This window comes from Bubalus bubalis, chromosome 14 (genome assembly GCF_019923935.1).
Source record: "Bubalus bubalis isolate 160015118507 breed Murrah chromosome 14, NDDB_SH_1, whole genome shotgun sequence".
Lineage (NCBI taxonomy): Eukaryota > Metazoa > Chordata > Mammalia > Artiodactyla > Bovidae > Bubalus > Bubalus bubalis.
Genome location: NC_059170.1, coordinates 23,031,615 through 23,171,674, shown reverse-complemented (window position 1 = coordinate 23,171,674; position 140,060 = coordinate 23,031,615). Strand labels below are relative to the sequence as shown.

General features: G+C 43.7%; 2 protein-coding genes and 2 long non-coding RNA genes across 5 annotated transcripts; 3 read left to right on the top strand and 1 right to left on the bottom strand.

The window, feature by feature from the left end:
* Window positions 1–9,524: 9,524 nt before the first annotated feature.
* TCF15 (transcription factor 15) lies at window positions 9,525–15,529 on the top strand. Its single transcript, XM_006049566.3, has 2 exons — window positions 9,525–10,150; window positions 15,088–15,529. The coding sequence occupies exons 1-2, from the start codon at window positions 9,632–9,634 to the stop codon at window positions 15,160–15,162; spliced, it is 594 nt and encodes a 197-aa protein (XP_006049628.1). The 5' UTR covers window positions 9,525–9,631; the 3' UTR covers window positions 15,163–15,529.
* Window positions 15,530–54,628: 39,099 nt separating this feature from the next.
* Window positions 54,629–66,544, bottom strand: LOC112578750. Its single transcript, XR_006544478.2, has 3 exons — window positions 65,686–66,544; window positions 61,838–61,981; window positions 54,629–55,449 (listed from the first exon to the last, which is right to left on the bottom strand). It is a non-coding gene; the product is annotated as an uncharacterized LOC112578750 (long non-coding RNA).
* Window positions 66,545–66,678: 134 nt separating this feature from the next.
* Window positions 66,679–124,476, top strand: CSNK2A1 (casein kinase 2 alpha 1). Of its 2 annotated transcripts, XM_006049567.3 has the most exons (13): window positions 66,679–66,816; window positions 99,427–99,637; window positions 101,903–102,014; window positions 106,176–106,277; window positions 106,792–106,842; window positions 108,033–108,092; window positions 109,554–109,637; window positions 114,264–114,374; window positions 115,111–115,212; window positions 118,968–119,068; window positions 119,804–119,952; window positions 121,147–121,233; window positions 123,091–124,476. In XM_006049567.3, exons 2-13 carry the CDS (start codon window positions 99,537–99,539, stop codon window positions 123,204–123,206), a joined length of 1,176 nt encoding a protein of 391 aa, XP_006049629.1. In that variant the 5' UTR covers window positions 66,679–66,816; window positions 99,427–99,536; the 3' UTR covers window positions 123,207–124,476. The 2 variants fall into 2 exon arrangements, with proteins under 2 accessions (XP_006049629.1, XP_044783710.1); XM_044927775.1 differs by lacking the exon at window positions 99,427–99,637 and having other exon boundaries at window positions 66,689–66,816.
* On the top strand, window positions 109,986–113,769 carry LOC112578751. The gene is made up of 2 exons (XR_003103067.3): window positions 109,986–110,465; window positions 112,300–113,769. It is a non-coding gene; the product is annotated as an uncharacterized LOC112578751 (long non-coding RNA).
* Window positions 124,477–140,060: the final 15,584 nt, after the last annotated feature.

Below are 140,060 nucleotides of genomic sequence, written 5' to 3'. Positions count from 1 at the left end.
ATACAGGCAGGCTCCCAAATCTCAGATTTAACCATGTGATACTGCATCATCTCCAGAGGTAACCTCTATGGCAGGCATCACTGGAGAGTTCCAGTATCTATTCTTCTTCTATAGGAAAAGAAACCCAGCAATGAAGACTACATTCCTTAGTCTCCTTTTCAGGAAAGTACCTTCAAAGGGCAAGGTCTGGCCAATGGGACATGAGCAGAAGTGAAGCTGTAACTCCCAGACAAGTGTCCTCAACAGATGAAGTGTTCCCTTCCTTCTTCTGATTCATTCTCCCTTTGCCTTCTTCACAGACAGAATGGCTCCAGCAGCCATACTGGTCCATGAGACGACCTAGGGAGTGGAAGTCACAGATGGTGGAGCAAAAAGATGAGCAGAGCCTGGGTCCTTGATACCATCTGCTTTAGTGAATTAATGTTACATAGCAAAATACCCTAAACTTAGGAGCTTACGACATCACTGATTATTTATTATCTTTATATTTCTTTGTTTGTTATTTTTCACAGTTCTTGTAGGTTGGGAATCCAGGATCCACATCAAGGGAGGTTCAGTCACATGGCTCCAAGTTGGTGCTGGCTGTAGGCTGGGGGCCTCAGTTCCTCTCTATATGTATCTCTCCACAGGACAACTTGAATGTCTCATGATTGGTGGTTGCCATCCCCACAGTTAGTGATTCAAGAGAACAAGGCAGAAACTAAGTACAGGCAGACCTTGCTTTATTGCACTTCATAAATAACGTATTTTTCATGAATTGAAGGTTTATGGCAACCCTTCCTCAAGCAAGTCTATTGGAGTCATTTTCCTAAAAGTCTTATTTCTAAACTAAGGTATGTTCTAGACATACTGCTATTGCACACTTAATAGACTACAATATAGTATAAACGTGACTTTAATCTGCATTGGGAAGTCAAAAAATTTGTGTGATTCACCTTTCTTTGCAATACTCATTTTATTGATGTGGTCTGGAATGGAATCCTCGGTATCTCAGGTCTGCCTATATCTTTATCACCTCGATTCAGAGACAACTTGCTGTCATTTCTACCATAAAAGTCAGATCTGATTCAATGGGGGGAGGTGTCTACACAAGGGGGTGTCGGGGAACAAGGATCACTGGAAGCTATATACACTATAGAATGTCAGACCAGCCCTACCTGCAAACACCTTGAATGCCAAAGAGAAATACACTTCTATTTTGCCTAACTGAAATTAAGATTGTGATTAATATATCTATGAGTTCTTGGCACACAGTAGGTCCTCACTGGGCTTCCCTGGTGGCACAGATGGTAAAGAATTCGCCTGCAGTGCAGGAGACCTGGGTTTGATCCCTGGGTTGGGACGGAGAAGGGAATGGCTATCCACTCCAGTATTCTTGCCTGGAGAATTCCATGGTCAGAAGAGGCTGGTGGGCTACAGTCCATGAGGTAACAAAAAGTTAGACACAACTGAGCAACTAAAAGTTTCACTTTCAATTTTCAGGTTCTCATTAAATGCTGCTGCTAAGTCACTTTAGTTATGTCCGACTCTGTGTGACCCCATAGACGGCAGCCCACCAGGCTCCTCTGTCCCTGGGATTCTCCAGGCAAGAATACTGGAGTGGGGTGCCATTGCCTTCTCCAAGTCACTATGTGAAGTGAAGTCGCTCAGTCGTGTCTGACTCTTTTCGACCCCATGGACGGTAGCCTACCAGGCTCTGGGTCCATGGAATTTTCCAGGCAAGAATACTGGAGTGGGCTGCCATTGCCTTCTCCTGCATTAAATGCTAACTACCATTAATCTTTTTTCCAAGTAGACTGAGTTGTGGGACTTTGTCCTTGTTTGTGTGTCCCCTTGTTTGCACACAAACACTTGTACCACCACCATCAAGGTCAAGGTTTGGTATAAAGTAGGTTTAGGAGGCTGTGTATTAGCCTTTTAACTTGTTCATTCATTCATACAATAAGCATTCACTATTACCCACAATGTCCGGGCTCTGGCCTAAGATTCTGGGGTAATTTCCCTGCCTGGAGAACTCATAGTCTAGTGGGAGAGGCAAGCACAGTGAGGCAGAAAACAACCCACTTCTCTGTCATCAGAGAAATTCAGATTAAGACAGCAAGTAGGATAATTCCAAGTGCCAGGGATGACATGGGGGAAAGTGGTCCCTTGTGCCCTGTTGGGCATGTGGACGGCAGCAGCCATCCTAGACTGCAGTCAGACAGCACTTAGGCTATGTGTAAACTCTCCACTTCCAGAATCCTCCCCCTAGGTGTACAAGCCAGAGAAACACGCACAGGAGTCCAGGAGAGCCATGCACCAAAGTTTGTCATAGCTTTGTTTGGGGAGGTGGGAAGTGGAGTTAGCCACAGTGCCCATTAGTCAGAGAGTGGAGAAAGGAGGCATGGCGGACACATGCACACCACAAATACTAAGCAGAAGGAAGAAGCAATAACTCCAGTTAGACTTCACGTGGAGCTTGGGGTCAAGCAAACAAAACAACCTAGAAACAGACCTATGAAAACTTCACATCTGTGTAAGTTTACTAACAGGAGGGCATGGCAACCCACTCCAGGATTCTTGCCTGGAGAAACCCATAGTCAGAAGAGCCTGGTGGGCTACAGTCCATCGGGTCACAAAGAGTGGGACAAGACTGAAGCACTTAGCATACATGCAATAACCCACTCACACAAATCAGCACCATATATTTGTATAAGGACACCCACATGTTCAAAGACATGCATCAAAAACATTAGAATAAATACAGAATATCCAACACAATATTAGAGAAGGATGTTGGAGGACTGACACCACCCGACTTGGAGACTTACAATAAAGCTACAGTAATCAAGACAGTGTGGAGCACAGATATTCTCTTCAACCAATGGTGCTGGAACAATAGACATCAACATGCAGAAAGATGAATCTAGACACAGACCTTTCACCCCTTGCAAAAATTAACTCAGAATAGACCCTAGGCTGAAAAGTCAAACACAAAACTATAAAACTTCTGGAATATAATGGAGGAGAAAACTTAGATGACATCAGATATGGTAATGACTTTTTAGATATGACACAATCCATGTAAGAAATAATTGAGAAGCTAGTCGTCACTAAGATTATAAACTTTTGGGGAAAAAAAGATTATAAACTTATGCTATGCAAAAGACAATGCCATGAGAATAAGACAAACAACAGACTGGGAGAAAATATTTTGCAAAAGACACATCTGATAAAGGACTGTTACCCAAAATAATACAAAGAACTCAAAACTCAACAATGAGAAAGCAACCCTATTAAAAAATGAGCCAAAGACCTTAGCAGACACCTCACTAAAGAAGATGTACAGATGGCAAATAAGCATATGAAAAGATGCTCTTCATCATACATCATAAGGGAATGTAAATTAAAATGACATATCACTACACACCTATGAGAGTGGCAAAAACCTGGAACACTGACTACACCAAATGCTGATGGGAATGTGGAGCAATAGGAACTCTCATCTATTTCTGGTGGGAATGCAAAATACTACAACCACTTTGGAAGACAATTTGGCAGTTTCTCATAAAATTAAACATACTCTTATCATCTGATCCAGCAGTTGTTCTCCTTGGTATTTACCCAAAGGAACTGAACATTTATATACACCCAAAACCTGCACACAGATGTTTATAGCAACCTGATTGTTAATTGCAAAAACCTGGCAGCAACCAAGATATCCTTCAGTAGGTAACTGGATAAATAAATTATGGTACATCAAGACAATGGAATATTATTCAATGCTTCAAATAATGAGCTATCAAGCCATGAAATGATATGGAGGAACATTAAGTACATTCTGTTAAGTGAAAGAAGTAGATCTGAAAAGGCTGCTACTAAGTCGCTTCAGTCGTGTCCGACTCTGTGCGACCCCATAGACGGCAGCCCACCAGGCTCCCCCGTCCCTGGGATTCTCCAGGCAAGAACACTGGAGTGGGTTGCCATTTCCTTCTCCAATGCATGAAAGTGAAAAATGAAAGTGAAGTCGCTCAGTCGTTTTCGACTCTTAGCGACCCCATGGTCTGCAGCCTACCAGGCTCCTCCGTCCATGGGATTTTCCAGGCAAGAGTATTGGAGTGGGGTGCCATTGTCTTCTCCGTCTGAAAAGGCTACATACTGTCTAATTCCAACTACATGACATTCTGGTAAAGTTTAAAACTATGGAGACAATAATAAGATCAGTGGTTGCAGGCATTGTGGGTAGATGAACAAACAGAACACAGAGGAATGTTAGGGTAGTAAAAATACTCTGTATGCTACTATAATCATGGATATGGGTCAGCATACGTTTATCCAAAGCCATAGAATGTACAACACCAAGAGGGAAACTAAGGTGAACTATGGACTCTGGGTGACCATGATATGTCAATGGAGGTTTAACAACTCTAACAGATGTACCACTCTCCTGGAAGTGTTGATGACAGGGAGGCTATTCACTTGTGGGGACAAGGAGTCTATGGGAAATCTCTGAATTTCTCAAGTTTGTTTAAACCTAAAATTGCCCTTAAAAACTTGTCTTTAAAAATATAGAGTGGGGACTTTCCTGGTGTGTGTGCTTAATCGTTCAGTTGTGTCCAACTCTTTGAGACCCAGGCTTCTCTTGCAGCCGCCAGGCTCCTCTATCCATGGGATTCTCTAGGCAAGAATACTGGAGTGGGTAGCCATTCTCTTCTCCAGGAGACCTTCCAGACCCAGGGATCGAACCTGGGTCTCCTGCATTGCAGGCAGCTTCTTTACTGTCTGGTCCAGTTGTTAAGAATCCGCCTGTCAATGCAGGAGACATGGGTTCAATCCCTGGTCCAGAAGATTCCACATGTCTTGGAGCAACTAAGCCAGTGTGCCACAACTACTGAAACCCACACACCCTAGAACCTGTGCTCTGCAACAAGAGAAGTCCCGGCTCACGACCACTGGAGAAAGCCTGCGTGCAGCAATGAAGACCCAGTGCAGCCAAAAATAAATAAATGTATTAAAAGAAAAAAATTTTAAAATAGGGTGGTTGCCATGTAGGGGGATTCCCCGATAGCTCAGTTGGTAAAGAAGAAAGGCTAGGCTACCCATTCTAGTATTCTTGGGCTTCCCTTGTGGTTCAGCTGGTAAAGAATCCGTCTGCAATGTGGGAGACCTGGGTTCAATCCCTGAGTTGGAAGGATCCCCTGAAGAAAGGAATAGCTACCCACTCTAGTATTCTGGCCTGGAGAATTCCATGGACTGTACAGTCCATGGGATTGCAAAGAGTTGGACACAACTGAGCCATGTAGGGAGAGGGAAAGGGAGTGGGGGAATCAGGGAGAGAAGTCAAAACACGGTATATCAACATAGGACTTTGCATCAAGGTGGAGAAGGAGCCACCAAGAGGGCTCCACTGAGAAGCTCCACTGAACTTTGACAGAGCAGGAGAGCTGCCTGGTCAGACCCAAAGGAGTGGGCACTCCAAAAGAGGTGGTCAGAGGGGTAAAGCTGGGGCTGCAGAGGAGCCACAAGTGTTTCAGATGACTGAAGTTAGAGTGCCGTGGTCGGGAAGGCAGGGGCCATCTGTGGTCCTCTCAGCCTGGAAGACCCTCCTCCTCTAACCTGGCAGGCCTCAGCCCTCACACGCCTCTGGGATGCCTGAGAAGCCATGTGATCGAGGAAGACTGAGCTGAGCTCCTCTGCTGGCCCCTGTATGACATTGTTGTTTAGTCGCTCAGTTGTGTCCTACTCTTTGTGACTCCATGGACTCTACCTGCCAGGCTCCTCTGTCCAGGGGATTTTCCAGGCAAGAATAGTGGAGTGGGTTATCATTTCCTTCTCCAGAGGATCTTCTCGACCCAGAGATAAAACCAGAGTCTCCTGCTTGGCAGGTGGATTCTTTACCACTCTGCCACCTTGGCAAGACCCGTTTTCCCTCTTGGAACTTCAGTTTCTTCATCTGTAATGTAGGAATAACAATATTACCTCAGAAGGTTGTGATGGGCAAAGTACAAAATATAAAGTCCCTGCTGTAAGAAGCTTTCAGTAAGTCTCCTATATACAAACCTTCAAGTTGCAAACTTCCAGAGATGCAAACGTGCATTCCATCAACATCAGGCGTGAGTGAAACTGCAGCTTGCCCTCCGTCTCCTATTGCTGACAATCCTTCAGCTCTACCGTCTCCCACCTCCTCTCCCTCCCCAGTAACTCTTCTTGCCATTCACTGGACACCAGCCTCTGTATGCCAGCTGCTGTACTGTACTACTGTACTTTTCAAGGTACTGTACTGTAAGATTAAAAATATTTTATTTATTTTTGTAAGTATTATTTGTGTGAAAATTATTATAAACCTATTAAAGTACAGTACTATATAGCCAATTGTATTAGTCGGGTACCTCAGCTAACTTTGTTAGACTTATGAATAAATTGGACTTTTGAACACCCTCTCGGGCTGGAACTCATTCATATGCAGGGGACTTATCTTCCTGATGAAGATAGACAGCTGGCAGACAAGTAAATATGTGGTGTGTTTGCCGCTGTATTCCCAGTACCCAGAATCACGCCTGACACAGAGTAGGTACTCAATTAATGTTTGTGGATGAATGAATAAATGAATGAGTGAAAGAAATGATAAATACTCTGGAAAAAAATAAAACAGGGCAAGGGGAGAGGGAGAGCCAGAGAGGTGCTGGCGGGTAGGGAAGGCCTACCTGAGGAGATGAGATTTGAGGGAAGATGGGGAGGAAAGAAGGGAACTAGCATTGGGAATATTGGGGGACAGTTGGCGCCTGGCCGAAGTGTGCTCCAGGGATAGCAAGAAGCCCCATGTGGCTGGAGCAGGTCAAGGAACAGAAGAGGGGAGGGGCTGAAAGCCTAGTGTGGGTGGGCTGAGAATGTGGCAGGAGCCCCCTCTCCCTCCTAGGGAAAAGGCCTAAGAGAGTCCAAGCTGCTCAGTGACTTCCTAGGGAGAATGCTCCTTGGCAGGGTCCAGCCCCTGACACGGCTAACGGCTAGCACCAACCACTGCTCTCGGGTGCTGTGCATTCCGTGTGCCAGGCCCCAGCTTTACTGGCATCAACTCAGGGAACAACCACCAAAAGCTCTAGGAATGTGGAGGTGGTAGTTTACTTGCTCAGTCCTGTCCAACTCTTGCGACCCCATGGACTGTAGCACGCCAGACTCCTCTGTCCATGGAATCCTCCTGGTGAGAATACTGGAGAGGGTAGCCGTTTCCTCCAGGGGATCTTCCTGACCCGGGGATCGAACCCAGATCTTCTGCAGTGCATGCAGATTCTTTACCGACTGAGCCATCGGGGAAGCCCTAGGAATAAGTACTATTATTACTCCTCCGTTTTCAAAGCAGGAAGCTGAGACTCCAAGAGGCAGCTAACCTTGAGCCGGAACCGGGTCTCTCTGATGCCAGGCCCTGGCTTGCACCGTCCACATTGTCCTGGAATTCTTTGTTTACAGCTTGCCTTCCCCTCTGGGCTGCAGAAGGCCTTGAGTCTCATTCATGGTTTTATTTTACTCCCAGGGTCCCCTGTGTCAAAACCTGCCTGAGGAGCGAATGAATGAATACGCCTTCCAAGGAAGCCCCCCTCCCCGCCTTCCGGGCCCAGTTCACGCCCTATTTGGCTCCTCTGGGTCGTGCTGGAAGGGGAGGGGGCTGGACAGAGGAATCTCAAGCTGCCTGAGGGTCCAGAGCAGAAGAGAGGGGGAGAAGGTGGGGGGGAAGCGAAAGTGAAGGGAGCGGGAGCCCCTGTGAGGAGGCGCAGACAGGGAAGGAAATCTCCCGGTAATAATTCATCGGCTCAGGAAGCAGCAGCCTGGCCTGGGGCTGTGTGTGGGGCTGGCCCTGCAGGGAGGGGGCCGAGCAGACTCCTTCTCCTCCTCTCCAAAGCCCAGCCTGGCTGGGGTCATGGTCAAATGAGGTGGGGGAAAGCCAGGTGTGGGAACAGACCTTCCCGAAGACCCTAGGGCCTGAAGACTACAGGGACTGCTCTCCCAGCAGCCAAGGAAAACCCTCCAGCTCCCCGCCTCGCCCCCCTTCTGGCCTGGGTCTGGAGAGCCAGGAAAGCACAGCATGGCAGAGCTGAGAAGTATCATCCAGAGAACTGATGCCCAGAAGAAAGATGGAGCCTAAATGTACCTAGAGCTCCTCTGACTTCACTCCCTGGGCTCTCTCTGTTTCACCGGCTGCCATGTGGGCCAAAGAGAAAGTTATTGTCAAAGCCAAGTGAATCCAGGTTAGGGCAGCCCCACAGAAGGGAGCTGGGAAAGGGACATGAGCAACCTGGGGACCCCAGCAACCATCATCATTTCAGTAATTCTTCCCAGAGCCTCTGAGGAAAAGGACGTGTCAGAAATCTGGCTGAACAATCTAAGGTTTCCAGAAGGAAGGAAGGCAACAAGGGAAGATAGTTCCTCCCACCCACTCTCTCTGTAAGCGCCTGTGTTTTGAGGGGGTGGTGTTGGCACTTCAAGCAGAAGGAAAGGGGAGGGTGTGGATTGGGAGCCAGGGGGGCCGCAGCAGCCGTACAGGATGGGACTGTGGAGAGTGAGGGAGAGAAGTTCTCCTTGTATTGGGGGTGGAGACAGAACAGGGGTGATCATGAAGACAAGCAGGCTAGGGCCAGTGCTCTGACTCACCCTGAAGGACAGAGCTCTCTTCTGTCAATCAGGGGCACTTCCCCACAACTTCAGCAGAGAACAGTAACCATCAGTAAAGCACGCAGCCTTGTGTCTGGCACAACCATTTTGGTGGTAGAACCTCAACCAAAACGCCAAATCTGTGAAAGCCGAGAATTCGTTTTGTTCACATTCCTCTTCTCACCTAAAACCATGCCTGGCACAGCCGGGACCCAGTAAGTATTTGTTGAATGAATAATGAATAGAGCTACTGGCGTTTGTGTGTTTCGTTTTCGTTTTTTCTCTCTCTCTCTCTCTCACCGCCTCTCCCTTCTAAGTTTGTTGTCACTGACGTGACACCACTGAGTCCTTATTTGGAAAGATTATTAGTGTTTCTCCGATTGTTCTCCGTGGACACCACCATCCTGTAGAGAATGCAGATTCCTGGGTCTGCTGAATCAGATTGGGAGGAATCTGGGAATTTATCAAGTTAAAAGACGCCGCCCCCCCCCCCTTATTTGACAACACGTGAGTTGCAGCATCAAAACAGCGGAATTTGAGGGCAGAAAAACCAGAGTTGGTTTCCCTGCAACCCTCTTTCCAAACAAGGAATTGAAGCCAAGAGAGAAGGGATCTGCCCGCAGTCTCCGGGCGGTCTAGGCTGAAAATGAGTCTGGATCTAGGTACAGTCCATCCCACCCTCGCCGACCCCCACGTTTACCCAGCTCCCCAGCGGGGACCTGGAGCCTTCAGGGCGGGCCACCAGCTCGCGGGCCGCTTTCAACCTGAGGGACGGGGGCGGTGGGCGCCTAGCCATTGGCCGGGCGGCGGCGGGAGCCTCCCCATTGGCCGGGGCGGAGCCCCCCCGCCCCGGTCGGGGCGGCCTCCGGACTGGCCCCTCCCTCGGCTTTAAGGCTGCGGCCGGAGGGGCCGTGGGAGCGCGCGGGAGCGCACGGCGGGGCGCGGCCGGTGCCGGGACGCTGCTCATCCAGGGGGAACGCTGCTCATCCAGGGACGAGGCCGGGTGCCCATGGCGTTCGCACTGCTGCGCCCCGTCGGCGCGCACATGCTGTACCCGGACGTGCGGCTGTTGAGCGAGGACGAGGAGAACCGGAGCGAGAGCGACGCCTCCGATCAGTCGTTCGGCTGCTGCGAGGGCCTGGAGGCGGCACGGCGCGGCCCGGGCCCCGGGGGCGGGCGGCGGGCGGCGGGCAGCGCGGGCCCGGTGGTGGTGGTGCGACAGCGCCAGGCGGCCAACGCGCGGGAGCGGGACCGCACGCAGAGCGTGAACACGGCCTTCACGGCGCTGCGCACGCTCATCCCCACCGAGCCGGTGGACCGCAAGCTGTCCAAGATCGAGACGCTGCGCCTGGCGTCCAGCTACATCGCACATCTGGCCAACGTGCTGCTGCTGGGCGACGCGGCCGACGACGGGCAGCCGTGCTTCCGTGCTGCGGGCAGTGCCAAGAGCGCGGTCTCCGCCGCCCCCGACGGCGGCCGCCAGCCACGCTCCATCTGCACCTTCTGCCTCAGCAACCAGCGAAAGGGGGTGAGTGCGCGCCGCGCTCCAGCACTGCGCCCATGGGGTCAGGGAACTGGCCCTTTAGGTAGCAAGAGAGAGGCAGAGACCCCAGTGAAGAGAGAGGGGAAGCAACACGGAGTCGTCGGGGGTGCGGCCCTCCAAGCCCAGGGTTTGGTGTGGAGCACAACAGTTCACAGTGTCCCCCAAACACGGGGTGCAGAGAAGCCCGGCGCTCAGGCGTGATTTAGAGGATGGAGATTGCTCCTCCAGGGACCCTCCCTCCAACTAGAGGTCTGCTGGGAAGAGCGCGTGGGGAGATCATAACAAAGGCATCGTTTATTGGGCTCTACCTACGTAGGGGCGCCTTCGTGGTCTTTCTTTTTACCTTCACAGGACCCCCATCAGGCAGGTAGCTTTGCTGGTTTCATCACTGATGAGGATCTGAGGCTCCGGGTCTGCTGGGTGTGTGTGACCTGAACTGCCCTTTTTGTTAAAGATTTGTCCTGCATCCTGAGACTGACCCAGGGACAGGGGGCTAGAAGAAAAGGGGACACACACCCCCAGTCAAGAGCCCGAGGTACCCAGCTCATGAGCAGTAAGCATGAATGAGGGGGTCCCCTGAGGATATCCACCCCCTTAAAGAGATGCAGTGTCCAGGAAAAGCACTGTTGAGTCACTGGGGCAGAGCTTGAGATAGGCTTCTGTGGTCTGTCCTAGGTAAGGATGGGTACCAGGCTGGTAGGGACTGGGTAAGGGTGAGCAGCCGCAAAGGTCGCTGAGGGGCACTTGTGGCGGAAAGCTGGTTCATCCCTGCACCAGCCCCAGGGAGCCTGCTTTACCCCTAGCCTTTCCCTTTCTGGCCTGGGCTTTTCTTAGCGTAAGGAGTCTTGTCTGTGTGACAGCTTTGCATCCCAGCAGCTTCCATTTGCAGCTGCAGAAACTGAGGCTGAAGGAGTCCCTGACCAGCCCATGGCCTTTTGGAAAGTGACAGGGCATTGGGGGCACAGGGAACTCTGCTCAGAATTCTGTAATAACTTAAATGGGAAAAGAATTTGAAAAATGACTGTTGTTCTTCAGTCACTTAGTTGTGTTCGACTCTTTTCGACCCAACGGACTGCAGTGCGCCAGGCTTCCTTGTCCTTCACCAGCTCCCAGAGTTTGCTCAAGTTCATGTCCGTTGAGTTGTTGATGCCAACTGACCATCTCATCCTCTGTCATCCCCTTCTCCTAAAAAAGGATAGATACATGTATATGTATAATTGAATCACTTTGCTGTACACCTGAAGCTAACACAATGTTGTTAATTAACTCTAATATAAAATAAAAAATTTTTTTAAAAGCATGGGGGATTGGAGTCAGGCCTCTGGGTCCCCCAGTTTTTGGTTCTCAAAGCTGCCCCAGCTCCTCTCTTCACTGTGTTTGAGGAAAGCCCCTGTGTCCTAGCCTCAGACCACCCCCTTCCAGTTCATCAGTCTGCCGTCCTGGCCTCTCACCCTAATGGCTGCCTCCGTTTCCCTAAGTCAGTCTTGGTAGGCTCCGACTTGAACTCTCTCCAGGGTGCCTGTTACTCCCAGCTGTGGGCCCTTGTCTGTGCTCCAGGCTGGACTGAGAAGCTAGGGTGGGCCTGCGGGCAATCCAGCCTAGGCTGTGAAGGACTGACTGGGCCCTCAGCGATATTCCCTGACTGCCTTTCACCCATTCACTCAGTTCAGCAAACCTCAGCTACCTGACAGCTGCTTTTTGTTGGCTCTGAGAACATTCCCAGAGGAGCAGGTTGTAGGTGCTGATGTACTGCAGTCGGGAACTCCCAGTGTGGTGTCAGGGCAGGGCCTGGAGGTGAAAAGAGGGATGCTATGGTCTGATGGGGGTGCACAGAGGGACTGTCAGGGCCAGAGGAAGCCCCTGGCCCAGGGGCTAAGTCCCTGATGATGCTGGAGGATGGAGGCGGGCAGGTTGAAGGGTGGGGGAAGGTGATCTAGGAGCAAGGCACAGCTAGAGCTGGTGTCAGAAACCATGACCTAAAGAAGACAAGACCTTGAAAGTGGCAACACACAAAGGGGAGGCGAAGACAGGCCAGCGACAGCAGTGTCGGCAGTCTTGATGAGCACTGATCTCTCGTGCTAACCGCCCTCCATGTGTTATCATTAAAATCCCCCAGCAGGGTCTTCCCTGGAGGTCCAGCGGTTAAGATTCTGAGTTTCCAATGCAGGAAACACAGGTTCCATCCCTGGTCGGGGAACTAAGATCCCACATGTCGCATGGTGCAGAAAAGAAAAAAAAAAGATAAAACCCCCCAATAGCTGGGGAAGAAAGTGCTCTGGTTATCCCTACCTGTTTAGAAATGGCAGCACTGGTTCAGAGACACTGCCCATGAAGAAGCCAGGATTCAAACTCAGGCCTGCTCGATTGGGAAATAGGAAAGGTTAGTGTGGGAAGGCCTGGTAACAGCAGGCCTGGGGGATAGGGTGTGTCCATCATGTGCCCTCCCAGCAGGTAGCCTGGGGGCTTCTCTGCTGGTCTCACGGCCTCGCCTGGATCTGGCTCCTTCCCTGGGATCTGTCTACAGGACCTAGAACCCAGCCAAATTTGGCTACAGAAGCCATGCTCTCAAGTCCACAGACTCCTCTGGGAGTAGGCAGAAGGGGCGATCCTGGCCAGCTCTGGCTCCTCAAAGACTTGAGGACTCAACTGGAAGAAAACTGGCTGTCTTGGGGATACCATGGGAGCCTTCTGGAGAGCTCTAAAGCCCTGGGCCCTATCCCTTCTCTCTGAGCTACCACCTCGCCCCATGCTGGCCGGTCAGGGGTTGGGGTCACCATGGAGATAGCTCCCTGCAGCATCTTGTTTAAGGAGGGGTTAGGTGTGGCCCTCTGTGGTAGAAATAGCAAGGGGAGGTAGGGGGTTCTTGTCTCTGCCCTGTTTTCCCTTTTGTCACCTGAGAGTAGGGGTCGCATAAGATCGTCTTGTAACGCCTGCCCCACTTGGGGTACCAGCCCAGGAGTCGTGGGGCAAGGAGATGCCATCATCAGGTGATGCTGATGCTAATACTTGTGAATGTTCATTGAACACTCGCTATGTTCCTGACTCTGCTAAGGGCTCTACCTGTGTTAATGTGTATAATCCTCATGGTAACTACACATGCGGAAACCAAGGCTCCATTAGCTGAAGTCACTTGCCCGAGGTCTGACAGGTAGTCCAAGATAGAGCTGGGGTTGAAGCCCAGGTCTGCTTTGCTCTAACCACCTACTAACTACAGTGCTTCCCGGAGCCCTTGGCACTCAGGGGCAAAGGGACAAAGAATCTGGGGCCTAGTCAAGGCCTCTTCTAAATGTGTTTGGCAGTTTATAAGCCTCTTTCGCAGTTGCGCTTGCGTTTGATTGCACCCCTGCAGGGGCAAGTACAATCATTTTGTCCCCATTTCATAGATGGAGAGATTGAGGTTCAGGGAGGTGAACAGTCTCAGCATTCTCAGGGGAATGCCAGTCTCACGATGACTGCCAGATGTGGGGTAGAGGCAGCTCTCCTGACCCTGAAAAGGTGGGAAGCTGGTTTTCTATCCTCCAACCTCAACCCGACCCCCACCCCCACCTCCATCCGCCCTTCTCAGCCACGGCTGCCAGAGTTTGTCTGAGAAGCCCAAGCCCCAGGCTCTGCTGGGACTGTGGCCTCAGCCCTCAAAATAGCCTTGCCTGTGAATGAACACGCTGTCCCTGGGCCTAGAGAGCCTCAAGGGAGGCTGGGCTCGCATCTGGATGGATCTGCCCCAACCTGGGCCCAGGAGTGGAGGGGGGCAGGGGGCAGAGCTCCCAGATGGTCAGCTATTTCTCTAGATGGCTGAGAAAAAGGCTGGTCCCGTCATCCCCTAGTCAGGCTCAGGAATGAGCGTTTACAGTGGGATTTCAGACCCCACCATGTCCTGGAAATCAGACAGACTGTGGACAACATGGATTTTATAGCCCAGCCCTTTTTACCAACTGGCTGGGTGCCTCTGAGCCATTCATGCAATGCTGGAGGACGCAAAAGAGGGGGTGCTCTGATGTCTGTGACTTCACTGGCTTACAGTGAGGCTGAAACCCTGGAGTCAGACTTCAGAATAGCGGGGAGAGACTGTCCCTGCCGCGTGAGGGAAACAGGTGGCCTCCAGGGCTGCCACCATTAGCTCGTCTTCCAGTGGACACACCTGATCCAAGCAGCATTGGTTGGTAACTGCTCCATGCCAGTTCCCAGGCTGGAACTGGGGCTACAGAGTGAAGGACTTTCCCCAGCCACCGCACTGAGTTCCCAGCCTGATGGGAGAACAGAGAGATCCCATATTCCCCTTCTGGGTTTTATCCTGGCCCCAGAAAGGCAAGGAGTGCCAGGCAATTGCAGGAACAGAGAAATCTTCCCAGGACAGGACCAGAGTGCATATTCCTGGGAACACCTTGAATGAAGGCAGGGAGGCCAGAATTCCAGAATCTACTTTTGAGGCTGATGAGGAAGCCCCTGAGTCACCAGCCCGTGCAGTAGGAGAACCACTGTGGAATGTGTTATGCCCTTGAGTGTAAAATTGTATGACTTGACCTGTGTTGGATTTTTTTAAGCAACAGATCACATGGGGAAGAAATGAAAAAAGGTAAAAAAGTATATAGAGTTTTTTAAAAAGCCTCCCTCCCATCCTGTCTCCTCCTCATCACATTCTTCTTCTTAAGGAAACCATTAGCAATTTCCCATGTGCCCTTCTCTCTGGACATCTCAGCACACAGGAGCATGCACTCAGTCCTTGGTCTTGTCTTTAAACGATGTTATTGCAGCATCATCCCCTGTTAGTCCGTATAGTGTCTTCTGCGTTCTGCTTCATGAACTTGATTGTGTGGCTAACTGATGTGTTTATTAAGCCCCCTATTTCTGGGCACAAAGATTAGTTCCAGTGTTCAAGGAGACCCAGTTGAACCCCCTAATACCTCTTTTTTCCCTTCCCACAGGGAAGCCGTCGTGACCTGGGGGGCAGCTGCTTGAAGGTGAGGGGGGTAGCCCCACTCAGAGTGCCACGGAGATGAGCCTGGATCCCTGTTTCATTTGCTCCAAGCAGGACCCTGAGAAGAAGGCCAGAGGCCAGCCACTGGGTGAAAAGGGAAGAAGACCCCAGGAGCCAAACCTGGGTCCCTTCTTTGTGTAGGGACCAGAGGACAATGACCTGGGCCCATGTCCCTCAGAGCAGGCCCCCGGGACATCTCCGCCCCACCCTGGAGAGCCGTGAGGACCCGTCCAGCCGGCCCCAGCCCTGGCTGGTCAGAGACAAGGCAGATCTTTTGGGAAAACATAGACTGTTGGTGACAGGATGTGTGCATGTCTATGGATGAGCATGGGTGTATGTGTGAGAGAGAGAATTAATGGGTTTAAAATAAAAGGTATTTTTAAGTAAAAGATGTTCCCAGCTGCAGAAGGGAGGGGCCTAGGGACATCAGAGGTCAGAGGTGGCCCTTCTCCTGGACCTTGGAAGAGACACAGGTATCACAGGGGCCGCCCTGTGCCCTGGAGGGGGTGGGGCTGAAGGAAGATAGGGGTCTCCCTCTCCAGAAATCGAGACAACCAGTCTTTCATCACTGTCTTCTGGAACAACTGTTGGGTATCTGGTGTGGTTGGTAAAAGAAAAATCTTAATTTTATTTATTTTTGAATGAGGAATGTATTCATCCACGTGGTTCACGATTCAAAAGGTACAGAGGGGTATGTGGTAAAAAAAAGTCTCCCTCCCTCCTGTCCTCCGGCCACAGTTCTCCTGCTGCAGACAGGCTCAGCCACTAGTTTTGTGTGACTTCTCTATTCCGTGTGAATAACCAAGCAAATACAGAAATACTCATGTATGTTTTCTTCCACCCTTTACACAGACAGTAGCCCCTTGTTACCTTCTTTCTTCTCCATGCATTTTTTTTTTTTTCCCTCTTAATCTAGTTTGGCTGTTATCCCAAGTCAGTACATAAAGGTAAAGGTTCTCTTCCTTTCTGTAGTAGCTGTTTGTTCCATCTTATGAATGTACCATACTTTAATCCATCCCTTATCCATGTCTTTACAAACAGGGTTGGGAAGGCATGTGGTTTTCCACATGTGCAAATGAGTGTGTGCTAACAGGGGGTACTCTTACCCCTGTTGTAACTGAGATGATTTGAAGAAATAATGACACCCAAAGGCGCATGGCTGGTGCATGGCAGGTTAATGATGTGAGGTCTGTCCACCTGTAAAGCCCAAAGTGAGCTCCTACCCCTGCCCTAGAGATGCCCCAGTCGGGGTGCCATCCCCTGTGACCCTTGTTATCCTCCCAGCAGCCCTGGGATGTGGTGTTTCCCCATCTCACAGGTCCAGCCGAGAGGGTGATGGGAACGGCTGGTCAGTGGAGCCATTCTTGGCTCTCTCTGTGGGGCTCTGTCCCTGTGGGTCCAGGATCAGAGAAGCTGGGGAAGCTGGAGGCAGGGAACAAGGAGAAGGACCAGGAGAGACGGCAGAGCCAGGCAGCCACCCTTTCCTCCAGGTACTTTCGTATGCCTATTTTTAAATTTATTTTTTTTTAACAGACACTTTTTACCAGCTGAAGCCTGGCTCCAGATTCCATGCTGTACCCACTCTGTCACACCCTGTATTTGGCCCTCAGTCAGAGCCTGAGATGGGGCTGCCCATTTTGCAGATCAGCAAACAGTCCCGCTTCGGGAGCTAATTAGGAAAGCACATTGTACATCCCACACCTACTCAGGTCCAGGCAGCCCCTGGCAAAGCCACGGGAAAAGGACTGTGACCTTGTCAATGGCAGGAAACCTGGGAGTGAGGACAGAGCAGATAGTTGGATGCTCCAGGCTAGCGGCCCACTTCTGCCACCAGATTTGCTAGGCGACCCCAGAGAAGGTGCATGACCCCTCCCAGTCTCCCTAGCCTAATCCCTAACCAGCGAGAACAGCTGAGACAGAATAATAATTATTTGTTTTGCCTTGTTAAATAGTTTTTATTATGCCATTTATGCATTGGGTAAACAAAGCCAGTTGTATCCAGTAGATGCAGTGAAAAGTATGTACCTCCCTCAGGCTCCTCCCCAAAGGCAACTGCTGTTAGCAGTTTCCTGTGTGTCCTTCCAGAAATGCTCTCTACTGATTACTGGTTCTGAAAAAGTATTTATAGATGTCTCTGCTTATGTATTCATTGTATATATATATATATAAATTCAAATACTGCAGGATCTTAGAAATATCACCCATCCCAAAGACAACCACTGTTAACACTATAATAATCCTGCAGTTTTTGTAAAACACATACGCTTAAATAATCATTTACAACATACTAAGTTAAAACTTTTATCAAATTGTAGCATAAGTGCAGGACGGTCCATGTGCCATTAAGTGTACTTTCACAGGCTGAGCATACCTGCGCACCCAGCATGCAGAGCAAGAAATGCGATTAGCATCATCCTAGGAGCCCCTCAAGCACACCTCCTCATACTGGGTTGCTTCCATCATATTCCCCTTGAAATAGACAATGCACTTACAGAGCTCACACTTCAGAAGACACAGAATAAACCGACAATGAGTCTCCTCTCCCAGCCACTCACTTCCGGTTCTCAGAGGCAATTCTGTTAACCAGAGCTTAGGGATTCTTGTAGAAATAGTCTTTGTAGATACAGGCATATCACATGTATCTTGTTTTTCCACATGAGAGGTGACATTTCACACACTGATCTGCACTTGCGTGGTTTTTTTTTTCCCCTAAACAATACATCTTGGACACACTTCAGTGTTGAAAGAGCTGCTTCATACTTTTTTGCTGCCTCATGCTTTTTTGCAGCTGCATAGTGCTCCATTCTGCACATTTTGTTGCTGTTGTCTTCCCTGGGCCTCATTCCTGGGTAGTGGACAGTTAACATCTTGGGGCCCATGTAAGCTACAAGGCCAGCGCAACACACCTGACTTGGGAGAGGCACAGCTGTGGACCAGTATCTCTGGGAGCCACTTGCCAAACATCCCTGCCCCCAACACACACGCTTTCTGCCTTTAGGATGGGACAACCCAGCCATTCCATGTTGCCTGAGTGAGGGCTTACTCAGGGCTAAAGGAGTTAAAGGAGTTCGGGGAGGAGAAACCCAGGGCTGAGGCAGGTGCGATGAGCAACTTCATCCAGGACACCTGGGGCCCTGAAGGGGAGGCCTAAATATCAGTTCGCACCCTCCACCCAAACCCTCTTAGCCACAAGGAGCATTAGCACAAGAAGGATCTCAGAGTGCATCATTTCATCACGAGACGTCGAGCCCATACAGATGAAGCAAACTGCCCGAGTAGTCCCTGGCTCTGCTGAGCCACTGGGAGCCCAAGTCTTCCTGCCTGCCATCCAGGACGCTCTTCTCTAATTCCACAGTTGCGAGTTGGAAAGCCTCAGAGGCCACCCATGGCAATGGAGAAACAGAGAGGGACAGCAAAGGGCCAGAGCTGCACAGCTTTTGGAGCTGAGAATGCAAACTCCCTCTGTCTAGCTCAGGGCTCCTCCACCACTTTTAGTTCCCCTCAGTGGCCCAGACCACTTCCATTTTATGATGCTCCCATTAGATTTAAAAAAATAAACACACTACAGAATGGAATCCCCAAAACTCTAGCATATTCAGTAAGTTAACTTACTAAGCAACCATATACAATCACAAGAATGATGAATTATCATGAGGACTTAGAAGATTTACAAAATCATCAGTCTATAGGACACACATGTAAGGTTGACCATCTTTGTTCAACCCGTCTGCATCTCTTGCTATTGTATATTTTACATCCTGTGGGCTTTATATCTGAAGTCTAGACAGGGACAGCAAAATGCCACGTGCCCCTGGCCTGGGTCCTGTCCTACCGGGGGTTGATGCTATAGAGGATGTTACTGGGCAGTTGACAAAACTGGAGTAAGAACAACAGATTGAGGTATCATATCAGTGTCACACTTGGGGCTTCCCAGGTGGCTCAGGGGTAAAGAATCTGCTTGCCAGTGTAGGAGACACAGGAGACTCAGGTTCAACACCTGGGTTGGGGAGAGCCCCTTGAGAAGGACACAGCAACCCACTCCAGTGCCTGGAAAATCCCACAGACATAGGAGCTTGGTGGGCTATAGTCTATGGGGTTACAGAGTCGGACACAACTTAGCAACGGAGCACGCACACATACATCAACGTTACATTTACTGAATTTGCTAACAGTATGGTGATGTAAGAGGATATTTTGGTGCTTCAGAAACACACTCTGAAGTATTATGGAGTAGAAGAACATGATGTAGGTGATATACTATCAAATGGATTAGAAAAAAGTAACTGCAAGAGTGAGAGCAAGACAAAGCAAATGTGGCAAACTTAAAACTTGGTGAATCCAGGTAGAGGGTATATTGGAGTTCTGTGCACTCCTTCTGTTACTTCTCTGCATGTTTGTAAATAACTCCAGAGCAAAAAGTTAAAACAGAGCTGAGATCTTGGCCCTCTAGGAGGTAAGGCCTGCCAATGGTCTCTTGGCCCGCTCTGACCTGCCCTGCTCCAGCTGCCCAAGCAGAGGACAGAAAAACCCCCAGTGGACCCAGGCATTTCTGCCCATGACTCTCAGGCCCCTGTGCCCTTCAGGAGGCTAAGGTGGTTCCAACCCCAGAGGCTCCTGCCACCATGATTTATATCCCTGTGAGCTTCAGCAGCTGTGAGCACGGGTCCCGCCAGGCAGCCTGCTGGGGGGGCCCGGCGTTTGCTTACCAGCGTGTCTAATCCAGACCAGACTTGTAGGCCCCACGAGCCTGGGATTGGGCTCCCGGGGGGACCAGGGTCAGTGGGTAGGCCACCAAGGCCTGGAAACCAAGGAGATCCTAAGGTTGAACTGGTTGGAAGACAGGAGACCTGGCCTGGTCTACCTTGGCCGCTGTTCCTGTGTGACCTAGGGTGGGTGTCTGCCTCTCTCTGGGCCTTGGTTTTCCTCGTTTTAACACAGCCTGCACAAAGTAGACCAGAAGGGCTATGTTTACTAGGACAGACTGGCCCTGTGGAGGGAAGACTGATAAAATTTAGGAGCTGGTGTTTTCTGAATGCCCAGATCCTCTAGACTTGGAAAAGTGCCTGACTTTTTCTAAGGTCCCACTAGGTGTCAGGTCTTCCTCTACACACTTTACGTAAGTTAATGTAACCTACCCAACAAGTTATAGCTCCATTTTATAGATGGGGGAACTGAGGCACAGGGAACATGTCCACCTTTACATGGCCCCTGGCAAGCAAGTGGATTTGAACCAGGTGTTCTGGCTGCAGAGCCTCACTGAACTCTCGCCACTGGCCCACACGGCCTCACCAGGTATGTGCCCAGTCCTGTAAGGGTCTGGACTGAACCTGAGCTTGCAGAACAAGATCGAAAAGGTCATTCTAGCCAGAGAGTAAGACAGATGTGGTGCCTGCTCTCATGGAGGCCAAGGTCTATCAGAAAAACAGGCTGTGAGCAAAGAAAGAGTAAAAATATGATTGGTGCTTCCAAGGTCTGTGGGGGTGTGTGAATGAGAAAGAATAGAGGAAACATAAGGATGATGCCTCAGAGGCAAGAAAAGACTTTGCCGAGCGTGCAAAGGTCCTGCAAAGTGGTTCAGGCCACCCCTGCATGAGATGCAGTGCTTGGGGCTCTTGCGGGTCCCTGGACCTCCCCTGAACATAACCTGATAATCCCTGACACGTCTCCTCTGGGCACCCAGAGCTGCTCTGCAAAGTACTCAGAGCAAGGCGAGGCTCTGCGGACAGAGGAGAAAAGCATGGGGGAGCTCATGGAGCACCAGGTCTGCGCTGGGCATGGTGTGAAGCCATAATTTATCGACTTCTTCCAACCCTGAGAGGCAGGGACTATTAGCATCCTCATGGTCACTCGGCCACTGAATGATCAGGATTTGGATCCAGGCATGAAGAGTCCCTGGAGGAGGGCATGGCAACCCATTCCAGTGTTCTTGCCTGGAGAATCCCGTGGACAGAGGAGCCTGGTGGGCTACAGCCCATAGGATTGCACAGAGTCAGACACGACTGAATAGACAGCGTACACGCAGAGTGCACAGCCACCCCTTCATCTTCCTCCTCTGCTGTCCATGCACTCAGTGTTGAGGTTCCGAGGCAAGAGGCCACTCTCCAGGCCCCTGAGCTGGGCCAGAGCCCCTGCTCACAACACCTCTGGCTTCCACCATCACACGGCAGCATCCCAGGGCTTCACACGGTGCCAGCACATAGTGGGTGCTTAGCAGAGACCTGCTGAAGGACCAAGAGGCTGGGCTTCCAGAACAAGACAGAAATGTTCATCCCTCCGAGTCTGGGTCTTCTCCCCTGCCCAGAGTCCAGCCCTCACTGAGGGAACCAGAGTCTCAGAATCAGAGTCTCGTATCCACCCTGCAAGGTGGGTGTGACCCATTTCACAGATGGAGACCATAAAGGAGCAGTGGCTGACCCAAGGTTACATAATGAGGAGCACAGTGAGACCTCAAACCCAGCTCTGCAGTTCATCCCATCTGTAGAAACCCACGCCTGGAAGCTCAGAAGATACTGGCAACGGGCCTTTAGCCAGAGAGGAGAGAGGGATGGGCCCAGAGCTTAGGGAAGAGAGGAGGCGCTGACCAGCTGGGAACTCCGTGGGAACGAATCTTGCCCCCAACCCCACCCCACCCCAGTGCATCCCCCCAGGCAGCAGCCAGGGCAGCGGGAAGAAGGGGTCAGGGAGACGGGTTTCAGATTCCCAAGGAGCACGGCCCCTCCTGTCCCCTGTGGGGTGGTTTTGAAGCCACCCAGTCAGCGCTGGGCCTGTCTGCAGCTCGCCCAGCCTTCTCTCTTCTCCTTCGAAGCAGCCTCCCCCTCCTCCCCACCCCTCACCTACCTTCCCCTGCCTCCCTCTCTCCTCTCAGCCCAGGCCCACCACCTCCCCCGCCCCAGGCTCTCAGAAAGCCCTGGAAAGGCTGCTTTCTTTGAGACAGGAAGGTGTCCTCAAGTCTCAGGAAGGAAAAACAGTCAAGCTGAACCCACCAAGACCGTCTCCAAGGGGCCGGGGCTGGCACGAGGCCAGGACTGACATCACCTGGGAACTGCCACGGCCCGCAGCTGCAACACGCCTCCTGGGGGGACGAGCTTTGGCTATTTAAAAAAATAATAATAATAAAAATAAAAAAAACATTTCCAGTCTGATGTTTTCAAATGTGCTTTTTATAGTGGGCCCTGGGGCGTGGGTGTTTTGGTGTCCACCCGCCCCCCCTCCGCTTTTTCCTCACGTCCCGACTTTCACACTACACAATGCAGTCTTTGACCAATTCCAGCTAATTCCCGGGGATGCTGGGTGGGACCTCCTTCCAGTCTCTGATCCCCTCAGATTATCTTTTATGTATCTGAATACATTTAATTTTAACTTTCAAAATATGTACCAATAATACATGCCCACGGGGACTTCCCTGAGTGTCCTGTTGTTAAAACTTCACCTTCCAATGCAGGGAATGCTAGTTGAAGAGCTAAGATCCTGTAAGCCTCGTGCCAAAAAACCAAAACATAAAAAACAGAAGCAATATTGTAATAAATTCAATAAAGAGTTTTTAAATGGTCCACATCAATAATTAATAATAATAATATTTGCCCATGTTACCAAATTCAAAAGTTGCCTGAGAGCATGAGATGAAATAAGTCTTTCCACCACTGCCTATCACCTCCGGTCTGCCATTGCAGCGATTCCTCTTTTATTTTTTTCAACAAAATCTCCTCTAGTACTTATTATGTGCCAGGCACTTTTCTAAACAATTATCTAGTATTAACTCATTTAATCTTTATAAAAATTATATGAAGTAGGGTTTCCATTGTCTATATTATTGTGAATATTGCCAAAGATATTCTATGCATATAGAAACAAATCTAGATCTGTACTATTACCCTCAACTCCCTTTCTAAAAACAGAAGCTTATTATATACCCTCGTCTGCACTTGCCTTCATTTACTTAAAAATGTATCTTAGAATCATTTCAGATCGGTGCTGAAAGAGATTCCTCATTCATCTTTACAGCTGCATGGTGTTCCCTTCTATGGAAGAATTACCATAAAATAATTAATGTGTCCATTCTTGGTGAACATTGAGGATATTTCAAATTTTTTCTCTTATGAATAATGCTGCAATGAATTGCCCAAGTGATCCTTCCAAAGCATAACTAGGAATTCATCAGTCCAATATTCAAAAATTCCCCACCTTTCTCTTGTATGCAGAAGAACATCTTGAACATAGTGGTTATCAAGAACCCCTCTGAGACTCTGATGACAGCAATCAGCCTGCTGTCTGAAAACTGCTCACGAACAACTGAGCTTCATATAAAGTTCAGAGACTCCCGGAAACCCCACCATGGGCCCAATAATGCTATTAAAACCTCCCCTGGCTGTGTGATGTGCCCATAACTTTGAACTGGACACTCTGAACTGTCAGCTCTGCTGCCAGCTCCACTCCCATCTCCACTGCTTCTAGGTTTCAGGGCTATGGGGAAATTGCTTAATCTCACCAAGCCTCAGTTTTCCCATCTCTAAAATGGGACTAATTATAGTAGGTTCCTCCTAAGACTGTGAAAAAGAAATTAGATCCAGACTCTAAAGTATTTAGTTTGGCACGTAGCACATCCTTAAACCAAGTTAGCTATTGTTGTTTCTGCAAGATACATTCCAAACTCATTCATTTATTCAACAAATATTTATTGAGAACATACTATGGGCAGAGAACTAGGGGGTTCCAGGAGGTGAGGAGAGGTAGAGGTTTGGAAAAAATCAAACCAAACCAAGCAGCCATGAGTGACAGGGTCCTCTGGACTGCTGGTGGAAGAGGCGGGGGAACACAGAAGAGGAGGCAGCTAAGGTGGCCTGGGGTGGGGATAGTCATGGAAGTCTCTTCAGACAGTGGTGCTGGGTTGACTCTTAAAGGATCATGGGGGAGATTCTCTAGGTAAAAAGGGACCTGTGTAGAGGAGAGGATACATTGAGGAGAGAGCCTGAAGCAGCAGGGGGACCCCCTGGAAGGCTCAGAGTAGCCAAGGAGTGGGGGTGAACATGAGGGCAGAAGAGACTGAAAGTGGGAAGATGCGGCTCTCATCAAGGGAAGGACTGGTCACGAGTGCAGGTAGAAAAAGCCTCCAGTAGACATGGTGGAGGCCTATTAGCAGGAGGCCTGAAGGCTGGTTGGAGGCTGCTTGTGTCATCCGTGTTAAAAAACGATAAATTAGGTAGTGATCATGAAAGTAGGCAGAAGAGGGCAGCATCCCAGGAGAGATATTCAGAAAGCAGAGGTGAGATAACAGGCCTGATTAAGAGACAGTGCTGGAGAGAGGGGCAAAGTTGAATAGAAAGGGCCAACTCCTGCCCCTTCTCCTGCCCACACTTGCAAGGGTTCCCATCACTCTTACAACCAAATCCAAAGTTCTCTCCCTGTGCTTCTGCCCGCCATGTGGCCTCATCTTCCTCCCTCCCTGTCCCCCTTGCTCTCTGCCTTCCCCCCTTGCCCTCTCGACCCCAGGCACACCAGCTTGCTAGCAATTCTCACAACGCACCAGGCACACTCCAGCCTCCTGGTCTTTGTTTGTGCAGTTCCCTCTGCCTAGACTGCTCTTCCTCCATGTATCCTCAAGGCTCACTAATTCCTGTTTTTCATATCTTTGTTCAAATGTCACCACCTCAAGGAGGTCTGCCTTGACTACCATTACTACAATAGCGCTCCTCCACCCATCTATTTTTTTAATTCTGATAAAATAGACATAACATAAATTTCACCATTTTAACCATTTTGCATGTACAATTCAGTGACATTAAGTACTTTCACCATGTACACCATCACTGCCATCTGTTTTCAGAACATTTCATAATCCCAAACAGCTCTCCACCAATCTCCATCCACTTTGTCCTAGTTTTTCTTTGTAAGTTATTACTACCTGACATTATGATACTTACTTATCAATTTATTGTCCGTCTGTGTAGAATGGAAGCTACAAGATAGCATGGCCTTTGGCTGTGTTGTTCACTGTTGCCTCACCAGCTCTTCAACAGTACCTGGCATGTAGATATTGTTCACTTGGTAAGTTGTGTCTAACTCTTTGCAACTCCATGGACTGCAGCATGCCAGGCTTCCCTGTCCTTCACCATCTCCCAGAGTTTGCTCAAACTCATATCCATTGAGTCGATGATGCTACCCAACCATCTCATCCTCTGTCACCCCCCCCTCCTCCTGCCCTCAGTCTTTCCCAGCATTAGGGTCTTTTCCAGTGAGTCAGTTCTTTGCATTTGATGGCCAAAGTATTGGAGCTTCAGCTTCAGCATCAGTCCTTCCAGTGAATAGTCAGGGTTTATTTCCTTTAGGATTGACTGGTTTGATCTCCTTGCTGTTCAAGGGACTCTCAAGAGTCCTCTCCAGCACCACAGTTCAAAAGCATCAGTTCTTCAGTGCTCAGTCTTCTCTATGGTCCAACTCTCACAACCGTACATGACACATAATAGGTGCTCATTAAATGGTTTACTGATGCTTTTGAAGTTTGATGTGGTGTTGGAGAAGACTCTTGAGAGTCCCTTGGACAGTAAGGTGATCAAACCAGTCAATCCTAAAGGAAATCAACCCTGAATATTCACTGGAAGGACTGATGCTAAAGCTGAGGCTCCAAAACTTTGGCCACCTGATGTGAAGAGTTGGCTCATTAGAAAAGACCCTGATGCTGGGAAGGATTGAGGACAGGAGGAGAAGCGGATGACAGATGAGACAGTTAGATGGCATCAATGACTCAGTGGACATGAGTTTGAGCAAACTCTGGGAGATGCTGAAGGACAGGGAACCCTGGCATGCTGCAGTCCATGGGGTCACAAAAAGTCAGATGCAACTGAGCAGCTGAAAAACAACAAAATGGTTGTGGGTAAATTAACTTCTCTTCCAGAGAAGGAAGATACAGGCAGAGAAGTAGACAATTTCTGCAAAATTTGAGAACATTCCTTCTTGTCAGCCCCTCTCCCACCACTTCTCTAGCCCCCCTCCTCTCTCCAGCCACAATGGCTATGTGGTCCCAGCACTGTTCTACTGCCTGAGCTGCTCCCCTTACTGGAAAGATCGTTCCTTCCTCATGCATCAAAATCCTCTTCCGTTTTTCAAAACCCTGTTCAATCCTACCTCCACAAGAAAGGATTCCAGACAAATTTTCATCACTCCAACCTCTCTCTCTTTCGAACGTAATCCTATGACCATCTCTGAAGTGGGTGTATGGTTTGCCTGACCTGAGCTACAAAACCAAGAATGGGAGGAGGGGTGGTTTTCCCAAAAGAAATGGCTACTGGGGCAGACAAAAGTCCCAGATATCAGTAGTGATGGATGTAACAGCTATGTCTCTGTTGGAGCACTGGCCACACTGCCACCAGAAACTTAAGTTATTTTTGTCTTCCCCTCGAATCTGTGAGTGCCCTTGGGGCAAGGTCTCAGCCCAGGGTCTAGCACTTGGACTCTGCTTGAGGGACACCACTGTGCTTCCCTCCTCTCCTTCACAACCCAAGCCCTCTTTACATTCAGTCTGTGTTTTGGCCATCTTTGGAAAGACCCTGACCCTGGCTACCGCAGTGGCCGCAAGAGTATGCATGGCTCCTGACCCCTGCCCTATCCCTCTGGCACAGTATATCCCCATCACAAGGGGATCAGGAGGTCCAAGTCTCAGTCCATGTCATCTATGTGACTTTAGAAAAGTCCCTTCCCCTTGACAAGCCTCAGAGGTCCTTTCTGTTCCACAGGGGCTGGCAAGGCATTTGACCTAAGAGGCATTTCCTCCCTCTCAGCTCATCATGTCCCTCTTTTCAATTTTTTCCATGTCTGGGTACCACCTGTGCCATCAGTTATATAATATTTTTTTTCTTTAAATGAACCCTCTTTTAAAAACATAAATATATTCATTTCAAAAGGGAACTTTAGATCCCTCCATAAATGGAAAACCAGTATCTCATGCCATAAATAGAAGGTAACCATAAAAATAAGTACAATGAAAACAAAACAATGTCATTAAATTCTTGCCAGATCCAGCTGCCTGCCGAAGGCTTGGAGGTGGAGGCCTGCTCTCTGTTAAAAAGGGAAGTAAGTGTTAAGAGAGGTGTTAAAAACACACCAGCATTCAACAGAGACTTTCTCCTCAACAACAAGTTGAAGGAAAATGGGAAAGGGAGGAAAATTCCACTCTGGGCTCAGTTGTTCTTAGGTTGGGAGTGGCTCCACCTGGCAGCAGCTCAGGTGGGACCTGTCCCACTCCACCCAGTCTTAGGAAGCCGTTTTTCCTGTGGAGGGGCCGTGCCTCCCCTGCACACAGGCCAGGGTGGAGAGGGTCAGAGCCCCAGCCAGGATGGAGCTTGAGTTCAGAGCTCTGGTTCTTGGACATGGACAGAGGAGTTTCCACCTGTTCAGTCCCAGCTACTCTCACCAAGCATGGCCTGGGGGTCAAGGATGTAGTTTTCATTTGCATAAATTTGAATGAAGAAACTCTGGAAAGATCAGAAATGAATAAAAGTGGTGGGAATGAGACTCTTCACAGATCCCTTTTTATACTTTTTGAACTATGTGACTATATCACCCACTCAGATTTTAACAAATATTTATTAGGCCCTGTTATGTAAGCAGACTTTGTGTTAGGCTCTGAGTTCATTCATTCATTCATTTATTCACTCTTTTATAACTGCACTTCTGCCACTGGTCCCTTTGCTATTCCTCAGATTCACCAGACTCTTTTCTACCCCGTAGTCTTAGCACATCCTGTCCACTCTGCTTGGGATGCTAGCTTCTTCTCATTCTTCAGGCTTCATCTTAGGGAGCCCTTGTAAAACTGCATTATTTAAAGCAGAGATTAGCATACAACGGCCCATATTCCAAATCTGGCCCACCATTTGTTTTTATAAATAAAGATTTATTGGAACACAGCCATATACATTTATTTACATATTGTCTATGGTTGCTTTCCCATTATAATTCAGAGCTAAGAACTGTGACAGAGACTAGATGTGCCTCAAAGCCTAAATATTTACTGTTTGGTCCCTTACAGAAAAAGGTTTGCTGACTCCTTATCTAAAGTAATCTTTCCCCTCTTCCCAAGTTTTATTTTTCTTTTTAATTAAAGTATAGTTGATTTACAATGTTGTGTTAATTTAGACAGAACTCAGTTGTACATTGTGCACATTCATTTTCATATTCTTTTCCATATGGTTTATCACAGGATATTGAATATAGTTCCATATGCTCTACAGTAGGACCTTGTTGTCCCCAGTTCATCTTGATTGTGTTACTGCATTGATTTATTTAACACACTTAGAACAGTGTATAATCATCCTGGTTGTTTGGCATGTGTGAGTGTATATAACTGTTAGTTGTCTCAAAGAAAATTTAGAGACAAAAGCAGTTAGAAAGCATACAAAAATTTACCTGAAAAGAAGTTTTACAAGAGGGTCCAAGTTTTAGAATGATAAATCACTGAATAAAAAATATAACAGAGGGGCTTTCCTGGTGGCTCAGTGGTAAAGAATCCGCCTGTTAATGCAGGAGACGTGGGTTCAATCCCTAGTCTGGAAAGATTCCCACATGGCATGGGACAACAAAGGCCTGTGCCACAACTACTGAGGCTATACTCCAGACCCGGGAGTCACAGCTACTGAAGAATGAACACGCTAGAGCCTGTGCTCCACAGCAAGAGAAGCAGCTGCAATGAGACGCCCTTGCACCACAACTACAGAGTAGCACCTGCTCTCCACAACTAGAGGAAAGCCTGTGCAGCAACAAAGACGACAGATATGATACAACAGATATTTGTATAAACAAAATAAAAATGCAACAGATACATCAAGGGAAAAAAATTACCAAGGACTAGTCTCTCCAAGTTAGAAAAAATGATTTTCTCACCTGATTATTATATCTGCAAAGGTCATCACTTATTTTTGGACATAGTTTTGCAGAAGTAAGAAATAAAGTTGTTTTTGTTAGAGAGGTGGAAATCCACAGGAAAGCCTCAAAGCTTTGCTTGCTTGGGGATTTAGAACCAGACAGAAGAGCCCTGGTTTTTCTCAGGCTATAAAGTGCTTTTATAATCTGATCTGACTATTAGACAAAAATGGCAGAGACTTGGTTTGGCTTCCCAAAACTTTCTGTTCCCTAGCCCACTGCCCCACTATAAGAACTTAAGGGAACATTTAACATTCTTCTCCCTGAGGGAGATATTGTGTCTGTATGGTATACTTCCGTATTACTAGAACTTAGTACAGATTTGACTCATATTAAGGAAAATTGTAAACGACTTCAAGATGGCAAAATGCAAAACAAAACAAGAACCACAAAGATCACCAGCTGTCCTATAGAATCTTGTCCCTAGTCTTCGCCTCATTTTGGGTTAACTGATTCTATGGAAGTATATCCCTTTCCCTTTCTTTGAGCTATGGCGCATCTCTGTGTAAGTTGTAACAAGACTGGTAGTGACACAAATAATTCTTGCTCATTGGGAAGCAAGTAAGTTTTATCTGCTGGAGGTATAATCAATTCCCCCACCCCCCTCCCCATCCCTCTTAGAAGAAAATAGTTTTGCATCTTAACAAATTAATTTCAGCATATATATGCTTTGGCTTCTCCTTTGATGTAGTTTTTAACACCTTCTTGTTTCTCTCATTAAGTAATCATTTAAATAAAAACTTTGACACGTGTTCATTTTATGTTTGAACAAGGAGCATGATTTTTCTTTTGAAAAAATTATTTTTAATATATATAAATAAGCTCCCTTGTTAAATATTTGTATAATGAATGCTGGAATGAAACGTGATTGTGCTCTCATAGCATTCTGTACTTGTTTAGCCACTAAGTCGTGTTTGACTCTTTTGCGACCCCATGGACTGCAGCTTGCCAGCCTCCTCTGTCCATGGCAGGAAAACTGGAGTGGGTTACCATTTCCTTCTCCAGGGGATCTTCCCAACCAAGGATGGAACCCATGTCTCCTGCATTGGCAGTAGGATTCTTTACCACTGAGCCACCAGGGAAGCCACTGTACTGAGTTAATAATCTAACTTTGTAGCACTGATTTAATAATTTAGTAATTGTAGTTATCTGTGTATTCATTTGTGTATTATCTGTCTCTCCTCACTGTACACTCCATGGGGCGAGGACTTCAACTTGTTCACCACTGTGTTCCCCAGAGACTAGCAGAGTGGCTAGCACCGACAGAGTAGACGATTATATACACATATATACATATGCATGTGTCTGTGTATATGTATATATACACTTGTATAAGAGATAGATAGATAGATAGATAGATAGAATGGGGTTATGTGCTTCCCAGTTTAGAATAGACCTGGAGTCTTCAAAGCTCCCAGTACAAGATGGAATCCTTCCAAATTTCTGAGATAAACTGAATAAATAAAAGGGGAAAGGAAGGAAGGAAAGGAGGGAGGGAGAGCAGGAGGGAGGTAAGGAGGGAGGGAGGAAACCAGTGCTGGTTCTCTGATAGGAACAGGACAGGTTAGTGGCATTCAAGATGCACCTCATGCCCCCCACTTAAATTCAGGCACCATCTGGCCTCACTGATAAGGTAGCAGAAGCCAAGATGCTCTGTGGACTGCTGAGCATATTATTGCAGAAGAGCTGTGATTACTGCACGGTCCCTTCTGCCTCCAACTCTGCCTCCTCCTTCCAAGATCTTCTCTGCCCCTTCACCCAATCCAGTCCTCCTGTAAGTCACCTTCTTGAGTCCCTCCACTATTGCTGGCTTCCTCCCAGATGCCCAGCCTGAACTGTAGTCCTCTCCATTTGATTATCAGCAAGCAAAAGCCCTCTAACCCACTTGCTCTGATTCCATCATATCATCAAAACTCTGTCCGAGGTCTGAGAGAGCTTCCTTCTTAAGTCTGAGCTAGAAGCTGCCAGGGATATCAGGGTGATGTAACATAGCCTCCTGCCCCTTGGGGAGCCTGCAGTCTAGTGGGAGAGACCATATCTGTCCCTACAGAGTCTTCACACCATAAAGAAATACTGGTGCTCACACAAAGGGTCCTCATTTGTGACAGAGACCACTGCTGGCCCTCATACCCATTCTCCCCTTCTTGTACAGAAATAAAACCTCTGATCTTTAGCTGGACACCTAGCCACACAAAATAGACTCTATTTCCCAGCTTCTCCCTTGCAGCTAGTTCTAGCCATGTGACTAAATTCTGACCAATGGTACACAGAGTACCCTGCATGTCTTCCAAGTCATGACTGCCCCTTTCCTTCCCCCAACCCCACCCCTGCTGGCTGGCCATGGTGTAGACACGGAGGAGCTATCTGAGACCATAAGGAGCCAGGCAACACCTTAGGGATGGCAGAGCTACAAGCTAAAAGAAGCCTGGGACCCCAACTTTATCAAGCTAGTCCTGAGTTATTATGTCCAGGCCTGAAACAAAGAAAATACTTTCTTCTTTATGCTATCATTACTTAGGATTTGCATTAGAACAACTGAGTATATATCCTTTATATTCTAATTGGTCACCAATTTTCTTTGCAAAAGAATTCAATCAAGGACTTCCCTCATGGCCCAATGGTTAAGAATCTGCCTGCCAATGCAAGGGGCATGAGTTCAATCCCTGGTCCAGGAATATTCCACATGCCACAGGGCAGCTAAGCCCATGTACCACAACTACTGAAGCCGGAACGCTCTAGAGCCTGAGCCCTGCAACAAGCGAGTAGCCCTTACTCGCCATAACTAGAGAAAAGCGCACGGGCAGCAGCAAAGACCCAGTGCAGCCAAAAACAAATAGATAAAATTTTAAAAGATAAAGACTGACCTTGTCCTAAGCTATCAGTCACATTTAAAAAAATAATAATAACAAAATTTTTTAAGAATTCAAGCAAAAACAAGTATTTATTATCTACTATGTGTCAGAAGGAGACGGCAATGGCACCCCACTCCAGTACTCTTGCCTGGAAAATCCCATGGATGGAGGAGCCTGGTAGGCTGCAGTCCATGGGGTTGTGAAGAGTCGGACACGACTGAGCGTCTTCAGTTTCACTTTTCACTTTCAAGCTTTGGAGAAGGAAATGGCAACACACTCCAGTGTTCTTGCCTGGAGAATCCCAGGGTCGGGGGAGCCTGGTGGGCTGCCGTCAGTGGGGTCGCACAGAGTCGGACACGACTGGAGCGACTTAGTAGCAGCAGCAGCATGTGTCAGACACAGTTTAAAAGTCTGGTGATACAGAGATAATCTCCAATGTGATGGAGCACACGTTTTAGTGACTTTGTCTAAGTCATGTATGATTCTCCTTTTCCCACTGCCCCAACTCCTTCCCTACTCCCCCCCGATGCTCAGTGACCAGCACAACCATACACCATGCCTAAAGGACCATGAGAGAGAGGAAGTGGAGTGGGAAAGACATGGAATTTGTAGCCACATGAACTAGATTTAAATCCTAGCATTAACTTCTCTTATTCTTACTCTTGTTCTTAGCCCTGCTTGAACTGAGTCTTTTGTTTTGCATTGAAGATTCGGGTTACACAGAGTCGGAAACAACTGAAGTGACTTAGCAGCAGCAGCAGTGGGGGAAAAAAGGGCCTCTCTGTTGGCTCAGATGGTAAAGAATCCGCTTGCAAAGTGGGAGACCTGGGTTCGATCACTAGTTTGGGAAGACTCCCTGGAGGAGGGCATGGCAACCCACTCCAGTATTCTTGCCTAGAGAATCCCCGCAGACAGAGGAGCCTGGTGAGCTACAGTTCATATGGTCGCAAAGAGTCTGACATGACTGAGCAACTAAGCACAGCACATTAACTTCTCTGGAGAAGACTCTTGAGAGTCCCTTGGACTGCAAGGAGATCAAACCAGTCAGTCCTAAAGGAAATCAAGCTTGAATATGCATCGAAAGAACTGATGCTAAAGTTGAAACTCCAATACTTTGGCTACCTGATACGAAGTGCTGACTCATTGCAAAAGACCCTTATGCTGGGAAAGATTGAAGGCAAAAGGAGAAGGTGAAGGCAGAGGTTGAGATGGTTAGATAGCATCACCGACTCAATGGATGTGAATGTGAGCAAACTCCGGGAGACAGTGGAGGACAGGGAAGCCTGGTGTGTTGCAGTCCACTGGGTCATAAAGAGTTGGTCATGACTTAGTGACTGAATAACAACAATAAATTAATTTCTCAGAGACTCAGTTTCCTCATCTGTAAAAAGGAAATAAAAGTAGTAACTACTTCTTGGGGTTTCTGAGGTGTGGGGGACAAAATGAGATAATGCATGGAAAGCTTAACACATAGTCTGTGATGAATAAAACATGGCTATAAGAGTGTAGCAATATTATTAATAATTACCTGAGTAAAGGTAACAAGGATATACTAGGTGTCTCTTTTCTGATCCATCTTCACCTAAGATACTAAAGACTAAATATTTTCACTTCACCTGCTACCTGTCTCCTTGCCTCCCAAGGCCATTCTTTTCTCCTCATTGTCAAATCCATGCCAGTTCCTAGGGCCTCTGCTGTTACCTCTCCATGAATGGAGAGCTGAGGTCTAAGGAAATCCTCTTCACCATCCAGTCCTAAGCAGCCTCTCCCCTGCCTTGACGTGGGTTTTTCTTCACTGACATGTCTGCCCAGATTTGGGAAGTGGAAACGTTAGTCTAGGAGGCTGCAGGCAGTTACAAGTCTCTACTTTGTTGCTCTCAGTAAGGTTGTGTGCTCACTTCCCTGCTTTAGGACTCAGTTTTCCCCCAACAAAAACACCAGCTGAACTTCTACTCACCCTTTAAAACCCAGTTTAATAGCCACCTCTCTTGATAATCCTTCCTTTGTTCCCGCAGAGTTTGTGGGCTGTCTTCTCTGTGTTTTCCCCAACAGTGCTTGGTACAATCATTCTGCTATAACAGAAGCCGCCACATTATGTTTAACTACTTCCTAGTTTGTCAGTCTTTCTCTACTAGACTCTGAACTACTTGAGGACAGATTGCAGTTTATTTAGCCTGTATCCCTAGTGTAGATTCCTAGTGTAGATTATCCCTAGGTAACACGGAAAATGAAACATAAATGGATGGATGAAACACAACTGGATAGATGGATACAAATGGATGATAAAATGTTTAGATTAATTGTATGTGGCTTCATAGATGATGAAAGATGTGCCTAATAAATGATAGATATTTAGTAAAAGAATGAAGTATGGATAGTAGATGGAAGAGAAACAGATGGAACCTAGATTGGTGACTTGATAATTAACTTGTGAATGATGGATATGAAGAAATGAATGGAGAATATATGTTGAGTGGATACTTGAGGTATGAGAAAGAGTAGAAAGATAAATGACAAGTGAAATAATGAATGGATGGCTGGATGAGGGATAAATAGATGCATAAAGAATGGGTGGATGAGGAACTAATGATTGTATGAAAGACGGTGGATGGCTATTAATGGCTAGTGAATGGTGAGCAGATGAATGATGGTTGGATGAGTGATAGATAAATAGATAGATGGAATTATGATGGCTGGCTGGGTGGCTGACTGAATGGAAGTACAGGTGATAAATAGATTGATGAAGGATGGATATAGAATGGATGATAGGTAGATGGATAGTGGGTTGGTGGTGAATATATGATGATGGATAAGGAATACACGGTGGGTGAAGTCTGAATTGACATTTGGCTAGATGGATGGTGATGAGTGGTAAATGAATTGTTAGTGTTTGAATGGCTGTATGAAAAATGGATAAATGATAGCTGGGTAGATTGACAGATGATGTGCGAACAGTTCATGTACAGGCATGTGTGTCACCATATATATTTTTTTGAGGGTCCTTCTTGCCTTGATTTTGTGTGACTACCTCTTCCCTGGTAGATGAATGAAACTGATATTTGATATGTTTCCATGAACCAAGCCTCTTCATGGGTACTTGACCTTGTCATCTCCAGTAATTATTGCAACAACACTGAAAGGCAGATATTGTTCTGCTTACTTTACAAATAAGGAAAATAAGGTCCAGGGGAGGAAGAGATTTTCTCAAGCCTGGTTCCACCTTGTTTCTGCGTATCTCTTCTCCTTCTCCCTCTAGTAGTACCTTATCCCCTCTGCTAACCATTTTGCACATCCCTGCACCATTCATGGCTTGCCTTCCCACATCCCAACCCTCAGGGATCTTTCTGCTCTGCACTTGAGACCTCCTCCTCACCCTGCCCTTTTCTACATTTCACTGGTTCCTACCATGATTGACAGTTCTCATTCATTACAACAGACTCAATAAATACAACCATTTATTGAGTGCCAACCATTTGCTGGGCATTGAGCTTGGTGCTCTACATACATTACTTCATTTTCTGCCCACGAGAACCCTAAAGGTAGATATTATTATTCTCATTTTAAACATGAGAAAGTTAAAACTCGGAGAAATACAGTGACTTGCCCCAGGTCATCAGCTAGTTAGTGAAGAAGATGGGAGTGAAACTCTGGACTGTTCAGTTCCAAAGCCTGCATCTCAAACGTTGACACCATGTTTCCTCTTGGCTACTGTGATGTTTGGCTATCCATATTCATTTGTTTAAATGTGTATATATGTGTATCCTCATCTCTTTGTGTCCAATTACTTCATGAATTGGAAGAGAGATACTTCGTCACACATTTCCTAAGCCCTCTTCAGTATCAGATATAGAGAAGAGCCACAGAACACTAATGAAGATAGAGCCACCTCCACAAACTGGAGTTCAACTTCTTTATGTTCCCAGTGAGATCACTGCAGGTCAGAGAAGTGATGTAATATGCTCAAGACCACACAGCACACTGAAGGACTGGGCTGGGACCTGAACCTGAGCCTTGGTGCTCAGCCAAAAATGTATTGGGAGGAGGAGGTGGGAAAGAGGAAGAGAAAGAAGAGGACAAGAACAAAGAACAAGGAGGAGAAGAAAGGAGAGGAAAAAGAGAAGAGAAGGAGAAGCAGGAGAAGAGGAAGGAGGAGAAGGGGAAGAAGGGGGGAGGAGAAGTGAAGCAAATGTAATCCTTAGGTCACTTCCAATGTAAATAGTCTCCATTCCACTAAGTGGTATAAACTTAATCTTGGTCAATTCTGGGTATCTTGTTTCACTTTCTCTGCTCAGATGACGTGCTCTCTCACCTCCTGGTATGTGCAGAAAGAGTCGTGGTCCAGGGGGCCTGCACACCTTCTCGGACATCTAGGTTCGCAGCTTTCTTAGGTTTAACCCAGGACTGAGACCATAAATTCTGCTCTCTGATCCCTTAAGATTACCTGAGGTTTCTGTATTCTTTTCTCAGGGTCACACACCAGTATGTACTCACTTTATAGCTTCCTGTATCCAACCTTCTGTTTTACTTGGGATGTGAATTTATCTAGTGTAACACAGGCCAAACTATGTCCCATATAAGACAGAGTGATGCTGAAGCTAAAGCTCCAATACTTTGGCCACCTGGTGCAAAGAATTGACACACTGGAAAAGACCCTGATGCTGGGTAAGATTGAAGACAGGAGAAGAAGGGGATGACAGAGGATGAGATAGTTGGATGGCATCACTGGCTCGATGGACATGAGTTTGAGCAAGCTCTGGAAGTTGGTGATGGACAGGGAGGCCTGGAATGCTGCAGTCCATGGGGTCACAAACAGTTGGACACGACTGAGCGACTGAAATGAACTGATACAAGATAGAAGTCGATTTCTCTCGCACTAACCAGTAGAGGGTAGGAAGTGCAGTTGATATGGAGTCCCCTGGTGTCAGAGATCTTAGCTCCTTCCATTTTATTGCTCTGATATCCTTCTCACGTGGGTTTCATCTTATGGTCTAAGACAGCCGCTCCAGCTTCTGCCAGGATGTCAAACTCCAGCTGGTAGGAGTAGAAGAGGAGTGATGATAGACCGTCTCATTTTTCTTTAAATACATAACCCAGAAGTTGCACACACCATTGAGTTCACATGTCCTTTATCAGTACCTAGTCATCTGGCCACATCTAATTGCAAAGGGCACTGGGAAATGTAGTCTTCAGCTGTGTGACCATCTGCAGCTACAGAAGGGGAAGTCTGATAATTGCCTGATGACTAAATATCTTTGCTACACTTCCTTTCTCCCCACTTCCCAGATAATCTTTATCTCATTTCCTACAGAGGAAAACCAATTTTGATTCACCTATTCTTCCCACTCTGTTAGTTATAGCATAAATTGTTTATGGTCAAATTCTTCAGGGCTTTGACTAAATTTCTATATTTTTTCCAAACCAAAAGCTTGGGACTTTGAGACTCAAAAAAGAATTTCTTCCATTTCTGCCTCACTATTCCCTATCTAAGGTGATAGAGGCCACTAACAAACAGGGGAAAGGAAAGGCAAAGTATAAAAGAAATGCAAGTGATGTCTTCAACATTACAAAATGCTTACAACTACAGATACAACCCAGACACCTCCCTTTCCTGACAGCTCTTCTGGTGGCTTCTCTCGACCTTAGATTCTTAGTCTTGGCTTAAATGTTAACTCCTCAAAGAGGTGTTCTCTGCCTACCCTATTTGTCTCCTTCATAACAGACACCATGATATGTAAGTTATAAATATACACACTTTATTTGGCTTGTGAATGACGTGAGGGAGGGATCATGTCTGTCTTCTCATCTGTGTATCTTCAATGCCTGGCACAATGTCCAACAACAATAGATGCTCAACAAATAGACTGAATGATGAATTTGCATACCATGTTTCATGAGGTGCAAACAATGTTCAAATCTTTACTCAGGTGACTAAGAATGGAGTGACTATAACTGTATTTACATTTAGTGTCCCAGGAAGAACTATGTTTCTTTGGCTCTAGAAGTCAAAGTATCAACACGAGTGGAGTTTTTCTCAGTGGATGCCAAGGGGAGGCATGCTGGAGAGCTAGCGGGGCTGGGGCGGGAGGGCTGCTACATCTTGAGAAATACCAGTCATGGACCTCCCCATTCACCCCCAACCAATACAAGATGCTCCCACCCATCCAGGACTTAAATCAATCCAGGAAAAAACGGAAGACAGGAAAAGTTTGACTCACTCAATTTCATTCAAATCTGAAATAGCATTTTTTTTTTGCCTAGATTTGATTGAAGTTTGCATTTTTTGGCATCAGGAAAAATAGGAACTCAGGAGAAGCAAAATCCTTATAGAAAATGGAGTGTTACATTTTTTTGCATGTCTGAGTACATGGCTGAGAGGTGTGTTTTGGCCACATTAGAATGATGCCATTCTGGAATCACAGATGGATTAACTTATGAAAACTTGTAATCGCAGAGTGAAAGTCACTCAATCTTAGAATCACAGAAGGTTAGAATCATAAACTGTATTCAGAAAGAATGTTAGAGATTGTCTTAGCTTGGATTCCCCTGACACCAGAACCTGAGACAAGGATTTGAGTGCCAAGTAGCCCAGGAAGCAAAGGGGGAATTTGGGAGGCTGAAACAAAGAAGGGAGGAAAAGCAATTTAAAAAAAAAAAGGAGTGACTGAGCCAGTTTCCAACATGGGTAAAGGTGCTCTATCTCACCGCTGACCTTCTGAGCAGCCGAGGCAAGTCATCTCCAGTGAATAAGAGGCTGAGACAATAATCTACTCACTTCAACCCCCTACCCGCATGAGACAGGGCTGCCTCTGGGGAGGCTCAGTTGCTCCCAAGTCCTGGCTGGAAATCCCCAAGGCTTCAGAGAAGCCAAATGACTGACAGGTACTTGAGGTGGGATGCCATCAGGATGCTGGGAAGTGACCACCACAGCTCCAGCCAAAGTCAGCAGTGTGGGATGCCAATAATAACCAGGGACCCAATTTTACCCCAGAACAAGAATTCCCTTCTAAAGTCTAGACTGAGAGTCTGCACACTACGCCAGTCTAGGGGATTCATTTTGTTTCATTTTATCGTTGTTCAGTCGCTAAGTCGTGTCTGACTCTTTGTGACCCCCATGGACTGCACCACGCCAGGCCTCCCTGTCCTTCCCTATCTCCCAGAGTTTGCTCTAACTCATGTCCATTCAGTTGGTGATGCTATCCAACCATCTTATCCTCTGTCGTCCCCTTCTCCTGCCTTCAATCTTTTCCAGCATCAGGGTGTCTTCCCATGAGTCAGTCGGCTCTTCACATCAGCTGGCCAAAGTATTGGAGCTTCAGCTTCAGCATCAGTCCTTCTGATGAATATTCAGGGTTGATTTCCTTTAGGATTGATTGGTTTAACCTCCTTGCTGTCTGAGGGACTCTCAAGAGTCTTCTCCAGCACCACAATTCAAAAGCATCAATTCTTCGGTGCTCAGCTTTCTTGATGGTCCAACTCTCACATCCATACATGACTACTGGGAAAACCATAGCTTTAACTATATGGACCTTTGCTGGCAAGTGCTGTCTCTGCTTTTTAATAAATACACTGTCTAGGTTTGTCATAGCTTTCCTTCCAAGGAGCAAGCGTCTTTTAATTTCATGGCTAAAGTCACTGTCCACAGTGATTTTGGAGCCCAAGAAAATAAAAGCTGTCACTTTTCACCTTCTATTTGCCATGAAGTGATGGGACTGGATGCCACAATCTTAGTTTTTTGAATGTTGAGTTTTAAGCCAGCTTTTTCACTCTCCTATTTCACCCTTATCAAAGGATCCTCATCAAAAGGATCTTTAGTTCCTCTTCACTGTCTGCCATTAGGGTGATATCATCTGCATATCTGAAGTTGTTGATATTTCCGCCAGCAATCTTGATTCCAGCTTGTGATTTATCCAGTCCGGCATTTCCCATGATGTACTCTGCATAGAAGTTAAATAAACAGGGTGACAAATATACAGCCTTGATATACTCCTTTTCCAATTTTGAACCAGTCTGTTGTTCCATGTCCAGTTCTAATTGCTGCTTCTTGACCTGCATACAGGTTTCTCAGGAGGCAGGTAAAGTGGTCTGGTCTTCCTATCTTTTAAAGCATTTTCCATAGTTTGTTGTGATCCACACAATCAAAGGCTTTAGCCTGGTCAATGAAGCAGAAGTAGATGTTTTCTGGAATTGCCTTGCCTTCTCTATGATCCCACAGATGTTGGCGATTTGATCTGTGTTTCCTCTGCCTTTTCTAAACCCAACTTGTACATCTGAAAGTTCTTGGTTCATGTATTGCTGAAGTCTAGCTTGAAGGATTTTGAACATTTTTTTCATTTGCACCTTGTTAAAATGAAATCAGGATGTAAAGGCCCTTAGGAGATGCCCTCAGTCTTCATTTTGCTATATGCTCCACCACTCCCCATTGCCCACAAGCTCTCAGACTTTGTTACCTGTCCAGCCTGCAGAGCCATCTGGCCCTTAGGCCCCGACACAGCAGCTCCCATCAGCTGCAGGGCCCTTAAAAAGACCTTTGTCTCATATCTGTGTCTCCAGTTCCCTTATGCACAGCCTGGCCTGTGATGGGGCCTAGTAAATCTGCCAGGGAATGGCCCTTCTGCTTGCATTTTTCCCTGCCTGGGAGCTCACTCCTTTCAAGACTGCCTGTTGTATTGTCTACTATCTGCCCCACCCCCTCCTGCCCAGGCCCCAGTCATTCCCAGTGGGGACTGGGGGTGAAACTCCCTGCTTGGGGTGAGCAGCAGGTTAATTTCCTCCTGGAGCTTCCCTCGGCAAACAATGAGACAATGGCGAGCCGGAGGTGGCCTGCGTAAGACGGCCGTGGAGGGGAAGTTGTAATCTGTGCGTGAAGCCAGCGGGCGGGCAAAGGGGCGAGAAAAGCAGCCCCAGCCAGACCAGGCCCTCCACCCAGCCATCCCCTGGGACCAACCTGAAGGTCACCTGAGTCGCCCTTGAGGAAAACAGCCACGAACCACCACAGCGAGGAGAAAACACGGATGGGTGGGGCACGCCCCCACATCCCTTCCCCGTCCAGATGATCCTAATTCCTCTCTGCATAACCCCAACTGCCCACCTTCTAAGCCCTGCTGGCTGGGAGTCATCCCCAGACAGACACCATCTGAGTCTGGCTGTGCTCCGGCGGTGTGACCTTGGGGTGTGTTACTTAACCTCTCTGTGCTGTTGGTTCCTTATCTGTAAAAAAGAGAATAATACCACCTCCTTCCTCTGGTTGTCAAGAGGATTCCTCCATCATCCCATAGGCATGTATTGAGCATCTGCTATGTGCAGACACTGTGTTGGATGCTGGGGCTACCACTGTGAACAAGACCGCATCCCTGACCTCATTAACTACAGTCTTAACGTGGAGATAGTCAATAACCGAATAATCACACCGTGAAATTACAACAGTGATAGGTGTTACCAGAAGAGGAGGTGGCAACCTTAGGACCAAGCAACATGAAACTCAATCTAGTTTGCAGGTCAAGATAGGCTTCCTCTAGGAAGAGGCAGTTAAAAACTGAGCTGAACAGGGCACAGATGTTTACCTGGCCAAGGGGGATGGGTGTAGGGATCAATGCAAGGCTCGGATGCCGGAACAAAGTTGGCATCAATGAGGAAGAACCAGGAGGCCTGTGCATCTGTGACAGGAGTCTATTCTTCATCTGGAGGGCAACAGGAAGCCACCAAAAGTTGGAGGAGGGAAGTCGTTCCACTGGCTTTCCACTGATGCAGGGCAGCACTCAGCACAGTACCTGGGCAAGTGGGGTCCCTTCTGGACAGGGGGTCCTGTCCAGGCACCTCAGGCACAACAAACCACTGCTTTCCTACCCTTCCCATCATTGCACCAAGCCTGGGTTTTGCTGTGCTCCCTCACGGAGGCTGAGGATCAGGGGAGAGGGAGACCGACTAAGCATACCAATGGGTCCAGCCCCCTCTGGGGGCGAGGGATGAGTCAGAAGGGCATCCCGAGACTGTAGAGGAGGACCCCCAGACTCCTCCACATCTCAAGGCAGCTCTTTGCCCCTCTTCCCTCACCCTAGTGGCTCTCCTAAATCCAGCTCTGGCCTCAGAAAGGGAAATCAGCTGCAGACAACTCAGGGGTATCCCCATCCAAGGTCATGACCCCACACATCCCTGGGAGTTGAGCAGCCTCATTCAAAGCCACACCCACACTCACATTCAAAGCCAGCCTTGAGCTCTGCCCAAGCAAGTGGCCTCAGACTCACAGAAAGAGCAGTTACACCCTGGGAAGCTGTCGCTACGCCCTTTATGGTCCTTCTTCTCGGCCATCTGAGTGCTATGAGCCTCCCTTTTACCAAGGAGGAAACTGAGGCTTGAGGGAGAGAGTTCCCTGCCCACACTGAGAGCCGGGAAACAGCCGCACCTGGTCTCAAAGCCCGTGCTCTGAGGATGCGTCTCCTGCAGAATCGCCTACGCCACCCTCAACCCCTGTGGGTTATTTTACAGACATGTCACTGCACATGCCAGAGCCCTTGGTGGTTTCCCATGAACCAAGCCAAGGCCCTTCCTGGGCTACAAGCCCCTACCTCTCTCTCAACATGGGCTTCCCCCTCCTTCCCTCACTTGCACCCACCTCTGAGCCTTAGGAGCCCACCACCTCCTCTGCAGCCTGGCCTGCTTCATTCATGCCTCGGCTCTCCAGTCCCCCAGCAGAGGCTCTCCCCCAACTCTCACACCCTGCTTCACTTTTCCCCATCTCCTCTTGACTGTATGGGGACTTTTGTCTGTGGATTGAGCCTTGGTCTCTTGTGCTCACTGCTGTGCGTCAGTGCTTGACACAATGGTAAATGCTCAACAAGTTATTTGTCTCATGAACGAAGGAAGGAGGATGGAGAATCTTCATCCCACTCTTGCTCCAGTGTATCCCCCAAACCTGCCTCCCCAACACCTCCCAAACACCTCACTTGCTTGTGCTGAGCTTTATCCCCTCACTGGACCATCCACAGGCCTTGGCAGGTCCTGGTCACAGGCCCCAGGCTAAGGAGTGAGGAGACCAGAGCCCAGCAAGAACCTGTGGCTTGTCCAAGGTCACAGAGCCCCAAAGGTCACAGAGTCACAGTTATCTGAAGGAGTGTCTCGTGGCGGCCCAGCGTTGCAGCAGTATGCACCTCTTATAGGAGCGCCCAGTGGAATGGAACTCCTGAGGCTCCAGCTCACCCCCTTTTTCCAGAGAAACCAGTTATGTCTGGGGGGCGGGGTGGTGTTCTGCTGCCAGCAGCTTTCCTCCTCCCAGCGCTGGGACTCCAGCTCCGAGTGTTCCAGGAAATCCAGGCCGCATTTCCCTCCAGGAGCCGCCGCCCAAAGGGACCCTCTGGGGAGAGACAGAGCATTTTTGAGGAAAAGGGGGGTGAGGGTTGGGGGTGTGGGAGAAAGAGTCACCAAAAAAAAAAAAAAAAATTAGTGGCTGGGCCAGGAATGTGCCTGGGTGAATCGGAGCCAAGCCTCCTGTCACATCCCCAGCTGTGCCGGCCAGGGCGGGGTGCAGGGCGCAGGCGGGGCCGGGTCACTCTCCGGGCAGGACACCAGCTGCCAACCTGCTCCTGCTGGACTCCCTGCCACCAGCCTGGTGGGGGAGGAGCCGGCCAGCATCTGGGCCAGGAGTCAGGACCCGGGGCTCTGTCACCCTAGTCCACTCGCCAGCTGAGGGGGCCTCAGTTTCCTCCTCTGTGCAATAATGGGATTTGGAGAAACTCTGAGATGGGGTGACTTTTCAATCAGAGATGGTGGTGAATAAAGTGAGGGCAGCCTCACTCTGTGGCAGAGGTTCTGGACCTGGGCTCCAGGACTCAGGGACTCTGTGAGCTCAGATAGGAATGAAATAAAAACTGTACAGTCACCAACCTCTAACTGAAATTCAGCGTTCCCTTCAAGTATAAATGGGGACCATGTGCTCCAGGAGGGTCGGCAGTGCCCTTACCACAACAGAAGTTGGAGACACTTGTCTGGCATCAGCACAGTGCGTGTAGACACCCCCACACACATACTGTTTAAGCTCATCGAGACCCCAAACCTGCCTGCGCACCTTTAACTTAATGTCGTTATAAAGGAGCTCTTCTATTACTACATCGTGAATTCTTGCTGCTGTTGCGGTCATGGCATCTCAGTGTGACTGACTTCCCTTGTAACCCTATGCACTTTATTTTATGCGGTTAAAAACCGTGATTGTGATAAGGGGTCCATCCTATCACCACATGCCAAAGGGGTCCATAGGACAAAAACCTAAAAATCCCTGCTTTACATGTAGCCATTTTTGGTTGTAAGTGGGGAGGTACTCTGTATATTGACTTGGAACAATGTCAAAACCCCGTGCTAAGTACAATACAAAAAGCAGGATGCATCAATGTCCATGTAAAAACAAGCTGGGTACCTACATTTGCTTGATGTGCAAGGAGGCCCAAACTGGAAAGAGTGGTCATCTCCAGGGTCCCAAGGAGATCCATTGCTCAACACCTGGAGTACTGATTTTTTTTCCCCTGTGCATAAAAATTCAGAAAGAGTCAGGCTTCTGGGAAGATGACTGTGACCGTGGTGGAAATGCAGTTTTTGAATCTTTCCAAATCCCCACATCAAAACAGGTAAACCAACTAGTTAGCAAACCAAAACCTCGCCGACCAGATTTACATCCAAACCAGGTGACAACGCGTCCCTACAAATCCCCAAATACAAGTGGATGGAGACCAACCTGCACAGGATCAGGGTCTTCATGGGAGAACACTTACACTGTCTTTGTCTCCAGGGATACATGACTTTTAATAATAAAGTCTCAGTCCCTGCCCCAGGGCCCAGGATTAGTGGGAGACACAGTTAATCACAGAAAGACATATAAAATTGCAACTGTGGCCAGAGTAATTCTAAGAGTTCCAGATCTTGAAAGTATACAACAGAACCCATTTCAAACAAATCATGGTTGAGAAAAAAGAACAAAGCACAAAAGAAAAAAGAAAATAAGAGCCCGCTAGACAGACACACAGATAATCCCTTCTTTGCAGACCCAGCTCAGTGGCCAGGAGACAGAGAGGGCAGCTGTCCATCCACGCCTGCTCCAGGGAAACTACCCAGCCCCCAGCCCTAGCCTCAACACCCACCGCCCAGCGTCTTCCTTCGCGATGAATCATGTGTTTGTGGACTGAAGACAAGGTGATCTAGCCAGGAAGCCTGCAGAGTCATTAGCATGGAAGCAGCCCCTCAGAGCGGAAAAAACACAGCCCTCAGAAGCTGGAGACATGGGTTCGAGTCCCAGCTTGGCCACATAATTCACAGTGTGAGCTCACACAGACCTCAGAGGTACAGAGAGCCTGTATCTCCCAGGTCTCACACGCACATCTTAGATGCCTCTAGACTCCCAGGTGGGCTCTTCTGCACCTCAGCTCCTCTATGTAGAGGGAAATCAGAGGCCCTTGGTGGCCACTGGATTGTCACTCACAGGGATGAGGATGAAGGCCTGTCGTGCCCTCTCGCCTTAGGCTCTCCAGATACGCTGGTGGCACCAACAGAGCCCTGGGGACCCAGCCACACTTCTGTCTACTCTCAAGAGCAACCCCAGGAGGTAGGTGTCCTCATCCCCATTGGACAGATGAGAAAACCGAGGCTCAGAGAAGGGAAGAAGGTGACCTGAGGTCACACAGCCCTATTGTGCTTTGACCCTGGTCACTCGATGGGTGCACCTCACCCCCCTCCCCAGGGACAACAACTCTGTCCTGGCAGCTCTGGCCCCACGCCCAGTCTGGAAGCCCGCTCAGGGGTGCGGCTGTCTCCCTGTGAACAAGACTATTTTTAGCGTCGGCAGCAGGGGCCAGGGGCCAAAGCCAGGAGTGACAATGGGGGGAAGGGGGTGGGGCTGCTGGCGGCCGCCCCCGCACCCAGCAGCCGCCCCATTTCCTCGAGGAACCAGGCTGTGCACAATACAAGGAAAGCCGAGTGGGGAGCGGCTGGGGGCTCCTGTGGGGGGGCTGATCTGGCCCATCAGGGCAGCTGGGGGACTGGAGGAGGCCTCTGGACCAGGGGGGAAACGGACCGTTAGTCCAGCTGCCTGGCCTGGGCAGAGGTGATCTCTCATGCTTTATGCATACACACACACACACACACACACACACACATATACACATTCTCTCTCACACAATCTCTCTCTCACACTCAGGCTCATTCTGTGTTTCTTTCTCTCACATGTACTCACCCATACACATGTACACAGACACACACACATACACACACACAAGTCTTTTCCTAATTCCTATAGTCTCACCTCCAGCCTCAGAGGCAGAGAACTGGAGCCCTGGGGACTCAATGAGGTGATTCTCACAAAGGAGCTGATCCTCCCCAACCAGGAGCTGATCTGGGGTTCAAGTGAGAAATGCCATCATGAGCACCCCAGACATTTTGCCAGGCTGTGGCTTCTCAGGGAGGGGTGTCCCTGCTGAGGAGGGTCCTAGACTAGGGCTCCCAGTCGAGGGGGAGCCGTATGACAGGAGCAGGAAGGTGGCTCCCTCCAGTCTGGCAGCAAGGGCTCCTTCCTTGGCCTCTACACAGGGGGCTCCAGTGCTGCTGGGCAAGGTCCCTGAACCGAATTTGATGTCTGAGGTTGTCACCGGTCCTCCCATGGCTCAGGGCAAGAGACTGTGCCTCCGGTTCCCTGCCCCTGCTCTGTCATCCATCCCACCTCCACACCCTGGCTTATGCCATGCCCCTGCCAGGGGTGCCCTCCTGGTCTCCCCATTCTCCTACCACCATTAAAGCTCTGAGAGCAAAGACAGCGACATTCTTATCTGCCACCATCACCTCTCCAGAACCAAGTATGGTGCCAGGCACATAGCGGGGGTGCAATAAGCACCTGTTGAATAAAATCCTTGCCTCCTGCGGGTGGCCTCCTCTCCCCTAACTAAGGACAGAGTTATCTCACTGGACCTTCTCACTGCCCAGTGAGGCAGACACATTCATCCCCACCTCGGGGAGGAGAAAACTGAGACTAGGAGGGAGACAGCTTACTGAAGATCACACGACAGATAGTAGCCTAGGCAGGATTCAGTCTAGACCTGGGACCCCAGGCTGTGTCCTCACAAGCCCACACCTGCCCCCGGCTGTCAGCTCTCAACCTGAAATTGACGTGGTCTAAGTGCCGTCCAGTCCAGCTGCCAGATGAAAGTGACGTGGGACAGGGGAGATGGGATGGAGTTCCAGATGTATGTTAGAGATGGGACCAACAGGACAAGAAGCAGGGGTGAGGTGGGAGGAGTCAAGGGGAGGTCCCTCCTTGGTGTTGGGCCTGAGCAGCATGAAGGGTGGCCCTTTACTGACAGAGAGAATTGCAGAAGCAACAGTGGTGGGCACGTTGATGGGCAGATATCAGCATCTAGAGCTCAGGGGAGAGCCTGGATCCACATGTTAGATTTTTTTTTTTTTTTGGCTGTCCCTCACAGTTTGTGGGATCTCAGTTCCCTGAGCAGGGATTTAGCCTATGCCCCCAGCAGTGAAAGCACAGAGTCCTAACCACAGGACCACCAGGGAATTGCCTACATGTTAGATCTACATTTAAGAGTCATCAGGGCATGGGTAGGCTAACGTCACGGGGCTGGGTGACATCACCTGGGAGTGAGTCCACAGAGGAGAGAAGACGGCAGAATTTTACTAAGAGAGTAATCAATGCTGGCATGAGTGAGGTTCCTTTGCCCCAAGATTTCAGGTCTTTGTTCAAATGTCACTTCAGAGAGGCCCTCCCTGACTACCTTCATAAAACAGCTCTGCTCACCTCTCGGGCTTTACAGCCTGACCTGATGTTATTGTACACTGATTTCTTTCCTGTGTTTTGTCTGTCTCCTCGTGGGACTGGGGGCTCCTTGAATTGGAACTTAGTGCCTCCTCAGAGGGACTTATTTTCCTGCTAGGAGCCCAGCCTGGCACACGGTGAGCCCTTCATAGGTATTTGTTGAATGAATGAATGAATGCCCTGGACAGTGCCCATGCAGTCCCTCAGCTGAGTTCAGAGTGTGTGAGCCACTGAGGCCAGGGGCTCTGGGCTCACCTTGGTGTCACCAGCACTGCACAGCACAAGAGTGAAAGGGGCATCTGTTGAGGGTCCCTCCACAGGGTCCCATCTGTGGAGTCTGGAGTGGCAGGGGTCCAGGACCCTGGGCCAAGGGCCTGGCCTGTCCCCAGCCCACCCCTTCCACTCTCCCCTGAGACTCCAGACTCTGCTTCCTCCCTTGCAGCTGTATCTTCCGCCTCCCAGCCTCTTCCTTTCCTCCTCATCTGGGCCCCTAGCTACATCTCCTTAGGACTTTATCTTCCCTTCAGCTGCTCTGGAGGGACAGAGGCCCTCCCTACATCCTTTCCTTCCCTGCCTCCCTGGCCTGCGCCCTAAAGCCTCCCCCTCAGGCTCAGTGCCCCGGCCATCCTCTCTTCTCCCCTGCAGCCACTTCCAGGGGGCACAGTGGGACAGGACCAGGCAGGAGTGGCCAGAGGATCCTCAGGTCCTTCCAAAGGCCTCCGAGCCTCCAACTTGCTGTGTGGGCCCTCCACTCAAAAGGCCAGCTCAGGAACTCGGCTGTCTGTGCTCCAGTCCCTACTCTGCCACTTCTTATCTGTGTAGTTTTAGGCAAGTCACTTAACCCTCCTGTGCCTCATTCTTCTCAGGTGAAAAATGAAGGTCAAGACACCCACCTACTTCACCTGGAAGAGTAAAAGATAAAGCCTGTGCGGCCTTTAACAGAAGGCTTGACAGAGAGTTTGTCTTAACACGAGGTCGTGATGCCACAGCGGGGAAGTCTTTGTAAACTGCAAAGCCCTAAATGGCCCTTGGCTGTGTATTGTGCCATGTTTCTGACCCAACAGACCCAAAACTCTGAAGGAGGACCTCCTAGTGGCCCCTAATCTATCCCAGATGTTCTCTACCATCATTATCCTTATCAGTACATGATCAATAACCTCCTCAGGCTTTAGAAAGGCCACAGACAAGGGTTGAGGTCCCAGAGAACACCCTAGAATAGCACCACTCCAGCTAAGCCCACTGTCCCCAGAGGCCTCACAATAATCTGAAACAGGGAAGAGTCATTATTATTCCATTTTACAGATCTGGATGCTGGAGCTCAGAGAACTTACAGCTGCCTGATCCCAAAGCCCAGGCTCCATTGCTGTCCCCAGCTGACTGACTGGAGTCCCGGCCTAGCAGTCCACACCTGCGCTCAACTTGGGAACTCTTTTGAGCTTCCCCACAATCCTGCCCAGCAGCTTCTCCCTCCTATTTTCACCAGGTACTTGTCTGTCCTTCCAGGATCTTATGCCAGTCAGCCCGGGAACATGCTAAGAAGCTTCAGTCATGTCCTACTCTTTGCAACCCCATGGACTGTAGCTCACCAGACTCCTCTGTCCGTGGGATTTCCCAGGCAAGAATACTGGAGTGGGTCGTCATTTCCTACTCCAGGGGATCTTTCCGACCCAGGGATAGAACCTGCATCTCTTGCATCTCCTGCATTGGCAGGAGGGTTTTTTATCACTAGGGCCACCTGGGAAGACCAGGAAGAGCCAGCAACAAATCAACTGCTCTTTCCCCCTGGATTCCAGAACAAGAGAAGCTGGTGTCACTGTGAGCCTGGAGGCCCCAGGCCTAGATTTGCCCGTCAGTATTACCAACAGCCCCCACGTGGAAGGGGCTCTTATTCCCATGTTACAGTTTGACTCGGAGAAGTTCACTAGAACAACTTGCCTAAGGTTACTTAGCTAAAGAGGCTGTGAGCCAGAGTTGAAACAGGTCTATCGGATTCCAAAAGGCTTGCTGCCAAGGCACCAAAGACTTGAGTGACATTGAGTGACTTCTTTCCCGATTCTAGTCCTTAAATGCAGATAGCAACATGCCGTTTGTTGAGTTGCGAGAATTAAGTGGAAGAGTTTGTAAAGTGCCCGGAACAGCACCGCACACATGAGTGCGGTATTGCTGAAGGACCGGGGGCGCTGAGGTCAGGCCAATCCAAGGTCGAGACCCGGCTTCACTTTTGCTCATGGAGACAAATGTTGTATCTCTCTGAGCCTCAACACTCTCATCTGGAATACAGGGATGATCAGCCACTCTCATCAAGATGGTCCCCAAAGATTAATTTTTTAAAACTTAAAGACATGACTCTCATACAAATAAAAAGTAAGCGTGTGCCAAGGGGTTCCCTGGTGGTCCAGTGTTTAAGAATCCGTCTTGCACCGCAAGGGTTGTGGATTTGATCCCTGGTCAGGGAATTAAGATCCCACATGCTGGGGGCATCTAAACCCGAGCCCCACACTACTGAACCTGCACACCACTCACTGCTAGAGAGTAGGTGCGCTGCAGTGAGGATCCCGAACGACACAACTGAGACCCTATGCAGGCAAATAAATAATTTTCTTTTTAAGTGCATGTCCTCCCTGCTCTCTCTTGGGCCCACATTCTGCCCAACTGTATCTTGTTCTCAAGAGGCATAAGTCGTCTCCCCCAGGAAGGCCACCCAGTTGCAGAGGAGGTGGCATGTGGCTCCTCTTTGCTCGGCTCTCAGAGCACATCATGGCCCTGATCATGGCCTGAAATTCAGCTAGCCCTTCCTTATTGCTGCTTTGGGAGAGTAGCTCCATGTTCTGGCATGACTGTAACACACTTCATAGATGTAGGAGCTGGTGTCATAGATGAAAAGCACAGAGGAAACGCTGGTGTTGCACTGTTATTCTGGTCAAAAAAAGTTTGAAATCAAAAAGGGTGATAGAACTGCACAGCTCATTTTACCCAGAAATAGAGAAAGTTCAAGTTTTAGATGACACTGAAAGGGGTTCAGGAAGTTTTGGTTCCTGGAAATAATTAAAATTTATGTGAAGAACAGAAAATGAGAAAAGGTACTTTTTCCTTGAAAATAAAGACTTTGCTTAAAAAAAAAAGTAAGCACGTGCTAAAATTATCTGTAATTTATTAGCATTTAACCAATCAGCAGGGCTGTTAAGCTGGTTCAAAGAGTGTAAGAAAGTTTATAATCAATGAAAGACAAAATGCTGAAAAATGATTGCAGAGTGAAACTGCCTAAACTCCTACAGGGCAAAACAACTACAACCTTCAGGATGACCTTTTCTACTGGACAAAAATCATAAATAAACCTACAGTGAACACAGAACTTCCCTGTGTTTGGGGCCTAGCAAATGAGTAAATGACAAGTCAGAAAAAGATCTGTTCCCCTAGAGACTTAGATAACCCTTGAGTGGGCCTGTTAAAAGGATGCTCCAGCATGTTTCTGAAAGGACAAGCAGTTCTCCTTTTACATTATTGCTGAGTGTGGGGTAGTTTTTTTTAACCTGAGGGTGCAATGCAACAACAGAGGTAGAAAGGATTTACAGATTTATTATTTGTGCAGTGTCTCTGCCCACCAAACCCAGAACTCGGGGGGATTCCCTCTGAGCCACCCCTATAATACCAAATGAGGTAGACAGTGAGCTAGGAATGCTTGAAAGGCTATAAACTATTTACAAACACCATCTTATTCATCTTTTTAAAAAAATTCATTTATTTGCTTTTGGTTGTGCTGGGCCTTCTCAGGCTTTCTCTAGTTGTGGCAAGTGCGGGGCGGGGGGGGGGGGGCACTCTCAAGCTGTGGTGTGCAGGCTTCTCACTGCTTCTCTTGTAGCACAGCACAGGCTCTACAGCGCAAGAGCTTCAGTGGCTGTGGTGCACAGGCTTTAGTTGGCCTTCAGTATGTGGACTCTTCATGAACCAGGGGTCAAATCCATGTCCCCTGCATTGGCAGGCAGATTCTTAACCACTGGGCTACCAGGTAAGTCCCTTTACTTATCTTTATTTCCTTCCAGATCATTCTGAATGTCAGGGTTGGGATTAGGGTGAGGTGATGCTGAATATCACACGATCCATATCCTTTTCATGGAGTCCCTGCTCACCCAGTGGCTCTCTGGTAGGGTCTGGAAAAGTGTTTAGTTCTATTTATTCAATGACTATTTCCTGGGGGGGGCCTACACGCTGCCAGCACTGTCCTGGGTACTTGGGATGAAGCAGAAAGCAGTCCCTGCCTTCAAAAGCCTAGAATCTAAACAGGAGACAATCAACCAAGATAAGGTTGCTGGGCTTCTCTGGTAGCTCAGACGGTAAAGAATCCACCTGCAATGTGGGAGATCTGGGCTCAGTCCCTGGGTGGGGAAGATGCCCTGGAGAAAGAAGGGAATGGCAACCCACTCCAGTATTTTTGCCTAGAAAATCCCATGGACAGGGGAGCTACAGTCCATGCGGTTGCAGAGAGTTGGACACAACTTGAGCGACTAACACACACACAAACACAAGCACTCAAAAGGAAAAGCACAGGGATGAAGAGGAGCAGGGCTGCCAGCTTCCAGGCCAGCAGAGGAAAAGTTTTCCAAATGGGGACATTCAAGTTGGGGCATGAAGAATGAGACAATGCCAACGAAGGAAAAAATTGTGAGGAAGGCATCACAGGCGAGAGGCACAGCACACGCAAAGGCTGTGATGCAGGAACCAGCTTCAAGGCACGGAGCAAAACAGTGTGGCCATTGCTTAGAAAGTGGCAGGAGATGAGGTGAGGACAGAAACCAGGACTTGTGGTAAGGGTGGAGGCAAATCTGATCAGAGACTTAGATTTAATTCTAAACATGATGGGAAGGTACTGGAGTGTTTGGGTCAGACACCTCTGTTATCCCATCTCTGAAAGGGAGGCGGTCTTGGTTTCTACCTCAGGGCTCCAACCAGGGGTTCTGATGGTGAGGTTCCTGAACTGGCAGCATCAGCATCCCCTGGAACTTGTTAGAAATACATATTCTTGGGACCAACCCCAAACCTACAGATCAAACACTGAGAGTGGGACCCAGCAAGCTGGGTTTTAACAAGCCCTCTGGGTGATTTTGATGACGTACAAGTTTGGTAACCACTGCGCTGGAATCAATTTTGTTGTTCAGTCACTCAGTCATGTCCGACTCTTTGTGACCCCATGAACTGCAGCACGCCAGGCTTCCCTGTCCTTCACAATCTCCTGGAGTTTGCTCAAACTCACGTCCATTGAGTCGGTGATGCCATCCAACCATCTCATCCTTTGTCGCCCCCTTCTCCTCTTGCCCTCAATCTTTCCCAGCATCAGGGTCTTTTCCAATGAGTTGGCTCTTCGCATCACGTAGCCAAAGTATAGGAGCTTCAGCTACAGCTTCAGCACCGGTTCTTCCAATGAATATTAAGAGTTGAATCAATAACCCACAAGTTAGAAACGCGACCCCAGGTCACCACCTCGTGTTATGTTATGGGAACTACAGCCTGGATACACATTCCATCCCCAGCCGGCTGGGAAGAGGAAGAGCACTTTCCACCAAAAGGACACAGACCGTGGTCCTGGACAGGAGGGCGGCTTTAGAGCGTACCTGCCCACTTTTCTCATATGCAAGGAACACAACATAGGAGGGCTTCCTCAGTGAATAACTTCAAGCTTTCTCCCTGCTACAGTCGGGATAAAGTCCAGATTCCTTGCCAGATTTGCTCTCTCCCTATCTTCCTGTCCTCATTTCTCTCCTCTCACTCATGTACTCCCTGCCAGCTTACTTCCTCTTTGCTTCTCAAACACACCAAGCATATCAGGGCTTTGGTACTTGCTGTTATGCCTGGAAAGTTCTCCCTGCAGACTTGCATGGCTCATTCCACTTCAATCAGATCTCATTCCAATGCCACCTCCTTCAGGAAGCCTTAACTATACCCAAGCAGCCCTAGCCCTATTTCTATGACCCTATCTTCTTTTTCTTCCTCCCTGACATTGTTTTATACGTTTATTTGATTTTTGTCTATCCTTCTGAGACCATGCGTTCCAATAAGGGAGGGATGTTCATTCTGTTCATGTTATAGTTCCAATACACACAGTTGGTGCTCAACAGATATTTACCAAACAAATAAATATACTGTGAGACAGGTTTACCACCCTCTTTCTGACCAATGGGGAGACTGAGGCTTAGTAAAGTGACATGACATGCCTCACTCAAGCTCATACAATGAGTAAGGGGCTGGGATTCATACATAAAAAAGGAGTTCTGGAAGCTGAGGTGTGAGCTATGTTGATAGAGGCTGGAGGAACTCCAGTAACCCTGGAGTTCTGGAGGCTAGGGAGACTTTTTTTCTTTTTTGGTTCCTCTAGGTCTTCATTGTTGCATGTGGACTTTTTTCTAGTTGCAAGAGAGCTTAGCTGCCCCATGACATATAGGATCTTATTTCTCTGATCAGGGATCGAACCTGTGTCCCCTGCATTAGAAGGCGGATTCTTAACCATTGGACCACCAGGGAAGCCCCTAGGGAGACTTTTCAATCTGGCCATCAAGCCTCCGTCACCCAAGGTCAGCAAGAGGCACTTATGAGTTTTAAAGGATGTTCTTCAAGATCAAGGAACAGAGGGCAAGGATCCAGTTCCAAGATCTCAAATGGGGCAGTGTTGTCAGGGGTGTTGGGCGGCACCACTGATAGGGGTGTGGCCTGGACAAAGAACAGGAGGAAGCAGGAGTGCAGACATTCTGCAATGGATCCCAAGTCGAATGCGGTATTCAAACATTCCATTATTAATTAGCATAGGTGAAAATCTTGTTTTTAATAATCTGAGCCTGGGACTAAATTCTATTTCACAGAAAACAGAGTGTGTGGGGGGGGGGGGGGGGGCGGGGCAGGGGGCGTTTTTTGTTGTTGTTGCTTTGCTTTTGCTTTTTTGGTGGAGCCATGAGGTTTGTGGGGTCTTAGTTCCCCAACCAGATATTGAACCTCAGCCCAGGGATTGAACCTCGGCACTTGGCAGAGGGAACATGGAGTCCTAAGCACCGGACTGCCAGGGAATTCTGGGAGGCTTGTTTTGTTTCGTTCATTTTAATAGGCTTTGTTTTAGTTTTAGGTTTGCAGAAAATTTGTGCGGAAATTACACCAAGTACCTCCATACTTCTCCCCCCAACAAACCCAGTTTCTCCTATTTTTAACATCTTGCATTAGTGTGATACATTTGTTACAACTGATGAACCAATACTGACACATCATTATTCACGGAAGTCCATAGTTTACATTAAGATTCGCTTTTTTATGTTGCAAGGTTCTGTGGGTTTTGACAAATGTGTAGCCCTGTATTCACATGACAGTATCATGGAGAAGGGTTTCACTGCCCTAAAAATGCCCATGTATCATCTGTTCATCCCTCCTGCCCTTCTCCCAAATCCTTGGCAACCACTGATCTTTTTATTGTCTACAATTTTGCCTTTTCCAACACAGTATTTGCTTGGTTTTAATATACAGTGAATCTGCCAAGAAAGCAAATAAGTTGGGAATAGATCAGGTTGCACTTGTTTCGGAACTTTACCTAGAGCTGGCACTCACATTTTGGACCATCACAGCCATGCAGTTGTGGTGTTTGAGTAGTCGGAGTTCTTGATTCAGCCCACAGATTCACGGTGATTCCGCTTACAATCGTGCCCTCCCAACTACAAGTCATCCCCTGGAGGAATTGGTTCCAGGACCTCCTGCAGATACCAAAATCCACAGATGCTCAAGTCTGTGGATATATAAAATTACATAAAATGGTGTAGCATTTGCATATACCCTACATACATCCTCCCATATACTTTAAATCATCTCTAGATTACTTATAATACCTAAAACAATGTAAATGTCATGTATTTTGGTGGTGGTGGTGGTGGTGATGGTTGTTGTTTTTTTGGCTGCAGTTTGGAGCATGTAGGGTCTTAGCTCCCTGCTGCTGCTAAGTCGCCTCAGTCATGTCCAACTCTGTGCGACCCCATAGATGGCAGCCCACCAGGCTCCGCCGTCCCTGGGATTCTCCAGGCAAGAACACTGGAGTGGGTTGCCATTTCCTTCTCCAATGCATGAAAGTGAAAAGTGAAAGTGAAGTCACTCAGTCGTATCCAGACTCTTAGTGACCCCATGGACTAGCCCACCAGGCTCCTCCACCATGGGATCCTCCAGGGATCAAACCCAGGCCCTCTGCATTGGAAGCAAGGAGTTGACCACTGCACCTCCAGTGAAGTCCCAAAGCCAGGTAAATAGTTGCCAGTGTGTGGCAAATGCACATTTTGCTTTTTAGGTCCTTCTGAAGAAAAAAAAAAATTTTTTTTTCCCAAATATTTTCAGTCTGAGGTTGGTTGAATCTTTGGATAGGGAGGACTGACTGTACTTTGTGACAATATTGTGCCCAAATATTTATGTGTTGCTTTTTATTCTTATTTAGCTGTTCTGGGTCTTTGTTGCAACACACAGGCTTTCCCTACTTGTGGTGAGTGAGGCTGGGCTACTTCCTAGTTGAGGTATGCAGGCTTCTCACCATGGTGACTTCTCTTGTTGCAGAGTTAGGCTGCCTGGAGTGTGAAGTCAAGTGGCCTTAGGAAGCATCACTATGAACAAAGCTAGTGGAGGTGATGGAATTCCAGCTGAGCTAGTCTAGTTCAAATCCTAAAAGATGATGCTGTGAAAGGGCTGCACTCAACATGCAGCAAATTTGGAAAACTCAGCAGTGGCCACAGGACTGGAAAAGGTAATTTTCATTCTAATCCCAAAGAAAGGCAATGCCAAAGAATGCTCAAACTACCGCACAATTGCACTCATTTCCACGCTAGCAAGGTAATGTTCAAAATCCTTCAAGCTAGGTTTCAGTAGTGCATGAGCTGAGAACTTCCAGATGTAGAAGCTGGAGCCAACATCTTTTGGATCATAGAAAAAACAAGGGAATTACAGAAAAACATTTACTTCTGCTTCATTGACTGCATGCTAAAGGCTTTGACCATGTGGATCACAACAAGTTGTGGAAAATTCTTCAAGAAATGAGAATACCAGACCACCTTACCTGTCTCCTGAGAAACCTATGTAGGTGAAGAAGCAACAATTAGAACTGGACATGGAACAACGAGCTGATTCAAAATTGGGAAAGGAGTACATCAAGGCTGTATATTGTCATCCTGCTTATTTAACTTATATGCAGAGTACATCATGCAAAATGCCAGGCTGGATGAAGCTCCAGCTGGGACCAAGATTACCAGGAGAAATGTCAATAACCTCAGATATGCAGATGAAACCACCCTAATGGCAGAAAGCAAAGAAGAACTGAAGAGCCTCTTGATAAGGGTGAAAGAGGAGAGTGAAAAAGCTGGCTTAAAACTCAATATTCAAAGAACTAAGATCATGGCATCTGGTCCCATCACTGCATGGCAAATAAATGGGGAAACAATGGAAACAGTGATAAACTTTATTTTCTTGGGCTCCAAAATCACTGAGGACAGTAACTGCAGCCATGAGATTCAAAGATCCTCGCTCCTTGGAAGAAAAGCTTTGACAAATCTAGACAGCATATTAAAAAGCAGAGACATTACTTTGCCAAAAAAGGTCGGTCTAGTCAAAGCTATGGTTTTTCCAGTAGTCATGGATGGATGTGAGAGTTGCACCATAAAGAAGGCTGTATGCCGAAGAATTGATGCTTTTGAATTGTGCTGGAGAAGACTCTTGAGAGTCCCTTGGACAGTGAGGAGATCAAACCAGTCAATCCTAAAGGAAATCAACCATGAAGGGGTTGGAAGGATTGATGCTGAAGCTGAAGCTCCAATACTTTGGCCACCTGAGAAGAGCCCATGACTGACTGGAAAAGACTCTGATGCTGGGAAAGATTGAGGGCAGGAGCAGAAGGGGGTGACAGAAGATGAGATGGTTAGACAGCATCATCAACTCAATGAACATGAATCTGAGCAAACTCCAGGAGATAGTGAAGGACAGGGAAGTCTGGCCTGCTGCTGTCCATGTGGTCACAAAGAGTCTGACACAACTTAGTGACTGAACAACATTTCCTCGTGATTCAGCCATGCACTTTAACAGAAATGCCACTGAAAGTATGCTGCATCCCTCTCAGTGCGTCATATGAGGGACAGGTCAATCTGCCCCATTACTGGTGATTCTTTACTTCCTCACTTGATTGGTTTCTTCACTGTAAAGTTACAATGTTACCCTTTGTGATTAATAAGTACCCTGTGAGGAGATACTCCAGGACTATGCAAATATCCTGTTTCTTGTCAAACTTTAATCCATTATTGCAATATCCATTAATGATTCTCTCCTGAAACAATTACTACTAGAACGGTTGCCAAATGGTAAATTTCTAATTCCTCTTTTTCTACATTTACTAGTTGTCCTTTTACTGTTAAGAGCTTTCCTTTCCCTTATGTGTATATGTATGTATGTATGTGTGTGTTTATACCTTAATCTTATATACACTCTCTTAATCCTACTCCAATCAGACTCTTGCTCCCATTTTTCTATTTACACTCTTTCCTTTCAAAGTAACAATGCCCTCCACTTGGCTAAATCAGTTCTTGATCTTCATCTTCCTGGACCTCTCAGCAGCATTTGACACAGTTCATAAATTCTCCCCGCCATGAAATGTTTTCCTCACTTGGTTCCCAGGCCATTTTCCTCACTGGCTGCTCTATCTCAGGCTCCATTTTTAGTTCTTTGTTTCTTAATGTTGGGGCCCCCGGGTCTGAGTCCTTAGCCCTGCCCTCTTCTCTGTCTATGCTCACTCTGTTGGAGATCTCACCCAGCCTCATGGCTTTTCCACAATGATGACTCCTGTGTTAATCTACTCGGGCTGCCATAACAAGATACCACAGACTGAGGGGCTTAAAGACAGAATTTTTAAAAATTTCTCAGAGTTCTGGAGGTTGAAAGTCCAAGATAAGGGTGCCAGTAGGGCTGGTTTCTGTAAGAACTCTCTTCCTGGTTTGCAACCTTCTTTGTGTGCCTTCACACAGCCTGTCTTCTGCACACACACACATACACACAGAGAAAGACAGAGGAGCCACTCAGATGTCTCCTCGTCTTCTTCTAAGGATTATTGAATTAAGGCCCTACCCTCATGACCTCATTTAATCGTAATTACCTTTTTAAAAGGCCCTATCTCCAAACATAGTCACATCGGGGTGTTAGAGTTTTGACACAAATTCTGGGGAGACACAAGTCAGTCCATAACAACTATCAAAATTATAACTCCAACCTGGGCTCAGATTCATAAATGCAACTTCTAACTAGACCTCTTCACTTGGAAATCTGATAGGTGCCTTAAATTTAACAAGTTCCAGATATTAATAGAACTGCTAATTCTCCTCTCCTTTCCCCTGCAAAAAAAAGTTCTCCTTCTACAGGCTTCCACATCTCAGTTAATGGCAAATTCCTTCTTGCAATTCTTCTGGGCAAAAACCTTGGAGTCATCTTCAATTCCTCTTTCTCAAACACTCCATCATCAATCTGCTCCAAAATGTATATTAGTTTCATAATAACCCCATTTATTACCTTCATAATAATCCCAAAGTCAAACTTTGGTTCAAGCCATCACCATCTTTTGTCTGGACTGTGGCAGCAGCCTCTTATCTGTCTCTCTGCTTCAGCTCACTCATATCCCATTTGTTCTACACACATCAGTTACAGAGATGACATCCTGTAAAAATGCAAATTAAGTCCTGTCCTTTCTCTGGTCAAAACTCTCCAACATGGTCCACCTCACTCATACCAGAAGCCAAAGTCCTTACAATGACCCACAAAGGTGTGCATGAACTAGTCCCAGGGGAATCTCCCTGACATCATCTTTCCCTTGCTTATTCAGCTCAGCCATCCTGTCTACTGGCTTTTCCTTAAACCCACCAGGCATGAGTCCACTTCACGATCTTTGCCTATTCTCTGCTTGGAACAATCTACTCCCATATACCCCTGTGACTCCCTGCCTCACCTCTTCCGTGTTTCCTTAAGCAAGGCTTCCATCGACTATCTATTTGAATTTACACTATAGCACCCCCTTCTCCCTTCCCTGCCTTGTTTTCCTCCATAGTGCTCATCACCATCTGACAGAGCACATATCTCTCTACAAAGCATGAGACCTGTGAGAACAGGCACTTCTCTGTTCTCAGTGGCACCCCCATAATAATCACTCACACTGACTTTACTCTTGTTATATGTCAGCATATTTTTAAGGGCTTTACTGTACCACTCGGGGGCTTCCCAGGTGGTGCAGTGGTAAAGAATCCACCAGCCGACGCAGGGGATGAAGGTTCGATCCCTGGGTAGGGAAGAATGCCTGGAGATGGAATAGCAATCCACTCCAGTGTTCTTGCCTGGAAAATTCCATGGACAGGAGCCTAGCGGGCGGGCTGCATACAGTTCATGGGGTTGCAGAGTCAGACACAACTGAGTTACTGAGCACGCATATGCTGTTATCACTCATTTAATCCTAACAAGGGCCTTCAGAGGTGGGTATAGCATAATAGTAATGCTACATAACAAACCATCCCAAATACCCATGCCTTATGGCAGCAAATGCTGATTTCTCCCTCTTCCCCTGCATTTGGGGTTTGGCTGATCTCAGCTGGGCTCTGCTGGGTTTAACTACTACATGTGTCTCTTATTCTTCTGGATTTGATGTTAGGGATTTAGATAGAAACTATTGCTTTCCTACATTGACACAGAGCATTCTCTTCCTACCTGTTTAGTTTCCTGACATTCAAAAAAGAAAGAGTTCATGGGAAAAAAAAATAATACATGCAAAAGAGGAGACTTCCCTGGAGGCTTCCCCGTGGCTAAGACTCTTCTCTCCCAATTCAGGGGGCCCAGGTTTGATCCCTGGTCAGGGAGCTAGATCCCACATGCTGCAGCTAAGAGCTCACAGGCCACAACAGAAACTGGAGATCCCACACGCGGTGATGAAGACCTGGCACAGCTAAATAAATAAACAAAAATACAACCTAAAATTTAATACTGGGAAATCCCTGGCAGTCCAATGGTTAGGACTCGGCACTCTCACTGCCAGGGGCCCAGGTTCAATCCCTGATCAGGGAACTGAGATTATGCAAGTTGTGTGGCTCAGTCAGCCAAAAATAATAATACAAACAAAACACTAAACTACGAAACTATCCTTATCCCAGACTTTTCTATGGCAACTTTGATTGACACTGTTTCAAAAGATGGAATACACTAATGACAGCCCCATCCTTGTGACAGAGACGGAAATTCCAAGGAGGCAGTTGGAAACATGAGAGATCTCTTAAGGCCTAGGCTGAACTTGCACATTGTCATTTTCATCCACGTTCCACTGGCCAAAGCAAACTGCATGGCCACATCTAATATCAACAGAGAGTATCAATCAGTCCTAACTGGGGGAGAGACTGAATCATTGAATAGTAATCTAATTTGCTGCAAGATTTGTCATGCTGCACCCCAATGTTCATAGTGGTACTATTTAACCAAGAAATGGGAAAAACCTAAGTATCAACAGACCAATAGGTAAGAAAGATACAGCATACATACATACACACATGTGTTATTTTTAATTTCCACAAATAAGTGATGTCATATAATATTTCTCTTTCTTCAACTTATTTCACTTAGTATGATAATCTCTATGTCCATTCATGTTGCTGCAAATGGCAATTCATTCTTTTATGGTGGACTAATACTCCATTGTGTATATATGTGTACTTGTCTCTTCTGTCTTTCATTTGGTTCTTACATTTACTGATTTTTAAAAAAATATGTATTTGGCTGCATCAGGTCTTAGTCGTGCACTCGGGCTCTCTGGTTGTGCCTTGTGGGCTCCAGAGTGCATGGGCTTCAGTAGCTGCAGCTAGCGGGTTTTGTTGCTCCATGGCATGTGGGGTCTTAGTTCCCTCCCTGACCAGAGATTGAAACCATGTCCCCTGCATTGCCGTGTGGATTCTCAACCACTGGATCACCAGGGAGTCCCTGTTTTCCTTTTCTGACCCTACCCCAGCCCAGCCCCTTGTCAATTCTGACCTCAAATTGTGTGACTGTTGCAGGGGCCCCTCCTCTCTCCCTCTCCCATGGGCTCTGCACACGGCTCCCTTCCTGCTCAAGAGTTTTCAGTGGCATTGCATCACCTTCAGAGAAAGTCCAAACATCTTGGTCTCAGATACATGGCATGTGTAAGCTTGACTCCAACTTGATTGGATTCCAGCTCTGTCATTTACTAGTAGTAAATCTTGGAGAAGTTATTTGACCTCTCTGAGCCTTAGTTTCCTTATCTGTTAAGAGAGAAAGAGAAGAAAGAAAGAAAGGGGAGAGGATATAGCATGACATATAACTTTTGTATTTGTTTCCTGTTAGGATAATATACTGATTGCCTTTTTTTTCAGGATTCTTTCTTTTTTTAATGGAAGTATAGTTGATTTACAATATTGTGTTAGTTTCACACGTACAGCAAAGTGATTCAGTTTTTTATATATATATATTCTTTTTCAGATTCTTTTCCACTACAGGTTACTGTAAGATATTGAATATAGTTCCCTATGCTACATAATAAATCTTTGTTTATTTTATATATGATAGTGTGCATCTGTTAATCTCAGTTGCTCAGTCATGTCCGACTCTTTGCAACCCCATGGACTGTAGCCTGCCAGGCTTCTCTGAACATGGAATTCTCCAGGCAAGAATTCTAGAGTGGGTTGCCGTGCCCTCCTCCAGAGTATCTTCCCAACCCAGGGATATAACCTGCATCTCTTAAGTCTCCTGCAGTGGCAGGCGGGTTCTTTACCACTAGCGCCACCTGGGAAGCCCGTTAATCTCTCACTCCTAATTCATTTCTTCCCCCACTCCCCTTTGGTTACCGAAAGTTTGTTTTTTATGTGTGTGGATTTGTTTCCGTTTTGCTACATGTAGAAATAAAGTTATCTTTGTTGTACAAAGAAAAAAATCAAACAAAAAATTCACACTGTGCAGACAAAAGTGTTTAAAGTAAAAGTTTCCTCCTCTTCCTTTCTCCTGAAATAAGTTCCATTAAGAGTTTATGGTAAATCTTTCCTGAACTATGTCCAAAACCACATAATACTTATACATATACCTGTTTTTAAAAGTTTTTTTAAATGCGTTCTCACCAAACTTTTGTCTCTTGCTTTTTATCACATACTAGTATGGCAAGGCCAGGTTTCTATGTCCAGAAATCACTTTTAACGACTTTGCCACTTACTAGCTGTGGGATCTTGCACACGTGGCTTAACCTGAGACTTGGTGTATTTAATTTGTAGCTGCAGATAAACATGTACCTGTCACACAGAGCCATTATGAGGATTAAATGAGTTAATACACATAAAGCATCTTGTACAGTCTGACATATTAAGAGCTCAAAACATATTAGCTGTCCCTATTAATAGCTCCATGTCTAGCTATACCATAATTTACGTAACCAGTTCTGTACCCATGGTCACTTAGTGTGCTGTGTTGTTCATAAAGATGGTCACAATGATTCCCCCACCCCACATACTTGACTCTGCAATATGACTCTGTTGTCTTTTCCATCAAGAGACTATTTCTAGTCTTCTTGAATCTGAGTTGGACATGTGATAGGCATTGATCAATAAAATGTAGTGAAGATGATGCTATAGCACTTCAGAGCACTTCAGAACCTAGGCCTCAAGAGGCCTTGTTGCTTTGGTTTTTTCCTTTCAGAGGCCATCATGAGGAAGCCTGAGCTAGCTTGTTGAAGCCACATGGAGAAGAACCTAAACTCTCAAGCCAGCAGCCCCAGCCATCTGCCAGACTCGTGAATGAGGCCATATATGTTTGACCAATGAGTTTGCTGACTTGCAAACTGACTGCAATGCAGCAGTAAGCCCAGGCAAAACCATGTACAGCCAAAAAGAGCTGTCCCAGCTGAGACATGTCCAAGTTGCCAATCCACACAAATATAAGCAAAAAATTACTGTCATTTTAAATTACTGTTTTGGGATGATTTGTTAAGCAGCAATAGAAAGTTGATATGCTGAGGTTCTTATGCAGTGCCTATGGCTTTGGTTGGAATGTAAGCTCCATTTCTTAAGTGACCTTGGGCATGTCCTGCAACCTGACTGAACCTCAGTTTCCACCTCCGTACAGTGGGATACTTTTAGTTCCTACCTCACTCGGCTGATGTGAGGATAAAATGAGATGATGAACATTCAGTGTGTGGCACAGGACAAGTACTGTGAACATTTTAACTAGGGCTGTGGCTATTGTTATTGTTTGAAGAAAGTTTAGTCTGAGAGCTGTACTATGGAGGGACAAGAGGAATTAGTATTAAAGATAACTGTTTTTGGAGGCGCCATAACTACTGAACATTGGAGATTGAGGACTTTTTGGAATCAGAGACCTATACCAGGCTGGCCTGGAAGATAGCAGGGGTTGGGTCTCAACTGTGACCTACATGTGTGTGTCTGGGTGAGCCCTCTGAATGACATCACACATGGAGGCTGGAATTGGGTAGAATGAAGAACTGAGGCTGTGGGAGCTGCTGAGATTATTGAAAAGGTCTCGTGACGGTTACACCCTGGGACCTACCCCTACTCTTTTCAGATGAAATTCCAGACTCCTAACCATGGCCTGAATGCCCTGCCCACCTTTCCCACCTTATTTCCTACTCTTCTTTCCTTCGCTCAGGATGCTTTGGCTGCCCTGGCCTCTTTCCTCGAACTTATCAAGCTCTTTCCTGCCTCAGGACTTTTGTTCTGTCTTTCCCTCAGAGGGACCTTCTGAACCACTCAAGCTAAAGTTCTCCCCTCATACCTACTTATCTTTTTCCTTCATAGCATTTGTTCGCTTGTTTACCTGTGCATTATCTGTTAGCACTTTAGGTGAGTTTTACAAGGAACTGGTATCTGTCTTGCTCATACCACATTCTCAGCATCTAGAACACTATCTGTCTCATGGCAAGTGATGAAAGGCTATGAACTGAATAAATGTGAGTAAAGATAGGGAAAAGGAACCAGAGAGTGGAAAGACACCTGAAAAGCTAAATGAAGGCCTCATTTCCTGGAAGATAGCGTCACAGAAACCTAGAATCATCTTGTTTAACCTGTGAAACTAAGACTCATAAAGCAGAAGTAACTAGCTTGAACTCCAATACTTTGGCCACTTGATGCAAACCTACTCATTGGAAAAGACCCTGATGCTGGGAAAGACTGAAGGCGGAAGAAGGGGATGACAGAGGATGAAGTGGTTGGATGGCATCACCGACACGACGGACATGAGTTTGAGTAGGCTCCCGTAGTTGGTGACAGACAGGGAAGCCTGGTGTGCTGCACTCCATGGGGTCGCAAAGAGTCGGACATGACTGAGCAACTGAACTGAACTGAACTAGCATGAGGGCACTTGGAGAGTCATTACCGTGGACTTTCAGTCCACTGAGGTCAAATGCCACAGACCTCTCTGACAGACAGAAGAGGCCCAGAAAAGGTCACAGCCACCTCCCTGAGGCCACCACTGCAGCTGCCTCCACTCCATCCCAGGAGGGGAGGAGACTGTCTCTTTGACAGCAGAAGTGCCAGTCAGCTGAAGAGCTGTGAAAGGAGAGCTGGAGAAGGTGGGGAGGCCCATCCCCTGGGTCAAGCAGCTATTCTGAGGCAGTTCAGGGATAAAAACAGGTACCAAAATAACCCAGCCTTCTCACCCTTGTTCCAGACCTCACACCTCTGCCCCACCAAAGGTGAGGCTAACACTTGAATTCCTCAGGAACACACACACCAGCTTTCAGCAGGGCCTGCAGGGAACAGAACAGGGTGACCATCAGACTCAGCCCTGTCCACTGGAAGGTCACAGTCTGATGGAAGAAGCAGGCCACAGACGGTGAAGGACAGGGAGGCCTGGTGGGCTGCAGTCCATAGGGTCGCAAAGAGTCGGACACAACTTAGCAACTGAACAACAAAGGGAGGGAAGAACCCCAGAGGTAATGATCCTTGGATTGGTTCAATGGACATACCGAAGTTAGCTGGTCAAGGAGGTGGTAGTACCAGAAGTAATTGCCAGTGCAAAGGGAGGGAGGCAACACAGAAGAAATCCAGAAACAGTCTGCAGTTTTAGTGAGTGGGAGCCTCAGGAAATTTTTATGAGAGCAGCAGAAGTGGCTTGGGGCGGTGGGGGGTGAAAGGATGGCGGTAGTGTCCAAATTATGCAGAAACCCCGATGTTAAGAGAAGAGCTTGCGCTCTTTTTTGGTGCACAAAGGAAAGTCTTGGGAGATGTTCAACCAAGAGGACGTCATAATCAGTTTTGCACAACAGAAAGTGTCCTACACCTGCCTTGGGGCGGTTGCCCGGGAAAGTGGGGTGGAGAGGCAGATTGAAGAGAGAAAATATTTTATTCTGGCTAGGGCAGCTCTGGCTAGGACTCCTGTAAGAGCAGGAACTGGGTCTAAGTGTCCAGAGGGCTAGTATCGTCACTTCTCGACTCCTGCGCCACCCCACTCCTGGGGTCCAACTTTCGTTCACTTGTCCCGGAACTCGAAGTGTGAGCAGAAAAAAATGTGCCGCTGGAACCCCGAGCCTAGACGAGGGACCAGTGTAGGAGACTTCAACTCCCAAAATGCTTCGCTCTCCAGCTCTGCAGGTCGCGCATGCTTCTTTTCACGAAAGGCGGACCGGCTTGCAGACTGCAGGACTTGCCAACTGGATGAAATGCAGGAAACCTAGGGACCGCCATCTTACCTGAGGTCAAACCAATTGTACACTTAGGGGGAGGTTAGTGTTCTCTCTCTCGTCAGCTCGTACAGGTACTGCAATAAAGTTCGCTTAATTATTGCAAGTCTCCTTATTATGATTTACGATAAGAATGCCTTCCATTTTGCGCCGCAGTTCAGAACTGAACCCCTAGGGATTCAATGAGACATCCCAGCATGGCCGCACTCTGCGAGACTCCGCTGGGGGAGGAGTCGGAAGCGGTCCCTCCCCGCCTCCCGGTCGGAGGGGGGTTTCCGCTTCCGGCAGCGACGGCTGCAGCCTCGCTCTGGTCCCTGCGGCTGGCGGCCGAGCCGTGTGTCTCCTCCTCCGCCGCCGCCATATTGTCTGTGTGAGAAGAGGGGAGCGCGGCCGCCGCCGCTGCCGCTTCCACCCCAGGTACTGTGGGAGCTGCCAGGCGAGGTCGTTGTGGGGTGCGGGTGGGCCCAGACGGGACAGCGGGGCGCGGCCGCCTCTCACGCCTCCAGCAGACTCCGGAGCGGCCCTTCGCCTTCCCCTGCCCCCCACCTTCCCCCCTCACCATCCGAGGCCCCTGCAGCTCATCGGAGAGGCCTGGGGCCACTCCCCAGGGCGGGGAGGGAAGCTTTGGGGGCAGAGGCTGATGTGAGGATGGGAGCTGTCTCTCGAGTCCAGCTTATGGCTGGGGAGAGGGTTGGACTGGGGCGGGAACTAGGGGGCAACTTGGAGAAGGGGGTCGCCAGAGGGGGAAGGGAGCTTGAGGGGTGGGGCCGCAGGGGGGGGGATGCTGGGGGAGGGTGTCTAGGGGACTGATGCCCTCAGTGTAGGCTGGGGTGGACCTTCCTGTGGAGCAGAGCTGCTGGAGTGGGGGCCTCCTAAGGTCCCTCTGGGCGAGGCAGGGCTTCCCACCTGCACACTGGGGTGCAAGGTGGAGGCGACCCGGGGCTAGGTCATTGAAGATAAAGGGGAAGGGAACCTAGAAGTGGGGCAGAACGGGTGGAGTTGGAGTTAAGGGTTAGTTGGGAGCTTGGGTGGAAGAGGAGAGGTACATAGAATGAAAGATTGGCTGAGTTTACATGTTAGTTTGTGACCTTCTGAAGAGTAGGACTTTTATTTTTGTTTTTCGGTTGTGTTTTTGTTTTTGCAGCGTTGGAACATTTCTTGCCTTGGCAGGTGATGGGTGGAGCTTATGTAGTTTGTTTTTGGGAAGCAAAGTCGAGGTCAGGAGAAGTTGCTTCTTGGCTCTTGCTATTGTGAGAAGGAAAGAGTTCTGGCAAGGAGGTGGCAAATTAATTGGGGAGGCCTGATTACCTTTTCAACTGCTCAATTCTATGAGAAGTGGGCGTGCAGAGAGGAAATGGAAAGAAAGCTAGAAAGGGAAGATTTTTCTAAGAGTCGGAAGAGTCCATTCCATCTAAGGAGTGGCAGTACATCTCTGGATTCCCAATTAGAAGTGCCACTGCTGTTTCCCTATGTGACCTAACTTCTCTAAATCTCTGTTTTTCTGTCTGTAAAATGGGGATGATAATATTTCTTAGAGGAGAAGTTTGTGGTGAGTGAATAAGATAATTTGTGTCAGGTGCTTACTACAGTGCCTGGCAGGTCGTGAGTGCTCGATAGACCTTACGTGTCGCTTTTCTTAAAGGGCCTACTTGGTATATTTGAGGTTCCTCCAATCTAGGTAAAGTGTGTGGTCAATAATCAGACAGTAAGGCAAGGCTTCAGAATATTATATTTGTAGCTGTTGTAGTGTTTTGTTCTAAGTCACTTGGCTTAACTGTCTTGGTGGACCTTGAGCTGAAAGACCGGGACCAATGCTAGTTCTCCCTCGTGGTTTTTTTAAAAGTTCACCTGCAGTTTTACCTAGACAGGTTTGTCCTTCTGTGACTTTGAAATACTTGACTTTCATTTGCTGTTGGAGGAGGGGGTGTGCCTTGAAGAATGAAAATATTTCAGGTTTGCTTAGGTAAGTTTATCAACTGATTACAAAATTAGGTCACCCTGGGGTAACTTTTTTTAAAAAGCAAAACCCAAATATGTCTAGTTATATCCTTTTATATGGAATACAGTAGAGAAGAGAAGCACACATTTAAGGGAGAGCAAAGGGTGAGTTTCTATCTAGTGTGTTAATTGCATAACTGTTTAGGGATGAAACAAGTATATTTTTAATCTCTTTTGCTTAGCCAGCCTCTTCCAGGATGAGTCCTTGATTTTACTGTTGTCTCTGTCTCTGAACATATACCTTTACTTCACACACTCTTGGAGAAAGAACTTTTCTTTGGGAACTGAGTTTAAAGCTTTACTTAGGGTTTGGAGTTGTAGTGGGCAGAATGACCACCACTACCACCCTCAGGATGTCCAAACTCTTAATTACCGGATCTGTAAACATGTTACATGGCAAAAGGCCTTTGCAGATGCTATTAGGGTTAAACATCTTACAACAGGGAGATTATCCTGGATTTTGTGGGTAGGCCCAATCTAATCACATGCGCCCTTAAAAGCAGAGAACTTTCTCCAGCTGGGAGTCAAGAGAGATGGGGCAGAAGGGGAAATCAGAGAGAATTGAATCATGAGAGGGACTCCATTTGCAGTTGCTAGAGGGAGCCACATGGAAAGCATGAGAAGGAATGCAGGGAGCCTCTAGTAACAAAGACCAGCCCCAGCTGACAGCCAAGAAGGAAATGGAGACCACAGTCCTACAACCACAAGGAACTGAAGTTGGCCAACAACCTGAATGAGCTTGAAAGTGGATTCTTCCCCAATTTCCAGCAAGGATAACACCTTGATTTTGACCATGTGAAACCCTGAGCAGAAGACCTAGCCAAGCCCACCTAACTTCTGACCTACAGAAACTATGAGATAATAAATTTCTGTTGGTTTAAGCCACCATGTTTGTGGTTTTGTTACAGCAGCAGTAGAACACTAGTGTACATTTTTGTACCAGAAATAGGGTACTTTTACCTAAAAACGTTGGAAGTGGCAGTAGAAGAGGCCAGCAGTTTTTTGAGGAGCGTGAGATAGAAAAGGCCTAGAAACAGATTGTTTTTAGAGTAATGACTCAAGTGGAAGTGAGGTATACATTGGAAACTGGAGAAAAGAGGATCTTTTTACATAGTGGCAAATAAACTTAGAATTGTGTTCTGAGGTCATGTGGAAAAGAAAACTTACAAGTGATGAACTTGGATGTTTAGCTGAGGAGATTTCCAAGCGAAGTATTGGTTTATTTGTAGATGTAGGTCTAATGGTGAGCTCCTGTGAAATTCACGTGAAGCCCTCTAAGTTCTTGAGCATTTTATTACTAACAGAAACAATGTCCGCTTGATTGAAAAACATAGAGTAGGAAATTAAAGGGGGGCTCTCAACCACTCCCCTCCCCCAGATTTTTTTTCACTAGTAAGAAGCAGGCTGGTAAAACTAGAGATATGAACGTGTTTCTTTTCTTTTAAAAAAGGGTGACTTAGAGGCTGGAACCAAGAGCCCAAAGAGGTAGAACTGAAGGTTACAGAAGAGATTTCTCTGTGTTTGAAATGTAATGGAGTTTGCCCACATTTTGAAACTGCTTTGGACCGATGGATCCACTTTCCCTTATGTTTTGCCTGCTTTCTTTTATAGTTATATTCCCTGTTTGAACTGGAATGTTTTTGACTATTGCCTTATGCTTGTCTCAGCATTACAGATTGGGAGCAGATAACTAGTTGTCTTTTTTGGTGTTTTTTTTAGAAATTGTGCTCCAGGGTGTTGCACTTAATGTATTATCCACACCTGCTTTAGATGGTGAGATTTGGGAGTTTTGAATCGATGAACTTTAGATGAGATTTTTGGACTTTGAGTTGATGCTTTAATGAAATAAGACCTTATGATGAATTGGATGGTTTTTGCATTTGGGAGAGGTATGAGTCTTTGGAGGCCATTAGGGTGGACTCTATTCCAAAGATCCCCTGGAATCTGAGTTTGTTACTGTTTTGTGGCAAAAGGGACTTTTCGAATATAACTGTGGGTTAAGAATTCTAACAAAATGGTTATCCTGGATATTCTGGGTAGGTAGGTCCAGTCTGTTCACATGAAAGCAGACAGCTTTGTCCAGCTAGAGTTAGATTTGAAGCATGAGAGGGACTCAACCTGCCATTCCTGGAGGGGGCCACGTGGTAAGCACAAGAAGGAATGCCATCAGCACCAGCTGACAACCAGCAAGGAAATAGGGACCTTAGTCCTGTGCCCACAAGGAACCTCTTTCAGCCAGCAATCTGAATGAGCTTGAAAGCAGATACCCTACCCCAGAATTTCCACCAAGGAACATAGCCCTACAGACACCATGATTTTTGGCCTTGCAGGACCCTAAATAGAGAATCCAGCCAACCCTACCTCACTTCTAGCCTATAGAAACTGATATAATAAATTGTGTTGTTTTATGACGCTTACTCCTTGGAAGGAACGTTATGACAACTTAGCATATTCAAAAGCAGAGACATTACTTTGCCAACAAAGGTCCATCTAGTCAAGGCTATGGTTTTTCCAGTGGTCATGTATGGATGTAAGAGTTGGACTGTGAAGAAAGCTGAGCAGCGAAGAATTGATGCTTTTGAACTGTGGTGTTGGAGAAGACTCTTGAGAGTCCCATGGACTGCAAGGAGATCCAACCAGTCCATACTAAAGGAGGTCAGTCCTGGGTGTTCATTGGAAGGACTGATGCTAAAGCTGAAACTCCAATACTTTGGCCACCTCATGCTAAGAGTTGACTCATTGGAAAAGACTCTGATGCTGGGAGGGATTGGGGGCAGGAGGAGAAGGGGACGACAGAGGGTGAGATGGCTGGGTGGCATCACTGACTCGATGGACGTGAGTTTGAGTGAACTCTGGGAGTTGGTGATGGACAGGGAGGCCTGGCGTGCTGCGATTCATGGGGTCGCAAAGAGTTGGACATGACTGAACAACTGAACTGAACTGAACTGATGTTTGTGGTAGTTTGTTGCAGTGACAATAGGAAACTAATTAGGAATTTTGAAAGAAAACTAATTAGAGGGGTTTTGCTTACTTTAAGAATCTTTCAGGGATTATTTTCTGGAGAACAAAGACAGCAGAGGTTATTCTGTAAAGTGGAGATTTGGTCCTGGAAGACCTCACAGAATAATGGTGTTAAGTGGAACCTAGGCTTCTTCCTGGAGAAGGCAATGGCACCCCACTTCAGTACCCTTGCCTGGAAAATCCCATGGACAGAGGAGCCTGGTAGGCTGCAGTCCATGGGGTCGCTAAGAGTCGGACACGACTGAGTGACTTCACTTTCACTTTTCACTTTCCTGCATTCGAGAAGGAAATGGCAACCCACTCCAGTGTTCTTGCCTGGAGAATCCCAGGGACGGGGGAGCCTGGTGGGCTGCCGTCTATGGGGTCGCACAGAGTCAGACACGACTGATGCAACTTAGCAGCAGCAGCAGCAGCAGGCTTCTTCCTCAATGTGTAAGCATCCTTACACATCTTTACACACTTCCTAGATGTGTAAGCATGTGTCATTAGATGAAGTTTGAAGGGGCTAGATGAACAGCTTGGTAAAACATAGATTCTAGAGTTCTAGGCCATTTTGGTAGAATTTCTATAAATTGATGATTCTTTCATGCCTGTAATAAGCATCCTGGATAATTCCTTCATCTTTATTAGCTGAATAAAGCATTGAGTTTATTTGACAATCCTTTAAAGACTTTCTGTTTTTTTAGAAGAGCTGAAAATGGGTGATTATTTTTTAGGAATTGATAACCACCTATGTACAGTAGTCTGTTCTTTCACACTTCCTACCCCAACCCGAAATTGTTACAAGGTCTTTTCTCCCTGTCCCCACCCCCCCGCCTTTTTTTTTGGCTGAGCTGGACTTTTGTTGCTGCATGGACTTTCTCTAGTTGCAATACACAGGCTTTTCATTGAGGTGGCTTCTCCCGTAGCAGAGGACAGGCTCTAGGGCACGGGCTAGGTTGCCCCACTGCATGTGGAAACTTCCCGGACCAGGGATCGAACCTGTGTCCGCTGCATTGGCAGACAGATTCTCAACCATTGGACCACCAGGGAAGTCCAGTCATTGTCATTGGCCACTTGGGGTTAAGAATAAGATTTGGGGACTTGCCTGGTTGTACAGTGTATAGGAATATGCCTGCCAGTAAAGGGGACACGGGTTCGATCCCTGGTCTGGAAAGATTCCACATGCCACAGAGCAACTAAGTCTATGCACCATGACTGCTGAGCCTGCATGCTGCAACTACTGGAGCAAGTGCGCCTAGATCCTCTGCTCCCCAACAAGAAAAGCAACCACAATGAATAGCCTGCTCTCACATCTACCAGAGAAAGCCCATGCACAGCCATGAAGACCTGTAGCAGCCATAAATAAGACTTGGGTATATGTGTGTAACTAAGTCACCTTGCTGTACACCTGAAACTACTGTAACACCGTAAATCAACTATTAATTTCTAAAAAAGCCGAAACAATTTTAAATACGATTTTGGAATCATAATTGCAGAAAAGACTTCTGACTTTTAAGAAAGGCATTCTTGTTGTTTATCAGTATGTTACTGATTAGATACATAAAATGTGGGCTCTCAACTTTAGTGAAGGGAACTTCAGAGGGTGGAGGAAATAAGACAGTTTCTCTTTGAGTTAGTTACCTGAATAGAAAGATGATTACAAAATTAGAGCATTTCAGGATATGAAGGACTTTTGTGATTATCTGTGTGACTTTTAGGTTTAGAGTAAAGGAAACTGGGCCACCTGAAGGTTAAGTGACTAAACCAAGTATCTCAGTCCTACAGCTGGCCTAGAATCCTGGTCCAGGCAGTGGGGATTTGTGGCTTTAAGAATATATTCTCTGTGTACCTCGATCATGTCCTTTTTCTATATTTTACCTTACATAGGTTATCTCTCTGTGCCTCATTTTCTTCATGGGGTCATTGTGAGGATTGATTGAGGTAACACATAACACATTTAGCATAGCACCTAACACAGTAAGTGCCCAAAAGATGTTAACTGTTATGTTTATGGTCATTGTTTTGACAACTTTTGACATCTTTTGCATAAATATTACAGTACAATTTGTACAAGTTCAGAAATAGAATTACGTGATTTGGCATTGGATTAGGTAAGGACTTACTGTTTTAAGGTAATGCTTCTGATCCTTAATTTAAAATGAGAAGCTGGATTTGATCCTTGGTCTGTCACAATTAATTCATTGGGTGACCTGGACCAAGTTTGTTTCACAAGAATGTTAGTGTCTTCATACACCCAAATTTCTTTGAACTCCTAAAATGGTTAATTTAAAATGGTACTGTATCATTTAGTTGTTCCTTAATAGACATCTAAGCCATCTAGCTTTTCAAAGGAAAAAATTCCTCTAGAATTATTAAGAAAAAGGAACTGCTGTTATTGTAACAAATATTTACATTGGGTTATAGGCAATTGGTAGTTTTTCCAAGGCAGAGTTCAGCTGACCTACTTGTTGACCAAACTTTTTCTCCTTCACATTATAGAAATCAAGTATTATCTTTTTAAAAGTTTAAGGTGAGAGAATTAATAGTATCATACTAGGAGTGACTTTTCACTGGTTTCTACAAAGTGTGTGTCTTTCAGCCTTAGACATAAGAAATGTACTTAGCAACAGTTACTATGGTGGGCAAGCTTTTATTACATTAGTGATGATAGTGTTTTCTTGCATAGAAAGTATGTGTTATCTGAAGTGAGGGTTTTAGGGTTAAACACCGGGGTATACTTAGAATACTGTTTTATAATTTTATATGTGTCATGTCTTAAATGCCTTTATATTGGCCACTTTTTTCTTTTCACACTTTCTGGTCTTGTGGATTTTTTGGACAGATTTTTATTAGCTGAAACATTTTAATCTGCTTGGAAAAGTGAACACTTGAAATTTTTTGAAGTTATGACTAATGCCCTAGTGGGCATTTCTCAATTTAGCTATCTCATTAATGTTCTATAGTTTTTAAGAAAGCAACCTTGTTAAAATGAATGGATAAATTATTTTCCTAAAAATTTAATCATGTCATATCAGAAAGTACAAAATAGCCATTTGACCTTATTGGATTTATAACCGGTGAAATGATGTTAATTCTTTAAACAAGCCGTGAGTGCCTGGTGTATTTCAGGTAGGTGCTGTGCCTACCTGATCTCTAGATGGTCCTTGACCTCAAATTTCAAATTGAGTGTCATTTTGTCGTAACTTGGCAGCTTTCTGCGCTTGATCTTAGCCAAAAGGCAGAGAAACCATAGCAGCAGCTTTCTGGAGTGTTTTCTTATGAAAACTTATATTGGCTTTGTGTCTTAGGTATAGTTTCTGAAACAGCTGCAGAAATTTGGTGGGCAGTGGATTCAGGATTTCTGAATCTTAATGAAATTCTTTAACTAAGATTACTGGGGCTCAGCCATAAAAAGGAACACATTTGAGTCAGTTCTGATGAGGTGGATAAACCTAGAACCTATTATACAGAGCAAAGTGAGTCAGAAAGAGAAAGATAAGTATCATATTCTAATGCACATATATGGAGTCTAGAAAAATGGTACTGAAGAATTTATTTACAGGGCAGCAGTGGAGAAACAGACATAAAGAATAGACTTATGGACATGGGGAGAGGGGAGGAGTGAGTGAGATGTATGGAAAGAATAATATGGAAACTTAACATTACCATATGTAAAATAGATAGCTAACAGGAGTTTGCTGTATGGCTCAGGAAACTCAAACAGGGTATCTGTGTCAACCTGGAGGGGTGGGATGGGGAGGGAGGTTCAGGAGGGGAGGGGATATATGTATACCTGTGTCTGATTCATGTTGAGATTTGATAGAAAACAACAAAATTCTGTAAAGAAATTGTCCTTCAATAAAAAAGATTACTGGGGGAACTAAGGGGGAGGGAGCCAGCAGGATAGTTGGGAAAAGCTTCAGCTTTGGAATGAGACCAAGTTGGGTTTAGTGACCAAGTTTACTTAACTCTTAAGCCTGGATTTTGTCATCTCTGCAATTGGGATAACAACTACCTTGGGCAACTTATTTATTAGCCTTTTGTTCCTTCATCTGTAAAATGGGCGTCAGTACTTACCTCAGAATATTCTTGTGAGGATTAATAACTAAAGCACCAGCTAGTTATCATAGCCCAGTTGGTAAAGAATCCACCTGCAATGCAGGAGACCCTGTTTTGATTCCTGGGTCGGGAAGATCTGCTAAAGAAAGGATGGGCTACCCATTGCAGTATTCTTGGCTTCCCTGTGGCTCAAGCTGGTAAAGAATCTGCCTGCAACGCAGGAGACCTGAGTTCGATCCCTGGGTTGGAAAGATCCCCTGGAGAAGGGAATGGCTACCCACTCCAGTATTCTGCCCTGGAGAATTTGGGTCGCAAAGAGTCGGACACAACTGAGCGACTTTGACTTCACAACTGAAAATTAAAGGAGATAATTTATTAAATGCCAGGTACCTTTTCCTTCCCTGTCAGTGACAACTGTGTGTTCATTGCCAGTGCCTATACTCTTGATTCTCATTTTCTGCTGCCAGGAGTTCTTATTTTTCAGCGAGGCCTTTCGACCTGTACTTCCTGTTTCCGATGTGGCCTGTTGGATGGGTGAGGTACTGAATTGCTGCTTAGGGGTGGGTCAGTATGTAACTCATGCCCAGTGTAGATTGCCTCAGTTACTCATCTACAGTGAACATGGTCAGGGTGTTATCTAGTCTTGGTGAATCTAGGGTTCTGTTGCTTCTAGATAGAAAAGTGACTTTCCATCTCAGACTTGGGGAAAGTTCAAAGTTTGCTCACCTATGGACTTGTGAACCTGAGATCAGAGATCTTATTCCTGATGGTTCTTTGATCACAGTTTGGGAATTAACTTGTGTATTGTGTGTTGGGCATATGTTTGGAGGAGAACTTTTTCCTGCATTAACATCTCTGTGTCTTGCTCACTCAGGTAATCCACTAACGTGCTTTCTTTGCTCTGTATTCTTAAATCATACACACACACCTTTAGGCATAGCAGAAACCTGTCTTCATCAGTACTTACAGTCCTCTGTATATTTATGACTCTGTATAGAATGAATACAAATAGCCATCTGCCTTGGGAGTTGTCCCATCTTTTCAAATCTGATTTTTTATACCACTGTGACATTGTGGCCAGCCCATTCAGGTAAGAGAATAACAAAGACTCCAGATTGTCGAAACTCAAATCTCTCACCCCTCACCTTGCCTCCAAATTTAAAGAAATCCATTTCATTTTAATATTACAAATGATAGGTTGTTGTTGAATCAGTGTGCAGAATTGGGGAAATAGTGTTAAATTAGTAAAACTAATTCCTATTTAGGCTTTGAAACATAATATTTGACTTGGGTTCAAATCTGGCCTCAGTTACTTAGTAGTCCTGTGATATTTGGCAGGTTATTTATCCTCTGAATCCATGTTTATTTCTAAAATGGACATCTACATCTAATACCATGTCTGGCTTATAAGAGACATTCAAATGATAGTTATTACATACATATATGGGTTATACTTTAGATTACTGTAGGTCACAACAGATCTTTTGGTTCCGGAGGGTGGTGGCAAGTGGAATAGAGTAGCAGATTGTGACTTTATTTCACTGTGTTGCCTGGTAAAAAGATGCAGGTGATAGCTTCTTTGCCCACCATTTATTGTATTTTATATTATTGGAAACAGTATTATACTTCATGCTTATGTCAAGTGTTTGAGGTAGAACTGTGTTAATTCAGATCAAACTGCTTGGGGATGTTTGATTTCGGTATTATTAAAGTGTGGTTGACTTATAATGTTTCAGATATACAGCAAAATGATTCAGAAATATTTGTATGTGCGAGTAGTATAGTGTTAGTCGCTCAGTCATGTCCGATTCTGCGATCTCATGGACTGTAGCCCGCCAGATTCCTCTGCCCATGGGATTCTCCAGGCTAGAATACTGGAGTGGGTAGCCTTTCCCTTCCCCAGGAGATCTTCCCAACCCAGGGATCAAACCCGGTCTCCCACATTGCAGGCATATTCTTTACCAGCTGAGCCACAGGAAAGCCCAAGAACACTGGCGTGGGTAGCCTATCCCTTCTCCAGTGGATCTTTCCGACCAAGGAATCAAACTGAGGTCTCCTGCATTACAGGCAGATACTTTACCAACTGAGCTATCAGGGAAGCCCTTGTTAGGATTATATCAGGTGTTATTGTGAAATTTATATTCCAAATTCAGACCCTTAACAGATCTAAAAAAATTTACAGTTAGCTTTGAACCAGGTAGTTTTGCTTTTCAGTGTGCTCTTGGGATCTTGGAATTTGAGTGTTGGAGTGGGTATGGTGAACTGTCAAGGAGCTAAATTGTTAACTTTTTTACCTCTGTATTTTTCCCCAATTGAAAAAATAAAACACTATTACTTATGGCATTAGTTTGATAGATGAGGGAGAATCATTTTAAAATAGAGGAAAGAAGATCGCTTCATTTAATCTTCATTTATTTCCACCATTGACCTGTTTTCTTTTGGCTTATTCTTTCAAGCCATAGGGTTAGGAGGTTTAGGTTGTGTTTATTGTTTTGGTTTTCTTGTGCCAGTGACCTCCGAATGGATGACCTCCCAGAAGAAATGGTAGTATATTAGTGAACTGTACTTGAAAGCTGCGAAAGATGAATTGTGTATCTCTTAAAATAAAGGAACACTATGAAAATAGTTTTCTCAGCCTACTGCATGGATTTTGACAATTCAGCTCATGATCTCTTTAGTTAAATCAGAATTTTTCAGCCAGTGGACTATGTCAGGGAGAGTTACAGATATGCTGAGATTTTGGTCCCCTCAGACTTCAGGCCATTTGGGCAGAGTACAGGGCCTCCAAACCAGTGACCTTAAGTCCAAAAGTCTTGATCATTTATCCATTATTACAAATACTATTTTCTCTTTGTGTTTTGAGTTTTTAAAAGGCTACGTGTAAGTGCTAGTTGAGAAAGTTCAGTAATTGAGTGTCTTAACAGTTTTAAGGTTCGAGGGGATGCTGATCTGAAAATAGTCTTGATTTTAAGTTTAGAAAAGACCATTTTAAAGTGTTTCTTTCTGATCCTCAAGCAGTTTCCTTTCCACATATAATTCAGGGGTTATACTTTAAAATGTGGGACCAAACTATTAGAGTTTGGGCACTTGTGAAGAAATTTGAGTTCTTAAATTTGTTTAAGCAATAATGTGAAGCAAAACAAGTTCCCTTGTATAAAATTGGTGTCCTCATCTGACTCTGAATGCCACTGTATCTTTTCTGGGAGCTGACACTTTGTTAATCATTCATCAGGCATGGGTCTCCTGCTTTAACATAAATTGAAACCTAGGATACATTGTCTTCCCCTCTTCCTTTCGGAAATAATGGGATATACTTAAAATTTTTAATTGTTTAATATTTATGTAAATTATGAAGTTAGCTTCCCCCGCCCCTTTTTGACCATGCTGTGCAGCCTGCAGCCTCTTCCCAACCAGGGATCAAACCTGTACCCTCTGCAGTAGAAGCATGGAGTCCTAACCACTGGACCACCAGAGAATTCCCATCAAGTTAACTTTTAAAAATTTATAATTTTGCAGTGTTAAAAATATACCTCTCCTTTTGTCTAACTTAGCAATTCTTAATTCTCCTGGGGTTTACAGATTTATCTGAGCCTGTAGTGAAAGCTACAGATCTTTATTTCAAAAAATGTACTGTACACGCTACTTTGTATTACTTTAGGGAACTCATGGACCTCCAATCTCATTGATGAATTCCAGTTTGAAATAATTTGTTTAGTCCAAATAACAGTTTCCCCTTTTTATTATTTTTAATACAGTAACATTTGTATGATTTATCATTTTTCACAATTTTTTTAATTGAAATATAGTTAATTTACAGTCTTGTGCCAATCTCTGCTGCACAGCAAAGTGACTCAGTTTTACATATGTGTGCATTCTTTTTTTTTTTTAATATTCTTTTCCATTATGGTTTATCCCAGGAGATTGGATATGGTTGCCTGTGCTATACAGTAGGACCTTGTTTATCCATTCTAAATGTTGTAGGTTGCATCTACCAACCCCAGATTCCCAGCCCATCCCTCTTCCTTCCCCCCCTCCTTCTTGGCAACCACAAGTCTGATCTCTGTGTCTATGAGTCTTTCTCTGTTTTGTAGATAGGTTCAGTTGTGCCATATTTTGGATTCCACATACAACTGATGTCGTACGATATTTGTCTTTCTGACTTACTTCACGTAGTTTTAATAATCTTGCATCCATGTGGCTGCGTATGTCATTTTTATGGCTGAATAGTATTCCATTGTGTATACACTACATCTTCTTTATCCCTTCATCTGTTGATCAACATTTAGGTGGTTTCCATGTTTTGGCTATTGTGAATAGTGCTGCTATGAATGTAGGGTTGCATATATCTTTTTGAATTACAGTTTTGTCCAGGTATATGCCGAGGAGTAGGATTGCTAGATCATTCTATTTTTCATTTTCTGAGAAACCTCCATACTGTTTTCCATAATAACTGTATCAAACTTACCTTTGATACTTATGTTTCCACCTATAGGGTAGGAGAGTTCCCTTTTCTTCACACCCTCTCCAGCATTTGTTATTTGTAGACTTTTTAATGATGGCCATTCTGACTAGTGTGAGGTGGTACCTCATTGTAGTTTTGATTTGCATTTCTCTAGTAATTAGTGATGTTGAGCATCTTTTCATGTATCTACTGGCCATCTGTTGGGCTTCCCAGATGGTACTAGTGGTAAAGAACCCACCTGCTAATGCAGGAGACATAGAGATGTAAGTGTGATCCCTTGGTTGAGAAAATTCCTTGGAGGAGGGCATGGCAACCCACTCCAGTATTCTTTTCTGGAGAATCCCATGGACAGAGGAGCCTGGTGGATTACAGTCCATAGGGTCGCAAAGAGTCAGACACAACTAAAGCAACTTAGCATGCACGCACGCTCTAGCCATTAGTATGTCTTCTTTGGAGAAATGTCTGTTAAGGTCTGTTTGTTTTTGCTGTTGTTGAGTTGTATGAACTGTTTGTATGTTTTGGAGATTAAGCCCATGTCGGTTTGCAAATATTTGCAGGTATTTTCTCCCATTCCTTAAATTGTCTTTTCATGTTTTGTTTTGGTTTGGTTTTTCAGTTTCTTTAGTTGTTGTTTTCCTTTGCTGTGCAAAGTCGTATGTTTGATTAGATCCCATTTTTGTTTTTATTTGTTTTGCCTTGGGAGACTGACCTAAGAAAATACTGGTACAATTCATGTCAGAGTATATTTTGCCTTTATTTTCTTCTAGGAGTTTTATAGAGTTGTGTCTTATGTTTAAGTCTATAAAGCATTTTGAATTTATTTTTGTGCATAGTGTGAGGGTGTGGTCTAACTTCATTGATTTACTTTCCCAGCACCATTTGCTGAGAAAGAATATTTTATATTCTTGCCAGCTTTGTCAAGGATTAATTGGCTCTAGGTGTGTGGCTTTATCTCTGGGCCCTATTCTGTTAAATTGATCCATATGGCTGGTTTTGTATCAATACCACACTGTTTTGATTATTGTAGCTTTGTAGCATTGTCTGCTTCCCTGTGGCTCAGACTGCAAAGAATCTGCCTACAGAGCAGGAGACCCGAGTTCAGTCTCTGGGTTGGGAAGATCCCCTAGAGAAGGGAATGGCAAGCCACTCCAGCATTCTTGCCTGGAGAATCCAATGAACAGAGGCAGGCTACAGTCCATGAGGTCACAAAGAGCTGGACACAACTGAGCGACTAACACATACATACATATATACATACATAGTATTGTCTGTGGTCTGGGAGAATTATACCTCTTGCTTTGTTTTTTATTGCTTAGGTGTCACAGTATCCAGCAGATATTTTCTGCATGCTATTCTGTGTGTCAGCTTCAGTGGTAGACTCCTGAGGATGCAAAGGCAATACTCTCTGCCTTTGAAGCTTTGTTTGGCTAGGGCGACAGGTGTGTCAACAGTACAGCGGCAGTGCTAAGTGGGAGAGATGCGCAGCATATGCTGTTGAGTAGAGGGAGGAGGGTCTTGATCATTGAAAATTTTCTATAAATTTAGTCAGTTCTGTATTTTCTAATTGGCCGAAAGCATACTGCGAACTACTCCATGATTTTTGTTTTTTAAGCTCTAATTGAACTACTAATGGAAACTAAATCAAGGAGCAAATGGTCTTAAATTGAGAGCTTAAATGGGCTTATTACTGTTGCATCTGATTATGCTGAACATTTTCTTTGCCCATATTTTTCCCTAGTTATCTTTTTAAAATAGTTTTATTTATAAATTTATATGTTTAGTGTAGGTCAGGGATTGCTAACTGAAATACCTGCAGGAGTCAGGCCAGTAAGATAAATGTGTAGAATTGTCCAGGTTTACCTATGGCGTCTTTGCATAATCAGCCAGCAGATCCAAAGTGATGTGGTCAATGCCGGAATGCAGAATCATTGTTAGCAAAAAGACAGACCTACCTACCTTTTCTCATTTCTTCTTATAAGAAACTGAACATTAATTTGGTTTTTAGTGTTGGCAATCAAGTCACACTTAAAAATACTAATTATTTATCATGAAAATCTTTAACACATAATTCAATTTAATAGCTGATTCACTTTTTAAAAACACTGGAAAATTTGCATAGAATGTTCATAGCAGCATTAGTCATAATGTCCGTAAAGTGAAAACAAATGTCCATCAACTGATGAATGGATGAACAAAATGTGGTATATTCTTACAGTGGATTCAGCTGTAAAAAGGGATGAACTATTATAAAGCTACATCATGAATGAACCTAGAAAACATGCTAAATGGAAGAAGCCAGACACTTAGAGTTATGTATTGTGTGATTCTGCTTTTATGAAATGTCCAGAATAGGCAAATCTATAAAGACAGAAAGCGGATGAATAGTTGTTAAGACGTTGAGGGGGGAGTGGAGAGTTATTAGGAATGACTACTGTGGGATGTTTGTTTTTTTTGGAAGTGAAGGTAATCATATGGTAGTGATGGTTGCATGTTAAAAACATTAGAAAAACCACTGAATTGTACACTTTAAAATGATAGATGTGATGTTGTGTGGATTTTATCTCAGCTTTAAAAACTGGATGAAAAGAGACTACATGAGCTAAATAGAGTATATATGTTTGCTGTAAAGCAGAATGAATAGGTTTTGAATCTAGACAGAATATTTTAAAGTCACTTGCCCTCTGTGACATTGTAAAAGTTGTTCAGATTCACCTGTTGTAACATGGGAAAGGTATTACGTAGGTCTGGGCTTCCCTGGTGGCCCAGCTGGTAAAGAATCTGCAGTGCAGGAGACCTGGGTTCGATCCCTGGGTTGGGAAGAACTCCTGGAGGAGGGAATGGCTACCCACTGCAGTATCCTTGTCTGGAGAATTCCATGGACAGGAGCTTAGCAGGCTACAGCCCATGGGGTCACAAAGAGTTGGACACGACTGAGTGACTTTCACTTTCACTGGGCTTGTTATGTTCAAAAGTGATCATTTTAAATCCCAAGAAACAGTATAGGTATAGACATTCACATTTCTTAGATTTGGAAGCTGGATAGATGGTGTTTGCTGTCCTGTTTCCAACCTATTTGTTTTTGGCAAGTCTTCGAAGAATTGATGCTTTTGAACTGTAGTGTTGGAGAAGACTCTTGAGAGTCCCTTGGACTGCAAGGAGATCCAACCAGTCCATTCTAAAGGAGATCAGTCCTGGGTGTTCTTTGGAAGGAATGGTGCTAAAGCTGAAACTCCAGTACTTTGGCCACCTCGTGCGAAGAGTTGACTCATTGGAGAAGACTCTGATGCTGGGAGGGATTGGGGGCAGGAGGAGAAGGGGACGACAGAGGATGAGATGGCTGGGTGGCATCACCAACTCGATGGACGTGAGTTGGTGATGGACAGGGAGGCCTGGCGTGCTGCAATTCATGGGGTCGCAAAGAGTCAGACACGACTGAGCGACTGAACTGAACTGAAGTGAGGACAACCCACCCTATTTTTTATTGGTTATTAATCATCTGCAAGAAGTATGATTGTCTCCTAGGTAATCTGCCTCCATGATAATAAAGGAGGGAGAGGGAGAGACTGTTACTCCTTATATCCTGCAGTTTCCTCAGTGGAATCAGATAGGTTAAATGACAGTCCCAGAGCCATATTTGGTCTTCATGGCTCAAGTGTTCCTGTTCTTTCTACCACCTCATGAGGCCTTATAAATTCAAGGTTCATGTTTTTCAGTAACAGAGCACTATATTGTTTCTGTAGTTCTATCAAGGATGCTCATCACATGGGTAAATTACATGGCCTTATAAAAGCTCATGGCTCTAAAGAAGCATCTCCCACACATATTGACTAAATTCATATCTCATTGGGAAGTGATAGTATGACTGTTTTACTTCTGGTGTTAGTGATGTGTGTGATAAAATTTACATATAAGACCGAAGAGCAACTTTAAAATCAGCTACAGATCAAATATCCACTGTACAGCCAAACTGCTTTTCTCAGTGTTGAAGAGGAGTGGATCCATATGCAGACAGGTTTGATTTTTGCCAATATATTGTCTATTGCTGTCTTAATATCAGTTCATCAAATATTCATGAAACATATTTAGCATGGCTTAGGCACAGTGATAAAATGTGTTATAGAAATATTAAGCTACGCAGTAGGAAAACTGCGTAGCTTAGGATGGAAAGGAGGAGAAGGCAATGGCAACCCACTCCAGTACTCTTGCCTGGAAAATCCCATGGACGGAGGGGCCTGGTGGGCTGCAGTCCATGGGGTCGCTAGGAGTCGGACACGACTGAGTGACTTCACTTTATTTTTTCACTTTCATGCATTGGAGAAGGAAATGGCAACCCACTCCAGTGTTCTTGCCTGGAGAATCCCAGGGACGGGAGAGCCTGTTGGGCTGCTGTCTATGGGGTCGCACAGAGTCGGACACGACTGAAGCGACTTAGCAGCAGCAGCAGCAGGATGGAAAGGAGGTTGAAAACTGATAGCCAGTTATCATAGTGATTGAAATGGAAATGGCTAGATATTCAGGATTTTCATTTCTTCTTGTATCAGCTTTGCTAAGTCTTTTTTCCTTTCAATATTTCAAATTTGTCCCTCATGTTATCCTATGTTTTAGGATACGACATATGATAGGATTTTCCCCCTTTTTAAAATTTTATTTTTTTAATTAATATACAGTAAACTGATTTCCTTTCTGTGTGTTAGTCACTCAGTCGTGTCCAACTCTTTGCAACTCCATGGGCTGTGGCCTGCCAGGCTCCTCTGTCCATGGAATTCTCCAGGCAAGAATACTGTAGTGGGTGGCCATTCCCTTCTCCAGGGAATCTTCCCAACCTAGGGAGCAAGCCCAGTCTCCTGCCTTGCAGGCAGATTCTTTACTGTGTGAGCCACCAGGGAAGTAACCACCATCACAACCAAGACACAGAACAATTGTATCACCTCCCAATATTACCCAGCCTCCCACCCCTATTCTCTGGCAACCACTGTTCTATTCTCAGTTATTACAGTTTTATCTTTTTGAGAATGTTACATAAATTGAATCAGGCAATATATAATATTTTGAAAACTGGCTTATTTATTGCTTTTGAGATTCATTGAAATTATGTATACCAGTGGTCAGTTCCTTTTTATCGTTAAGTAGAATGCCACTGTATGGATGGACAACAGTTTGCTTATCCATTTAAGATTTTTTTGGTGATTATTAGTTGAGCTGCTGTAAATGCACTTGTATAGGCTTTATGAACATGGTAGGGTTGCCAGGTTATATGAAAATTTGTAACTTTCTAAGAAACTGCCAAACTGTTTCCAGAAGGGCTTTGCTATACTAGTTTGCATTCCCACTAACAGTGTAAGAGAGTATTCAGTTGTTCCATATCTCTCTAGCACGTAGTATTGTCTGTATTTAACTTTTAATTGGAAATAATTTTTTTTCTTCTTTTTTTTACCTGTTTTTGATTTTATTTTATTTTTAAACTTTACATAATTGTATTAGTTTTGCCAAATATCAGAATGAATCCGCCACAGGTATACATGTATTCCCCATCCTGAACCCTCCTCCCTCCTCCCTCCCCGGAAATAATTTTAAACTTACAAGAGTTGCAAAGATAGAATCCTCACATACCCTTCACCCAACTTCCCCTAAAGTTAACATATCACATAACCATGACACTTTATTAAACTAAGAAATTAGCACTGATACAATACTGTTAATTAAATTGTGGGCTGTATTTCGATTTTTACCAGTTATGTCCTTTTCTTATATTTTCCCTGACTCAATCCTAGAATCAGCCATTTCTCTGAAGAGCCCTCATTCCTTTTTATTGGAGAAAGGTATTGAGAAACCAAGGTTTGGACGCTACTGATTCCTGTTGCTACTCATTAGCACAGCTTCTAGGTGCTCTCATTGGACAGAGCTAGGAATTTTCAACCAGTAATGTCCACTCTTTGTCATAGAAGGTTCTGTGGGTTTTGAGAATACTTAGAGTAGCAAATTAATAGTAAACAGAACAGTAGCATTTCCATGTGTCGGTCATTCCTGTTCTGTCTTTTTCAGTATGTCTTACTGGAAACATAGAATATCTAGCTTTTTGGATCTGGCTCCTTAGCAAAATATATTTAATATTCATCCATGTTGTACAAATCAATAATTTATTTTCCATTGTGTAATTATACATATACCATTTGTTTATCCATTCACCTAGACATCTTGGTTGTTCCCCCCCTTTTTTTTTTTTTTTGGGGGGGCAGTTATGAATAAAGCTTCTGTCTACATTTGTATGCTGGTTTTTGTGTGAACATACATTCACTTGAGTAAATACCTGGGGGGGAATGCTGAGTTTATGGTAAGTGTTTATGTACCTTTGTAATCAGTGACCAAATTTTTCCAAGGTTCCTGTACCATGTTGTAGTCTCATCAGAAGTCAGTTAGTTTCTGTTGCTCTAATTTAGTTTCTGTTACATCCTCACCAGCTTTTGGTGCTGTAATTTTTTTTTTTAATTTGACTGTTTTAATATATAGTGTATCTCACTTTTTTGTGTGGTTGCACTGGCTTTTCATTCTGCATGCGGGCTTTCTCTAGTTGTGTCAGGTGGGGGCTGCTCCTTATTGCCGTGCATAGGCTTCTCATTGCACAGGCTGCTCTTGTCGCAGCGCACAGGCTCCAGGCGCATGGGCTTCAATAGTTGTAGCACGCGAGCTCAGTAGTGGCATTTGGGCTTAGGTATTCCACAGCATGTGGGATTTTCCCGGAGCAGAGATCGAACCCGTGTCCCCTGCATTGGCAGGTGGATCCTTAACCATCAGGGAAGCCCTGAAATGGGCTATTTTTAAAATATTCTGTTCCCTGTAGATAGTCTGAAGTTTATTTCATTTCTGTAAGGGTAGTCAACGTAGTTGTTTCCTTGAGTTTAAGATCAAAAGTCTGTAGGGTTTTTTTTGTTGTTGTTATCTGTTCTTTTTCTGCTAGTTCTTTTCTGTTACAAGCTGGATGTTGTATTTGAAAAATTATTTATTTATAAGATTCATTTGAAGCCCATAGCAAGGTTGTTTTCTCCACAGAGAACTTGCTCGTGTCAGGTTATCTGTGGACACAGGTGATCTAGAGGTCACCTTAAAACAGGCTTCGCCGAAGATATTCCTTCTGTAGGTAGGACTGTAACTCTTCCCTGGATCTTTTACTTTCTGTTCACTTCCACCCTAAGATTGTGACTCTGAAGTCTCAGCTTATTGTGACAAATCGTCTTTATCCTCCCCCTTCCCTCCTCCCTTCCATTTATCTATTTACCTGTTTACTAATTATGAATAAATTTTTAATAATAAATATGTATTCATTATTTATTATGACTCCTTACCTTGCCAGAACCCTGGGGCTTTGCTTTCCATCAGAACAACGTTCTAATTTTAGGGGATCAGACAAAGACCCTTTGGGCTTCCTTGTTTGCTTTCTTTGAGTTCTCATTTTCTCTTCACTTTTGGCTGTATGCTTGTTTGTCAGATGTAAAGAACAGACTTGTGGACACGGGGAAAGAAGGAGTGGGATGAATTGTGAGAATAGCATGGAAACACGCACATTACCCTATGTAAAATAGATAGCAAGTGGAAATTTGCTGTTTGACACAGGGAGCTCAACCCAGTGCTCTATGACAACCTTGAAGGTGGAATGGGGAGGGAGATGAGGGTGTTGTTCAGGAGGGAGGGGACACATGTATACCTATGGCTGATTCATGATGATGTATGGCAGAAACCAACACATTATTATAAAGCAATTATTCTCTAATTAAAATTTTTTTTTAAGTGAGACAGATGAGCAGAGGAAGAGGGAAGTGGCGGGGAGCGGGGATGTTAAAGCCATTCTCTTCGTTCCTCAGTAGGAAACTTCACCTAGTCTGCCATTACTGAAAACAGGAGTTACCTGCAAAAACCTTGATTTCTTATTTTTAAAACTAAAAAGCAATCACACTTTTAAGGATCATCTACATACTCTAGCTACTTGCCCTTTCTAGGCATTTTCCTTTGTGACCTCGGCACCTCTACAGTAGAACAGATTTGTTTGAGGAGTAGAAAAGGAAAGAGAATGAGATCTCGAGTGCAATGGTTGTGAATTAATCATTGTTTCAGGACAGAGGAGAGAGGCACACACAGTAGCAGTGGAGTAGAGTGCACTAGATCAGATATTAAAAGATTGTTGATCTGATATGCTGCTTATAGAGGACTACAGGGTGTGCCAGCTTTTGGTCATTTGGGGATACAAATTACAGTCTTTAAAATTCCTAACTTGCTTAAAGAAGGGCTTTGTGATTTCTTGTTTTGGTGTTTTTCACCTGATAATTCCTGTGCATCCTTCAAAACTGAGTATAGGTGTTATTTCTTCCCTGACTGCCTTTCCCAAACATTGAGGTACTCCACAGATATTTACTGAATGCACGGTAATGGGTTGGTGGGTGACTTGACTTCCCTTCAATTCCTGCAAGAGTACCCTGACTTTATTCTTTCAAGTACTGATTGCTTGTCATTGTAATGGTCTGTTTTCTTTGTTGGAGGGCAGAGTTACTTTCTCTTTATTCTCTAGGGCCTAGAGAAAAGATCCCTTCCTGGCAATCAAGCATGTTTCCTGGTACATAGTAAATATTAGATAAATGCTTAATGAGTGAGCATCTGCTCTTGATGTGAAAGGAGTAGATAATTGGAAATTAAGAGCAACTGTGGACATTTGAAACAAGTAATTTTGTGTAGTGTTAACTACTTAGGCTCTTTTGGTATTCATTTGGCCTTCTAAACAGTGCTACTTTGAAAGAGGAAAGGACAAGTTTGTATGACTAAATGTTTGCTTTTGCTTCTACAACAAGGCAAAAACATATACATAGTTTGTTCCACAAATCCTCTCACTAATTTATGCTGCTTGGTTGCTGAGAAGAGGTCATTCTCTGCCACTGCTTCAAAGGTGTTTTTTCCTCATACAACTGCTTTTCCTCTAAACGAGAAGTCCTAAATCATGTAGTCAATGCAGTATAAGCACATTCCTCATTCTTTACGGTAGAACTCATCTTTGTCCTGTCTGGATGAGTATGAGCTGTTGTTTGTTCACCGTGGTTGATCTAGGGATGGAAGGGGCAATTTTAATTTTTTTTAAGATGGAGACCATCAGTAAATATTAGGGTTAAAAGACCTAGAACAGTTTCATGGCTTGAAAATTGTTGAAAGTTTCAGAATAATCATTTCCAGTTCTCATACTAGAAAATTGATCCGTAAAAATATATTTAGCACAAATAACTGATTAGACTTATGCAGTTTTCTGATATTGGACCATTTACTAAGCCTATAATTTTCTTTTTTAGTTACCAGATTGAAAAACAGAAATCAAATGGAGTAGAAGAGATTAGAGGGAGAGACTGGCTTAAGAGGGCAAAAGGAATTATTATTGAAATTAATTAGTTCTGTTATATTTATGTCAATAAACTTATGATTTTGACAGTACATATTTTAGCCTGATGATTTAATAAGTTTTCATTTCCTTGCATTTTATTAAAGAATAGGTCAATCAGAGCCATGTAATTGGCTTTGGTTGCAGTTGTACTCTGACTTTAGTTGGGAAACTTTTGTTGACAAGATAACTTTTCATGGTTGATTAATTGGCTTTTATTAGGCTAAACTTAACGGACAAAACTTAGCCATGTCTTCAGTTAGTCTGAGGGCTTATAAAATAGAAGTGATCTGAAATTGTTAACCACAAAAGTTGCATCTATTATGCATTACATGGGGACAGTAAAGACTAAGGTCATTTAAAGTAGAAATTGAAAGGTGATGCTTCTTCTATAAGTTATATATTTTTTAAGGTACACTTGATTGTGAGTGGTAGATAGGAGAATTGACCTTCAGAACTCAAGCAGTTTCCCTGACTTTTCAGATAAGCCATTGTAAAAATTGCTAAACTAAATTTCTTAGTATTCTCTTAATTCTAATCGTCATGTGAGAAAAAGACAAATTTTAACTGTGGCCCTGTTGTTTGATAGAAAAAGCTGTATTGGTAAAGGGGAGAGAGTGGAAGGAAGAAGAGCCCTTGAGTTAATCTTTTAGTTTTCCTAGCTATGTACCAGATGACCTGAAGTGTTAAGGGGTACACTGCCTTTTGGAGGCAACTTCATTTATGTTTCAGTTTTTGGATAAAAAACCAACATTGATTTAATTGATGAATAATATTTACTGAACATCCTACAAAATGCAGTGCCTTGGGCTGGGTACTGTAATGTAAAAAGATGGATTAGATAGTGAATCTTGACTTCAAGGAGTTAAAGGTATAATAAGGACATTAAAGTTTGAAGACTACCATATGATGTAGGAAGTGGTAAGTTCGATAGGAATGTAAAGATACCTTGAAGGCCAGTCATCTGGGATTTGAATCCCAGCTCCATCTCTACTGAATGGTCTTGGTAAAGCTGCTGAATTTACTTAGGCTGTTTTCTTACCTGTAGATGAGGAAAAGAAATGCCTGCCACATAGAATACTAGGAAAGAGGTGGGGGGTAGATATTTTAAAGCTGGAAAACTTTTAGCTCCAGACTTGTAATACCTTATTGCCTGTTCAGTTCTCTTTTTAACATGTCAAAGAACCATTTTAACCTTACGTTCAAAACCTGACTTGTGAGCTCTCTTCCAGAATGTTTTCTATCTCCCTGAACGGCATCAACAGTCTCTTTAGCCAGACATCTGAAAGTCACTTCCACTCCTTACACCATTAATCCAGTCCACCCAGAGCTGTTGATTTTACACCATAAATTTTGTTCATCTTAATTAGTTCTTTTATCTCCATTGCTACCACCATAGGTCAGGCTTTCATCATCTCTCTCACATAGGCTACTGTTGATAACTTTTCTGTTTCCCCGAATGTATTCTCTCTGCCTGTCTCACACCAGCCAGAATAAACTTACTCAAAATGTACATACAGGTCACTTGTCTGTGTAAAACTCTTCAATGAATTTCCATTGTCCTTAATCTGTAGGTAAAATCTTAAAGTCATGTTCATCTCACCCTTTTCTGCCTTGCTCATTATTATATTCCCACAGCCTAGCACAGTACTTCTTCATAGAAGATGCTCATATAGTTAAAGGGATGAACAAAGGAAGGAATGTCTGAAAGAACCATATCTGTAGTTGAGAGATTTAGCTCATCCCTGTATTTCCTTCTTGTTAGGCTGCATGTAAATGTAGTTCAGTTGCTAAGTCGTGTCCGATTCTTTGCAACCTCATGAACTGGAGCATGCCAGGCATCCCTGTCCTTCACTGTCTCCTAGAGTTTGCTCATACTCATGTCCATAGAGTTAGTGATGCCATCCAACCATCTCATCCTCTGTTGCCTCTTCTTTTGCCCTCAATTTTTCCCAGTATCAAGGTCTTTTCCAATGAGTCCCAGCATCAGGTGGCCAAGGTATTGGAGCTTCAGCATCAGTCCTCCCAGTGAATAATCAAAAATTGATGTCCTTTAGGATTGACTGGTGGTTTTATTTGTTTGTTTGTTTTAACCCTAAATTAGTTATTTTTATTTATTTTTGGCTCTGCTGGGTCTACGGTATGGCACACGGGGTTAGTTGCCCCACAGAATGTGGGATCTTCCCAGACCAGGGATGGAACCTACATCCACTGCATCAGAAGGCAGATTCTTAACTCCTGTATCACCAGGGAAGTCTTAGGATTGACTGGTTGGATCTCCTTGCTGTACAGGGGACTCTCAAGAGTCTTCTCCACCACCACAGTTCAAAAGCATCAGTTCTTCAGCACTCATGCTTCTCTGTGGCCCAACTCTCACATCCATACATGACTACTGGAAAAACCATGGCGTTGACTAGACAGACCTTTGTCAGCAAAGGTATCTCTGCTTTATGCTATCTAGGTTTGTCAGAGCTTTTCTTCCAAGGAACAAGGGTCTTTTAATTTCATGACTGCAGTCACCATCCCCAGTGATCTTGGAGCCCAAGAAAATAAAATCTGTAAACAGTTTCTAGTTGTTCCCCATCTATTTGCTGTGAAGTGTTAGGACTAGATCCCATAATCTTAGTTTTTTGTATGTTAAGCCAGCTTTTTCACTCTCTTCTTTCACCTTCATTAAGAGGCTATTTAGTTCTTCACTTTCTGCCATTAGAGTGATATTTTCTGCATATCTGAGGATGCTATTTCTCCTGGCAGTTTTGATTCCAGCTTGGAATTAATTGAGCCCAGCATTTTGCATGATGTACTCTGCATAGAAATTAAATAAGCAGTGTGACAGTATACAGTCTTGACATACTCCTTTCCCAGTTTTCAACCAGTCCGTGGTTCCATGTCTGGTTCTAACCATTGCTTCCTGACCTACATAGAGGTTTCTCAGGATACAAGTAAGGTGGTCTGGTATTCCCATCTCTTGAAGAATTTTTCACACAGTCAAAAGCCTTATTGTAGTCAATGAAGCAGAAGTAGATGTTTATCTGGAATTCCCTTGCTTTTTCTGTGATCCAACAGATATTGGCAGTTTGATCTCTTGTTTCTCTGCCCTTTCTAAATCTAGGTTCTATATCTGGAAGTTTTCGGTTCATGTACTGCTGAAGCCTAGCGTGAAGGATTTTGACCATTACCTTACTAGCATGTGAAATGACCACAGTTGTACAGTAGTTTGAACATTCTTTGGCATTGCCTTTTTTGGGGATTGGAATAAACACTAACCGTTTGCAGTCCTGTGGCCACTACTGAGTTTTCCAGGTTTGCTGACATATAGAGTGCAGTACTTTAACAGTATCATCTTTTAGGGTTTGAAATAGCTCAGCTGGAATTCCATCACTTCCACTAGCTTTATTCATAATAATGCTTTTTAAGGCTCACTTGACTTCACTCTCCAAGATGCTCGGCTCTGATGAGTGACCACATCATCGTGGTTATCCAGGTCATTAAGACCTTTTTTGTGTAGTTCTTCTGTGTATTTTTGCATGAAATGTTCCCTTGGTATCTCTAATTTTCTTGAAGAGATCTCTAGTCTTTCCCATTCTGTGTTTTCCTCTAATTCTATGCACTGTTCACTTAAGAAAGCTCTCTTATCTCTCCTTGCTCTTCTTTGAAACTCTGCATTCAGTTGGATATATCTTTCCATTTCTCCTTTGCCTTTCACTTCTTTTCTCAGCTATTTGTAAGGCCTCCTCAGACAACCATTTTGCCTTTTTACATTTCTTTTTCTTTGGGATGGTTTTGGCCACCACTCCCTGTATAGTAATATGGATCTCTGTCCATAGGTCTTCAGGCACTCTGTCTACCAGTTCTAATCTCTTGAATCTGTTCGTCCCCTCCACTGTATAATCATAAGAGATTTGACATAAGTCATAGCTGAATGGCTTAGTGGTTTTCCCTGCTTTCTTGAATTTACACCTGAATTTTGCAATAAGGAGTTCATGATATGAGCTACAGTCAGCTCCAGGTCTTGTTTTGCTGACTGTATAGAGCATGTGAATATCCATACATATTTATAGAGGTGCAAGTGAAGTAGTATTTCTGAGTTAGAATAATTTTTATCATCTTTTTTCCATCTTCACATCCCCTCTTTACTCCGTTCCATCACCCTCCCTCACCCCTCCTTGTACCATTTTACTTATCTGAAGTTGCTGGGCTATGTAGTTCAAAAATATACACATGCACACACACCCATTTTCTTCTCCCCACATAATTAACGAAGGCAAGCTATTTGAAATTCATGTGAATGACTCTTACTCTAAGCAGATTACTTGGTATGCATGACAGTAAAGTAAAGTACTGCTTTGAGTTGCTGCAAAACAACCATTTGTCCTCCCAGTGGAGGATCAAATTCCCCTGTTCATAAATTAGGTCCCTGTTGATGAGGCACAAAGCTGCATATGTCAGTTAAACAGGTATTTGAGGATCTCAGGAGTTTCATTAGTGAATAGTCTTGCCCTGCTCTTCTCAGAGAATACCAAGGCTGTATGAGAGCCGAGTTAGAGTGTGATTGATATTTGGTCTATTAAAGGAGTTCGAGAATATTTTCCACTTGAGTCAGATGATTTCCATGGAGAAATGAGTCTCATTTTGTAATGGCGTGTCCACCCATAAGTTGGCCCTCAGAGGCTGGGAGTTAACCTCAACTCCTATAATTTTTGTAAATGAAGTGAAGAAAACTAAAATTGAAGACCACAGCCTTTTAAGGCCAGGCTTCTGCTTATTAGTTTTCACAACAATGGTATAGTAAGCGTTTAATGTTAATTTATATTGTATTTGGTGTTTCTGAGCCCTTTTTAGGAGAATATCTCACTTGAGCAAGTGCAATTAGACAAGTTTTATAAGTGATGAATCAAAGCTGGAAGAAGCCCAGTAGAGGTCCTGCAGCCAAGTAGGGATTTGAACCTAGGACTTGACTGCTCATTTCATCACCCTATTGCATCTAATCCCAGTTATTAAATTTGTGCTGATTTTGTAAACTTGTTAAGTTCATAGGGGAAGAGCTTTGAGATCCACAGTTAAAGGTCGTGTTATAGGTATAGAATATCAACAGAAAGAATAAATTTTAAAGCAATATAGAGACTAAAGAGGAAGATACTGTTGCAGAGAAGAAGGTAAGAATTTAAAAGTATCTAGTATCATTATAATTTATAAATTCCCAAGACAGTATTTCTTCTGGCTTAATGCTGTTGTCTCTACTGTTTTGGCTGTTTGTGCACATACACACACCTTTACTCATCTCCCTAGTGTCTTTTGCTGTTTTTAGTGCAGGGATAATAATCACCAAGAAACCAACAGCCCTAAAGCACAAATGACCTTGTTTCTTTGGGAAAAAGGAAAGTTAAAAGTGTCTGCTTTCTGGTTTTTTGCTTGTTTGGGGTATGTGTGTCTGTTTATAATTAATCGATACTAGATAAAGATAAATTAGGGTATTATCACTCAGGTTGTTTTATAAAACCAAAGAAATAATTTGGAAATATTTTAAAGGCAGTTTTGGCCCACTTTTTAATAACTATCTTAACCATGTTGTTGTAATTTCTGGCCATATAAATTGTATACTTAAGGGACAGCAGAGGTCAGCAGAGGTGGTTATATTGGGTTTTATGAATGGGGGAATCCATAAGTAGACAAGTGGATCTTTTGGCCTCACATATTGTAAGGGGAGTGGGAGTATCACTGTTTGCTACACTTCTGGAGTATATCATTAACCCTTGCTCTGGTCTCTTATGCTCTTCCTCTAAAGCCTTAAGCCACTGAAACTAGGTATAAGGAGACAACACTGGTTTATCTTTTGGTGTAATAGTTAAGCTCCAACTTAAATACAAATTGGAGAGAACGTGCAGACTACTGTAAATGAGTTCTCAAGTAGGCAGAATTCTACACACTTTATTAACTTACTGGATCATCACCACAAACCTGAGAGGTAAATAGTTATCTCTTGATGTGTAGTCTGGTTGAACATTGTCAGCTCCTTCTAACTGTGTGTCCTTTGGCAAGTTACTTTAATCTTTTCTTCACTATTTTCCTCATCCTGTAAATTGGAAATAATAGTAACCTTTCCTTACCATTTCCTCATGTGGTAAAGATTATGAAATATTCACGCAAAGCACATAATGAATGCCTGTAGACATTAGCTTTTGTTATCTAACTAGTTTATGATTACTTGGCAAAAACAAGTTACTGTCACAAGAAACAGAAGTTTGGTTTCTGGTCCTTATTCTGCTATTAAGTAGCTATGTGATTGTAGGCAAATTTTCCTCTGAGATAAAGGAGCTTCAGTTTTCTAATACTTGTTTTTTAAAAACTTTTTATTTGGAAGTAACTTCAAATTTACATGAGACCAAAATAAAAATAGTACACATAGGACATCAAAAGCACAGACAAGACAGAAGAGACAGATTAGACTTCATCAAAATTTGAAAGTTTTGTGCATCAAAGAATACAATCAGCAGCTTACAAACACAAACCACAGGGCTTCTTTGATGGCTCAGTGGTAAAGAACCCACCTGCAACCCAGGAGATGCAGGTTCGATCCGTGGTCTGGGAAGATCCCACTTGCCACGGAGCTACTAAGCCCATGAGCCACAACCACTGAGCCTGTGCTCTGGAGCCGATGCTCCACAATGAGAGAAGCCACTGCACTGAGAAACCCATGGACTGAACTAGAGAGTAGCCCCTGCTCTCCGCAACTAGAGAAAAGCCCACACAGCAACCGGGACCCATCACGGCCAAAAAATAAGTAAATAAAATTATTTTTTTTAAAAAGAGACAAATCACAGAATGTGAGAAAATATTTGCAAATAATATATCTGATAAGGGATTAATGTCCAAAATATATAAGGAACTTCTGCAGCTTCAGTTCAGTTCAGTCACTCAGTCGTGTCCGACTCTTTACGACCCCATGAATCACAGCACGCCAGGCCTCCCTGTCCATCACCAACTCCTGGAGTTCACTCAGACTCACATCCATCGAGTCAGTGATGCCATCCAGCCATCTCATCCTCTGTCGTCCCCTTCTCCTCCTGCCCCCAATCCCTCCCAGCATCAGAGTCTTCTCCAGTGAGTCAACTCTTCACTTGAGGTGGCCAAAGTACTGGAGTTTCAGCTTTAGCATCATTCCCTCCAAAGAAATCCCAGGGCTGATCTCCTTCAGAATGGACTGGTTGGATCTCCTTGCAGTCCAAGGGACTCTCAAGAGTCTTCTCCAACACCACAGTTCAAAAGCATCAATTCTTCGGCGCTCAGCTTTCTTCACAGTCTAACTCTCACATCCATACATGACCACAGGAAAAACCATAGCCTTGACTAGACGGACCTTTGTTGGCAAAGTAATGTCTCTGCTTTTGAATATGCTATCTAGGTTGGTCATAACTTTTCTTCCAAGGAGTAAGTGTCTTTTAATTTCATGGCTGCAGTCACCATCTGCAGCTTAACCCTCCCCCCCCACCCCCCCGCAAAGAAAAAACAGTTAAAATACTTGCATAGTCATCTCTGAATAAGATAAATGGCCGATAAACACTTGAAAAAGTGCTCAGTATCGCTAATCATTAGGAAAGTACCAGTCAAAATTACAATGAGATACTACTTTATACCTGTTAAGATGGCTGCTCTTTTTTTTAAAAAGCTATTACTTGGAGAGGATGTGGAGAAATTGGAATCTTTGTGCATTGCTGTTGGGAATATAAAATAATGCAGCCACTGTGGAAAAGAGTGTGCTGGTTCCTCAAGAAATTAAAGATAGCATTGCCATATGATCCACAATTCCACCCAGAAGAATTGAAAGCAGAAACTCCAGAAGATATTTGTACATCACTTTTTCTAGCAACATTATTCACAATAGCCTAAAGGTAGAAACAACTCAGGTGTCTATTGGTGAATGAATGGATAGACAAAATATATATGTACAATGGAGATATTCAGCCTTAAAGAGGAAGGAAATCCTGGCATATGCTACAACATGGATGAACTTGCTAAATGAAAAAAATGAGCCAAATGTAAAAGGACAAGTAGTCTACAATTCCAGTTGTATAAGTTACCTAGAGTAGTCAGACTGAGAGAGAATAGAATGGTGGTTATTAGGAGTGCAGGGACGAGGGAGTCGGTGTTTCATGAGTATGGAATTCCAGTTTGGCATGGTGAAAATTTCTGAGGATGGATGGATGTGATGATTGGACAAGAATTTGAAAGTACTTAATGCCTTTTAACTGTATGCTTAAAAATGTTTAAGTTGGTAAATTTTATATATATTTTACAATAGTTTTTAAAAATAACATGTTTCAGCAAAATAAAAATAGTACAAAGAACATGTTACCCCATTTGCTTTATCATGTGTAAGTATACTTTTGTACATACCTACTGTCTAAATTCCAGTTTTGTCATTTGACCTGATAGTATTGTTTTTTATAGCATTTCTCCCCCTCTAGTACAGGATACAGTCTAGTCTAGGGTAGGACATTGTATATAGTTGCCATGTCTCTTTCAGTTCAGTTCAGTTCATTCTCTCAGTCGTGTCCGACTATTTGTGACCCCATGAATCGCCATGAATCGCAGCACGCCAGGCCTCACCAACTCCCGGAGTTCACTCAAACTCACGTACATTGAGTCAGTGAGTCCAGCCATCTCATCCTCTCTCTTCCCCATCTCCTCCTGCCCCCAATCCCTCCCAGCATCAGAGTCTTTTCCAGTGAGTCAACTCTTCACATGAGGTGGCCAAAGTACTGGAGCTTCAGCCCCAGCATCATTCCTTCCAAAGAACACCCAGGACCGATCTCCTTTAGAATGGACTGGTTGGATCTCCTTGCAGTCCAAGGGACTCGCAAGAGTCTTCTCCAACACCACAGTTCAAAAGCATCAATTCTTCTGCGCTCAGCCTTCTTCACAGTCCAACTCTCACATCCATACATGACCACTAGAAAAACCATAGCCTTGACTTGACGGACCTTTGTTGGCAAAGTAGTGTATCTGCTTTTGAATATGCTATCTAGGTTCCTTTATCTTTTATAATATTTACATTTTTGGAGAGCACAGTATATTATTCCCCACTCCTGACTTTTCTTAATAGAAGCTTCCTCATTTTCTGTTTGTGTTTTCCTTGTAATTAGATTGAGGTTACACAATCTAGGCCAAAATATGCACGGCCTAGAGACTCATTACATTTTTTTTAATATGATTGTGTTTATTCAGATTTATGCATTGGACAGTGTCCCATCAAACAAACAGGGGGGTTCCCTCAATACATTTGTTGTTAAATGCAGAGTTAAGGGAATCAAGAAACACTATAGGACTCTTAGAGAATGGAGATAACTGGATTGGAGTGGTTGGTGATGAAAGAGACTTCATTTTTTACTGGTTTGGTAGAAAGCATGTTTCTGAAATTTCACCAGCTTTTCCTGGGTATAAAATTTTGCGTTAGTTCAGCCAATATATATTACCAATTTGTATTAAGCTTGCTCATATATTAAATCAGGGGAAAATTAATGTTTTTTTAATGAAGTGTATTTCTCAAATGATGATCACTAGCCTATCGATTATTACATAAGGTTCCCCAAATAATAAAATAACATTGAACTTTGATGTATGAGAGCAAGTGTTTATTCCCTTCCTGGTTTCATCAAATATTAGAGTAAGACTAAGGTTAATACTCAACTTTGCCACCATTCTAGAGCCGTTTAGCACCCCCTCTTTGAGCTGTAGAAAACTGCTGAAAGCTTTTTGTAAAATGTGTAAATAGTAGCAATGGTGATGGGTGTAACCTCAATGCCATTCTTCGCTTTCAGACTGCAAGAGCATCCAAGCTTTTGATGAGGAGGTAACAGGCTACTTTGTAGGATAGGATCAGGGCCAGTATAGGCTTAGATATGTTTCTTGGAGTTCTGTTGTTTTACTTTTTCCCCATGTTTTAGGAAATACTGATTGGCACAGTTAGGATACATTCATTGGTTAACCAGTAGAGAGTCTGAGGTATACTTGAGACCATTACTGTAAGATGACTTTTTTTCTTCCCATATGCTTTTCAAAAATGGTTCCTTGGCATTTATGTGTTTTGTTTCTGCAGTTTGAAGAAAACAGGTCTGAAACAAGGTCTTACTCCCCAGCTGCCTCTCAACACAGTGACTACCAGCTCTCCAGATACCAAGTCCAGCTTTGTCCGCCAACCTGTCTGACATGTCGGGACCCGTGCCAAGCAGAGCCAGAGTTTACACAGATGTTAATACACACAGACCCCGAGAGTACTGGGATTACGAGTCACATGTGGTGGAATGGGGGTAATAATTTCCATTCACTTCACTGTACTCATCCAAAGGGCTGACTGTGGTGAATTTGTTGAGTAATTTACGTCAGAAATTCCCTGACTGCATTTATAAACCTCAAGATTGAACCCAGTTTTTGGTTTCTTCTGCAATAAAGAAACAGGTTATTGGCTTTGGCAAATTAACAGTTTTGATGGGTTATCATTTAAAAATTATTTCAATCTTTTATTTTTTTTTTTCTCTGATATATATATAAAGCTGGTAACAAAGAGTTACCTATTAGCTTGCTCAGCTAAAGGCTTTGCAGTTAGATGAGAATTAATACTTGAGAGAGTTTGAAAATACTAGACTCTTACATAAAAGAATTTTTGAGGTCAGAGAATGTTGTCCCATGATGATACTGATGGATAAAACAGTTCTCCAGAAAGGTGTCCTCTTTCTGATGAGAAGCAAAATTAAAATCTTAAAACATTTGCCCTTATCATGAGACTAGCCATGTGTAACATGGAATTCAGCCCCTTTTCCATTCTGAACAGTTTCAGTCTGCCTGAACAGCTAGCTATATTTGCCCTTCTAATCCTCTGTGCAGTCTCATCTGGATTTTTGCATATCTTGTCCCAGCATAGTGTGTACTTACTAAAACTGATCGGGTTGTATGTTTTGTGATAAAATTATTTTGATATTCAAATACAAAAGATAGCAATTTGAAAACTCAGTAAAGCTGCAGCTCCTATATGTTACATTTTATATTTGTCCACATGTGATTTTCATAGCATGTGAGTGTTTACAAACAATCTTCAAAAATTATCATAGGTCATTAAATTTATCATTTTAATCCTGATGATTAATATGTTGATGGCCATTAATTCTTAACAGTAGGTATATTGCCTCTGCACAAGGAAGCACAGTGTGCTTCAAAGATGCCATCAAGAACTGTGGTACAGTGCCAATAAGTGTTATTGATAATCTTAATTTTCCTTTATATCACATGCTTTGGACTCTAGGAATATCTGAGTTTTACTGCAGAAATTTCAGCCACTGTCTTCAAATTAAGTGCAGTGTGCTTAGTTCTGCTTAAATGACACTAAACAACCCTTTTGAGTTTTTGGCTTAGTGCTGTTTGCTTGGTTGCATTTATCTTCTAGGCCCTCCACAGGAAAAGAACTCAACCAGAACTAAGCTTCCTTCCCTAGACCTGTGATGATTATTATATTGTCCATTGTCCGTAGTACCTTTTGCCTTCTCTGTTCATTCACTTTCTTTATAGTTGCTTAAGGAAAATGAATGGTGGATTTTTTACATGTTGGATTTTCAAGGGTCCACAGCAGAAGTAAATAGCATTTAGGCCTTATTGAAAAGGCTGTCATTCTTCAGAGCAAACGCCTCTAAGTTGTAAGCAGAGACAAAGAAAAAGTGTTGGCATTTTCCCTTATTCCTTTTCACCTCAGATGTTGCTTTGTGGTCTTGGAATGTGGGTGAAGGTAGCGGGAGGAACACCAGACTCTGACTCGTGTTCTGTAATGTGGTTTGCAAACTCCAGTACATGCACTGTCCTCAGAGCCTTGGAGATCAAGTTGGCGGTCAGACCTATATGTTTGAAAGCCGCTTATCTGCAAAGAGACCTATTAAAAATCAGCAACTCCCAAAGTGTGGCTGAATTGAAATATTCTTACAGCACATGTTGACTTCTTGCTAGATGCCACCAGTGGGCAAGGCTGTGGGGGGCAGGAATATAATAAAAATTATTTTCCAAGGGAAAGCTGTCTGTTGTTGGAGATAAACATACATAACAAACCCCAGTACAAGCTATCTACGCGTGGTATGTCAGTAGAAATATAAACAGCTTGGGATTTGAAAGAATAACTGAAAGACTTAAATTTTTTAATTCTGGGATTTGGAAGACACATTTTTAATTGGCCAACTTACAAAATACAAAGAAACCAATTAAGGAGTTTTTGAAATAGTCTTATTTCTTTTACTCTACTAGGTATAGTTTTGTATGGACTTCTCTGGTGGCTCAGATGATAAAGAATCTGCCTGCAGTGCAGGAGGCTGGGGTTTGATCCCTGGGTGGAGAAGGGAAGGGCTACCCACTTCAGTATTCTTGTCTGGGAAATCCCATGGAAAGAGGAGCCTATAATCCATGCGGCTATAATCCATGGGGTCGCAAAGAGTCGTACTCAACTGAGCAACTGACATTTGACAGTTTTGTAAATTGAATTAGTACTTGATAATTTGAACTTTATAAATCATTGTAACTTTGATTCTTTTTGTTCCCAGAAATCAAGATGACTACCAGCTGGTTAGAAAATTAGGTCGGGGTAAATACAGTGAAGTATTTGAAGCCATCAACATCACAAATAATGAAAAAGTTGTTGTTAAAATTCTCAAGGTAAGTACAAAAAGATTGTAATTCAGAGGTTTTAAGTAGCATTTGAAGGTATTTTTCTAGTGCTTTTTTTTTTTTTTTCTAGTGCTTTTAATGCCTTTATTTTACTGTTCCTTTGAAGTTGATAGAAGAGATTATCTTCATTTGACAAATCAGGAAACTGAAGCAAGAGCAGTTTTTTGACTCAAGTCAGACAGAAGAACACTCTACAGGCCACATTGGCCTGTGGGCTACTGGCGTGCAGATTGCTTTAGTTACAACTGCGCTGTGCACTGCCACATACCAGGAACTCAGCATACGGTCCCTTAGCACAGAAGCTCCTCCATAATTGACACAAGAAGCAGAGGGCCTGACGTTCTCATATGCCAGGAACTCAGCATACAGTCCCTTACCACAGAAGCGCCTCCATAATTGACACGAGAAGCAGAGGGCCCCAGACGTTCTCAATTTATAGCACCCATATTGCTTCAGTAACTTTGATGATGCCCCTAAGCCAAATGAAACAGGTTTGTTTCTTAAGTTCAAATAACTAAAAATAGTATTTCTGTTTCAACTTGGTAGCCTTTTAAAAAATTATACATATGAAGTTAAAGAGAAAAGTAATTTTGTTGTATTCTTCTGTCACTATAATTAATTACTATTGGGATATGTATACCTATTCGTCGCTACACAGCTTCTCATATGGCGGAATCACACTGGACATCGGTAGCCTCATTTCCTGTTCCACACTGGTTTTTGCATAATACTTTTTGTCACAGCAACTGCTGAAAACCCAGCTTCACAAAGATATGCCATCAAAGAGAATGTAGTGCAGTGTAATTTTGAAGCTGAACTACCTCAAGCTGGTAGTGTGCTCAGTGACTGGCAGACCACAAGTAGTAACTGGTGCTTCCCTCAAAAATTAAAAAGCCCACAGAGCACCTATGAATTTTCTGGGGTGTTTTGGTGTACCTTTCTGGAACCAGAGGGTTTAAGTATTTATATCTTATTGTGTGTACAAAGAGAACTAGGCTGAAATCCAGACTTTTAGATTCTAATCCCACTTTAAAAGTGATTAGCCACGGTACTTGTTTTTTTAAGACATGTTTATCTGCGAAAATGAGATAGTCTGGCTTTACCTGTTTTTCTCAGAGTTATTAGGATCAAGCACAAAATTGTATATAGATACATACTTTGGAGACCGAAGTTCTATTAATTATAAAATGATATTCCTACACAAAAATATATGATAGACTGAGGTGATAGATCATTTAGAGTCATATGAAAGGCACAAATAGTGAGTCTTACTGTGTAGAAGACAGTGGTGGTGCTTGGGAAAAGGTCTCTGAAACTGTTTTCAGGGCCTGAGTGAGGAAGATTTGGATTGGTATGCATGGGAGGGTGGGAGGGAAACATAATCTAGAATGCACAAGATAAGAAGAGAGGAAAAAATAAGTGAGAGAAATGTTTCATATGGAAGTTTACATAGGAAGTAAACTTGGAAAGGGAGAATAAATTAGTGATGACCTGGAAAAGATAACCTCTGCATTCCCTTCCAGCCTAAAAATTACAATTTTTGTCTCTTCTAGGTTGTTGGGAGCCATTAATGGCCTTTAGTGATGGGTGGTTTGGAAAGATTTTTTTATTTAAATCTCCTTCCATTTATTAAGACAAAATTTGCATTGATCACATTAAATTAGGGTTTAAGTGACTTGCCTGGTTTATCACAAACTAGCTTTTGTAAGTTTATAGATTTTAAAGGATTCTATAGGAAAAACGTTTGTAAACCAGGAGGTATTTGCCATCAACCAGCAGTAGGGATATAGCAAGTAGTAGAAAACAGAAAAATTAATGGATTAGTTTCTGGAGAGAGGGGATTCCCTGGTGGCTCAGATGGTACACATTCTGCCTGCAATGCAGGAGACCCGGATTCAATCCCTGAGTCAGGAACATCCCCTGGAGAAGGGAATGGCAACCCACTCTATAGTTTACTTGCCTGGAAAATGCCATGGATGGAGGAGCCTGGCAGGCTACACTCTATGGGGTTGCAAAGAGTCAGATACAACTGAGCAACTAACACTTTGACTTTCCTGGAGAGGAGAAACATCTCCTAGATACTCTAGCAGATGAGAAAGATATAGTTGAAGCAAAAAGAAAACTTAAAATTAGCTAAGCTTCCCACCCAGTGTACTGAATTCTAATAGAAGCAAGGCTGAGTCCATGGATTGAATTAAAAATGGAATTCACGGTTAGTCTAATAAAATAGCTTTCATTTATTGAATGCCTACTTTGCATTGGACTTTTTTTTTTTACTTTTTGTCCACCCAAGGTCCTCATTGGTGTGCATGACTTTGTCTAATTATGGCAACCGGGGGTTACTCTCTAGTTGTGGTGCAATGGCTTATCTTGTTGCAGAGCATGGGCTCTAGGGCACATGGGCTTCAGGAGTTGTGACATGCATGCTCAGTAGCTCTGCAGCATGTGGAATCTCCCCAGGCAAGGGATTGAACCTGTGTCCCCTGCATTGGCAGGCAACTTCTCTGCCACTGAACTACCAGAGAAGTCCCCACATTGGGCCCTTTTCTAGCTGTGGTATTGACATCACAATTCTGCAAGACCGGTGTAAAGTTCAGAAATACTTAAGTATCTTTCCCAAAGCTGCACAACTACAAAGCCAGGTTTTGAGGACAGTCTGTTTCTAAAACTTTCTCCTTTCTGCTATACCATGTGATTAGAACTCAAGGTTTAAAAAGTCTGCAGTATTGTTGAGTAGTCCCTAGACCTAAATCATCAACCTGGGAAATGTCTAAAAATAGCTCTCCAGCTCTGTTCTCAAGATTCTGATTAAGTGGGTCTGTACAGTTTGTATATTAAAAACTCCAGGTTGATCATCAAAGTTCAGTAACCAGTAGTCTTGTTAAAGAAGAGATATTATATGTTTACAATAATTTCTAAGAAGTGTATACTGTGTGTCAGTAGCCTTAGGTGACCAAAACTGATAGGAAAGACTCACATGGTCCATTGTGGCAGACACAGGTCACACTGAGCATTTGAAATATGGCTGATCCAAATTGAGATATGCTGTAAGGATAAAATACAGCAATTTTAAAGGCTTAGTACCAAAAAAAGAATATAAAATGGTTCATTAGTAATTTTTTATATTGATTTAAATATTGAAATGATAAGATTGTGGATATTTTTTTTGTTAGCCCTAAAATATTAAATGTGGGTGCTAGAATATTTTAAATACACATGTGGGAAAATCCCTAGCAGTCCAGTGGTTCAGACTTCGTCCTTTCACTGCCATGACCTCTGAGTTCATTCCCTGGTCAGGAAACTAAGATCCTACAAGTCTGATGGCATGGCCAAAATAGATTGAAAAATAAAAATAAAATACACATGTGGCTTGCATTGTATTTGGACCAGCACTGTTTTAACTGTTTAGAAAGAAGACTTTGTAGAGGAGGTGCATTTGGACCACAGCCCTTCTCAGAAAAATGAAAGCAATTTCTGTACTAAAACAGATGTAGAAATGATGGGTGAAGACAAAGAAATAGGAAAGATATATTGGTTATAAAGCTAAACAGATATTATGTCTCAGCCATATTCTGAGATCTTTTTAGATGTCTCATTTGAGTCTTGCAATAATTTTATAAGTATTCTTACTGATCGTTTTACCTGTAATTGAAAGGTTTAGAAAGGTTATATAACTTGCTCATAAGCACACAGCTAGCAAGTAATGAAAGTAGGAGTCACATTAGGCAATCTGACTCCCAGGCCCACATTTAACTGAAAAGGTTATACTACACAAAGATAGTTTGGCCATCTTTGCTACTGGTCTTGATTTCCTTCATTTCTGTAGGGTGTTTAATAAGACTTAAGAGGAAGGAATGGAAAGAGCCCTGTGTTTCATTCTAATGTTAACACATAAAGAATGATCATCAGAATTAAATGCTAATTCTGCAGAGTTCAGGTGTTTGGAGTACAAATCTTTATTTTCTTTCAATTCAGTATTGCTAAGTAGCTGCAGAGTACCTGGCACAGGACTAGGAGAGGGGGATTCAGAGATGAGTCTGACACATTTCCTTCCTTCAAGGAGTTCATAAGCAAGCCATTTGTGTATTATACTACCCGTTGAAATATCCTGAAATAATTGTTTTTAATGATGTACTTTTACCCTTTCAGCCAGTAAAGAAGAAGAAAATCAAGCGTGAAATAAAGATTTTGGAGAATTTGCGAGGCGGTCCCAACATCATCACACTGGCAGACATTGTAAAAGACCCTGTGGTGAGTATAGTAGGCACTAGTAAGGCCCACAAGGGCTGAGGTGGTGTTTGACCTTGAGCACAGCTGGGCTCTTTCTGTTCTTCCCTCTGCCATTAAGTCCTGCTTTAAAAGTGCTTAATCAGTTATACCATTTGACTAGTTCGGGTCTTTCTTTCAAAGAGACCTCCACCCACAGACTATTTCTTATTCTTCTAGGCTAAGAGACTGATAGCACTGGAAACTGAAATGTGTTAATCCATTTTGCAAACTCAGGTCCGATGCCGATGGGCGATGGGCGCATTGTCGGGCTGCCTAGAGCCTGGTGAGACTTCAGCTCCATATCTTCTGTTTGAAATCCATCCCCAAAGTGACCTAAGTGTGGTGATAATCAGAGTGGGGAGGGCTTGTAGCAATAGAGGGTTTCCTACTACTGAGGCGAGGACTGCCAAATTCACCATGTAGTGTCCACAAACATTGTGCCCACTAAAGCTGCCAGGTCTATTGCTAATGTGTGTTTTCTTTTTCTTTCCCCTAGTCACGAACTCCCGCCTTGGTTTTTGAACACGTAAACAACACAGACTTCAAGGTATAATGTATAACCAACCATTTCAAGCGGGGTTTTAGGCCACATAAAAAACCTTTTAGGGATGTTACTGTTAGAAGAGCATCCTTCTAACTTACTTTAAAAGAGCTTTTCATCCTGATAGTATTAATTTAAAAATAGACATACTCTTGTACAGTGCCCACTTTCCACATCTTGTATTTTGCTCTTTTCTTTGTTTAATGCTCTTTAATGACCAGTGTGTAGGTTTGTCACCAGTTGACAGTTTACCATTCATTTGACAGTTCTCACTGATGTCAAACTTAATGAAAGCAACAGCTCATGTTTAATCAGGATCTGGCCTTACAGCATTTTGCTTTAAAAATGACAAAGTTCCAGAAGGAATATATTGTATATATATAAAAGCCAGGACTGCTTGCTTATACCTTAGAATTCCTCAGAAACTTTAGGCTCTTGATCTTAAAAAGAGATAGATGGGAAAGAAAGAGTGGTAGTAAATTCTGCTAAAACACAAACTCCTGCAATAGGTATCTCTGACTTTTAGCCAGTTTCAAATAATTCTCAATTCCAGTACAGTAGAAGAATGTGGGCACTCTCTTGGATTTTAACTTGCAGAAATATTTGATTTGCCTTTGCACAAGTCCAGTATCAAGAATGTTGGATGTCAATAAATGATTGAATTCTTACGCTGAGAGGACAAAAACAAGGAAGAAAAGTTTACTTTCAAATTGGGACAGAAATATTCTGTTAAATTGTCCTGATGTGTTTGGCAGCAAGCCATCTGCGTACCCACTGGTGATCTGCAGTGGCTATGACTGTGTAGACCAAAGGTGGGTTAATTCCCTACTAAGGAGGTTATGTATTTGCCCACATTCCTTTTATGAGAAGATCTGGAAGTAAATGAAAAACAAAACTAAGCTGAAAATGTGTATCAACGCATGTTGCAAATATCAATTGGTATGCTTCCAAAAGTAGATTATAGTTTGAACAATATGAGCTTAAGTAGTTCTTCACTTTTACATATAGAGTTGAAACCCCAAAGTATATCTTTAAAGTTAATGTTATGTTGGAGAAGTAGAGACTGGTAAACAGACAGGTCTTAGAACAGTGCTACATGAGCCAAGTCTTGATTTGAATTACTACAAATGAGGATGAGAAGTTGCCTTCCTTTCAGTACTATTTCATGGCTCAAATGTTGCATTTGTCTTTAACAGCAATTGTACCAGACGTTAACAGACTATGATATTCGATTTTACATGTATGAGATTCTAAAGGTAAGGAATTCTTGAATATTAAATATCTTTGGATTGATCTCCCCTTTGTTAAATAATCCAAATGACTAGAAAAGCCAGTGGGTTGACTTTGTAAAATATGTTGGGGTGGGGGAGTCTGTTTCTGTAACTACTTAATAAACTAATAGCATCAGAACTCATGCTGACTGAAAGATAGGGTCTAGTAGGAATATAATTTATAATGCTTTGGAAAGGGTATTTAGAAGAGAGGTTAAAAGACTCCTTAACAAATATTTGTAATCTCTATCAAAAATAATTCCTGATGTACTGGCTTCTGGTATACTTTATTTCACTTAAAATTGGTCAAATAAAACAGTAAACTTTGACTTAACCCTTAAAGAGCCATTGTCCTAAGGATTGTGTGAATCTCTGCTTAGAAGTTGCTGATTTAGAATGAGCTTTGATTTCTAAAGTGGGATCACCAAATACGTTGCTTCCAGTACTCAAAAGATCAGCTTTATAGGTAAGAAAATTGCTAAGAGTTGACTAGTGCCTTACTAAAGGAGGGTTGACGTAAAGCCTACATTTGAACTATAGAAGTACCCCAGAGAAACTATGCCAGCAGCAGTATTTTATCTTTCATTGGCTCATGCAGTCTTGTGCCACACAGGACTTCACAAAGTTAAGGATATGCTTGTCTAACCCTGGGTATCATAGGAACCCAAATTGCCCTTCAGAAAGGACAAAAACTTGGCCAGTGACTTCAGCTGGCTTAAAGGCCTGGATTAGCAAACTCCAGAAGTTATGCCACTCACTAGCTTGAAGTTGGACTTGGTTTTCAAATCGTATTTGATGTCATAAATCAGGAGTTTGCAAACTTCTTTACAAGGCCAAATGGTTTAAAAATTTTTGGCTTTGTGGGTCACAGGGTCTTGGTCACACTACTCAGCTCTGCTGTTGTAGCATGAAAGCAGCCACAGGCAACATGCAAGCAAATAGTTATGGCCATTAAACAATAAAACCATTGATAAAAACCTTCCAATAAAACATTCACAAAAACAAACAGCAGGTCATATTTGGCCCATGGGAGCGTCGTGGTTTGCCGACCTCTATTGTAGACTCTTAGCTGCCAGAGATTTACTATTCTTTGAATAAGAGGTTTGTAGTACAGGTCAGGTTTCTTCCTTTGAGGGGCTCATATTTATTAAAATAATCCAGGCTCTCGGTAAGAGGGAGAAATTAGAAGCGATGTAGTTGGTATACATTTTGAGTCTTTAACAAAAAAGATGTTGAAATACCTCTGCAGAAACAGGTCTTCGGAATTTAGAGTCTGTGGGTTTGCACAAGTTTCTGAAAAATACCTGTGGAGCTGATTGTCCTAACCTTGACTCTCAGGAGTGTTGTGGGGCTTGAAGGAAAGCTGGAAGAGAAAGTAAAAGACTTCAACTAAAAAAATCTCTTATACAAGCTAACTCTTCCCTTTTTTACATGTTCCTCCCACAGGCCCTTGATTACTGCCATAGCATGGGGATTATGCACAGAGATGTCAAGCCCCATAATGTCATGATTGATCATGAGCACAGAAAGGTAAAGTGATAGAAGGACAAGTCTTATTTATCAGCACAAGAGAGTTAGCAGCCCATTTTTCAACATTTTATCCCTAGCATCTGTCATAGTCTGTGGTACCTATTAGGCACTTGATAAATGTTTGACAACTGAATGAATGAACAAATCAGTGTGGAATCTAAAATATGGCACAAATGAACTTATCTGTGAAACAGACTCACAGACTGGATGCCAAAGTGAAGTTGGGTGGGGGAGGGGTGGGCTGGGAGTATGGAATTAGCAGATGCAAAACTATTATATATAGAATGGATGAACAACAGGGTCCTATTTTAGAGCACAGGGAACTATATTCAATATCCTGTGATAAACCATATGGAGAAGAATATGGAAAAGAATGTATATAAATGTATAACTGAATCACTTTTCTGTACAGCAGAAATTAACACAACATTGTAAATCAACTAGAATAAAACAAATTTTTAAAAAATCACAATGTTTAAAACTTCATTCATATTCCTATCAAAAATAAAAGAGATTAGTGTTGTGGGTAAAACATTAGTTTGGGTTTTAGTCTTATTTATTGAAAAACTACTCTGTTGGGAAATGCTTTTTCTCATCTGCCTCTTTTTTTTCTTATAGGGGGTATACAAGTAATATTTGTTGTACGTGCCACTAGGTTATTATGAGGATTAAGTGTGTACAGTTGTAAAATGGATGAAATATTCAGAAACTGCTGATGCAGGTGTCATGAGTATTAGTTGCAGTATAACATTTCTGTTTTTTAAGGTGACCCAAGCCCACCTTTTGTATGCAGTGATGGCTCTCTGTTGCAGGCTTTGGAGATAATAGGTGATTTATTCATTCAGTTAATATCCTGTTACACATTTACACACTGTGTGTAATGGATACTATTCTAGAGGCTGGGGTGTATGTGTAAAACAAAAAATTCTTGTCCATAGAAGCTTGCATTTGAGGGAGACTGGTGGGATACAGAGTTAAAAGTGGTATGGAAGAAAAATAAAACAGGAATGGGGAGTGTCAGAGGGTGTTGCAATTTTAAACAGGCTGACAAGGAAAAGATTTTGTTAGGAAGGTGACATTTTGTAGAACACTTGAAGGGAATTAGCTGTGCAGTTTTGAGAAGAGGGTATAGCAGACGCTAAAACCCTGAGACAAGAATGTGCCTGGCATATTGAAACAGAACAAGGGTAGAGCTGGGATAGAATGAACTCGGGGAAGAGAAGAAGGAAATGAGATTGAGAGAGATAAATAGAACCATATCTTGTAAAACCTTGAAGATCACTGTCAGACCTTTTCTCTGAAGATACAGAGATTTTTGCAGGGTTTGAGCAGAGGGTTGATAAGTTCTCCGTTCTGTATTTAAAAGTTCACTACACATCTATTAGTACAGCTAAAATTTTTTTAAAAAGGATTCCAAATACAGACAGGAATGTGGAGTAACTCAATCTCTCATACATTGCTGGTGGGGATGTTAGGTGGCACACTCATTTTGGAGAATGTTAGTCTGTATTGTTTTATAGTTTGTCAGTTTCTTTAAAAGCTAAACATACGCTTACCAGATAACCCAGTAGTGACATTTATCCCAGAAAAACAGACTGAGATCTATATAGAAACTTTCAGTTGGGTAAATGATTCATTAAACTCTGATGTATCTATACCATTGTAGTATCATTACTGATTAGTAAGAACTCTTGGATAAGTCTCATGCTGAGTGAAAAAAAACAATCTCAAAAACTTAAACTGATGGTTCCATTTCTATAATTCTCACGATGACAGAGTTAGAGAACAGAAGGGTTGCCAGGGATTAGAAAGCAAGAGGAAGGAGTAGCGTAAAGGATAACTGTTGTGATGCTCTTTTTCTAATCATGGACTAGATATGAATCTAGCTGTATGAATCTGCATATGTGATAAAATCGTGTGGAACTATACACATGTGTAAAACTGTTGAAAAGAAAGGTCTCTGAATTGTGTCAGTTTCCTGGTTTTAATATTGTACTATAGTGACGTAAGATGTTACCATCGGGGAAACTGGTTGAAGGGTACACAGAACATCTCCAGATTCCTACGGATTTATAGTCATTTTAAAATATTTTTTAAGAGGATCATTTTGGTTCCTGTGTGGAGAATTGAGGGTAAAAGTGAAAGGTAGACCAGTTAAGAAAAGCAGCTATTGCAGTGAATCAGAGATTGGTGAAAGCATGGACCAGGGCGGTAGCAGTGGATGTGATGATAGGCTCAGAATCTGATAGAGCCATCAGGATATATTGACAGATTAGACGTGGGATAGAAGGGAGAGGAGAGTCCAGGGTGAAAAGTTTTTAACCTGAATGACAGGATAAATGGAATTACATTTAAGGTAACAGAGGAGGAGGAGGATTCCATGGGAAAACAGGTTTTGCAGTGAATAATCAGAGTTTTAGTTCTGAGATGTCTTTCAGATGATCAAAGAGAGATGGCTGGTGAGAGGTGTGGGCTAAATATAGGTGGGAATATCAGAGATGCTGTGTGTGAAGCCACAGACCGAAGTAGTCACCTGGGAATACTTACTGATAAGACAGGAAGCTCAGGAATAGCTCTGATATTAAGATGTTGAAGAGCAAGACTATAAAAAAGCTACATTTTCATATTTTTTGTTATATTTCCCTTTGTTTACTAAAAGAAGACACTGAACCTAATTAACTGAAGTTTTGGAGACAGTGCTGGAACAGTCAGGCGTTACTCAGGCCCTTCTGCTCACACTACAAGTTATGGTCATGCTTTGCATGAAGGTCAAGTAAGGTTGCCTCTTGTCCTTGCTACTATTGGGGTGGCCAAAAAGTTTGTTTATTTCTCCATACGATGACTCTGGTAGCACTTAATTGTCTTTAACTTCATTGGAAATAGTTTTGTTGGATTATATTGTTATCAGTGTGTGTTTTTTAAAAAACTTAGCCAAATTGCTGAATTTTTGTGAAGCCATTTTAATGTTGAAGATGGAAGAAAAAAAGCAACATTTTCAGCATATTATGTTTTATTGTTTCAAGAGAGGTGAAAATGCAACTGAAATGCAAAAAAGGATTTGTGCAGTATGTGGAGAAGGTACTGTGACTGATTGTGTCAGAAGTGGTTTGCAAACTTTTGTACTGGAGACTTACCGCTGGATGATGCTGTTTGGTCAGGTAGACCAATTGAAGTTAATAGCGATCAAATCGAGACATTGATTGAAAAAAATCAATGTTATATACCACGCAAGAGATAGTCAACATACTCAAAATATCCAGATCAAGCGTTGAAAATCCTTTGCACCAGCTTGGTTATGTTAACCACTTTGATGTTTGGGTTCCACATAAGTTAAGTGTAAAAAAAAAAACCTTCTTGACCGTATTTCCGCATGTGATTCTCTATACTTAAACATAACAAAATTGTTCACTTTTAAAACGAATTGTGACGGATGATGAAAGTGGATACTGTACAGTAATGTGGAATGGAAGAGATCTTGGGACAAGTGAAATGAACCACCCATCAACCACCCCAAAAGCCGATCTTCATCCAAAGCTGGTGATGTTGTATATGTGGTGGGGTTGAAAGAGAGTCCTCTGTAGTGAGTTCCTTCTGGAAAACTAAATGATTTAATCCCAACAAGTACAGCTCCCGGTTGGACCAACTGAAAGAAGCGCTCCAGAGTTAGTCAACAGAAAATGGGGATAATCCTCCACCAGGATAACACAAGACCGGATGTTTCTTTGATGACCAGGCAAAAACTGTTTAACACCTTGGCTGGGAAGTTCTGATTCATCTGCCAAATTCACCAGACATTGTACCTTCGGATATCTGTTTATTTTGATCTTTTGAAATTATCTTAGTGGAAAAAACGTCGGTTTCCTGTAAGACTGTAAAGGCACCTGGAACAGTTCTTTACTCAGAAAGAAAAATTGTTGGGAAAATAGAATTGTGAAATTGCTTGGAAAATGGCCGGATGTAGTAGAACAAAACAGTAATACGTTGTTCAATAAAGATCTTGGTGAAAATGAAAAATGTGTCTTTTATTTTTACTTAAAAACAGAAGGAACTTTTTGACCAACCCAATACTATTTTGGTAAGAGCTGTATTTTTATTTTTCTCCTGTGTACTGAGCATTGCATTGAATTCTAAATATTAGCAAAGGTGAATAAAACAGTCCCTATCCTCAAGGACCTTACAGTCCATATTTTGTAAAAAAAAAAAAAAAAAAAAAGTAGAAAGCAAATATTCAGTAAAGAGTTGTAGGTTCTATTAAAGAAATTTATCTGAGGTTGGTGGGTGAGGCAGTTCAAAGACAGTAGTTGCTTCTATTTACATAATTAGAAAAGATTTCATTGAAGGAGTTAACTCAGAAGAGATGTTCACCAGAGTAGAAATCAAGATTGAATAGTAGAGACATTTTAGTCAAGAGGAGGAGTATAAATTTGGAGAAACACAAAATAATTGTATGTTAAAAAGAGTAGTTGGAGAATTCTTAACTGCCAAGGGCCCAGGTTCAATCCCTGTTTGGGGAACTAAAAATCCCACAGACCACACAATGTGGCCAAAAAAAAAAAGTACTCTAATGGCATTGTGGAGGGTATCTTGAAAGACACACTTATTTATTATCTTTTTTTCTCCCTTCAGCTACGGCTAATAGACTGGGGTTTGGCTGAGTTTTACCATCCTGGCCAAGAATATAATGTCCGAGTTGCTTCCCGATATTTCAAAGGTCCTGAGCTACTTGTAGACTATCAGGTGAGAAGAGAAGGGCAGATAAAATTTTTGTCCTATGTTTGTTTTGCATGTAATTTTCTAAGTGTTATTTTGTGTTTTGAATGGGCCATTTTTGCACATCCATGACTGTCCCTTTTATAGGAGTGTCAGATACGAATCTCTTCAGTTCGTCTACCACAACTTTTGTTTATATTGTCACAATGTCTGTAGAATATAAATAAATCTGCATTTGATCCTAACTGAAGAGAAAGACACTTCTAATCAGAAATTCCAGAGCTTGTTTTAGAATTGAAAGAAGTTCAGGCTCTGTCTTAGAAATTTCTTTGCTGGTATAGCACTGAATTCAAAGAATTTTTATACATAAAAATATTCTTTAGAGCATTATTTATAATGGTGAAAAACACTATCCTACTATAGGGTACACTAAAGATTAAATTCTGAAACAGTCATGCTATAAAATATGGTACACATTAAAAGGTTTCCATAAATTTTTGTTTATGGGTGTTCTTACGTAAGCGAAGAAAGTAACTCAAAATAGTATGTACAGGTTTCAAATGAGAGGGTTAGGGAGTATAAGTGGAAATGCATAGAAGAAAAGACTGAAAAGAAATATATAAAGATACTGGTATTTGGAGCTTAAAGTCAATGGAGTGGGATTTATTTGTTTTTCTATTTTTAAAAAAGAGCTTTTTAAATTTGAAGTGACAAGATTCATCTTGTCATTTCACGTGTGATGACAACATTTTCTTTAATGCAGATGTATGATTATAGTTTGGATATGTGGAGCTTGGGTTGTATGCTGGCAAGTATGATCTTCCGGAAGGAGCCATTTTTCCACGGACATGACAATTATGATCAGGTAATATATGTTGTTCCTATTGAGAAATTTATTGATGTACCCTAGCAATGGCCAGATCTGCTTACTCCTTAGAAACTGCAGTGGATCTTGCTAAAATACAAATGCCTAACCCCTACCTGAGAGCTATTAATAAATTAGAATCTCTGAGTGTAAGCCCCCAGAATAATTTTCAATTAATGGCTTGTTCAGTTAATGATTCCAGGGCCTTGTGGGAGGTACTGTTGCCTTGTTTGAGCACAGTGATTTAATTTGAGATAATGTAAATTGTTGTGAAAGTCACTCAGTTGTGTCCGACTCTTTGTGACCACCTGGACTATACAGTCCATGGAATTCTCCAGGCCAGAATACTGCAGCAGGTAGTCTTTCCCTTCTCCAGGGGATCTTCCCAACCCAGGTCTTCCACGTTGCAGGTGGATTCTTTACCAGCTGAGCCACCAGGGAAGCAAATTCACGTGAAGATGCCGTAATTAATACAGAGAGATATAGTATGTTTTACCCAATTTCCCCCAAATAGAACTTTTTGCCAGCTGTGTACAGGATCACAACCAGGATATTAATATCAGTACAACCAGAATACCAGAACATCTCTGTCACCTCAGGAATCCTTTATATGCCCTTTTGTAGTCCACACCAGCTTCCCCCCGGCCTTCACGCTACTATGTTGTAATCTCATTTCTGCAACTTTATCATTCCAAGAATGTTATGTAAATATGACTTTATGAAGTCATATTTACCTATGACTAACATATTACAACACATATGAAAATGACTACTCTTCATATGAGTTGAAGAATATCGGGTAAATTCAGTTAAAAATCAGCAGCTTTTTGTTAGATGTCACACAGGTTTGAGGAATATAGGAAAAAAATAGCCCTCTGCCCTGCAAAAGGTTTTTCACAGTCTTACCTAGTAAGAGAACCAAATGTATAAGAAAATAAGTTATGGTCATAAATGTCAGTAAAAGTGTAGATAAGATATACAAAGGCAGTTATAATGCGAGTGAGTGGTCTGATGAAGTGGAGAACTTTCCAAAGGAAGTAACATCTTCAGCTAGGCTGTTGCGGTGTGGGGCGGAGGGGTGGGGGATGAGACTTCAGAGGTTGAAGTTCAGTTCAGTTTAGTCACTCAGTCGTGTCCGACTCTTTGCAACCCCATGAATTGCAGCACGCCAGGCCTCCCTGTCCATCACCAACTCCCAGACTCCACCCAAACCCATGTCCATTGAGTCGGTGATGCCATCCAACCATCTCATCCTCTGTCATCCCCTTCTCCTCCTGCTCTCAATCTTTCCCAGCATCAGAGTCTTATCCAGTGAATCAGCTCTTCACATCAGGTGGCCAAAGTATTGGAGTTTCAGCTTCAACGTCAGTCCTTCCAGTGAACACCCAGGACTGGTCTCCTTTAGGATGGACTGGTTGGATCTCCTTGCAGTCCAAGGGACTCGCAAGAGTCTTCTCCAACACCACAGTTCAAAAGCATCAATTCTTTGCCACTCAGCCTTCTTCACAGTCCAACTCTTACATCCATACATGACTACTGGAAAAACCATAGCCTTGACTAGACGGACCTTTGTTGGCAGAATAATGTCTCTGCTTTTTAATATGCTGTCTATGTTGGTCACAACTTTCCTTCCAAGGAGTAAGCGTCTTTTAATTTCATGGCTGCAGTCACCATCTGCAGTGATTTTGGAGCCCAGAAAAATAAAGTCAGCCATTGTTTCCACTGTTTCCCCATCTATTTTCCATGAAGTGATGGGACCAGATGCCATGATCTTAATTTTCTGAATGTTGAGCTTTAAGCCAACTTTTTCACTCTCTGCTTTTACTTTCATCAAGAGGCTCTTTAGTTCTTCTTCACTTTCTGCCATAAGGGTGGTGTCATCTGCGTATCTGAGTTTATTGATTTTTTTCCTGGCAGTCTTGATTCCAGCTTGTGCTTCCTCCAGCCCAGCGTTTCTCATGATGTACTCTGCATATAAGTTAAATAAGTAGGGTGACAATATACAGCCTTGACATGATTCCTTTTCCTATTTGGAACCGGTCTGTTCCATGTCCAGTTCTAACTGTTGCTTCCTGGCCTGCATACAGATTTCTCAAGAGCAGGTAAGGTGGTCTGGTATTCCCATCTCTTTCAGAATTTTCCACAGTTTATTATGATCCGCACAGTCAAAGGCTTTGGCATAGTCAATGAAGCAGAAATAGATGTTTTTCTGGAACTCTCTTGCTTTTTCGATGATCCAACAGATGTTGGCAATTTGATCTCTGGTTCCTCTGCCTTTTCTAAAACCAGCTTGAACATCTGGAAGTTCACGGTTCACGTATTGCTGAAGCCTGGCTTGGAGAATTTTAAGCATTACTTTACTAGCGTGTGAGATGAGTGCAATTGTGTGGTAGTTTGAGCATTCTTTGGCATTGCCTTTCTTTGGGATTGGAATGAAAACTGACCTTTTCCAGTCCTGTGGCCACTGCTGAGTTTTCCAAATTTGCTGGCATATTGAGTGCAGCACTTTCACAGCATCATCTTTCAGGATTTGAAAGAGCTCAACTGGAATTCCATCACCTCCACTAGCTTTGATCGTAGTGATGCTTTCTAAGGCCCACTTGACTTCACATTCCAGGATGTCTGGCTCTAGGTGAGTGATCACACCATTGTGATTATCTGGGTCTTGAAGATCTTTTTTGTACAATTCTTCTTTGTATTCTTGCCACCTCTTCTTAATATCTTCTGCTTCTGTTAGGTCCCTACTATTTCTGTCCTTTATTGAGCCCATCTGTACATAAAATTTATGTTCCCTTGGTATCTCTGATTTTCTTGAAGAGATCTCTAGTCTTTCCCATTCTGTTGTTTTCCTCTATTTCTTTGCATTGATAGCTGAGGAAGGCTTTCTTATCTCTCCTTGCTATTCTTTGGAACTCTGTGTTCAAATGTGTATATTTTTCCTTTTTCCCTTTGCTTTTCGCTTCCCTTTTTTTCACAGCAAGCCTCCTCAGACAGCCATTTTGATTTCTTGCATTTCTTTTTCTTGGGGACTGTCTTAATTCCTGTCTCTTGTACAGTGTCACGAACCTCCGTCCATAGTTCATCAGGCACTCTGTCTATCAGATCTAGTCCCTTAAATCTATTTCTCACTTTCACTGTATAGTCATAAGGGATTTGATTTAGGTCATACCTGAATGGTCTAGTGGTTTTCTCCACTTTCTTCAATTTAAGTCTGAACTTGGCAATAAGGAGTTCATGATCTGAGCCACAGTCAGCTCCTGGTCTTGTTTTTGCTAAGTGTTTAGAGCTTCTCCATCTTTGGCGGCAAATATAATCAGTTTGATTTTGGTGTTGACCATCGGGTGATGTTCATGTGTAGAGTCTTCTCTTGTGTTGTTGGAAGAGGGTGTTTGCTATGACCAGTGCATTCTCTTGGCAGAACTCTATTAGCCTTTGCCCTGCTTCATTCTGTACTCCAAGGCCAAGTTTGCCTGTTACTCCAGGTGTTTCTTGACTTCCTACTTTTGCATTCGAGAGGGAAGGAACCAGGTTATAAAACAGTTTGTTTTTTCTTATTGATATGTTCACATTGGTAGTAATTTAGGGAATGTTGTATGGAAATCCATTCATGCTATGCAAGGAAATTTGAAGTAAATGGGTGTAGCATTCATACCTGTATCCATGATGGTCCCATATTGTTAACTTGATCATGGTTAATTGTTGATTTAATCATGTAATATGCTTTTGGTATGGGTTTTGTCTTCTTTCAATCCTAGTTGGTGAGGATAGCCAAGGTTCTGGGGACAGAAGATTTATATGACTATATTGACAAATACAACATTGAATTAGATCCACGTTTCAATGATATCTTGGGCAGGTAAGTCATAAAACAAAATATGCATCTGCGCCATAAGCACTTTGGGTGTAAAATGATACTTTGGATTCCCAAAATAATTAATGTTCTCTTTGCCTGCAAAGTGTCTGTGGTCCACTACTACAGGATGCTGCATAGGCAAGCCTGTGATGAAAGCTTTGGGTTGAATGGCCATTTTCCCAGATTCACTAATAGGAGTCTGAGTGTGGAGGTTGTAGGCAGAGGATCCCTGACCTTGTAGTCTAATAGAAGGGTTATAGTTGAGTCAGAAATCAAAATCTAGATTTATGTTGCTTCTGTAGATGACAAAACCCCATCTAAGAGAAAAAAATAATCATAGAAATTGCATGTTTCAGACTAATTTACAGACAATAGACTCTAAAAGTAGTGACTAGACCTAATACTAATTCATTCACCACTTAATGGGAAGAGGTAGGCTTTCTTGTTACAAAGGCTTTTGGGGGCCAAGCAGTAGAGATGCCAAGAATATGGGTGGGAGTTGGGAGGAGGCCAACCAGCCCAGCCTTCTGTAACCTGAATTATGTTTGTTCACAAAATTGTTGGGATCCAGATTTCACTTCTGCAACACTGCCATTTCCAGTCTCTCCAGTTAGCTCTTGAGTTTTGACCTCTCTTTGTGATTGGCTGGAATGCTAGACACTAAGGAAAATGTAGGACTGAAATGTTGGGCTTCTCTCCCCCTGGGTCCATTTCTCATTCTCCCTTTTGGCTCTGCAGACATTCCCGTAAGCGATGGGAACGCTTTGTCCACAGTGAAAACCAGCACCTTGTCAGTCCTGAGGCCTTGGATTTCCTGGACAAGCTGCTGCGATACGACCACCAATCACGGCTCACTGCAAGAGAGGCCATGGAGCACCCTTATTTCTGTGAGTCCAGCTGTTTAGTCCACAGAGCTTTGCAGGCCTTCCCAGCAGACTGTACAGAACAAGGGAAAATATATGCTGTGAAGAAAGCTCTGGACCCACAGAACACAATTGGAATCCCGGCCTCCCTTACTTAGCTTGCTGCAAAGTTACTTCTCCCCACAGTGAGCCTTGGTCTCTTCAATGTAGATAGTGATGGCGGTTGTCTTGCAGAATTGTTGAGAGGATTCTTGTCTAACAGAGTACCTGACACATGATCATCCCTAAATAAGCTTCTTTTCTTACTGTGTGGGTGACAGTTCTCATGGCTAGTTTGGAGTGGTTGGATTAGAACATACAGCCCTATGTCTGTCCTATTAATCATTCATTGGAGAGAGCCAGAGAGGCTTGAAGATCTAATTATATGAACACCTTGATCTCCGTTTGTGAATATAGCTAACTACTGTCTTGAGTGAAAATGCCACTTAGCTAGCTCCACTGCATCCTCACTGTGATGTTAGCTTTAGTATCGGGTTGTTCCTTGGGGAGTGGTGGGATGGTGTTTTAGTGAATCAATTATATTCTTACTCAGTCTCCTGTACTTGAAGCAGACTGACAGGCTGATTGAGATGGAGAGTGAAGTCTGTGGTCATAGCAGTAATTTGATCAACCTGTAGTTTTGGCCCATTTGGTACCATGCTTGACCAGCTGCAGTAAAACTCATTTCATTCTCATAATATAATACTGATAGGTAGGGTAGATTGTATTGTCTTGTTAAACTATAATAGGATTGTTTTTGTTTTAAATTAGCTCTACTGGGACTTCCCTGGCAATCCAGTAGTTAAGACTCAGTGCTTCCACCACAGAGGGTATAGGTTCAATCCTTGGTTGGGGAACTAAGATCTCACATGTCATGCAGCCAAAAGTAAATACATTTTTTTTTTTTTTTTTTTTTTAGAAATTAGCTCTACTATGATTACTTCATTTTCCTACCATTTAATAGTTGGCCTTTGTCACAGTTTTAAGCAAAAATAGTTCTATTTTATATTACTTGTTGATTTCATAGTGAAGGTAGTTGACACCTCAATTCTGTTATTAGGGGAATAATACAGAGTCTAAATAAAATGTAAAGACTCAGGATGGCTGCTGTAAGACCCTAGACCATTAGTTCAGTTCTTCAAGCATAACAGAACCTAACATTTTTGTCTCTTTTTCTAGACACTGTTGTGAAGGACCAGGCTCGAATGGGCTCATCTAGCATGCCAGGGGGCAGTACGCCAGTCAGCAGCGCCAATATGATGTCAGGTCAGTGTCATTGGTAAATTTCTTTTTTTTTAATGTATATATAGAAGTCAATTGTCATTCTTAATTTTGCTCCTTCTTTGTGGCCTGATTTCTATGGCTCTCCTCTATAATGATTTGTGTGGCTCTCTCCACCAGGTTTCAGGATGCTTTTGAAACCTGTTTTCCCTTAGTAGTTAGAGCAGGGATCCCCCAACCTCTGGGCCACAGAACAGTACCTCCTGTCAGATCAGCAGTGGCATTAGGTTAGAAATAAAGCACACGATAAATGTAATGTGTTTGAATCATCGCAAAACCATTCCCCACAACCCCAGTCCGTGGAAAAATTAGCTTCCGTGAAATCAGTTCCGGGTGCCAGAAATGTTGGGCATCGCTGAGGTAGAGTATCAACAGTCTCTTTGAGGCCAGGATCACAAAAGTTGTTTGGGACTTGAAAGTCTCAACAAGCCATTAAGAATGAAAAGAGATTCTTTCATCTCACAAGTTAGAGTGGCAGTAGGTGATGTGGTCCTCATCACATGAGAAAATGAGGGAGAGTATAGATGGGGTTTGTACGTGGGCACAGATGTGTATAAGCATGGTTCTTTTTTCCAGAGCAGCTACAGGGTGCCTAGTAAATTACAGTGGTTTGCGTGCAATTACTTTTTATTGTTGTTGAGTCATTACAATTTAGAGTGAGTTTTTACCAGGGAGAAACCACAGTTACCCAAAAGAAACCATAGGCCTGTCCCCTAAGAATTATATGCATGGGCAGCGTCCACATGGGTGCTCTTGTGAGAGTACCTACTCCAACACCCTCAACAAATTGCTGTTGTCTCAATTTTTTTTTTTTTTTTAAGAACTAGCTGCCTTCTAGAGTTCAACCTCTGGGTATCATGCAAGTGTGCAAAATGATACATACACAAGGTTACTCATTCTAGCCATATTTGTAATCAGAGACGATTAAAAACAGCTCCTTGTAGAATAAGGAACTGATAAGATGAATTATGGGGCATCCTTTCAGCAGAGTACTGTATACTCAGAAAAGCTCGAGTGTTTCTGTTCTTTTGTAGCCTCAACTCAAAGGTAGTAATGTGAGGTGAAAAGAAGCAAGATGCAGAACCATGCTCAAGACTAGGAATGGGCAAAAACATAGAATCAAGTTCTTATATGTGATTCTTATATGCATGTTTTTATAAAATTCAAGTATACCTGTAAAATATTTATTTTGAAAATTTAAAGAACTAGCTGACTGAGGGCAATGTAACAGGTATATGATCAAAAAAGTAAATGGAAATAAATCCTAAAACACTGTTTTAACTTAGAGATGAGAAATGATCCTCTCTGCACCGGCTGACTCTAGGCACAGTGGCCACGAGCACATGAACTTTGACTCCAGCCTTCTGCTGTTCCATTTGTAGTGACTAGCCACATGTGGTTATTTAAATTCACTGAAGTCAAATAAAATTGTAAAATCAGTTGCTTAGTTTAGTTACACATTGCAAATGCTCAGTAGTCACATGTGGCTAGTGACTGTCATGTTAATACAGGTTACAGAGCAGGTTTGGTTGGACAGTGTTATCTTAGACAGTCTTGGGTTGGAATCCAAGCATACATAGCTGTACATGCTTAGCTGTGCACCTTGGACAAACTGCTCAGACTCTCCAAACTTAGATTTCCGTCTCTGTCTTCTAAATTTATTGGAACTTAAATTTTAATTTCTGAGGATTTAATTTGAAATTAATTTGTAAAAATTAAGACGAGGCCTTCAATAAAGAGAGTATTTATTGTGTCACTTTTGAGATAGGTGCTTTGAAAAACTGGTGACTTAAGAGTTCCGTGGTTGGTGCTTCTGGCTCACTGTCAGCTGTTTTCTTTCAGGGATTTCTTCAGTGCCAACCCCTTCACCCCTTGGACCTCTGGCGGGCTCACCAGTGATTGCTGCTGCCAACCCCCTTGGGATGCCTGTTCCAGCTGCCGCCGGCGCTCAGCAGTAATGGCCCCTTCTGTCTCCTGATACCTGAGCAGAGGTTGGGGAGTCCACTCTCTCCCTTGATGCAGCTTGCGCCTGGTGGGGAGGGGTGAAATACTTCAGAAGCACCGTGTCTGAACCGTTGCTTGTGGATTTATAGTAGTTCAGTCATAAAAAAAAAAATTATAATAGGCTGATTTTCTTTTTTTTCTTTTTTCTTTCTTTCTTTTTTTTAACTCGAACTTTTCATAACTCAGGGGATTCCCTGAAAAATTATCTGCAGGTGGACTATTTCATGGACAAATTTTTTTTCTCCCCTTCCAAATTCAGTTTCTCATCACTAAAGTTCAAAGATAAACCAGCCTCAATTCCAGCTGCTGTGTTTGGGTGGAAATTTCTTCCCATGCTCACCATTGCTCCCCTACCATCCCACACTCTGAGGGGGTTGTACTTCACGCTGTTCTCCAGAGATTACAAAAATGTAGCTTCTTCAAGGGAGGTGGGAAGGAAGGAGGAAGGGAGGACCCAACCTATAAGAGCAGTACACTGTTAGTCACGTATATCACTTTACTCCAAAAGTGCTTCAGTGGGGTTATCCTGGTGAATCTAGTGGAAGTACATCTTAGTTACATTGAGATGCTGAAAATCTACCCAAAATGCAGACAGGTCCTGAAAACTTCTCTGCAGTTTGAATCATGTCTTATTGACCTAACCTAAATCCAGCTCATTTATAATTTCGTTTCAGTTTAGTTTAAAACTTTAATATCATCCCTCCCAGATTCCTTACCTTGGTCCTCTGACTTTCATCTCCCAACATGCTCTATAGCTGGTAGGAGGGGGAAGGTAAAATCTTTTTCAGTTTTCTTTGACTTGGCCCTTTTGAATTCAGTTAGTTATTGGGCATAACTTATTGCTTTTTACAAAAGGAAAAAAAAAAACATTGTCTATGTAGGTTTCATGCTAGCAACTCTTTAAGAGCTAATGAGAGATGTGGCCACTGAAGTTTATTTTCAGCTTTCTACCTTCATTTCCTCCTACCTTCCCCTTCCCTCATATGCCATCCAATGAGAAGACCTGCCCCTCAGGTTTATAAACGTATCTGAGTGGTAGGAGCAGAGCCACTATCTCCAGTGAAACTGAAATGGTAGACCTGTAATTGTGGGAAAACTAAACTCTCTTGTTACAGCCCTGCCACCCCTTGCTGTGTGTATATATATAATACTTTGTCCTTCATATGTGAAAGATCCAGTGTTGGAATTCTTTGGTGTAAATAAACGTTTGGTTTTATTTATCAAGGTTAGATTTAAGTTCCCTGTGTAAAGGTCTCGCTGGGTGGGTGTCTCACGTTCACATCTGAAGGGCCTGCAGCCCTGTACCATGGAGGCTTCCCAAGGCCCCCATTTTTATACACCCCTCGTTCAACCCATGGTACCGGGCAGGGCAGAGAGGCCTTAAAAAAGCACCACAAGCCAAAGTGTCTCTGGGGATTAAGGATCCTTTGCCATAAAATCATTTTGTGTCTCAGCAGTGCAGGGATTGGGGATGGGAGAAGTCGCCAGTTTTTGTGTGTTTGTTTGTGTGTAAAGTGGATTTTCCACTGTAATCCAACCACCTAAGTTTATCAGGTGCTTCACTGAGGAAGCCTAGTTTTTTAAGCACAATAGCAAAATCATCAGCTCTGTATTTTCTCCTGTTATTGCATTACAGTAGCTGCTTGTGGGGACTAGGAAAAATTCTTCCAACATATTTTAAGACCTGAAGTCTTAGTTCCCCATTCTCCTACCTTTATAGATTTACAAGTCTTTCTCACCGGGGCGGCAAAGATAAACATAATTGTTTGAGGAGTTGAATTTAGTGAACTTACCTAACTTTGTAACCCATCTTGGCTTTAGTAACTTTATCAAGGTGGTGGCTTTAGTGAATATAATGGTAAACTTTAGAGAAAGCTAAAGCCTTCTTGTATAATGTTTCTCCACCATAGGGAAAACATTCTGACTGTGTGGCAGGGTGATTTTCTTCTTTGTGGCCACGTACAGTGGATATTTATTGTTCTTGATCCTTTTTTGCCCTAGAATGCTGTAGGGGGTTACCATGTTGAATCTGTGCAGAAGCTCAAAGTGCCGGATGTGCCAGAGATGCAGTCTGTGATTTCATTTGCACTGGATTATGATTTGAACAGGACTAATGAATTCTTTCTTCTGAGGTGGGGAGGAGGGTTGTAAATCAAGATTTTACATCACGTCTTTGTAGCTCAGAGAACAACCTAGGTGTAGCTGAGGCTGATGTGGAAAGCTGCAAATAGCTGGACCTCCTAACATGCATCAGACCTTGAAGGAAGCTGAAGGTGAATGCAGAGGACTCTGAAATGCTACCCAGGAGCCTCTTAAAAGAAATAGAAGTTTTAAAAATGCTACTTAAGGAGTCACTGCAGAAGCATGAAAAATTAAAAAAAGACCCAATTGGGTGGGTGGGAGGGACAAGGGTTTACAGAGTAACAACTTATGTGTTGTTGTAAATTACCTCATCTGTATACCTTGTATTGGGACACTTCATTTCTCAGCACTACCTGTTTGCATTGATTAGATGGCAGGATCTGCAATGCCAATCTCAGACAGTTGTGTTGGCAGTTACTCTGAAAGTTTTTTTTTTTTTAAGTATTTTTTTTAACATTGTTTGAAGTGCCCCTCCCCCCACTTTTAAGTTTGAAGTCATAAGTTCCCCCTCCCCACCTCAATGATTTATTGGTTGTAATTGTATTGTTATTGGTATAACGAAAACATAAATTGTGCTGGGAAGAAGTTGTGCCATGAAGGTCTTTAATTTTTTTTTTTTTTTTTTAATAAAAAACATTTAAACAAATGAAATGTCCCTGCAGCCTGAGCAGTATGCTTCTCCTGCCGACACCGTGTGTTATAAATGCCTTAGTTCTCATGTGCTTTGAATTTAATACTGGGTTGATGGCAGTGTGAAGCGGGATGGATTAAGGTTGGTGGAGGAGCACTGAAGTCTAGGAATTTTTAACATGGAGATATAATGAAGAAAGCATGATGTTGCTAAACAGGATTGGTTTCATTCCTGCCCTTGTTACATACTTGGCTACTTGGCAAGTTACTTCTGGATCTGTTTCATCATCCATAAAATGGAGCCACTGCTTCTTTGGATTGAATGAGAGTAAATGTCAAGTGTCTGGCACCTGTTAAACCTAACTCCCCTGGCCCCTTGTATAGAGTATTAGTCCTTGGCCCTGACTTTGCAAGTAATTCACAGTATGACCTCTCTCTCCTCTGGCTCTCTCGGGACCTCTGTGTGTTCAGTCAGGGGGAGACTGGATGAGATTTCTTCTGAGCTTCTTTTCAGCTCTGACACTGAGTTTAGAAAGTTTGAGTTGGTGCATAAAGGCCCATAGAGACAGTGTGTTAGCAGAAAAGACCAGTGTTAGTTAACGGCAGTAAGCCCTGTGGAAGATCAGTCTTGGAGATACCTCCCAGTGGGAGGCAATTTGCAGTCTTGGGGTCTGGAATGAGCTTATGGTGAGCTTATGAGAACATATTTGGCAGCTTAAATAGAAACTATGAAAAGGCCAGTAAAAGAAGTGCAACAGAGTTGGTTTTTGTTGTTCATTTGGTAAGCCGTGTCCGACTCTTTGTGACCCCATGGACTGCAGCACACTAGGCTTCCGTGTCCCTTGCCATCTCTTGGAGTTTGCCCAAGTTCATGTCCATTGAATTGGTGATGCCATCCAACCATCTCACTCTCTGTTGCCCTCTTTTTCTGCCCTCAGTCTTTCTCAGCATCAGGGTCTTTTCCAACGTGTCGGCTTTTTGCATCAGGTGACCAAAGTAGTGGAGCTTCAGCATCAGTCCTTCCAATAAGTATTCAGCATTGATTTTCCTTTGGATTGACTGGTTTGATCTCCTTGCTGTCCAGGGGACTCTCTCAAGAGTCTTCTCCAGCACCACAATTTGAAAGCATCAATTCCTTGGTGCTCTGCCTTCTTTATGGTCCAGCTGTGACATCTGTACATGACTACTGGAAAGACCATAGCCTTGACTATATGGACCTTTGTCGGTAAAGGGATGTCTTTGCTTTTTAATACACTGTCTAGGTGTGTCATAGCTTTCCTGCCAAGAAGCAAGCGTCTTCTAACTTCATGGCTGCAGTCACCATCCACAGTGATTTTAGATATCACTGCTTCCACCTTTTCCCCTTATATTTGCCATGAAGTGATGGAACCAGATGCTGTGATCTTAGTTTAATACTGAGTTTTGAGCCAGCTTTTCACCCTCCTCTCTCACCCTCATCAAGAGGCTCTTTATAGTTCCTCTTTGCTTTCTGCAATTAAAGTGTTATCATCTGCATATCTGAGAGTTGATACTTCTGGCAATCTTGAGTCCAGCTTGTAACTCATCCAGCCTGGCATTTTGCATGATGTGCTCTGCATCATAAGGTAAATAAACAAGGTGACAATAAACAGCCGTGTCATACTCCTTTCTCAATTTTGAACCAGTGAGCTGTTCCATATAAAGTTCTAACTGTTGATTCTTGACCTGCGTACAGGTTTCTTAGGAGACAAGACAAGATGGTCTGGTATTCCCATCTCTTGAAGAGTTTTCCACAGTTTGTTATGATCCACATAGTTGCTTACTGATGTCAAATGAGTATATTCTACAACATTATGTACTTGAATTGCCATTTATTCTTTCTCATTTAAAGAAATAAAGTTGAAATCAGGAGATGCTGTTATCCCAGATTCCTAGTTTTCTTTAAATGTTCAGTGCATCCATATATTATTAATATTGGGAGTTGAGAAACATGGTTTAGATAAAAGGAGCCATTGCATATCATGTATCTGAAATGCCTAGGTTAAACAAGTGTTAATTTCTGACATTATCTCTTTCTTATTTTATCCATGAGACAGATAGGAAGATTAAATTGTTAGAGTGGGCCTATTAGAGGCAGAGGAATATACTTTGTAAAATTAGAACTTCAGGGTGTGGCTAATGACTGTAATCCTAACATAGTAGAAAACATTGTGGATTGGTTGACAGATTTCAAATTTTTTTTATTTCTTCTCAGACTTTAAATTTCATCATGTTTCACCTGTTGTCAAGTGTGTTACAAGTATCTCTTGAAAAAATACCTAGTTCTGTCACCATTCCCACTAGCAATTTCTCCCCTGAGTTTAGAATTGGGTTTGAGTAATTGTTTCATCTTTTCAGCCCTTGCCTACTCTGCTGGTAATTTCACCCTCCCTTGTGCCTCAGCTTTGAGAACTGTGGCTGATCGTTAGTGGTGTGCATGCTAGGGAAGCTTCCTTCCTGGGATTTTTTCCTGCTTGACAAATGTTCACCAGAAGTCTTTGAAGTAAAGCAGTCCCCAGTTCTGTCTTCAAAGAAATGGGTCTAAAAACCATAATCTCCACCATATTTAAAGTCACCTTTGTCTGCTTCCCCCACTGCCATCTCTACCCCTGTGCCCTTTTTCCTAATAATACCTGAACTTGTTATTTTTGTCTCTCTCCCAACCTGCATGTAAACTCCCTGATGACCTTGTATGTTTTACTAATCTGTGAATCTGTGCATCCTCATTATGAGGATGTGGTAATATCCCTCAGAATTGAAGATCAGTGGAGTATCACAGGGAAAATGCTTGGCCCCGTGTGTGTGTATACTTAGTGCTGTCCAATTCTTGGTGACCCCATGGACTGTATAGCCTGCAAGGCTCCTTTGTCCATAGAATTTTCCAGGCAAGAATACTGGATTGGGTTGCTGTTTTCTTCTCCAGGGGATCTTCCTGACCTAGGGATTGAACTTGCATCTCTTGCATTGGCAGTCTCCTGCATTGACAGGCAGATTCTTTACCACTAGCACCACCTGGGAAGCCCTACCAGGTTCCTAGTAGGTGCTCAATAAATAGTAATTCCATCCTACACTCTAAGTTCACCTTCCTCCTCCCTCACATACAATAAGTTAATTGGGAGTATTGTTGAATAAGATCTTGAGATCAGAAGAACCTTGTTCATAGGTTTGCAGCTGTAATTACAAGCTATAGGCCGGACTGGATTAACATGACAAAATTTTTATTTAATGTTTGCTTCTTTATTTAGTAATATAATGAGCCTTTGGTGAAATCTTAAGTGGCTGAAGGCTGAGCAATGATCCTGACCAATTTAGAAGACTTAGATGCCGCAATATCCCTGCTTTCCACCATTTGTATATAATAATGTGAAATTCAGGCTGTTCTCCAAGTAGAACAGACATACAGAGGGTGTCACAGGGTAGTCTGATTCTGGAGTCAAACTTAATGTAGACAAGTGCTTTCTAGATTTTTATAACCTTACTGTGATTCTGTGGTAAATTTTAACTACTGCAAAGAAGTAACCTAGTTGGACTTCACATGCTCTGGTTCTGCTGAGAGTTAAGTAGTACACTACACAAGAGTATAGTTTTAGATCAGTAGTTTAACTTCTTGAATCCTCACAGATGACTTAAATTATCATTGTAAAACTTTAAGTCATCTGTGAGGATTCAAGAAGTTAAACTACTGATCTAAAACTATACTTTAGATGTACCAAGTTGTAAAAGAAGGTGTAACATACCCATGAACCCACCCAAGTCTGTATTACCAATACAAATGAAGCCCCTTTGCACCTCTTCTCTTCCTCCCTGCCCCAGAGGTTCTAATATTGTTTTCATATGTAAAATTGGAGTCTTAGTATCTATTTTGGAAAGTGGTTATTCAGGTTAGATACAAATGCTTGCTACAGTGTCTGGCACATAGTAAAGTTAGGCTGAAGATTCATTTCCACTCTGAATTGTGTGTAATTGTGTAGGTCATGTGCATGTGCAGAAAAAGATGCCACATAAGCTGTGCAGTGCTGGAGACTTGTGCATTTATTTCTATAATTTTACAGCAGATGGCTGTAAGTATCTGGTTGCAGAAGGAAAAAAACCCACGCACTAAATACGACAGGTTTTCAACAGATGCAGGTTGTTTCTAAGTTGCATGAAGGCCAGCATTGGCCTGTTCTCACCCCCATCACTCTTTCCCTCTAAGATCCTACCACTCTTGTCTGTGAATTTTTCTCTACTGAAAGCCAGATATTTTTGCACTACAGTGAATTACAGTCTGGATTTGTCTCCCTGTGGTCATAATCACCAGGGATTCTTGGTGACCTCGATGTAAGAAGCTCTTCCCCAGACACCTCCAGATGGGTGACTACAGGATGGCCAATCCCTTTCTTGGAGAAGTTCTTGAGGGGATTGGGTATTTCTGAATCAGCTTCAATCTTGCATCACCTGCTTTGACAGAATTTTCTTGGTTCCTCTAATGATAAAAAAGGAAAAGTAGCAGCAGCTGGCAAGTGGTTTCCTGATTTCACCCTGTGAGTCAGTCTCAGCTATAGATAAATATTGGTAGACTTATCTAGAAAGGGAGCACTTAGTTTCTCTGTTGAACAGTTTTTGAGAATTCTATGGTAAACTTCCTATGAAGAAACCTAAACTCTCATAGCTGTTTATTCATTCTGTTCCTTGCTTACCCACTCAACTTCATCCCCTCAGCCCAGAATCAGGGTTACTTACCTTGACTGGTCTTTGCAGAATTCATTTTTTAAATAAAATATGCCCCTCAATAAACATGTGCTGATGTCCATGAGCCTGGTCCCATGCTAAACACTGGAGATTGGGAGAGATGAGATGCACAACCATGGGGAAATGTGTTATTGTCAAATAGAAAAGCAGAAAACAAATTGTTCCCTAGGGGGGGAAAAAATCATACTGCTAGTCAGCATAGTGGATTGCTCTAAAGATAGATACCTACCTCTAAATATGTGAGGGTGCTGATATAACAATTTACTTTAAAATAAATAGCCAGTTTCAAAGAGAGAAATGGGAATTTCAGGATAGCAGAAAGGAAGACAGAATTCATCCGGAAGGTAAGTGGGTATTGAAGTCACATTGGGCCCCAGGACATGTGACTTGGATACAGGTGGGCCTCAGAGGCTAGGGGATAGGGTTTGGATGCCCCAAGGGAGAGAGAAGACAACCTCAGTGTCTTTGAAGGTAAAAACAAAGAATCCTCTGGCACTTGAAAAGGCTGCCTCCGGGAAAAGAGTTTAGAAGAAAACGAAATTCAGCTGTAGTTGTTTCTGAAGGGTGAGTTTGTGATACGATGTAGAAAAACTCCTTAGGAAGAAAGAAGTCCTGAACTCTTGGAGAGGGGAGAATGATCAAGAAAGCCTTTGCAGCGGAGGGGATACTTGGAGCTGAGTTGAGAGAGGCCCTGCCTTAGCGAGTTCGAGCTGCCAGGGCCCACACTTAGCATCAGAATCCATGCGTCTTGTTTGGTTCTGCTTCCCAGAGTGCCTTTGTATAGCTGTGGTTCCAGGATTGCTGTCCAGGTTTCTAACCAGTCATTAAAGATAAATTTTCTCTTGCTTTTTCTTTGCTCTCTGGTCCTTTCATTATCCTCACACAGATCTCTAGGTCAGCTATAGTTCAACTGATCTAAAGTGGGTTCAGCCAAGCGGCTCAGCTTCAGGTTGAGGATTGATGGGACTGGACTGAGCTCCTGTGTTTGGTTTCAGGTTCCATGTAGTTCCTTCTGGGTCCCATGCAGAAGTTGCAGCAGCTACCCAGGGGATGTTCTTATGGTGGATGGCTTGGGGCACAAGAGGCCAAAGGACAGACACCAAGCCACAGAGAGATCCAAGAAGCTCTAAGAACATTAAACAAAGTTATACACACAAAACTAAGCATACCATATTCAAAATGCTAAAAGGACTTCCCTGGTGGTCCAGTGGTTAAGAATCAGCCTGGCAATGGCAGAGGACACAGGTTTGATGCCTAATCTGGGAACTAAGATTCCACATGCCAACTAAGCTGGTGTGCCACAACTATTGAAGTCTGCATGCTCTAGAGCCCTTGCTCTGCAACAAGAGAAACCACGGCACTGAGAAGCCCATGCACCGCAGCTAGAGATTAGCTCCCCACTGGCTGCAACAAGAGAAAGCCTACCTACAGCAATAAAGAGGCAGTGCAGCCAAAAATAAAATATTCTTTAATTTTTTTTTAAATGTTAAGAAAAAATCTTAAAGGCAGCCCAGAGAGCAAAAAAAAATGGGACATGGCATGTAAAGGAAGCTTAAGAATTATCGGAAACCATACAAGCTAGAATACAATGGAGTGACTTTAGTACTGAAAGAAAAAACTGTCAATCTAGAATCCTATGCCCACTGAAAATATCTTTCAAAATGAGGGGGGAAATAAAGCCTTTTCTCAGACAAAGAAAAACTGAGGAAATATGTTACTGGAAGAAATATTGAAGTTCTTCAGACAGAAGGAATAGGATACCAGACATAAACTTGGACCTACACAATGAAAGAGTACTCTAAATGGAATAGATGAAAGTAAATTTTTAAAAGATTTAATTGCCTTTAATCTAAAGTAGGAGGTCAGTAAACTTTCTGTAAAGGAGCAAATAAATAACTTAGGTTTTGCTTATTACATGATCCCTATTGCAACCACTCTGCTGTGGCATGAAAGCAGTCTTAGACAATAGATAAAGCATGGTGTTTCAGTAAAACTTTATTTATGGATTTAGATTTGCATTTCATATAAGTTTTATGTGCCGCAAATTATCCTTTTTTTTTTTTTTTTTTTTTTTTTGCCAATAATTTAAAATTGTAAAAGCCATTCTTAGCTCATGGACTGTACAAAATCAGTCAGTGAGCTGGTTTTGGCATGTATGAGTTACCCTTTGCTAACCCCTAATCTAAAGCAAAAATAATAACAATGAATTATGTATTTATAGCATGTTAAAGTTTTAAAATGTGAATAAATGAACTGCAATATATGAACTACTAAGCAATATAAAGTAATAAATGATATATGCAACAACATGGATCAATCTTAGAATATTATGCTGAGTGAATACTAGACCAAAAAGACTACATACTATATAGTTCCATCCATATAATATTCCAGAAAAAGCAAGCTAATTTAGTGACAGAATGTGCTTAAGCAGTTGTCTGCAAGTGTAGGTTGAGGCAGGGTTGGGGTAGAAGGGAGAGGATGGAATTTAATAAGCAAAGCAAAGCATATGATAGCAGCATGAAGAACAAAAGGGAGGAAATGGGAATCTACTGTTGTGAGGTCTTTATACTTTCCATGAAAGCAGGATATTATTTGAAGGCAAATTGGGTAATTGAAGATGTGTATTGTAAATCCTATGGCAATCATAAAGTAATCTCCACCTCTTTCCCACTCTCAGCACCAGGGTTTGGGGACTTTCTTGGAAATGCAGAAACAAAGACAATTCACCTATATTTCACAAAGTCAGATGTAGGAAGTATGTGAAATCTGGAGCTGCCAGAGTCATGTTATGAACCCAGGGCCTGTGGAAGAATGCAATCAACATGAAGAGATGGGCAGCTGAGAGATAGGAGATGTAGAAGCACAACAACTTTTCATTTAATGTGAACTATTGTATCTTTTTGCCTGAGCTTTTTTTTGGGGGGGGGAGGTGGTGGGCAGTGAAATTGTCCATCCCTTGCTCTGTAAGAAAATACCACAAATTGATAAAAGGCCTACAGAAAAATATCCCCTGCTTTGAATGTCTCTAGGGAAGGCCTGCATTTTCTTTTAAATAACTTGCTTGATTACCCAGGCCAAGCTTTCAGTTGACTACAGGATCAACTGATCTGAGACCTTCATCACCTCTGCAGAATGCCTTCATCTTTGCCATATAACATCACTGAATCATGAGACTGAGATCCTATTGTGGTCACAAGTCCTGCCTACACTCAAAGGGAGGGAGTTAATCAGGCATGTACACCACAGAGTGGGGATCTTGGGGACCATCTTATAATCCTGCCTACCACACAGACCTAACAGATGCTCCTGTGCCCTTTACTCAATTAGGAGTCTCTTGGTTTCTGGGATTTTCTGTGTTCTCCCAGATTTCTAGGTTGCCCTCTTCTGACCTCTTTTCACTTGGCTTTTCAATTGCCTGGTTATTTGTCTCTTTCCCATTAGAAGTTGAACTCAACTCATTCTATGGCCTGTCTCATAGCCTAGCACTGGGTTCATCCATAAACGTGATTCTTAACTGGGGATAAAGATTAAACTAGATGACATCAAAGAACGTATTCTATGCTAAAAAAAAAAATCTTTAATTCACCCTGCTGACTCCATCCAGTCCAAACTCGGAATATGGTTGAAGAGATTCTGTCTGGCTTGTCCCTGCACACTTCTCTGCCCTCACTAGTGTCAAAGGTCATTTTGTCTTTCCTGCTGTGCTGTAATAAAACTAAACCGCTTGTAGTTTCTAGACTACAATTTGCTTCCTCATAGCTTCAAGATAATGCCTGTGCTATTTTCTCCAACTAGAATGCTCTTCCCTACATCAACTGACTTACTGCTACCCTTCACTCTATATAAGTTTAGAAATCACTACCCCAGGAAACTTCCCTTCATCACCCTCTTCTGCCCTTGTGTGTGGTTGATCCCCTTCTTTGGGCTTGCATAACCCTCTAAGTTTCTCCCTTTCCTAAAACTTGTCATGCCTTGATAAATCCATCTCCCGTACTAATCTGAGCTTCCTGGAGCACAGAGTAAAGCTTCATTATTTTGACTCCTAGCATGAGCCGGGGGAGGATCATGAATGTTTGTTGGGCAAACAGTAATCTCCATGTTTGTTACTGGGGGCCTTCCAAGATATTAAGGTTCCCTAGGGTCAGTGGCAGACCAACCCAGTGGGTTCTACACCCCGGCCACAGGGCAGTGGGCATGACCAGTGTTCAGATCATAGGCTAGTTTCTATTGACTCAGGTGCCGCCTAAATCTCTAAACAAGAGTGGACATAGGAAATTATGAGGCAAAAGCACTAGCATCTTGGCTCACCCTCTCATTTAGAGCTCCATGGTGATGAACTGCAACTGTAAGTGCTGCTCAGAGCCCATTTTTTCCACATCCCCACCAGCGTTTGATATTATCAGTCTGCAAATTTTTGCCACAGAAGCAAATTATATTTAATCATTTCTTTTTTGTATCTATTATTTACTGCTCTATGTCAACCTGCTAGGGCAGGCTCTGTCATAAAGGAAGACTCAGTAGATACTGATTGAATGAGTGGAAGAATGAAAAAAAAAAGAATTCCCTGGCAGTCCAGTGGTTAGGACTCCATGATTTCACCGCTGAGGGCCTAGAGTTCAGTCCCTGGTCGGGAAATTAAGATTCTGCTAGCCTCATGGAGCTGCCAAAAAAAAAAAAAAAAAAAAGTGCTGTTCAGAAGATGGGGTACCAGTCTGGGACAAACTGATTATCTCTGAGGGACACCTTGTTCATCTTCTTGAGCACTTGACAGTACTTGGCCCTCTCCCCCTTTTCCTGGTGAGCCAGCCACTTTGTTGTTTTACAGAGGATGTGAGCTGGCCCAAACCTCACAATAACCACACACTATTTAGCCCTAGCTTATTTAACTTCTATGCAGAGTACATCATGAGAAATGCTGGGCTGGAAGAAGCACAAGCTGGAAGCAAGATTGCCGGGAGAAATATCAATAACCTCAGATATGCAGATGACACCACCCTTATGGCAGAAAGTGAAGAGGAACTAAAAAGCCTCTTGATGAAAGTGAAAGTGGAGAGTGAAAAAGTTGGCTTAAAGCTCAACATTCAGAAAACTAAGATCATGGCATCTGGTCCCATCATTTCATGGGAAATAGATGGGGAAACAGTGGAAACAGTGTCAGACTTTATTTTTTCGGGCTCCAAAATCACTGCAGATGGTGACTGCAGCCATGAAATTAAAAGACGCTTACACCTTGGAAGGAAAGTTATGACCAACCTAGATAGCATATTGAAAAGCAGAGACATTACTTTGACAACAAAGGTCCATCTAGTCAAGGCTATGGTTTTTCCTGTGGTCATGTATGGATGTGAGAGTTGGACTGTGAAGAAAGCTGAGCGCTGAAGAATTGATGATTTTGAACTGTGGTGTTGGAGAAGACTCTTGAGAGTCCCTTGGACTCCGAGGAGATCCAACCAGTCCATTCTGAAGGAGATCAGCCCTGGGATTTCTTTGGAGGGAATGATGCTAAAGCTGAAACTCCAGTACTTTGGCCACCTCATGCGAAGAGTTAACTCATTGGAAAAGACCCTGATGCTGGGAGGGATTGGGGGCAGGAGGAGAAGGGGACGACAGAGGATGAGATGGCTGGATGGCATCACTGACTCAATGGATGTGAGTCTGAGTGAATTCCGGGTGTTGGTGATGGACAGGGAGGCCTGGTGTGCTGTGATTCATGGGGTCGCCAAAGAGTCGGACATGACTGAGCGACTGAACTGAACTGATTTAGCCCTAGAGTTGTGATGGTGGACAGGGGAGCCAGTAACGTCTCACCACTATTGCAAGCAAGAATCCAGCTGGCTCACTGGCCAGCACAGTAACTGAGAAGGGAAGAAATACCCCAAATTGCTCTAGCACGTTACTCCCAAATTGGGTTGACCTGATTTTTTTCTTCAAAGCAATAAACATCTTTTAATCTCAACTATCAGATCAACTTAAAGATCAGAAATGTTTTAAACTCTCACTGTTAATATTTTTGTGGTACTTTAAAAAGAAAAGTGAACTATTACATTTATAAATGCAGTTTCAAATATTCAAAGGCAATTAATTGATGAAGTTTTATTAATGGTACCGTTACCAAACCAAACTTGGTTCTGCTGGCCCTTGCACAATAAAGCCAACCTACTGACCCAGGGTTGTGGCGAAGAAAAGTGCAGCATTTATTGCAGGGTGTCAACACAGAGTCCACACAGCTGGTGCTTAAAAGACCCAGGTTCCCTGATGGCTTTCAGAGAAAGGTTTTTAAAGACTTGGTGAGAGAGAGGGGTTGTATGGTATACAATCAGCTCTTGGACATTTTTCTTATTGGTTGGTGGTGAAGTAATCAGGAGTCAACATCATCAACCTTCTGGTTTCAACTGGACTGGGGTCTGCATGCTTGTGGGCAGCATATAGTTAACTTTTTTCTCCTGGTGGGGGTTTCAGGATCTGCAAAACAAGTCAAAGGATATGGCTCCCAGTATATCTACAGCCCTTGAGGAGGAACTAAGGGGCCTTGGCTAAACTATTATTTTGTCTTGTTTGACTGTTTTCCTTCCTTTCTATATTTTTTTCCCCTCACTTCTCTAATTAAATTTATTCTTTGGAACTTGAGGAAGGCCTAGGAAGCTAAAGTTTTTCTACAACAAGACACACACAGAGTACATGGAGGAGGGGTGCAGGGAAGGGCAGCACAGAGGAGGGGGGCCGGGTCTATCCTCCGAGGGCTCCATAGGGTTTTACAGTACCAAAGAAGCGATTGTTAAACTTACTAGATTAATGAATGGAATTGTAAAATGTCAGTTGAAATCAATGAAAAGCAAGGTTTGGGGATTTCTAATTTTAGTAAATTGAATATTAGTTTTAAAAAATCAGATTAACTTCAGTCTTTCAGTTCAGTTCAGTTCACTTCAGTTGCTCAGTCGTGTCCGACTCTTTGCGACCCCATGAATCACAGCACACCAGGCCTCCCCGTCCATCACCAACTCCCGGAGTTCACTCAAACTCATGCGCATCGAGTCGGTGATGTCATCCAGCCATCTCATCCTCTGTCATCCCCTTCTCCTCCTGCCCCCAATCCTTCCCAGCATCAGGGTCTTTTCCAATGAGTTAACTCTTCGCATAAGGTGGCCAAAGTATTGGAGTTTCAGCTTTAGCATCAGTCCTTCCAATGAACACCCAGGACTGGTCTCCTTTAGGATGGACTGGTTGGATCTCCTCAGAGTCCAAGGGACTCTCAAGAGTCTTCTCCAACACCACAGTTCAAAAGCATCAATTCTTCGGTGCTCAGCTTTCTTCACAGTCCAACTCTCACATCCATACATGACCACAGGAAAAACCATAGCCTTGACTAGATGGACCTTTGTTGGCAAAGTAGTATCTCTGCTTTTGAATATGCTATCTAGGTTGGTCATAACTTTCCTTCCAAGGTGTAAGCGTCTTTTAATTTCATGGCTGCAGTCACCATCTGCAGTGATTTTGGAGCCCGAAAAAATAAAGTCTGACACTGTTTCCACTGTTTCCCCATCTATTTTCCATGAAGTGATGGGACCAGATGCCATGATCTTAGTTTTCTGAATGTTGAGCTTTAAGCCAACTTTTTCACTTCTCTTTTGCTTTTTAGTTCCTCTTCACTTTCTGCCATAAGGGTGGTGTCATCTGCATATCTGAGGTTATTGATATTTCTCCCGGCAATCTTGCTTCCAGCTTGTGCTTCTTCCAGCCCAGCTTTTCTTATGATGTACTCTGCATATAAGTTAAATAAGCAGGGTGACAACATACTTGACGTACTCCTTTTCCTATTTGGAACCAGTCTGTTGTTCCATGTCCAGTTCTAACTATTGCTTCCTGACCTGCATATAGGTTTCTCAAGAGGCAGGTCAGGTGGTCTGGTATTCCCATCTATCAGAATTTTCCACAGTTTATTGTGATCCACACAGTCAAAGCCTTTGGCATAGTCAATAAAGCAGAAATAGGTGTTTTTCTGAAACTCTCTTGTTTTTCCATGATCCAGCAAATGTTGGCAATTTGGTCTCTGGTTCCTCTGCCTTTTCTAAAACCAGCTTGAACATCTGGAAGTTCGCGATTCACGTATTGCTGAAGCCTGGCTTGGAGAATTTTGAGTATTACTTTACTAGCGTGTGAGATGAGTGCAATTGTGCAGTAGTTTGTGCATTCTTTGGCATTCCCTTCCTCTGGGATTGGAATGAAAACTGACCTTTTCCAGTCCTGTGGCCACTGCTGAATATTCAAAAATTTCTGGCATATTGAGTACAGCACTTTCACAGCATCTTTCAGGATTTGGAATAGCTCAACTGGAATTCCATGACTTCCACTAGCTTTGTTCATAGTGATGCTTTCTAAGGCCCACTTGACTTCACATTCCAGGATGTCTGGCTCTAGGTGAGTGATCCCACCATCGTGATTATCTTGGTTGTAAAGCTCTTTTTTGTACAGTTCCTCTGTGTATTCTTGCCACCTCTTCCTAATATCTTCGGCTTCTGTTAGGTCCATACCATTCCTGTCCTTTTTCAAGCCCATTTTTGCATGAAATGTTCCCTTGGTATCTATAATTTTCTTGAAGAGATCTCTAGTTTTTCCCATTCTGTTGTTTTCCTCTATTTCTTTGCATTGATCTCTGAGGGAGACTTTCTTATCTCTCCTTGCTCTTCTTTGGAACTCTGCATTCAGATGCTTATATCTTTCCTTTTCTCCTTTGCATTTCGCTTCTCTTTTCACAGCTATTTGTAAGGCCTCCTCAGACAGCCATTTTGCTTTTTTACATTTCTTTTCCATGGGGAAAAACTTCAGTCTTTACTGCTCCTGAAACCTACTCAGAGGACCGTTTTAAAAAGGACTTACAATGTGATGGTGGACCGTGATGCTGGATTGCACAGGATGGACATGACACCCAGGGATCCAACCCGGCTCCTACGTCTCCTGCATTGGCAGGCAGGTTCTTTTACCACTAGCGCCACCAGTGAAAGAAAGTAAAGTGAAGTCGCTCAGTCGTGTCCGACTCTTTGGGACCCCTTGGACTGTAGCCCACCAGGCTCCTCCGTCCATGGGCTTCTCCAGGCAAGAATACTGGAGTGGGTTGCTATTTCCTTCTCCAGGGGATCTTCCCGACCCAGGGATCAAACCCAGGTCTCCTGCATTGCGGGTAGCGCTTTAACCTCTGAGCCACAAGGGAAGAGACTAGCGCCACCAGTAGTCTCTATATTCTTGATGGTGTTCTAAACACTTTCCCAAGAACTATTCTGAGTCCAGTA

What these genes read in the sequence shown, in the direction of transcription:
- TCF15 (XM_006049566.3), top strand. Translation starts at nt 9,632, where the DNA reads ATGGCGTTCGCACTGCTGCGCCCCGTCGGCGCGCACATGCTGTACCCG. An exon ending in TCAGCAACCAGCGAAAGGGG is followed by an intron (nt 10,151 to 15,087) that starts GTGAGTGCGCGC and finishes CCCTTCCCACAG; the next exon opens with GGAAGCCGTCGTGACCTGGG.
- CSNK2A1 (XM_006049567.3), top strand. Translation starts at nt 99,537, where the DNA reads ATGTCGGGACCCGTGCCAAGCAGAGCCAGAGTTTACACAGATGTTAAT. An exon ending in TTGATCATGAGCACAGAAAG is followed by an intron (nt 109,638 to 114,263) that starts GTAAAGTGATAG and finishes TTCTCCCTTCAG; the next exon opens with CTACGGCTAATAGACTGGGG. An exon ending in TTCAATGATATCTTGGGCAG is followed by an intron (nt 119,069 to 119,803) that starts GTAAGTCATAAA and finishes TTGGCTCTGCAG; the next exon opens with ACATTCCCGTAAGCGATGGG.